Source organism: Nycticebus coucang, chromosome 10 (genome assembly GCF_027406575.1).
Source record: "Nycticebus coucang isolate mNycCou1 chromosome 10, mNycCou1.pri, whole genome shotgun sequence".
Classification (NCBI taxonomy): domain Eukaryota; kingdom Metazoa; phylum Chordata; class Mammalia; order Primates; family Lorisidae; genus Nycticebus; species Nycticebus coucang.
The window spans coordinates 119416819-119539309 of record NC_069789.1 but is presented as its reverse complement, the minus strand read 5'-3'; the positions used below and the strand labels follow the sequence as shown (position 1 = coordinate 119539309).

The window sequence follows — 122491 nt, the reverse complement described above, 5'->3', positions numbered from 1 at the left end:
GGCCTGGGCCAGCTGGCGTGTCAGCCAGGGATGGCTCGGAAGTCATGGGGGAAGAGGGGAGGGTAGAAAGCCTGACAATGGATTTAAAGAATATTGGAACGCCTTCCCCAAGTCTGGGTTGAGGATCAACACATAGAGATAACCCCATGTCATGTTTTATAGGCAAGAGAAGTGAAGTTAACAGTGGAAAGAGATTTGCCTCTGGGGATACAGGCAAATATCGGAAGCTTTCGAACCAGACTGACCTGGGCTTGAATCCTGCCTCCACCACTTTCTAGTTGTGTGACCCTGAGGCTTGTTTCCGCACGTGGAAAGTGGAGGTTGATAATCATGCCTACTTTTTTCATTCATTTAAAAATGTTTACTGAGTGCCAACTCTGTGCCAGGCTCTGTTCTAGGTGCTGAAGTTTCAGGAAAGGTCGAGTCAGCCTCAGACTTACTCTCATGGATCTTTCAGTTTAATGGAATATGTAAACCACCACGCACAAAATAAATACTAGCTAGCATTTATTGAGCACTTACTATGTACCAAACACTCAGTTATCCTCACCGGAAGCCTTCTTTTCTTTCTTTCTTTTTTTTTTTTGAGACAGAGTCTCACAATGTCATACTCGGTTGAGTGCCGTAGTGTCACAGCTCACAGCAACCCCAAACTTTTGGGTTCAAGCAATCCTCTTGCCTCAACCTGGGACTACAAGTGCCTGCCACAACACCCAGCTATTTTTTTGTTGCAGTTGTCATTGTTCTTTAGCAGGCCTGGGCCAGGCTTGAATCTGCCACCCCAGTGTATGTGGCTGGCAGATGTGGATGTCAGATGTGGATGTCAGATCCACTGAGCTACGGGCACTGAACCCAGAAGCCTCATTTTCATCACAATTTTACAGATGAGGAAACAGGCACAGAGCTGATAAGATCATTTCAGATCTGGTAAGTACTATGAAGATGATAAAACAGGGTAATATGGGCGGCGCCTGTGGCTCAGTGAGTAGGGCGCCGGCCCCATATGCCGAGGGTGGCGGGTTCAAACCCAGCCCCGGCCAAACTGCAACAAAAAATAGCCGGGCGTTGTGGTGAGCGCCTGTAGTCCCAGCTGCTTGGGAGGCTGAGGCAAGAGAATTGCGTAAGCCCAAGAGTTAGAGGTTGCTGTGAGCCGTGTGACGCCACGGCACTCTACCCGAGGGCGGTACAGTGAGACTCTGTCTCTACAAAAAAAAAAATAAATAAACAGGGTAATATGATCCAGAAAGATTGAAGTGTGAGTCTAATTTAGAGGTGGTAAAGCCAGGAAAGATCTCTCTGAGGAAGTGGCATTTAAGCTGAGATGTGAATGACAAGAAGGAAGAAATTATGCCTAGAGTTGGGGTGGGGGAAGATTTCCAAGCAGAGCAAACATCTAGTGCAAAGGTCCTGAGGTAGGTTTGAGTTTGGCATATTTCTGGGGCAACAGGAAGAGTAGTGAGGATGAAGTTGAAGTTATGGTGGGAGAAGGGAACGGACGTATAAGGGGTTAGTGAGGTGATGGGCCTTCTTCCAAATCTTGTAGGGCTTTGAAGGCAGTAAGAAGATTTTTGTAGTTTGTCACTGTATCTTCCATGAGCCCCACTGAGGCCAGCCACATTTGTAAAGCAGACATTAGCAAAATGGGGTGAGGGCGGGGAGTAGAGCTGGGGTATGGATGAAAGAATGCTGGGCACACAATAGGGGCACATAAATGATAGCAACCCTGTGAATTTCCCAGTGAACACTTACTATGTGGGGCATCAAAATCAGTGATGGGTTCAAAGTGATGACTAAAATAGCCATGGGCTGTTAGTCTATGATCACAGCTAATTGTGTTACTGATAGAAACAAAGCAGGAACTGGGGTTTTCTGTCTCCCAAACTCCTGCTGCTCCCACCCCACAAACCCCATGAGCTCAGATTCCAGGAGAGGGGATGTTAGACTCCTCCATTCATGCTTCTAAAGCAGGCTACAAAGTGTTAAGTGCTGTTCTGGGGTGTCTGTGGGACACAGAGGACTGTGGGAGCCCAGGGGAGTTTAGTTCCTGGAGGGCTCCATGGGGTGAGGGAGGGGAGTAGAGCCAGGGTATGGATGAAAGAACAACATGAAAGGTGGGGGATGAGTCAGACCCAGCCCTTGCCCTTGAGAGGCTCCCAGACTCAGTATGGGGACTAGACACAGTCAGGATCCATGTGAGCCAAGTGACACTGGCCCAGTGGCTTGGCTTTTCCTCATTTGCAAAATTAGAGTCATCCATTTCCTAGGGGAAAAGAGAAGGTTTGTTGAGCTCATGCTTGTAAAGCAGGGCCTGCTTTAAACAGGGGGCCAGTTCACTGTCCCTCAGACTGTTGGAGGACCGGACTATAGTTTAAAAAAGAAAACTATGAACAAATTCCTATGCACACTGCACATATCTTATTTTGAAGTAAAAAAACAAAATGGGAACAAATACAATATTTAAAATGAAGAACAAGTAAAGTTAAATCAATGAACTTACCAGTATTTCAATGGGAACTATGGGCCTGCTTTTGGCTAATGAGATGGTCAGTGTCCGGTTCCATATTTGTCACTGCTAGTCATAACAAGTGATGCAAGTGTGCATCAGTTAGTCTAGATCTGGTTGGAGATTTCAGATGTTTCATTCTGGAAAAAGTCTGTTCACAGACATAAGTGCTGCCAAAGATGGTTGCCATTTTGAGTGCATGGTTCCTGAGATTAGGATATGTCTCAGAGGGGAGAGATGCATAGAAATTAGGAAGGCTGCTTAACTTGAATGTGTCTTTCAGAGAGTCACCATTCTGCAGTTCAGCCAGTTCCATTTGGTAAATCGTATCCACATTTTCAATGTCAATAGAAAATGGGTTACGGAAAAGCTGTATGTCCTGTTCATGGAGATGAAGCTCTTTAAATTTAAATTGGAACTCCTTTTGCAACTTTTCCAGTGAATCCACACATGTTTTATTTGGGAATGCAACCAATGGATTTTCCGCTAACAGATTTTGTGTTGTGGGGAGATGGCAGAAATTTTCCTCCTTCACTTGTTTGATGAGGAGGCCTAATTTAACTTCAAATGCTTTCACATGTGATTGCATATCACAGAAGAGCTTCCTCTTTCCTTGAAGTTGCACATTGAAACTATTGAATAGCTCTGTTACATCTGTCAGAAAGGCAAGGTGCCATTTCCATTCTTCATCCTTGAGCTCTGGTACTTCTTTGTTTTTCGAAAGCAGAAAAGCTGTAATCTGTGGAAGTAGAAGTAAGTCATAGAAACGTTTCAAAACTCTCCCTTGACTCAGCCAACGGACTTCTGTGTGGTATGGAACATCTTCATAGGCAACATTTAGCTCAGACAGAAATTCCTAAAATTGTCTGTGGTTTAGTGCATTACCTCTAATGAACTTAACACAAGATATCATAGTTTTCAGAACAGAGTCCCACTTCAGTGATTTACTACACAGCGCTTGTTGGTGGATGAAGCAGTGTATGACTATTGGATGAGAATGGTTTTGTTTGTCCATCTCTTGGTTAATGCGAGCAATTACTCCTTTCTTAGACCCCACCATGCTAAGAGCACCATCAGTTGTCACACTGGCTAGTTTTGCCCAGTCCAGCTCCAAACTATTCACAGTTTGGCAAACCTTTTCATAGATATCCTCTCCTGTAGTTGTTCCTTTGATGCTTTGCAGTGCAGCAAGCTCTTCTGTGACTTTGAAATAGTCATTCATCCCATGAATAAAAATCAGAAGTTGTGCAGAATCACAAACATCATTACTTTCGTCAAGTGCCAAGGAAAAATAGGAAAGTTCTTTGTGGAGTTTTGCAAATGCTGATGCAAATTGTCTCCCATTACTTCAATCCTTCGTATAATTGAGGGTCCTGAAAAACTCACTGTACTAAATAAATCAGCGTTCTCTGGACACATCTCTTTGGCAACAGAAAGAAGGTATTCTTTAACAAATTCTCCCTCCACAAATGGTCTGCCAGTGCACGCTATTAGCTTGGCAACTTGAAAACTTGCTTGAAGTGATGAAGTATTCAGCTGTTTCTGCTTCAAAAAAGTATTTTGCTGAGTTGTCAATGTATATTTCAGTTTTAACATTTTATCTTTCCTCACTTCTCTGACCAAACAATCATATTTATCTTTATGTTGAGTTTGATAGCGTCAATGCAGATTGTATTCTTTGAACACAGACACTATATTCTGGCATATCAAACACACAGCTCTTTCCTTGTACTGTGTGAAAAAGTAATCATAAGTCCACTGTTCTTTGAATATCCTACATACCGAGTTGATTTTTCTCTTTCTTGATTTCATTGTTTCCTAGGGATTCCAAATTGCTATTAGTAAAATACTAATATATATATATATTAGTATTGTATATATATATACAATATATTGTGTATATATATATATATACATATATATATAGCGCTCCAAAAACAATATACCAGCAATAACTTTGCCCACACAGAGACATATAGACTGCAGTGCCCATCAATGCAATCTGATCAGTGTCCATCAATGCAGCCTTGCCAGTCCACATCATTTCAGCCTCACCAGTGCCCATATGGTGGAACTCCGCTTTTACCTCAGGCTCACACTGGTGCGGTGCGGGAATAGGCATGATTACAGAGCCAGTTCCTCCACCACCTTTCCAGTTCACACTACCCTGTGCGAACTGCACTGCGATCTTTGAACTCACACAGGAATCTGATCGCATGGGTGTGAAGACCCATGTGATCAGATTCCACTGCAGGAAGAAAGAAGGCACGTATGCCTTTTTTCTTCTGAATCTAATGTGAGTTCAGCCATACAAGCATATGGCTGAACTCGCACTGCTCAGAGATCGCAACAGTGTGAATTGGGGCTTACACAGCACACAACGTACAATATCATACACAACTGAATAGCAATCAGAATATAAATGCACTTACTGTCAATTAAATTGGGTTTCCTACTCCTTGGCTGTCTGCAGAGCCAGATTAAGTTCCTATGGGGGCCTAGGCAGACTACTAGTTTGGGGCCCCCATGTGATAACACTGAGCACTGACCATTTGCATTAACACTGACCGCTGACCATTTGTGATAACACTGACTGCTGACAATTTGCATTAATACTGAGCACTGACAATTTGCGTTAACACTGAGCACTTACAATTATCGTTGCATTAGCACTGAGCGCTGACTATTTGCGTTATCACTGTGATGCAACCAACTAACCAACTTAAAAAAAAAGGTTCTCCTAACTTAAAAAAAAAAAAAGGCTCCTCTTAACTTCAAAAAAAGGCGCCTCCATCTGCAAAAAAAAGACCTCCTAACTTCAGGAAAAAAGGCCCCCCTTAACCGCAAAAAAAAGGACCTACTAACTGCAAAAAAAAAATAGACCTCCTAACTTAAAAAAAAAAAAATCCTAACTTGTTCTTACCTTGGTCCTTAGGCAGCTGCAGGCTCTGCACAGGCAACCTGGTGACTCCTCCAATTACACCAGAAACTGAGAGGAGGAGTCAAGAGACAGAGAGAAGGAGCAGAGTTGGAGAGTTGGCGCACATTCCACACATGCACACTGCGGCCTGGGATGAGTCAGCTGCTAAGCAGGACAGGCAGCTGTGGCAAAAACACTCAGAGGGCCGGATAAATGTCCTCGGCGGGCCGCATGTGGCCCACGGGCACTAGTTTGAGGACCCCTGTTGTAAAGTGTTCAGCACAGTGGCTTTTGGGTACCGTTAATGGAGCTAATTTGATTACAAGTGCTTTTTTTTTTGTTTTTTCAGCTTTTGGCCAGGGCTGGGTTTGAACCCACCACCTCAGCATATGGGGCCAGCACCCTACTCCTTTGAGCCACAGGTGCTGCCCTGATTACAAGTGCTTTCACAGGGAGATGTCAAGGGCCTGAAAGACAGCAGTGAGGAGGAGGTGACCCTGTAGAGGAAAGGGGTAAGGGCAAGGGCAAGGGCAAGGCAGGGCTCCCAGTTTTTCTGTTTTTTTTCTCTGCTTCCAGCTTTCCTTCTCCCCGAATCTTTTCTTTCTCATTCCTATCTCTTTCTTTATGTCTCTGTCTGAAAACCGAATTTCTTTCTTTCTTTTTTTTTTTTTTTTGAGACAGAGCCTCAAGCTGTCACCCTGGGTAGAGTGCCGTAGCATCACAGCTCACAGCAACCTCCAACTCCTGGGCTCAAGCGATTCTCCTGCCTCTGTCTCCCAAGTAGCTGGACTAAAAACGACCAGCTATTTTTTTGGTTGCACTTTGGCCGAGGTCGGATTGGAACCCACCACCCTCAGTATATGGAGCCAGCGCCCTACTCACTGAGCCACCCCTCTTTTTATTTATTTATTTATTTATTTTATTTATTTTTTGTGTGTGTGTGGTTTTTGGCCAGGGCTGGGTTTGAACCCACCACCTCCGGCATATGGGACCAGAGCCCTACTCCTTGAGCCACAGGCGCCACCCATTTATTTATTTTTTTAATTGAGACAGAGTCTCACTGTGTTGCCCTTAATTGGGTGCTGTGACATCAAGCTCACAACAACCTCAAACTCTTGGGCTTAACTGATTCTCTTGCCTCAGCCTCCCAAGTAGCTGGGACTAAAGACACCCGTCACAATGCCCAGCTTGTTTGTTTGTTTGTTTGTTTTAGCAGGCCTGGGCTGGGTTCAAACCCGCCAGCCCTGGTGCATGTGGCCGGCACCCTACCCACTGAGCTACGGGAGCTGCCCTCTTTTTTCTTTACTTTCTTTCTTTCTTTTTTTTTTTTTTTTGAGAGAGAGTCTTAGTCTGTCACCCTGCATAGATTGCTGTGGAGTCCTAGCTCACAGCAACCTCAAACTCTTGGGCTCAAGCAATTCTCTTGCCTTAGCCTCCCAAGTAGCTGGGACTACAGGCGTGAGCCACAATGCCTAACTAATTTTTCTATTTTTAGTAGAGACGGGATCTCACTCTTGCTCAGGCTGGTCTCAAACCACTGAGCTCAGGTGATCCACCCACCTCGGATTACAGACATGAGCCACCATGCCCAGCCAAAACTGGGTTTCAAAGTTGGGCATCCTGGGCCCTTGCTTCATCATTTCTGAGCTATGTTACCTTGAGGAAGTTACTTTTCCCTCCTCTCTGAGCCTCAGTTTTCTCATCTGGAAAATGGGGATAATACCTCTGCTGCAGGTCTATTATGAGGAGTAAGTGAGATACACACATGTGAAATGCCCAATATCTGGCACCATTATTATTATCACTATTATTACTGATACTTATCTCTTACTCTGTCAGTCTCTTTTTGTCCCAGTCACCAAGGTTTCCAGCACAAGCTCCCAACCTTGTAGCCTGCTATATAATGAATACTCAATAAAATGAACTGAATCCCAGTCTCTGCTGAACCAGTGCTGGGCGTTGTTGGGACACAGCAGTGACTGGGACAACCGCAGTTCTGCCCTCACAGGCCTCATAGTCCAATAGAGGAAAAAACTAAGAACTGTTTATTTATTTATTTTTTTTAATTGTTTTTCATTAAATCATAATGTTGTACATTGATGCATTTATGGGGTTCAGGGTACTGCTTCAATATACAATGTGAAATGCTTACATTGAACTAATAAGAACTGTTTATTGCGTGAATGAATAAGGCTAACTTTGAGATGGACTTGGAATACTCGACAAAAATTGGGGGAAGGGGCATTCAGACAGAGAAAACTGCTTGAACAAAGACGGGGGGTGGGTGCTGGGAAGACTTGAAGAATTAGTAAGTCATGAAGACAAAGCTGGAGGTCTCCACAAAGCCAGAGAGGAGAGGTGAGCTTTCTCCTGAGGGCACTGGGGAGCCTGGGCAGCTTCTGAGCAGGGAAGGGACAGGATAGGTTTGTGCACTAGCATGACACATATGGCTGCCTGGCTGCCCTATTAGGGGTTGGGGGTGGGGGTGGGACCAAATTCTAGAAGCCTGGAGGAAAATGCCTAGGCCAGTTTGCCCTCCTGGGGGCTTGGAAAGGGCGTCAGAGGATGCCTGCCACCACCAGAGGGCAGCCAGGGACTCTTACAGGTTCCAGTTTCAGTAGATCCTCCCAGGGTGGGAAGTTAGGTCCAGGACTAGAGGTAGGAGAGGCTGGAGCTCTCTGTGGGGCCCCAGCTGACAGCCCCTCTGCTCTCCCGCCTACTAACCTGGCCTCTGGGCCCCTGGAGCCCCCACCCCACCCAGCATGAGATTATGTCAACACAGCCCTGCTTCTGGCCAGGACAATATTTGCCCTCAGGATCTGGGGAGGTGGCTATAGAGACAAGCCCCCCTCCCCCCTCCCAGCAACCCAGGCCAGAAGGAGGCCTAGGGGAGCTCTGTGTCTCTGCCTCATCTCTGTCTGACTGAGAGTTTACCCCTGTCCTTATCTCTCTCAATTCCAAATCCCTTTCCCTGTCTGTCTGTCTCTTGTCTCTCTCTCTCTGGATACCATGGGACCAATCTCTAGGCCTTTGTTTTTTAGGTGGGTCTCTTTTCTCTGGGTCTCTTTCTCTCTCTGCTTTCTTTCTTTCTTTCTTTCTTTTTCTTAGACAGAGTCTCACTGTGTTGCCCTCGGTAGAGTGCGGTGACATCACAGCTCACAGCAACCTCAAACTCTTGGGCTTTAAGCGATTCTCTTGCCTCAGCCTCCTGAGCAGCTAGGACTACAAGCACCTGCCACAACACCCAGCTATTTTTTGTTGCAGTTGTCATTGTTGGTTGGCTGGCCCAGGCCAGGTTTGAACCTGCCACCTTCGGTGTATGTGGCTGGCGCCATAATCACTGTGCTACGGGCACAAGCCTCTCTATGTCTATGTCTGTCTTTTTTTTTTTTTTTTTTTGAGACAGCGTTTCACTCTGTTGCCTAGGTAAAGTGTTGTGACATCATAGCTCTCTGCAACCTCAAATTCTTGGACTGGAGCAATCCTTTTGCCTCAGCCTCCGAAGTAGTGGGACTTTAGGCACCCACTACAAGGCCCAGCTAGTTTTTCTGTTTTGTGTAGAGATACGGTCTCGCTCTTACTCAGGCTGGTCTCAAACTCTTGAGCTCAATCAATCCACCCTCCTTAGCCTCCCAGAGTGCTAAGATTATAGGCGTGAACCACCACACCTGGCTGTGTCTTCTTTGGATCGCCATATCTTTTTTTTTTTTTTTTAAGTAGAGACAGAGTCTCACTGTACCGCCCTCGGGTAGAGTGCCATGACGTCACACAGCTCACAGCAACCTCTAACTCTTGGGCTTACGTGATTCTCTTGCCTCAGCATCCCAAGCAGCTGGGACTACAGGCGCCCGCCACAACACCCGGTTATTTTTTTTTTTTTTTGCAGTTTGGCTGGGGCTGGGTTTGAACCCACCACCCTCGGCATTTGGGGCCGGCGCCCTGCTAGATCCCCATATCTTTGTGTTTGTCTCTCCAGACCCCATCTATGGGAATCTGTCTCTGTCTCTGGGTTCCTGTCTCTCTGGATCCTATCTGTGCATCTGTGTGTGTGTGTGTATGCACATGCGTGTTTGCCTGAACCATTGTCTCTCAGCAGGTCTCTGTCTCTCTGTTGTCATCCTTCTCACTCTCTGTATCTCCATCTCTTTTTGTCTTTATGCACGTATCTTCCTTTCTGGTCTTTCAGGCCTCATTTCTCCTCAGCTCTGAACCTCAGGGGGTCTCCTGTTCCTGGCCTCAATCCCCACAGGGTGCCCCTGCTCCCCATCTCTCTCTGCCTCATTTCTCCAGCACCATCTGCTGACACCCCTCAGGCACAGGCTCTGCTTGGCCAAGCAGCCCCATGGGGGGGGACACAGGCCTTCCAGCTTTCTCCCCACCAGGGTGCCCTACGGGGGGTGGGGGGGGTACAACCTAGCCATTGCTAGGATGAGGGAGCGGGGGACAAGAGCCGGGAAACTTGCAATAGGAGATGATGGATAAAGAGAAGCAGACAAGTAGACACCCACAGACAAGACAGGCAAACTCTCAGAAAGAAGATAGTAAAAGAAAAGGAGAATGTTTAATGATAAGCAGAAAGAGACTGATCACAGAAAGAGAGAGACCAACAGAAATGAGCAGAGAGGCAGAAAGCAGTAAGGAGAAAAGAGAAAAGACTGCCTAGCAGACAGGACAGAAAGACAGACAAACTGAGTGTGAGCTTAGAGAAAAGGAGAAAGGAGAGATTTGCTCCAGAGAGAGAGAGAAGGTAGGATAGAGAGAGACAGACACACAACAGAGAGAGAAAGGCAGGGGGAGAGGAAGAGGGGGAGAAAGGGAGGAAAAGAGAGACTTTCAGAGGCAGAAGAGGGGTGGGGGGAGAGAGCTTGCTAAATTTAGAACCAGGCACAGAGAAGGGAAATGGAGATCCACTGGAGAGTGTTGAAAGGCTGGGAATGAGGCTTCTGTCCTTTGGGTCCCCTGGGGTAAGGGTGGGACATGGCACAAGGCTGCCTGGGAGGGAGCGGGTATCAGAGGAGGGGGCAGGATGCTTCTCTGCCTGAAGTTTCCAGAAGCTCTGATTATGGTAGCTGGAGAGGGCCTGTGTGGTCACCCACCTGGCCCAGTTGCCCCTATTCAAGACCTTGGAAGACTGCAGAGGACTCCAACAGGGCCCAGGCTCACAGGAGGCCAGGCAAGGACCCAGGCATCAACCTGCCCCTGCCTCTCCCCTTTCCAGTCCTCCACGTCCACCCATTACATCTCCCTAGAGGAGGTGTGAGGGAGGGTGCTCTCCCTCCCTTCGTCCCCCATGACCATCTCTCAGTTTGTATGTATTAGCTCTCCCCTCCCCTGCCCCCTTCTTCCCCTTTGTCTGTATATCTCTTTGTCTCTCTGTGTGTTTCTCTCTATTTCTTTCTCTCCTGGTCTGTTTCTCTCTTTTCTTCTGTCACTCTCTTCTCTCTCTCTGTCTTTCTCTGTCAGTCTCCATGCTCCGCTCAGTCCTTCTTGGTCCTTGGTTTCTTTTCCTGTCTCATTCCACTTCTTCTCCACTGCTTCTCCCTCCCTGCTTTCCAGCCTCTTCCCTCTGTCCTCCCTCCCTTCCTCAGGGAAATGACCTCCAGGCTCTCTCTAGTCAAGGAGACACTCCCTCCCAACCCAGCTTCTCCCAGAGGTGCCTAGCAGTCTCAGACCCCTTTCCCTCTCCACTCCTTGAATGGAGTCTTTCCCAGGACCCAGAGGGCACCAGGAATATGGGGCAGAGAGCAGGGAGGCCAGCCAGAGGCCAGGAAGCTGGGACCCTGGTCTCCCCTAGACTTGTCATCTCCTTCCAGCTCTGGTCCAGACCTCACGCCACCGCTTAATTCCCTGCCCTTCCTGGGGCCTCTGGGCCTCAATTTGTCCTCTGCAGAATGGGCAGATTCATTACAGTCCCAGGAGAGTGTGTGCTCATGAATGTTAATAGTATGATTAATGTACATGAATCAGTGGTTTGTGTTACAGGGAGATGAGGGTGCTGGGACCTGGGACTGGGCCCTAAGACTTCCCTGTCACAGACAGATGTTCTGTGGCAGAGGAAGAGCCTGGAAGTGGAGATTGTACTAATCTGTGTGATTCAGTGATGACCGTGAGACCACTCAAGGCTACAGTTCAGTATGTGACTGTGGGATGATGGCGTGTGCCCCCGTGTGTGCCTGTGTGACTGTGTGTGATGGTGAGAGATGGGATTGCCTGTGTGACATGCATATAAGTGTATGTGACTTGTGAGTGGGGTGGGTTTGTGGTATGATCACTCACTTAGTATGAATGCGTGAGTAAGGGCGACAGGGTGTGTCTCAGTGACAGTTGGGGAATGTGTGTTATTGGGATGTGCCTGTGGACTCGTGTGATTGCGTGAAGTGTGTAAGGATGTGAGAGGGTTCATAAGTATGCTCGTATAACATTGTGTGTGACTTTCAGCTTGTTCATGGAAGGATTGTGTGACTGCATGAATAACCACATGACTGTGTACCTGTATTTCATGAACAACTATCTCTGGACAAAACACCACAGTGAGGTGTTCCCAGGACCCCAGACCCTACACATACACAAACTACTCCTAACTTTTAATTCCAGACACCAGTGGTGTTTGAGACGTCCTGGCTCTGTCCTCAGGGCACACAGACCAGCAGGGGAATCAGTGTTTGTGATATGACCTAGGGATTGTGTAAATGTGTGTGTGATTGGTCATGTTATGTGATTGGTGTAGGGAAACTGTGTTTGTGTTGGTGTAGGAGCCCATGGCACAAGACATGTGGCTGTGTGTCACTGTGCATGACTATCTACCTGAGGGTGAGAGACTATGGCTCTTTGGGTGTGACTGTGGAATTGTATAACTGTGATTGAATGTGTGACTGTGAGTAACAGTGTGTGCAATTGTGTGTGTCTCTGTGTGGCTCAGTGTATGGGCTTGTATGTGATACTGTGTGAATGAATGAGCGATTGAAGCTCTGTGTGTGAGTGGCCAGATGGGACAGAGCTCTCTGTGGCTAGGGGGTTATGGGTGGGACAGTGAAAGAGACTGTGCACATTTGGTGGGGTGTCCAGAACTGCTCTCTCATCTGACCTTGAGTGACTGTGATATTCACACGACTATATTCCTGCTCTGCTCTGGCTCTGCCTCAGCTCCCCACTTGCTGTTCCCTAGCCCGCCCTGGCCCCGCCCCCTCCCACCACTCCAGGCTGCCAGCCCTGTTACCTCTCCCAGAGCCCAGAGGAGGCAGTGGAGACTGCGGAGGGAAGGGTGGCTGGACTGAGTGATCAGGAGCAGGACTGGGAACAGGTGAGGGCTCTCCCGTCCCTGTCCATCCTCCCCGCCCCCGCCCCCTTCCCCTCAAGCCTCTAAGACTATCTCACTGTTTCTCAGCCTGTGCTTTCATTGCTTTCAGTTCCTCTGTGCCCACAGTCTGTTCTCATCTCCATCTGCCTGTCTTCTGATGTCTCTGTCTCCATGTCTCAATCTCTGTTTAGTGTCTAGATCACGCCTCTCCACTCACTCCTCTTTGTCTCTTAGCCCCCATTTTTATCCCATCTTTCTTTTTTTTTTTTTCTTTTTATCCCATCTTTCTCTGTCCTTTGGTCTCTGGTCTCTTGCTGTGTGTCTTTCTGTCACTCAGTCTGTGTTTTTCTGTCGCTCAGTCTGTGTTTTTCTGTCTCATGTGTCTCTGACTCGTGTCTGTCTTTCTGGAGCTTGGTCTGATTCTCCCAGCTCTGCCTTTGTTCTATCTCTACATGGTGCAGCAGGGGCGGGTGTGGGATGGGGTAGGGTAGGGGTTAGATGGATTTCCAGGCATCTGGGTCCATGCGCATCTAAATCTGGAGTCTGGAACCTCTCTGTCCCTAAGTATTTGGATGCTGGGAGAGAGTTGTCCCAAGGACTCTGGGTTTTATCTACATCAGGGAAAATTATATGAGGTTGGGTTTCTTTTTGCATTTTGAAAATCCTTTGGCGGGGGTGTGGGACGGGAGAGCTGAGAAAGGGAAGGAGGGAGGGTGTGGGGAGTTAAGGCATAGGGTTTACCTTTGGGGGTGGGTCACAAATATAAAAGGGTCCTTATCTAACAAAAGCAATCAATGTAACCTGCTTCTGTATACCCTCAATGAATCCCCAACAATAAAAAAAAAATCCTCCGGTGGCGCCTGTGGCTCAAAGGAGTAGGGCCCCAGCCCCATATGCCAGAGGTTGTAGGTTCAAACCCAGCCCTGGCCAAAAACTGCAAAAAAAAAAAAAAAAAATCCTTTGAGAGGGGGGAAAAAAGTCACCAGGTGCAGTGGCTCTTGCCTGTAATCCTAGCACTCTGGGAGGCAGGTGGATTACCTGAGTTCAGTTGGGCGATCTGTCTGAGCAAGGGCGAGACCCTGTCTCTAAACATAGCCGGACGCTGTGGCCAGCGTCTGTAGTCCCAGCTACTCAGGAGGCTGAGGCAAGAGAATCGTGTGAGCCTAAGAGCTTGAAATTGCTGTGAGCTATGACGCTATGGCACTCTACCAAGGGTGACAAGTGAGACTTAGTCTAAAAAAAAAAAAAAAGAAAAGAAAATCCTTTGGGCTCAGAAAGTGGGAACTCAGATGTGCGTTTCTAACTCCTCTCCTGGGTAGGCTGATGGTTTCTATTCCCTGGTCTCAATGGCGGGCCCCACGTTCCCAGAGTCTCTAGGTCTAGCCTCCGGGTGACACTGACGCTTCCGCCTGAGCGCAGCTCTAGGGCAACCGCCCTGCTCAGCAAACACCCCCCTTCCTCCGCTGCTCCCCAGCAACAGTTGGGGGTGGTGGAATCACGCGTCAGATCTCGGCCCCACCCACCAGGAGGCCCCGCCCACTCCGCAGCCCCCGCCCCACCCCAAATCATCATTCGTGGGGATAGTGGGGGTGCTGCTTTCGAGTCCCCACGTATGAATCCTTGAGGAGGGGTGGTACTGGGGATGGAGTCGCAGGGCGGAGGACAGAGGCGTGACTTCACCCTGGGACCCTTCAGGCCGGACTGCTCCTACAGGACCAGAGCCTTCGCTGTCCTCAGGATGCCTAACTCACTGCCCTTGAGGCTGCTGCTACCGCTATGGCTGTGGGGGCTGCTGCTCCAGAGGGCGGAGGTGAGGACTCCAGGAGCCACAAGAGTTCAAGAATGGGAGGGAGGTCTGGGGACGTTTTTAAGTCTTCTGCCGCAAAAAGAGTTTTAAGACTGCTCCGTTTGCCCAGGTTCAAGTGTTTATCGTTGCTCGGGGCCCATCATCTTTCCTCCACAAATCCACCAGATGAGTTCCAACCATACTCTCTCCACTTTGCTTTCTTTCTTCTTTCTTTTTCTTTTCTTTCTTTTTTTTTTTTGAGACAGTCTCACTCAATCGCCCCGGGGTTGAGTGCTGTGGCGTCATAGCTCACAGCAACCTCAAGCTCTTGGGCTCAAGAGATTCTCTTACCTCAGCCTCCTGAATAGCTGGGACTACAGGCGTCTGTCACAACTCCTGGCTATTTTTAGAGACGGAGTCTTGCTCTTGCTCAGGCTGGTCTGGAACTCCTGAGCTCAATCAACCCACCCGCCCTGGACTCGCAGAATGTTACGATTCCCCCAATTTTCTTGAAGGTTTTCAGTCTTTAATATCAACTCCTTTGGTGGCTTCCAGGCACACCCAAGACTTCGAAGAAGTTTCCAAGACTCCCCAGCAAAAAGGGACCCCTCTTCAAAGTCTCTCTGGGGTGTTTCTGGCCCACACGACCAGAGCTTCCCGGGGGCAGGAGTGGGTCTGGGGGGTTCTTCTTTCTCTCTCTCTTCGTAGACAGGCTCTGAGGGGCGCACAGCCGGGGAGCTGTACCGGCGCTGGGAACGGTACCGCAGGGAATGCCAGGAGACCTTAGAGGCCACCGAGCCACCCTCAGGTGAGACCAGGAGAGGGGAGGCAAAGGGAGAGGAGCTGAGGCTGAGAGAGGTGGGCTTGGAGCAGGCCTGAATGCAGAGAAATCGGTGGCTGATATGTGCAGGATGGCAGAGGCCTGGGTGAGTTCTAGTCTCCGTGGGAATTGTCTAGACGAGTATGGTGGGAACTAAGACGGGACCACGATTAGTAAGGAAGGCCTGGGAAGAAACTTGAAATGGGGGGACGCTTGGGCTGGGCCTGCTCTGAAGCGACCCTGACTGGAGCCAGGGTTTGAGGTGGAATCTGGGAAGAGTCTCTCTGGATGGAACGAATCAGAGGCTAGGATTTGCTGGTGGGAGGAGCCTAGGTGGGGCGGGGCTTGAGGGCTGGAGGGAGGAGCTTGTGGCAGAGCCAGGACAGGACCAGCCCTAGAGGGCGGGGCTAGAGCTGGGCAGGTTTATGGAAGGTTGAGAGATAACGGTCCCAAAACTCAGTAGGTTCACCCGGTGTCTGGCCCCTATACACACCCTCAGGCCTCGCCTGTAACGGGTCCTTCGATATGTATGTCTGCTGGGACTATGCTGCATCCAATGCCACTGCCCGTGCGTCCTGCCCCTGGTACCTGCCCTGGCATCACCACGGTGAGGTGCTCCTAGGACCCCAGACCCCACCCATACACAAACTGCTCCTAACTTTTAATCCCCGACACCACATCCCTGAAGTTCACCTGCACCCCTCTCTTGGTCCTCTCTGGCTGGGTTTCTTCTTCTGTCTGTCCAACCTTGGCTGTCTCAAATAACCTTGCTTTTTTGTTTCTGTTTCTGTCTATGGGACCACGGGGTTCTTATTTTCTCTTTTCCTGAGTCTGTCTGTCTCTAGATGTCTTAGTCTTCCTGGCCTAACTAGCTTTATAGTCTTGGACAGTTTAACTTCTTTGTGCTTCAATTTTCCCATCTATAGGCTTGTATGAATGTTATATTAATATATGTAAAATGATTTATAGGAGTTTATCATTATCATCATAATCATCACTTTGGCTCTCACTCTCTTTCTGCCTTGTCTCACAGTTTGGCTCTCTGTCTTCTCTCTCTCTGCACCTCTTATCCACAACCTTGTTTCTCCCCCAGTGGCTACAGGCTTTGTCCTCCGCCATTGTGGCAGTGATGGCCACTGGGGACCTTGGAGAGACCATACCCAGTGTGAGAACCCAGAGAAGAATGGGACCTTTCAGGTGAGAAGAGACAAGGGATTTAGGTTAGGATGTCCAGGGAGAGGTGAAAAGGCAGCAACTTAGGCCGAGCTTGCTCAGGACTCTGGGTTGCAAGTGATAGAAATCCAACTCAGACTTGCCTAAAGGAGAAAGAAAGAGAAATGTATTGGCTTATTTGATTGAAAAATATAAGACAACAGCTTCAGGCAATGTGAGATCCAGGTGCTCAAATAATGTAGTTGTGAATCTCTATCTCACCCCATGTTGTGACTCTGTTTTTCTCTGCACTAGCCTTATCGTCTCTAGGGGGTAGAAAAGATGGTTCCCATTAACATCATGTTCACATCCTACCAACCAAGTAACACTGGGGGAAAACTGTCCTTTGTTCTCAATAACTCATAATGTCCCAGGATTGATGTGTGGTAGGGGTATTGGGGGGTGTTAGGTAGAATGCTCTGACTGGGTGGCCATATGCCTACCTGGAGCTGAAGGGTGATTTCAGTCCCACTCAAACAAGGGTACATGGTTCCCCAAGAGAAAATTAGGGTGCTGGGCAGAAAAAAAGAGTAAATGTCCTTCCAGCCCCTCTCTGAGCCTGGGGGAGATCTGAGCCTTGTTTCTGTGCTCTTGCCCCACCAGGACCAAAAGCTGATCTTGGAGCGGCTACAGGTCATGTATACCATCGGCTATTCTCTGTCCCTTGCCACGCTGCTGTTAGCCCTGCTCATCTTGAGTTTCTTCAGGTGGGACCCCTAGCCCTGAGTGGTGACAGCAGAGACATGGGCCTGTTCATCCAGTAAGGTGGGATGGTCAGACTCGACCTACTCCAAGCATCCACTGGTGCTTGCGTGGAAGCTGGAGGTAGTTAAAGGGGCTCCGTATGTGACTGACGACAGCTCTCCAGACTGCCTCCCAAATCCCCTAGGCGGCTGCGCTGCACTCGAAACTACATCCACATCAACTTGTTCATGTCTTTCATGCTGCGGGCGGCAGCCATCCTCACCCGAGACCGTCTGCTGCCTCCACCCCGCCCCTACTCTGGGGACCAGGCCCCTACCCTGTGGAATCAGGTGTGCATTCTCAGTCTGTCTCTCCAGAGGGGAATCTGCCTCCCCTGGTGGGACCAGGAAGGTTCCAATTCAATTAGTACCTCCTATGCTATCAACTGTTTAACTCTCTTGACTCCTCCAGAATACATTTGGAGGGGGATCTTCCCAACTTAGATCCCCCATCATTGAATTCTCCCAGTCCACCTCGCCCCCTGTTTTTGAGAGAGTCTCACTATGTCACCCTCCGTAGAGTACTGTGGTGTCACAACTCACAGCAACCTCAAACTCTTGGGCTTAAGCGATTCTTTTGCCTCAGTCTCCCAAGTAGCTGGGACAACAGGCACCCGTACCCGCCACAACGCCCAGCTATTTTTTTGTTGCAGTTGTCATTGTTGTTTAGCAGGCCTGGGGCCAGTTTCAAACCCACCTGCATCAGTGTATGTGGCTGGTGCTCTAACCACTGAGCCATGGGCGCCAAGCCCCATCCCCCTTTTCTTGGAATTTTCCACCCCATCTCTCATTATCTCATTCACTACATGTCTTTTCCACAAATGAGAGAATCCATCTGCTGGAGGTGACAGGATAGGAGAAATTAACTGGTGGTTGCGGGTGGGGGATGTGGTAGGTATCAATTTGTTACTGGGAGACTAGAGGCTGGGAGCAGAAGTGGGAAGAACTATCTAGCAGCAAGTTGGGCCATACCAATTGCTAAGAAGTCATGGACTGGGAAAGTCCATAGGGTGGTAGGAGAGTTCAGTTTTTAGAAAGAGCTAGGGTGGCCAAGGCCATATTTGGGGGGCATAGGGGATCTCTGATGGCATAATTGAACATACAAATTGTTAAGGGGAATGGAGTGGGAGAGTCCATATAGGAAAAGAGCAGGGTGAGAGAAAGCAACACAGATACCCTACACTGGAGACACAGGTGTGGGAGAATATTTGATGGCAAGAGATGGTCACAGAAGGGGTGTTAGGGGAAAGTTTGGGGACACACCAGCGGCTTTGACTGCCCCATCCCCTTGTCTGGCCCTCCCTAGGCCCTAGCTGCTTGCCGCACAGCCCAGATCGTGACCCAGTACTGTGTGGGCGCCAACTACACGTGGCTGCTGGTGGAGGGTGTCTACCTGCACAGCCTCCTGGTGCTTGTGGGGAGCTCCGAGGAGGGCTACTTTCGTTGCTACCTGTTCCTTGGCTGGGGTGAGCCCCAACCCGGTCCCTACTCAGCCCAGTGCTCCTCGGTTCCTCTGCTCCCCCAGCTGCCCTACTGGTCTACCTCAGGGGGTCTCCCCCATTTGCTAGGCTTCTGCCTCCCCACCCTGACAGAGAAATTCCACGCGTCTTGGGCCTGGCGGGGCCCGTGCGCGCGCTGACAGCTGCGGTGGGGTGGGGGTGGGGGGTCGGGGTCTGCACAGGGGCCCCCGCGCTTTTCGTCATTCCCTGGGTGATCGTGAGGTACCTGTACGAGAACACACAGTGAGTTGCGGGGGTCTGGGGTGGGGCCTGGGAGGTGGGCGGAGCTTTGAGGGACTTGGGCAGGTTGTGATGGAAATGTGGACAGAGTCTGACGACAACTTAGGGTTTGGGGAAAATGTGGACCGGGTCTAAAGGAAAGGGAAGCTTGAAAGGGTGTTGGAGCACTGCTGGCAATGGGGATGGGTTGCGGTCTTGAGCTTTAAGAAATGTGGGTGGGGTCTTAAGAAAGCGGGTAGAGCCTGGAGAGTGAAAGTGCATGATCCAATGAGTCTAGACTGGTTTCTCTTCGCCCTATTCCGCCCCCTCAGGTGCTGGGAGCGGAACGAAGTCAAGGCCATTTGGTGGATCATACGCACCCCCATTCTCATGACCATCTTGGTAGGGTCAGCCCTGCCTCATTCTAGCTGTCCTCTGGGATTTTCCATTCTGGGAAGTGGGTTCCATGTCCTAACCCCTCAACGGGACCGCGGCTGGTTCTACTTTTGTCTCTTCCTGCAGATTAATTTCCTCATTTTTATCCGCATTCTGGGCATCCTTTTGTCCAAGCTGAGGACACGGCAGATGCGCTGTCCAGACTACAGGCTGAGGTGAGGGCTGGCGGTGGGAACAGAGGGGAAGGGACCAGGTGCAAGTTGGGGGACCTGGGACTGCATGACTACTGCTGCCCTTTCTCACCAGGCTGGCTCGCTCAACGTTGACGCTGGTGCCCCTGTTGGGGGTCCACGAGGTGGTGTTTGCTCCTGTGACAGAGGAACAGGCCCGGGGTGCCCTGCGCTTTGCCAAGCTCGGCTTTGAAATCTTCCTAAGTTCCTTCCAGGTGCCCAGGCAGGGTGCAGAAGCCACACTGTTCCAACAGGGGCCCTCCCCTCCAGAGGTCATGAGGGCTACTGTGATCCTCTGGCACAGCCACTGAATGGGGTGTGAAGAAGAGATTTTGTTCTTTTAACACAAAATACTGAGCCAGGGTTGTCCTGGGCTGGGGACCCAGCAGGGACCAGGACAGGGAAGACTGCCTAGGCCAGAGTACTGCCTCCTGGTGAGCAGTGAGGTTTTCAGGCTGGACACAGCTGGGTCCACATTCGGATTCTGTTGCTTGCCAGTTGTGTGGCTTTCACCTCAGGGGGTGGGACTAGGGAGAGGCAAATGAAGTGCCTAAGATGGAAAATTTAAGGAGGTGCTCATTCCAAATTTTTTTTTTCTTTTTGCAGTTTTTTTGGCCGGGGTTGTGTTTGAACCTGCCTCCTCCAGCATATGGGGCCAGTGCCTTACTCCTTTGAGCCACAGGCACTGCCTCATTACAAAATTTTAAGACATGGTGGCTCATACCTATAATCCTAGCACCTGGGGGGTCCAGGTGGGTGGATTGCTTGAGCTCACAAAACCAGTCTGAGCAAAGTGAGGCTGAGGCAAGAGGATTGCTTGAGCCCAGGAGTTTGAAGTTGCTGTGAGCTATGATGCCACGGCACTCTACCCATGGTGACTGAGTGAGACTCTGTTTCAAATCAAACACCAAAAAACAAATGACAAAATTTAAGGCCAACTCTGCACTTGCTTGCCTTGCCCCCATTCCCACCCTGCTTCATCTTGTTAAGACTGAGTTTCCTGGCTCGGCGCCCGTGGCTCAAGCTGCTAAGACACCAGCCACATACACCTGAAATGGCGGGTTCAAATCCAGCCCAGGCCGGCCAAACAACAATGACGCTGCAAACCCCCCCCCCCCCAAAATTTAGTTGGGCATTGTGGTGGGTGCCTATCGTCCCAGCTCCTTGGGAGGCAGAGGCAGGAGAATCGCTTGAGCCCAGGAGTTGAAGGTTGCTGTGAGCTGTGATGCCACAGCACTCTACGCAGGGGGACAGCTTGAGGCTCTGTCTCAAAAAAAAAAAAAAAAAGAAGACTGAGTTTCCTCATCTCTAAAAGTGGCAACAATACCAGTCTCTTACAAGCCTCTTCATTCATTAAATTCAGCAAAATATTACCGAGCACAAATATACACCAAGCACTATCCCAGGCTTATAATTGGGGTACAGCCAAGAGCCAAATGACACCTCCTCTCTAGTGGGAGAGGCAAAAGTCTGGGGGGAAAGTTCCAGGAAGAGAAACACCAAGTGCAAGATCCTTGAGGCAGAAGAGCAGCCCCTGTGATAGAGGAAGGCCAGTGAGTCTGAAGCATAGGAACCTGCAAACCAGGAGGAATGGGGGCATGAGGATAGGGAAGGGAGGGTCTTTGGGGGCCAAGTGAGGACTTCAGCTTTTCCTCTGCTCCAAGCAGAAGCCGTGGGATGGTCCTGGGCAGATGGATGGCATCTGAGTTAGATTTTAACAGCATCATTGAAATTAATACTAAGATTAGTGTCTTAATAATAGTACTTATATAGCCAGGTGCAGTGGCTCACACCTGATAATCACACTTAGGAGGCTGAGGCGGGTGGATCGCCTGAACTCACAGGTTCAAGACCAGCCTGAGTCAGAGTAAGACCGTGTCTCTAAAAATAGCCCGGTGTTGGGGCGGAGCCTATAGTCCCAGCTACTTGGGAGGCTGAAGCGAGAGAATCATTTAAGCCCAAGAGTTTGAGGTTGCTGTGAACTATAATGCCATGGCACTCTACTGAGGGCGATATAATGAGACTCAGTCTCAAAAATAAAATAATAAAAAGTAAATTTAGGGGCGGCGCCTGTGGCTCAGTCGGTAAGGCGCCGGCCCCATATGCCGAGGGTGGCGGGTTCAAACCCAGCTCCGGCCAAACTGCAACAAAAAAATAGCTGGGCGTTGTGGCGGGCGCCTGTAGTCCCAGCTGCTCGGGAGGCTGAGGCAAGAGAATCGCGCAAGCCCAAGAGTTAAAGGTTGCTGTGAGCCGTGTGACGCCACGGCACTCTACCTGAGGGCGGTACAGTGAGACTCTGTCTCTACAAAAAAAAAAAAAAAAAAAAAGTAAATTTAGATGTAGAACATCGATAAACTTATGCAGCTAAAATTTGTTCATAGTTAATTTATTTTATTTTATTTGGTTTTTTTTTTTTTTTTTTTTTTTTGCAGTTTTTGGCCGGGGCAGGGCTCCAAGCCGCCACCTCCGGCATATGGGGCCAGAGCCCTACCCCTTTGAGCCACAGGCATAATTAATTAATTAATTAATGATATATGATAAATTAAAATAAGATTACAAAAAAGAAAACTGTTCTGTGTGCCAGGTGCTACAGCTTTTTACATGTTAATACTTTAATTCTCACAACCACTGCTAGATTACTTACTGTTCCATTTCTCAGATGAAGAAATTGAGCTACAGAGAGGTTAAGCAGCTTTCCCAAATGGGAAGTGGGGAGGCGGTCCTACCTCCAGGGCCTGCCCGCCGCCACCCCGTACTGCTCAGCTATCCTTCCAGGGCAGTGGGGGTGGGGATGGTGTGAGTCAGAAGCCAATGAGAAGATAATCCCAATAGCCTGGGACCAAGGTGACGGCAGCTGGAGTGTTTTGGGGCCTAACAAAATTCTAGCTCATTATGGGGATGATTACAATCCTGCCTCCACCCCAGTTTTAACACTCCGGTGCCTCCTTGCCTCCTCCGGCAGGGCTTCCTGGTCAGCGTACTCTACTGCTTTATCAACAAGGAGGTACGAAGAGCCCTGGCTCGCCGCCTGCGCCCTCTGGCGGCAACGCGGGGGAACGGCGCCGCCTCTGAGCACCATCCCGTTGCAGGTGCAGTCGGAGATCCGCCGCGCCTGGTATCACTGCCGCCTGCGCCACAGCTTTGGCGATGAGCAGCGCCAGCTTCCAGAGAGTGTCTCTCGGGTCCTGCCCTCGGGGTCTGGCCCAGGCGAGGTCCCCACCTGCCGCGCCTCGTCCTTAGGGACCCTCCCTGGGCATGGGGATGAGGCCAGCCGGGTGTTAGAAAGTTACTGCTAGGTAGCAGATTCCTGTCAGTTCAGTTAGTGCCTATTGTGTGCTAGGCCCAGTGTGGGGGCCGCTGGGAAAATGGGGGAGAAGGAAACAGGAAAACAAGGTCCCTGCCCTTCTGGAGATTACAATGGAGTGGGGGAAACAGATGGTGAACATAAAACATCAAGTTACATGCATGCTGTGGAATGGCTAATGAAGGGAAATTGGAAGGGGGCTAAAGGTGGTCTGGGAGGCCATCCCTGAGGAGGTGACATTTCAGCCATGCCTGAAAAAAGTGAAGGATACAATTTCAGTAAGAATTGGAAGATTGGGGCGGCGTCTGTGGCTCAGTGAGTAGGGCGCCGGCCCCATATGCAGAGGGTGGTGGGTTCAAACCCAGCCCCAGCCAAACTGCAACAAAAAAATAGCCGGGCGTTGTGGCGGGCGCCTGTAGTCCCAGCTGCTCTGGAGGCTGAGGCAAGAGAATCGGGTAAGCCCAAGAGTTAGAGGTTGCTGTGAGCCGTGTGACGCCCGAGGGCGGTACAGTGAGACTCTGTCTCTACCAAAAAAAAAAAAAAATGAATTGGAAGATTGTAGGTAAAATAAATAGCATATGCAAAGGCCCTGGTGCAAGGAAGGAGCTTGGCCTTGCTCTGCTTGCTTTGCTGGACTGGAATAAGTTAAAGCCAAGAGACACAGAAGTGGGCACAAGAGTTGGGATTTAATTCCAGGTGTACTGAAGAGTCTTAGCAGGAGTGTCTCTGGGCTAATGTTTTAAACAGATCCCTCCACCTGTCCTGTACAGGAACAGAACTCCTAACAGGGGCAGGAGTGGAAGCGGGGAGCCTAGTGAGGAGGGGGCGGCAGGCAGGAAGTGACAGTGATTGGACCAGCATGGAGGACAAGCAGGTGTAAAGCAGTTGGATTCTGTTGCTATTTTAAAGGTAGAGATGAGGCTGGGCACAGTGACTCCCGCCTGTAATCCTAATAGTCTGGGAGGCGGAGGTGGGTGGATTGCTTGAGCTCAGGAATTTGAGACCAGCTTGAGCAAGAGCAAGGTCTTGTGTCTACTAAAAACAGAAAAAGGGCGGTGCCTGTGGCTCAGTGGGTAAGGGCACCGGCCCCATGTACCGAGCGTGGCAGGTTCAAACCTGGCCCCAGCCAGCTAAAACAGCAATGATAGCCAGGCATGGCGGCAGGTGCCAGTAGTCCCAGCTATTTGGGAGTCTGAGGCAAAAAATTGCTCAAGCCTAAGAGTTTGAGGTTGCTGCGAGGTATGGTGCCACAGCACTCTACCCAGGGCAATAGAGTGAGATTGTCTCAAAAAATAATTAAATAAAGATAGAGATGAGAGGATTTTGTAATGGATCACATGAGAAACATGTAGCAAAGAAAGAAGCCAAAGACTGGTGAAGAAAGATGGGAGAATTGGGTTCAGGGTGTGAAGAATCAAGAGTGCTTTTTGGGCAATTAAGTGGTCAATGCCTGTAGGATACCTAAGGGAGCTGAGTATAAGGGCTTGTCAGGAGAAGTGAGAGTTGGAGATAGAAATGTGAGGCCCTGGGATCCAGAGAAGGGGACTTGGTGGGTAGATAGAACCACAGGCATCTCAACGCAGGCTGCAGAGATGAAAATTTCTATCCAGAGTAGCCAGGCCCAATGCTAGCTGGGGAGTGAGGACACAGGTCTCCGCCCTCCTGAGATGGGTGGTTGTTGGGAACTGGGAATTAGGAGGGAAGCTGACAGCTTCATTGTGGCTAGACCACCTATACATATCCAAGACTCTCACTCCTAAACCCTTCCTCCACATATAAATACACAGACTCAGTACCTGGGTGTTGTCAAGTATTTTCCCTGGGTAAAATACCCAGGTACTGAGTCTCTGGACAGATGTGCCCATAGCTGAACTCAGTCTTTTCAAGCTTGTGGGTTCTGGTGGGTTGGGGACCTTGTAAATAAACCACAAGAAAGAGCTGCTTTTTTTCTTTCTGGGCTGGGAGAATCTCAGGCAGCTCATAATGGGAAATGACTGGGTGGGGGCCTGTGGTGGCCTTGCTCAACTTCAGCCATGTGTTGCTACAAGAAAACAGGGACATCATGCTGCTATTGTCCCCGTCTGTAAGAGAATCCCCAATTGGCAATGCTACAAGTAAAATTATAAGCCTGCGTATGTATGGGTACACACAGGTCTAACATTTTAAGGGCTGCTTCTCTAAAAAGGGAGTATAGGAATAGCAAAGCAGTAGGAACCAGACTGGTTCTTATCTTAGACTGAGCTAAGTTTGGCAACTTACTAGCTGTGTGACTTGGGAACATTCCCAACTTCTCTGCACCTCAGTTTCTACCTCTGGAAATGTGTGTAATGGTGGTACCTATGTCGTAGGGTTGCCTGAAATTCCAGTGAGTTACTCTTAGGATACTGTCCCATGTGCTATTCATCCCATGTACTAAGTCCTGGCCAGTTTATCTAGTGCTATCCCTGCACCACCTGCTTTCCCTTTCACCCTCTGAAGGAAAACATAAATAGAAACCATTTGGGGCAGTGGGTGGGTGAAGAGGTGAGGAAGGAAATTGGACTGTGCCAAGCAGGGTGCCCAGGACTTGAATTCTTGATGCCAACCTGCAAGGCAGGGAAACCATTTTCCACTTCCCAGTAAGTACAAGTCAACAACCAGGGGGAGGCAGGGCAGGATTCCAACACAGGATTGTGACTCTAGGGCTTGGGTTGTTGCTGCTCCTGCATAAGAACCCAGGGGGAACCTCCTGTGGCAACACCATTGCCCAGACTTTACTGATGAGGCTACTGTAACTCCATCCTGCTCCTCACAGTTAAGACTGTGAGGCAAGACAGACATGGTGGCTCACTCCTGTAATCCTAGCACTCTGGGAAGCCTAGGCAGGTGGATTGCCTCATCTTAGGAGTTCCAGACCAGCCTGAGCAAGAGTAAGACCCCATCTCTACTAAAAATAGAAAAACTAGCCAGACATTGTGGCGGGCGCCTGTAGTCTCAGCTTCTCAGGAGGCAGAGACAAGAGGATCACTTGAACCAGAGACTTTGAGGTTGCTGTGAGCTATGACGCCAGGGAACTCTACCAAGGGCAACAAAATGAAACTCTGTCTCCAAAAAAAAAAAAGTTTGCATTGATCTCAGGCCTGCAAACTCCCACATCGCCTGGTATTTGGCTAAATCCAGAAGACAGCAACAAAGACACAAGGTGGGGAAGGCCACATGGCTACTTCATCCACCCACAGTACGTAACATCTCCCTTTCCCACCTCTATTTTCCCAAAATTTTCAGAGAATTTCTCCCAAAGGTAATTAAGTTGAATTTGAGGGACAGCAAAACTCCACAGGAGTGGGATGGGTTTGAATCACAGAATCACCACTCCCTGGCTGGATGCCTCAGTTCTTTCTTTCTTTTGTTTTTTTTGAGACAGAGCCTCAAGCTGTTGCCCTGGGTAGAGTGCCGTGGCGTCACAGCTCACAACCACCTCCAACTCCTGGGCGCAAGCTAGTCTCCTACCTCCGCTTCCCAAGTAGCTGGGACTACAGGTGCCCGCCATAACGCCCGGCTATTTTTTGGTTGCAGCCATCATTGTTGTTTGGTGGGCCTGGGCTGGATTAGAACCCGCCAGCTCAGATGTATGTGGCTGGCGCCTTAGCAGCTTGAGCCACAGGCGCCGAGCCCCTCAGTTCTTTCTTTTGGAAAATGGAGGTAATAAATAAACAAGCCTGCCTGAGGGTTGTCAGAAGGATACCTGAAAGCATTGAGTCTGGCACCTTAACAGTCCAGCAGGTATTCACTATGATCACTACCAGTATTTGGGTACTGACTGCTTTAAATGCTTAGCTACTCTTCCTGTCCATCAAGGCAGCTCAGGGGCTATCTTGGGTAGGCCTGTGTTCCAAGCATTGTGTTTCCATAACACATCCCCCAAGAATGCACTTTGGGGATGTGTTAAGGAAAAAATAATTAAAATAGAAGAAAGCTGAAACTTCCTCCAGCATTGAAAGTGAGATACCATTTCAACCCAACCTATTCACTTCAGGGGAAAGGGAGGCCTGGATGGGGCAAATAGGGCCTCTTCACCTGCTGGGGGGTCCTAGTCCCAGCATTCGGCCTTACACCCAGCTACCTTCCTCACTCCCAAGTCAACCACACTCACAAAGTCCCAGGAACAGACAGATACCACTAGTAAAAAAACCCACAGGGCTTTATTATTCCCATCACAAAGAACAGGCCTTCATAGGATGGGGGAGCAAGCTGTCAGCAGGGAAGAGGGCCCTATTTGCCAGCAATAAGTGGGTTCCGCAGGACCACAATGACCGAGTCCCCACGCAGGAACATCTTGGAGATGTAGCGATCTTTGTTGACTGGCTTAGACTTCTTCTTACCCTTGCCACTTTTGGGGACCTCAGTCCACATCTCCTTCACATTCTCCAGCACCATGTTGCAGTGTCTGGTGGGGACAGGAGGTAGAAAGGCATCAGGAGTTGGGGGGAGGGGAAACTTCTTACTGCCCCTTCTCTGCCTGTTACTGCTATTTCCTTCCATAGCACAGCACGGGGAAAGGTATAGGCCCTGGGCCTGGAGGGCCAGGCTTCCAGTGCCACCTCTGCAAGTCCTTGGGCTAAGGACTTCACCCCTCTGTGCCTCAGTTTCCTTCTCTCTAAAAGGGAGACAATAATGGCACCTCCTTTATTGGGTTGTGAAGATTAAATGAATTAATAGAATATTTTGGTAACATACTTAGAACAAAGCCTGGCACGGGATAAAGGTGAACAAAATGATTCTGCTTATGTCTTTTAATGCTAAGTACTTAGGGAGGCAGCAGCAAAGAAGCTGCTCCTCTCTGGGGACCCGGAGACTCCTGGGGTGTGGGGGCTTGACACCTCCACTCCAGTCATGCCTTGTCCCCATACTCGGTTGAGAAAATCAAGAAACATGTAAACCGAGATCAGCGATATACTGTCAGATGCTGATAACTGCTATAAAGAAAATCAGGCCGGGCACGGTGGCTCACACCTGTAACCCTAGGACTCTGGGAGGCCAAGGAGGGTGGACTGTCTGAACTCACAGATTGGAGACCAGCTTGAGCCAGAGCCAAGACCTTGTCTTTAAAAATAGCTGGGCATTGTGACAGGCACCTGTAGTCCCAGCTACTTGGGAGGCTAAGGCAAGGGAATTGATTGAGCCCAAGAGTTTGAGGTTGCTATGAGCTATGATGCCACAGCATTCTACCGAGGGTGACAAAGTGAGACTCTGTCTCAAAAAAAAAAAAAAAAGAAAAGAAAATCAAAGCAGCATCAAAAGACAATAGATGGAGGAAAGAAGCATAAGGCTATGAGAAAGGGATAGGAGATGAGGATGGGGTAGAAGTGTGGGGAGGACAGGGAGATGATGAAGGGGTGGGAGGAGTCATGGGATGTGTAGCTGTTAGAGGTTGCTTGCTTATTCATCTCATTCAGGACTGTTTTCTGATGCCTCTTCAGATAGTCTCTCTGATTGCTGCCACTGTACAAACAAGATAATCATTTGCTGAAGGTCATCTGGCCGCTAAGAGGCAGAAGTGCGACATGAACTCAGGTGGGCTGGTTCCCAAGTACCTGCTCATAACTACTGCACCGCACAGCTGGAGAGGCAATCACCCCTAGGGTTTTAAGATGCTTATACCTCACGCTCAGCGCCTGTAGCTCAAGTGGCTAAGTCGCCAGCCACATACACCTGAGCTGGTGGGTTAGAATCCGGCCTGGGCCTGCCAAACAACAATGACAACTACAACCAAAAAATAGCCAGGCGTGGCAGGCGCCTATAGTCCCAGCTACTTGGGAGGACAAGGCAAGAGAATCACTTAAGCCCAGGAGCTGGAGGTTGTTGTGAGCTGTGCCACAGCACTCTACCCAGGGCGACAGCTTGAGGCTCTGTCTCAAAAAAAAAAAAAAAAAGAAAGGGATTCTTTAAACCTGCATATGAAGTCATAGACAGACCCGATTGACTCACAAATCAAACTAATTAGAATTAACATTGCAAAACAAACAAAAAAAAAAGATGCTTATATCTCAGGCTTCTGTACTTGGGGGTGCTACTCCAGGCCTGAACAAAACACCTCCCAAGATCCAGCACTCACCTATCAAAGGCTTTCACCCGGCCCAGGAGTTTCTTGTTATTGCGGCAATTAATAAGCACTTGAGTGTTGTTCTTGACTGATTGTGTGAGCACAGAGAGTGGACCAGTGTTAAATTCTTCTTCCTCCCGCTTCTGTAGCTCCTCTGGGGTCATCTCACTCTTGGGCTTGTTAAGGAGGCTCCTGAATGGGCAAGTATGAAACCTTAGGTGAGAGGGGCTGAAGCTGGGAGCATGGATGGTCAGTGTCTCCTCCATTTTGCTCAACACACCCATTCTCCAGCTTAGTCTCCTTTTTTAGCATCACCACCTGGATGCCTAATAAACATTTTCTTTTTTTTTTTTGTGGTTTTTGGCCGGGGCTGGGTTTGAACCTGCCACCTCCGGCATATGGGACCGGCACCCTACTCACTGAGCCACAGGCGCCGCCCCTAATAAACATTTTCTTTTGTGGTTTTTTTTTTTTTGGCCGGGGCTGGGTTTGAACCCGCCACCTCCGGCATATGGGACCGGCGCCCTACTCACTGAGCCACAGGCGCCGCCCCTAATAAACATTTTCAATGTTGCACATCCCAGGTTGAGCTCCAGGTTGCCCAATCTACTCTATTCTGTTTCTCCCATTTCCACTGATAGTTCTCTAGGCAAAAACTCTGCTGTCAAACTTGACCCCTCTCTCTCTCGTTCATCCTATATCAAATCTGTAGCAAATGACCATTTTTTTCTTTCTCTCTCTCGTTTTTTTGAGACAGTATCTCACTCTGTTGTCCCAGGCTAGAGTGCTGTGACATCAGCCTAACTCACAGCAACCTCAAACTCCTGGGTTCAAGCAATCCTCCTGCCTCAGCCTCCCAGAGTGCTAAGATTACAGGCATGAGCCACTGCGCCCAGCAGCAAAGCACCATTTCTTACCATGGCCTAAGCTTCTATCATCTCTCTCTTACTGGTCTTCCTGCCTTGACCCATGCTCCATGACAAACTCTTCTTCATAGGGTAGTCTGAGGAGCTGTGCTAAAACCTAAATCATATCATGTCACTCTCCAAAACCCTTCCATGGTTCCCATCTCAGTGTAAAAAGTCCAACCCAAAGTTTTTGCAATGTCCTGCATCTGCCCTCTTGCTCACTCCCTTTCAGCCACAGTGGTCTCCTGGGTGGTCCTTGAAGACTGGAGGCAAACTTTAGAGCAGTGGTTCTCAACCTGTGGGTCGCTGGTATTAAAGGGCTGCAGCATTAGGAAGGTTGAGAACCGCCTCTGCATTTGCTTTTCCCTTTGCTTGGAACTGTGGGGTAACTGCATGGTTCACTTTCTTCAGATCTTTCCTCAAGTGATACCTTCCCCATGTGTCCTTCTTTGCTAGTTATTAAGTTATTGTGATTTCCCACTGTTTTAGTCCTGCTCAACTGTTTCTTGATTCACAGCCCTGGTCACCTAATACACCAATTTATTTGATCATTATGTTATTTAATGCCATTCCCCCCCACAAGCTGTAGCAAGAGACTTTTTTCTGGGGGCGGGTAGGTCTCATTCACTGATGGGATTCTGTGTGTCTAAAGCAGTGCATGATACACAAACAATCAATGTAATATATGCTGAAGGAATAAATATGCAAAATCTTGCCAGTGACTCGTCATCCGTAAAAGTGAATTAGGTCGAAAAGTCACCCGTCTCCAGATCAAATTATCTCGATAAGTCCCTTATCTCATTATACCTAAAAGACCGAAATCTCCCGCCCCCAGGCTCTTTATTCATAAAATAGCTTCCCCATAACATTCATTTCAACAGGACCAATTATCTGGGAAAATCTCCAACCCGTTAGCTGGTAAAGCTGTCCAGTATCCTGAACTCACGATCAAAGGGCCCATGCTCATCAAGAGAAAAGTATACCACTTTAACCCTAAATTCTCCGCCTTCACCTCCAGCTCTGCTCACCCCTTCCACTGTGAATCGTCTAAAATTACACCCTCAACCTCATTCCCACCACCTAAGCCCAGCCCGGCCTCACATGGTGGTGGCTGTCCTCTCAAGTCACTTCCTTCTCCGCGTTGCTTCTGTCTCTGAGGAAAGAGAGAGCGAAAACAGGTGGGACTTCCGCTTTCTAAGGCCCACTTCCGTGGACGCCTGCGCAAACCTAACTAGCGAGTGGAGGCGTGGCCTGTCGCCATAGTGATCCCCCCCCCCGCTCAATGATAGGATAAAAGCCATAGAATAGTGGTTCTATGCTATTCAGGACCATACGAGACAACTGTTAACGACAATAGAGAGAGAAAGAGAGGGGGATTGATTCAAACCATTTCGTTATAGAACAGTATAGGTTAAAGGAGGGAAACGGCACGCCATTTCCAAATGCCCGCCGGCCCTATCTTTGAGGGCGCGGCCTCCGTGAAGCCAATCCGCTCCTGGGTTCAGGGATAGGCACCGCCCCTTTTCCACCTCCGGGACATTTCTTGACGTGCTATTGATCTTTCCTACCCTGGGCTACCAATCCTTTGCTTACATCTGGGAGGGGCACGGACCTGCGCCCCGGAGGACGAATGTTTTCCATGATCAAACGCTACTCATTGGCTTTCCCTCCTCTGCTAAGGCGGAGTCTACCCTTCTTGAGCTCCCTTTTGGGTTTGTGCAATCCTTCGGGGAACAACCCTAAAACCCCAAGGAGGTTGGGAGGCGTGTCCTCAAAACAGCAGTTCCCATTGGTTTCACTGTCCGCTGAGGGGGTGGCACGGTGAAGTCGCTCTTGTTCCTTATTGGTTTATTGATTCCATGGGGTGGAACTTGGCTGGGCCTAAACTCAATCCGCGGTCCCGGACCGGTTTCAGGGCAAAGCTGCCATGCGATCCGGGGGCCGCGGGCGGCCCCGGCTGCGGCCCGGGGAACGTGGCCTCACCGAGGCACCCTCACCACCCAAGCGCCGGCTGCTACCGCGGGTCCCCCTCTTGCCCTTGTTGTTGCTGGCGCTGGCTGTGGGCTCGGCGTTTTACACTGTCTGGAGCGGCTGGCACCGCAGAACTGAGGAGCTCCGACTGGGCAGGGAGCTGCGGGTGAGGCTGGGCAGGGACTCGGGGTTCCCCATTCTCTCTTCTTTCCTGAAGTCTGGGGTTGACGTGGCTTATCGCATGGCCCCTAGCCGCAGGTGCCACGGTCATTTGAACGCATGCCCCTTACCAACGGAATAAGGCGTCGGGCTTGTTCTGTTCCTCTTTAGGAGGAAGGGTCTGGAATGGTAAGACTGGGAATTCAGGGTTCTACGCCTTAAGTTAGCAATTTGGGAGAGTCCTTTCCTCTCTCTCCAATTGGGCCTCGATTTCCCCATCAAGATTGAGGTAGGCTGGATCAGATGGGCTTGGAGGGACTTCTCCTGAGTCTAGGAATTAATCATAGAAATCTCTGATGCTGGAGGCCACTGATTACGAAAAGGAACAGGGGTTCCTTGGGGGTAGGGGGGCAGTCCCCGGGGTAAGGATAGAATGGGGTTGCTCTCATTCTTCTCTTATTCATCCACTTTCCTTGTAAGGTCCCTTTAGTTGGAAGCCTCCCCGAATCCCAGGTGCGAAGAGTGGTGGGACAACTGGACCCGCAGAGACTCTGGGGCACTTATCTGCGCCCCCTCCTGATTGTGCGAACCCCAGGCACACCCGGCAATCTCCAAGTCAGAAAGGTAAAGGTCCCTGCTTCCAATCCCTGAGCCCACAGCCCGCTAGGGAATAGGATAGTCCCATGCCAGTAACAAACCGTCAGTCTCTACTGCCCATCTTACTGCACCTACCAAAAGCTTACTATGTGCTACGTGCAAGCAACAGTCTGATGAGGTGGGTACCAATATGATCTTCATTATTTGGATAATGAAATTGAGAACTAAAGAGGTTATTTTCTTTGCCCAAATCCTACAAATTATAAATGTAGACTTGGGGTTGGAACCTAGGCAGGTTGGCTTCAGAGCTGGTGCTATAACGTTTCTATATTGTTTCCCTGAAAGAAATGAATAATTTAAATACTGCCTGATTTCAAATCCTACAGCCTCTTAGATTGTGACCTTGGACTATAATTTTTTTGTTTTTATTTTTGACACTGGGTCTTATTGTGTCACCCGGGCTAGAGTGCCATGGCATCATCCTAGATCACAGCAACCTCTAACTCCTGGACTAAAGGAATCCCCCTGGTTCAGCCTCTTGTGTGGCTAGGACTGCAGGCACATGACTATAGTCTCACTTTTTATTTTTTTGTGACAGAGTCTCCCTGTGTTGCCCAGAGTAGAGTACCATGGTGTCATCATAGCTCACAGCAACCTCAAACTCTTGGGCTTGGTGTCATCACCAGCTCACAGCAACCTCAAACTCTTTTTTTTTTTTTTTTTTTTGAGACAGAGCCTCAAGATGTTGCCCTGGGTAGAGTGCCATGGCATCACAACTCACAGCAACCTCCAACTCGTGGGCTCAAGCGAGTCTCCTGCCTTCGCCTCTCCAAGTAGCTGGGACTACAGGTGCCCACCACAATGCCCTGCTATGTTTTGGTTGGAGCCATCATTGTTGTTTGGTGGGCCTGGGCTGGATTTGAACCCACCAGCTCAGGTGTATGTGGCTGGCGCCTTAGCCGCATGAGCCACAGGTGCCGAGCCCTCAAACTCTTGGGCTTGAGCAATACTCTCATCTCAGCCTCTCGAGTCGGGTCTCAAACTTTTGGCCAAAGTAATCACTTGCTTCTGCCTCCTAGAGTGGTAGGATTACAGGGGTGAACAACCTGTATCCAGCCTGTAGTCTCTATTTTTAGAAAAGATGGAGTTTCACTCTTGCTTAGGCTGGTTTCAAACTCCTGACCTCCAGCAATCCTCCTACCTTGGCCTCCCAAAGTGTTGGAATTACAGATGTGACTCACACCTGACTCTGGGCTGGTTTCTTAATCTTTCTGGGCCTCAGTTTCCTCATCTGCAAAATGGGGTTATTCATTGATATAGTCTTTACCCTGTAGGGTTGCTAAAACAGAGCTTCGCCTATAACAAGAACTATTTTTTTTTTTTTTGTAGAGACAGAGTTTCACTTTATGGCCCTCAGTAGAGTGCCATGGCATCACACAGCTCACAGCAACCTCCAACTCCTGGGCTTAAGCGATTCTTTTGCCTCAGCCTCCCGAGTAGCTGGGACTACAGGCGCCCGCCACAATGCCCAGCTAGTTTTTGGTTGCAGTTCAGCCGGGCCGGGTTTGAACCCACCACCCTCGGTATATGGGGGCCGGCGCCTTACCGACTGAGCCATAGGTGCCGCCCCAACAAGAACTATTTTAAGAGTAGCTGTGAAGCTGGGGGCAGTGGCTCACGCCTATAATCCCAGCACTCTGGGAAGCCAAGGTGGGTGGATTGCCTGAGCTCAGGAGTTTGAGACCAGCCTGAGCAAGAGTGAGACCCTGTCTCTACTAAAGTAGAAAAACTATCTGGGCATGGTGGTAGATGCCTATAGTTCCAGCTACTCGGAAGGCTGAGGCAAGAAGATTGCTTGAGCGCAGGAATTTGAGGTTGCTGGGGGCTATGATGACACTATGGAACTCTACCCAGGGTGACAGAGAGTGAGACTGCCTCAAAAAAGAAAAAGAGAGTAGCTGTGATTAGTCTTGTTGGTATCAAGAGGCAGGGTCATCCCAACATCTGGCACCCAGTAGATACTCACCAGATGTATGTTAAGGGAATGATCTAAACTAGAATGGGACTTGCAAGTCCACTTGACTTCTCTGCATGGCTCAGGTCAGATGGCCCTTCTCCCTACCTCTTCCCCAGTTCCTGTCCACCTTCCCACCTCTCTCTTGCCACTAGTTCCTGGAGGCCACGTTGCGGGCCCTGACAGCAGGCTGGCATGTGGAACTGGATCCCTTCACAGCCTCGACACCCCTGGGCCCGTTGGACTTTGGCAATGTGGTGGCCACTCTGGATCCAGGTGCTGCCCGTCACCTTACACTTGCCTGCCATTATGACTCGAAGCTCTTCCCACCCGGATCGGCCCCCTTTGTGGGTGCCACAGATTCAGCTGTGCCCTGTGCCCTGCTACTGGAGCTGGCCCAGGCCCTCGACCTGGAGTTGAGCAGGGCCAAGGAGCAGGTGAGGAGTGGGGGTGGGGGACGGGGCAGTGGGACAAATCTACTTTTTTCCAAGGCACCACCCTCCCTTGCCTGGGCATTTGTCATCCATCCCTTCTTCCCACCTCCACTCCATGCACAGAGCCACAGCAATCTTTCTACCTTCCAAATGTCAGAGCCTACCTTTCTTCTGCCCCAAACCTTCTCATGGCTTCCACTTCACTCCAAGTATAAGTTAGGGTCATTATAGTGGCCCATGGGGTATACCCTCTTACCTCTCTAGTCTCATCTCCCAACCCTCACCCCTGGCTCACTCCACTCTAGCCCCCCCACCTGCAGTGTCCTCAAACCCATCAGGTTCACTCACCCTTCAGGGAATTTGCACTTGTTGGTCGCTCTGTGTAGAAATATCCTTTATCTCAGATATCTTCCTAGCTGGTTCCTACCCTTCATTCAGGTGTCCACTCCAATGCCATCTCTTCAGTGAGGCCTTCCCAACCACCCTAAAACAGCTTGTCATTATCCTATGCTGTATGGTGCATTTGGTTGGTTTATTTGCCTGTCTCCCCAGCTAGAATAAGGTCCATGAAGGCAGGGACTTTTGTTTCTTAGTATATGTCCCGGGCCCAGAATTTTTTTTTTTTTTTTGAGACAAAGTCTCAGTCTATCACCCTGGGTAGAGTGCAGTGGCATCATCTCAGCTCACTACAACCTCAGACTCCTGGTCTCAAGTGATCCTCCTGCCTCAGCTTCCAAAGTAGCTGAGACTACAGGTGCCTACAACAACACCTGTATAATTTTTCTACTTTTAGTAGAGATGGGGGTCTCACTCTTGCTCACGCTAGTCTTGAATTCCTGAGCTCAAGCAATCCACCCACCAAGGTCTCCCAGAGTGCTAGGATTACAGGCGTGAGCCACTGTACCCAGCTTAGGACTCAAAATATTGCTTGGTATAAAGTAGGAGGTGGGATGTCTATTAACATTTATGAAATTTCCAGCACTCTGGGAGGCCGAGGCGGGTGGACTGCCTGAGCTCATGAGTTCGAGAGCAGCCTGAGCCAGAGTGAGACCTTATCTCTAAAAATAGCTGGGCATTGTGACAGGTGTCTGTAGTTCCAGCTACTCAGGAGGTTGAGGCAATAACAGGATCACTTGAGTCCAAGAGTTTGAGGTTGCTGTGAGCTAAGACACCATAGCACTCTACCCAGGACAACAAAGTGAGACTCTGTCTCAAAACAAAACAAACAACAACAAAAAAAAAGTTTATGAAATGAATGACTGAAAACACAAATCTAATCATATTCCTGCCCTGCTCAACCCCCTCAACGGCTCTCTAGTGCCTCTGTAACAAAACCCAAACTCCTTCACCCTTGGCAACTCCTCCAGTCTCCTCCCAAACCTCTCTAGCTCCTTCCCTGATTGCAGCCTTGGTCTATATTGTTTCCTTGGCTGAGAATACTTTCTTCTGTTCCATATTTGCCAGGCCAGCTCTTACCTACCTTCAGTGCAAACATCCCTTCCCAACAGACCCCACACCTTGCCCAACTCAGGTCATTCCTCAACCCCATCCTATTTGTCTCAGGCCTCTGCAGTTCTTAAAAGCATTTGTTTCAACTGCCTTTCCCTGTATGATTATTCATTTGTGGGTCTGTCTCTTTTGCCAAACTGAGCTTAGGGAATAGTAATCAAAGCTAACCCTTATTTGGGTTATTGTATGCCAAGTACTCTAAGATCCAGATTTGAAACCTACCCTAAGAATAGAATCATTATTAACTTTGTTTATAGATAAGAAAACTGATGTTTCCTGAAGTTAGTAACTTTCTCATGTCTGCTTGGCTGTGAAGCAGCTGAGTGTGGATTTGATCACAGGCAGTTTGGCTCAGAGTCTATGCTCTTGGCCACCATGTTCTGAGTTTGAACATCTAGTTTGTCCTATTTAGCTGTGCAAGAAGGCAGGGAACATGGATGGGCTGAGCCTCAGGGTTGGCCCTGAGCTTCCCTAGCCACCCACTTCTTCCTCAGGCAGCTCCAGTGACCCTGCAACTGCTCTTCTTGGATGGCGAAGAGGCACTGAAGGAGTGGGGACCCAAGGACTCCCTTTATGGCTCCCGGCACCTAGCCCAGCTCATGGAATCCATGCCTCATAGTCCTGGCCCCACCAGGATCCAAGCTATTGTAAGATAAGGGTCCCACTGGGCTCTGGAAGGGGAGAGAGAAGGTGACAGGGGGTTGACAGTATTCTGCTTGGACCCTCCAGTTCTACCCTCTCTCCCTAGGAGCTCTTCATGCTCCTTGATCTCCTGGGAGCTCCCAATCCAACTTTCTACAGTCACTTCCCCCGGACGGTCCGCTGGTTCCAGCGGCTCAGGAGCATCGGTAAGGGTGCACCAGCCTAGGGTGCAGGAGAGAGGGCTGGGGTGGGTCAGGTTCTGTTTTCCAAAGGCTCATGCAGCCTTCCTTCCACCTTCCTGTCTCTCCAAGGAACTAGGGCAGAGGCAAACAGATCCCACCACAGTCAAGTATAGTGGTTACGTTAAAACAGGGGCTCTGTGATGAGATAGCCCTGGTTCCAAGTCCTGGCTCTGCCTCTTATCAGCTTTGTGAATTTGGGCAAGTGGCTTTCTCTTTTTGAGCCTCAATTTCCTATGTGTAAAATGGGCATTATGGTAATGACAACAGGATATCTACCTCCTAGACTCAGGGGGATTGAATGAGGCTAGCAACAGAATAAGTTCACAGTGAGGAGTAACCGGCATTCATTCTTTTCAGGATGACCACAAACCTTCCTCTGATTTGTGAAGAGGGGACTTTTGGCTGATGAGGACTAACTAACTCTTGCTCTCTAATTTCCATCACCTCCAGAGAGGCGACTGCATCGTTTGAACCTGCTGCAGTCTCATCCCCAGGAGGTGATGTACTTCCAAACCGGGGAGCCCCCTGGCTCTGTGGAAGATGATCACGTTCCCTTCCTCCGCAGAGGTACTTGCTGGGGGAGATGGGGAAATGGAGGTCCAAGGAAGCCACAAATTTGACTCAGCCCTAGCACCTTCCCAGGGCTGGGGACTGATGGCAAGTTTAAGCAAATGGTGCTTTGATTTTTTTCATCTGTAAAATGGGGATAATAGCTAGAGTATTGTTGAGGGGTTTGAATGCCCTAATATATATAAAGACCATAGGCTAGGCACAGTGGCTCATGCCTGTAGTTCCAGCACTGTGGGAAGCTAAGGCAGGAGGATCACTTGAGCCCAGAAGTTTGAATCCAGCCCGGGCAACATAGTGAGATTCTGTTTCTAAATAAAGAAAGTAGGCTCGGCACCTATAGCTCAGCAGCTAGGGCTCCAGCCACATACACTGGAGCGGGCAGGTTCGAACCTGCCTGGGCCAGCTAAACAATGACAACTGCAACAAAAAATATATAGCTGGGGCGGGGCCTGTGGCTCAGTGAGTAGGGCGCCGGCCCCCGCCAAATTGCAACGAAAAAATAGCTGGGTGTTGTGGCGGGCAACTGTAGTCCCAGCTACTCGGGAGGCTGAGGCACAAGAATCGCCTAAGCCCAAGAGCTGGAGGTTGCTGTGAGCTGTGATGCCACAGCACTCTACTGAGGGCAACACAGTGAGACTCTGTCTCTAAAACAAAACAAAACAAAAAATATATATGTATAATATATATATATATATATACATCTATGATATGTAGCCAGGTGTTGTGGTGGGCACCTGTAATCCCAGCTACTTAGGAGGCTGAGGCAAGAGAATTGCTTAAGCCCAAGAGTTAGAGCTGCTGTGAGCTGTGACACCACAGCACTCTACCAAGGGTGACATAGTGAGACTCTGGAAAAAAAAAATGTAGTTTTAGACCGAGATAGGTCTGGGTTCTAGGATCTGCAGTTTACCACTGGTTGACTTAAGGGAAATTCCTTAGACTTTCTGAGCCCCATTTCTGTAGGAAAATGAAGATATATAAAAATGTATATAGAATATATACACACACACTCCTTCGTAATCACAGGGCTGTGATTATGAGATCAGTATAGAAAATGCCTACTTAATGCTTGGCATATAATGAGTGCTAAAAATGTCTTTTAAAATTATTATCCAGAGCTGGGCACAGTGGCTCACACCTGTAATCCCAGCACTCTGGTAGGCCAAGGTGGGTGGATTGCTTGAGCTCAGGAGTTCAAGATTAGCCTGAACAAGAGCAAGACCCCTTCTCTACTAAAAATAGACAAACTAGCCGGGTGTGGTAGTGCATGCCTATATTCCCAGCTACTTGAGAGGCTGAGGCCAAAAGACTGCTCAAGCCCAAGACTTTGAGGTTGCTGTGAACTATGATACCATAGCATTCAACCTAGGGTGACAAAGAGACTCTCAATTTTTTGTTTTTACTCTATTTAGCTATTCAACAAATATGCATTCTTTACAATGCCTTTTTTATTGATCACTCTACCTTCCTGTGCCTCAGTTTCCACATCTGCAAAACAGTGGTAATGATTGTAAGTACCTACCTTAAAGGATTTATTGTAAGGATAAAATGGTGTGTGTGTGGCCAGCCATAGATTAGGGCCTGGAATACTGCAAGTATTATCTAAGAGCAATTATTAAAGAGAAAAAGAGCCTAATGTACCTGGAAAGGAGGATCAGGGATATCATTCTCATCTTTTGGTCTCTTCACAATCCATTAAGTTTTGAGTTTCTCTAATTTATGTAATGAAAACAATAGATATACTGAATTTTTTGTTAAACTAAAACGTACCCTCATACACTTCAAATCACCATTCAGATGCAAAATGCCAAAACAGAGTAGCTTCCCCCCACCCCTGGCACATGGGCAAAGCAAAGTTCTAGAGCCTTTCAGGAGGTCAGTACTGTGCCACAGCAGGCCTGACGGAGTCTCTTCTCGCACCTTCAGGGGTCCCTGTGCTCCATCTCATCTCCACACCCTTCCCTACTGTCTGGCATACACCTGCAGACACCGAGGCCAATCTCCACCCGCCCACAGTACACAACCTGAGCCGCATCCTCGCTGTGTTTCTGGCTGAGTATCTGGGGCTCTAGGCTGCTGGTCTGATGCCCAAGGGGACGTTCCTCTGAGGGAGAAGTGCCCAGCAGGGGATATGCCAAGGGCACCTGCAGCCACTGGAGCACTACCTGTGGTGTGGCTTGTCTTTGCACACCTTCAGCTTCTACCTATGCTACGATTGAAGACTCCTTTGACTCTCTCAAGAGACCACTGTGGAGTGAGATTCAAAGGAATAAAAACTTGGCACTTGCCTTATGGTTGACACTTGGGCTGAAGGTTTACAGGAGCCAAATGCTATTCTTTTGGTCAGCAAATCATTGACTGGGTCTGGAGCAGCAACACCATCCAACTGAGCGAATTCTCTGTGGCTTGTTTTTTTGTGTCAGTTCATTCTACAGAACAGCAGCCTTGCTACTGTACCAGTCCAAACCTAACTCCCACGTGGGGCCCACAGAAGACGGCTCACAGACAGAAATGGAGGAGAAGGCAACAATACTTAGGAATCCCAGATTCTGCCAGACCCAATGGGCAATAAACCAGTGTTTCTGCAAAACATATTCTGCATAAGCTGGGCGTTGTGGCAGGCACCTGTAGCCCCAGCTGCTAGAGAGGCTAAAGCAGTAGGATCACTTGAGCCCAGGAGTTCGAATACAACCTGAGCAACATAGCAAGATTCCCTCTCAAAAAGCAACAAAAAAACCTCACCATATTCTGCAGAACTAGTGTAAATAGGCATTGCATGAAAAATGGGATCAGAAATCAAAGAAGCAGGGTGAGAGAACATTCAGTTTCCTCACTGCACAATGTAAATACCCAAGGGAAGGTAGAGAATACAGGGGTTCTCAAAGTTTTTCACTATGGAACCCCTTTATTAAGAAGCATGTCACAACTATGGGACCTCAAAAGATACTTTGGGTTTGGGAAGTTTGAGTTTGTACCCCCATAACATTTTGAATGAAAAAAAGATAAAGTTTGAGAACATTTAAGATAGGCATGAGTAATACAGAGTAGGTAGACCACACCATCTTTCCCTATGGGTACAGTGGTGCAAGGTGATGGATTGAACCAGTGAGGAAGTATTTCCCAACCCTACCTAATTTTCAGATTCATCTGGAGTGCTTACGAAAATGCAGACTCCCAGGTCCCACCCCAGACTTCCTGAACAAGAATGGTAGGGAGGAGCTGAGACTCTAACAAATACCTGAGGACTCTCAAGGTCAACAAAGTTTGGGACATGCTGTCATTAAAGATACACTTTGGAGCATACATAGCTGATTAGCAAACTTCCTCAAAAGAACCCGAAGATGGAGACAGCCTAGAAGCAGAGTCCTGAACCAGGCTCTGTCTGCTGGTTTTATGACTTTGAGGGAGCTGCAGTAGGCAGCAGGGATGTCAAGCCAAGATGGAGAGTTACTAAATAGTGAAGGTGAGTACTGGCCTTCAAGGCAGCTCAAGGTTGCAGAAGACTCATGAACTTTAGGGCTGAAGCTCTGGATATCAAATGAGAGGATGAACAGAAAGTTTTCAATTCATAGTCACTGACATTTACTGGACGCGTACTTTGTGTCAGGCACACTTTACATTATATCAACTCATTTAGGCCAGGCACAGTGGCTCACTCCTATAATCCTAACATTCTGAGAAGCTGAGGCAAGTGGATTGCTTGAGCACAGGAGTTTGAGACTAGCCTGAGCAAGTATAAGACCCCAGCTCTACTAAAAATAGAAAAATTAGGCCAGAACCAGTGGTTCATACCTATAATCCTAGCACTCTGGGAGGCTGGGGTGGATGGATTGCCTGAGCTCACAGGTTTGAGACCAGCCTGAGCAAGATCAGGACCCCATCTCTAAAAATATCTGGGTATTGTTGTGGGGGCCTGTAGTCCTGTAACTACTTGGAGACTAAGACAAGAGAATCTTTTGAGCCCAAGTGTTTGAGGTTGCTGTGAGCTATGAAGCCACGACACTCTACCCAGGATGACAAAGTGAGATTTTTGTCTCCAAAAAGAATAGTAACAACAAAAATAGAAAGATTAGCCGGATATCATGAGTGACTATATTTTGAGCTACTCAGGAGGCTGAGGCGAGAAAGGTGGCTTGAGCCCAGGGGTTTGTAGTTGCTATGAGGTATGACTCAAGGCGACAGAGTGAAACTCTTGTCTTAAAAGAAAAAAAAAATAATTTAGTCTCTCTCCAAATCAGTTTCAGTTCTCATTTTGCAAGTGAGGAGGTTGAGACTGAAAATTTCAAGCTAGCTGTTTACAAAGGCCACATTCTCATCCACAGCTGTGCTCCCAACCCCACTTCCTATCTCCCTTCCCAAAAATACCTATACTGGTGAATAGTTTATTGACAAAAAGTAGCCTGAAGCTTTTCAATGGCATATGCATATTTGGGGCTTGAATCAGGGAGGAGTATTACACCCATTTTATAGGTGAGACTGCAAATACTTGGCAAAGTGATATTTTCCCTAGGTCCCAGTCAGGGCACCCTGTAGTTCTCATTCATACTCCAAACTTGGGCTCCCCTTGCTTTGCCCTATGAAGAGCCTTCAGTGTATTTGGTAAATTCAATTATTGAGCATGTCTTACCTATCAATCTTTTGAGGAACTGTTAGTATTCTTTTTCCAGATTAAGAGAGCTTCAAAGAAAAATAGAGAGAGAGAGAAAAAAAAAAGAGAGCTTCAAGAAATCAACTGCCTGAGATCCCATGGCTAAGCACCTTTACCTCAATGTGTCTAGGTGTACATTTCTTTTTATTCATCCTGCTGATGACTCATTGGGCTTACTGGTGTCTTTTACCAGTTTGGAATTTCCAATCATTCCTTTAAATATCTTTGCGCCATTCTCTTTTGATTCTGGAATGCCAATTAAATGTTAGATCTTACTCTATCCTCTAAAACCTTTCAAATTTTCTGTTTTTCATTTCTGTGCTATTTTTCTGACCCAGCTAGTGCCATAAATCGTTTTTCAGCTGTGTCTAATTTGCTATTTAACTCAGTCATTGAGCTTTCAGTTTTACTTACTGTATTTTCCATTTCTAGAATTTATTGCTGGTTTTTTCCATTCCCATCTGCTAGGCCTTTTCTTTCTATTTTTTTTTTTTTTTTTACAATTTTGGGTTCCCTGATTGTAATTCCAAGCTTTTCTTTTTAAAATTTTAAACATGATTTAAAATAAATGTTGTATTATAATCTATGACTGACAATTTCACCATCTGAAGCCTTTGTTTTTGCTAGTTCTTGCTCTTATTCCTTTGTTTCCCTGAGTGTGTGTGTACTACCCATTGCCTGAAAAATGATCTGTGGTGATTCTAGACAATAATTCTTCCCATTAGAAGATTTGTGTCTGTTTCCACCAGACATCTCAGATGTACTCTGCATCAAGGCTGGGTGCAGTGGCTCACACCTATAATCCTAGCACTCTGGGAGGCCGAGGCAGGTGGATTGCTTAAGCTCACGAGGAGCAAGAGTGAGACCCCCACCCTGCACCTTCAGCATTCTAAACACCTGTGCAATCTTCTCGATCGTCCTTTACCTGGGCTTGTAGTTCTCTGAGATCTCATCTATTACAGTGGTTCCCAACCTTCTTTTTTTTTTTTTTTTTGTAGAGACAGAGTCTCACTTTATGGCCCTCGGTAGAGTGCCGTGGCCTCACACAGCTCACAGCAACCTCCAACTCCTGGGCTTAAGCGATTCTCTTGCCTCAGCCTCCCAAGTAGCTGGGACTACAGGCGCCCGCCACAACGCCCGGCTATTTTTTGGTTGCAGTTTGGCCGGGGCCAGGTTTGAACCTGCCACCCTCGGTATATGGGGCCGGCGCCTTACCGACTGAGCCACAGGTGCTGCCCTTCCCAACCTTCTTAATGCCGCGACCCTTTAATACAGTTCCTGTGGGTTGAGAACCGCTGTCCTATTAGGTTCCTTCTCCACCTTGGGTGGGCTTTAGGGTCAAATAGGAAATCCAAACAAATACTCTCAGAGCAAAAGTGGGTTCTGGCTTGGTGGGTCCTTACTGTATTCCACTGGCTATTTGATTCTTCTAAGATTTTTTTGTTTCAGCAGGGAGGTCCAAGTAATCTAACCCACTTTCCAAGGAAACTGAAATCCCACAAAACCAAGCCAAAATTCAAACCCAGGTCTTTTTGGTTATAAAATCTAAGCATTGAATAACTACTAAAATGTATCCTAGGCTCGGTGCCCCTAGGTCAGTTAGGGCGCTGCCCACATACCCCGAGGTAGGTGGGTTTGAACCCGGCTCGGGCCTGCTAAATGACAACTACAACAAAAAAATAGCTGGGCGTTGGGGCAAGCACCCATAGTCTCAGCTACTTGGGAGGCTCAGGCAAGAGAATCGCTTAAGTCCAAGAGTTTTATGGTTCTGTGAGTAGTGATGCCATGGCACTCTACCAAGGGCAACACAGTGAAATTCTGTCTCAAAAAATAAATAAATAGGGTGGTGCCTGTGGCTCAGTGGGTAGGTAGCTGGCCCTATATACCAAGGGTGGAGGGTTCAACCCCAGCCCTGCCCAAACTGAAACAAAAAAAAAAATAGCTGGGCGTTGTGGGTGGTGGTGGCGCCTGTAGTCCCAGCTACTCGGAGGCCGAGGCAAAAGAATCACCTAAGCCCAGGAGTTGGAGGTTGCTGTGAGCTGTGACACCACAGCTCTCTACCAAGGGAGATAAAGTGAGACTCTGTCTCTAAAAAAATCATAAAAATAAATAAATAAATAAATAAATAAATAAATATAACCGGGCGTTGTGGTGGGTGCCTGTAGTCCCAGCTACTTGGGAGGCTAAGGCAAGAGTAAGCCCAAGAGTTTGAGGTTGCTGTAAGCTATGATGCCACAGTACTCTACCAAGGACGACATAGTGAGACTCTTTTCTCAAAAAAGAAAAATAAATAAAAAGAAATAAAGTTCTGATTCCCTGATAAGAATATCAAAGGCTGGGTGGTGCCTGAGTCTCAATGAGTAGGGTGCTGGCCCCATATACCAAGGGTGGCAGGTTCAAACCTGGCCCCGGCCAAACTGCAAGAAAAAAATAGCCAGGCATTGTAGTGGGTGCCTGTAGTCCCAGCTACTTGGGAGGCTGAGGCAAGAGAATCACCTAAGCCCAAGAGCTGGAGGTTGCTGTGAGCTGCGACACCATAGCACTCTACTGAGGACAACGAAGTGAGACTCTGTCTCTAAAAAAAAAAATATATAGGGGCGGCACCTGTGGCTCAGCGGGTAGGGCGCCAGCCCCATATGCCGAGGGTGGTGGGTTCAAACCCAGCCCCGGCCAAACTGCAACAAAAAAATAGCCGGGCGTTGTGGCGGGCGCCTGTGGTCCCAGCTGCTCGGGAGGCTGAGGCAGGAGAATCGCCTAAGCCCAAAAGTTGGAGGTTGCTGTGAGCTGTGTGATGCCATGGAACTCTACTGAGGGCGATAAGGTGAGACTCTGTCTCTACAAAAAAAAAAAAAAAAAATATATATATATATATATATATCAAAGGCTGTCAGCTGCCTCTTTTCTTTCTTTCTTTCTTTCTTTTTTTTTTTTAGAGATGGGGTCTCACTAGGTTGCCCAGGCTGGAGTGCAGTGGCTATTCTCAGGCGTGATCCCACTACTGATCAGGACAGGAGTTTTGACCTGTTCCATTTCTGACCTGGCCTGGTTCACCCCTCCCTAGGCAACCTGGTGGCCCCCTACTCCCAGGAGGTCACCATATTGATGACGAACTTAGTGTGGACACCCGATCAGCACAGCACACTACAGCCCAGAACTCCTGGACTCAAGAGATCCTCCTGTCTCAGCCTCCCAAGTAGCTGGGACTACAGGCGCACACTACGGCTGTCTCTTAATATCCATTTCTCTTTTTTTATATTTATATTTAAAAGATAACTTTTTCCCCCATAACTATTCATCTGGAATAAAAGACTTATTTTCAGTAGGAGCTTTTTATTTATTTATTTATTTATTTTTTTTGTAGAGACAGTCTCACTGTACCGCCCTGGGTAGAGTGCCGTGGCGTCACACGGCTCACAGCAACCTCTAACTCTTGGGCTTACGCAATTCTCTTGCCTCAGCCTCCTGAGCAGCTGGGACTACAGGAGCCCGCCACAATGCCTGGTTATTTTTTTGTTGCAGTTTGGCCGGGGCTGGGTTCTAACCCGCCACCCTCGGCATATGGGGCCGGCACCCTACTCACTGAGCCACAGGCGCCACCTATTTATTTTTTTGAGACAAAGTCTCACTTTTTTGCCCTCAATAGAGTGCTGTAACCTCATAGCTCACAGCAACCTCAAATTCTTGGGCTCAAGTGATTCTCTTGCCTCAGCCTCCCAAGTAGCTGGGACTACCGGTGCCTACCACAATGCCTATTTTTGGAGATGAGGTCTTGGTGTGACTCATGTTGGTCTTGAACCTGTGAGCTCAGTCAATCCACCAGCCTCGACCTCCCAGAGTGCTAGGATTAAAGGTGTGAGCCACCTTGACTGGACAGTAAGAGCTTTTTGTTGGACATAATGCACCAGCTAAAAGACTGCATTTCCTAGACTCCCTTGCAGCCATTCTGAGTGGCTGAGTTCTGCCCAGCAAGATGTATATATAAGCAGAGGGCAGTAATTCTGGGAGAAAGGAGTCTTCCCTTCCAGCAAAATGGTGATCTCAGGAGATCTAGCAGTCACCTTGGATCTTGAGGATAAAGGCCATAGCCAATGAATGACAGAAAGTAAGTCAGAGGGAACCTGGGCACCTGATGACTTGAGGGCCATCATACTTGCCCAATACTGGATTTTTAAAGAAATAAAAATGATCTTGTTTAAACTACTACTATTTTGAGATTTTTCAAATCCAAACCGACACAGATGAGAAGAGTCAAAAATAATCTCTGGCTAAGGGACTTGGCTATGCATTCTTTCTCTTTCCACTTCTTCCATCCCACTATGCATAGGCCCACAACTCGCTTCTCTCCCCAACCCCCTTCCCTTAACACACAAACCAGTCTGGGCCCAGCCTTATAAATATTGATTTTATAGAAAGGACCAATTCAAAATTGGTCAGATGCCACACGCTAGAAGCTTCCAGATCCACAATGATGAAAAAAAAGAATTCCAAAAAGAACAAACGAAAATACCCCAGACCAAACTGCCTGAAAATCAAGGTCCCAGTTGACATGTGGCCAGGGGTGAGGAGACCCCAATGCTTAACAAGTACCCGGAGTGGAAAAAAAAACAATCCAGAAATTCAAACCCACAGTCCCTGCCCACTGGCCCCCCACGCTGTCAAGAGCGAGGCAAAGGGCTTCACAGCTTTACTGGGGGCGGGGGTGGGAGTGGGGGTGATGACAATAGCTTAAATAATGGGAGGAGAGGGATTCTTCAACATTTTCTTATCTCTTCCTCTAGAGGAAGAGAACAGACTGGTAGCTTGAGGTTAATGATTTTTTACTTCTTTAATGGGGAAAACAGTAAATGGTAGGCCATCATGAAAAAGTGCCACATTTAGCCTTTGATTTATAGCTCTCAATTCCTAAAAGAAGGTGAGCCTGGTGTGGTAGGTTAGGAGAGGTACCAACCTTGGGTGCTGTAGCTTCTTGGGAAAAAACAGCTCCAGAAACCAAGGACAAGGGGAAGAGTGGTAAAGAGGGCAGAATGGGGGAATCCTTAAGTGGTACCAAAATTAGCTGCCGTCTGCTCCCTGCTGGTGGGTCCCTGGGGTGTAGAGAGAGGCAGGGAGGGAGTTGGGGCTAAAGAAAATGAGATGCTGATAAAAAATACCCTACTTGAGGGTCCACGGCCCTGGGTCTGAAGAGTAGGAAGCCAAAAGGGGTCACTCAGAGTGCTTTCTTGGGGCATCCCCCTGAACCCTGGCTCAGTTCTGACTGGGCATCAATGCTGCCTAGACTGGGGTATGGGCTGGTAGCTCAGTCCTGGCCCTTGGCTCCCAGGGGAGGGGGTAGGGACAGGCATGGTGGGCTCTCCACCCCCTCCCCTGGGTTCACCTCCCCTCCTCCCGGCCTGCCCGACCCCCACCCGGCCCATTGCAGGGCAGCACCCAGTTGTTATCGTGCAGGCCCAGGCGGCAGCCAGGTGTCTCGCGGTCCGCTCTGCGGCAGCACATCCAGTATGAACGTCCATAAGGCAGGTCATGGTGGTAGGGCTTGGGGTGCCAGCGGCAGAGCGACACATCGCCCTTCTCATATCTCTTGCGGCACTGCTTGCAAGGGTCATCACGGTAAAGCGGGTCTCGGCTCCAGCGTGAGTCTGTGGCCCGCACGCCGAACGCCTCAATGATGCCCTTGAAGTGGTGGCAGGTGCACTTGAGAGCTGCCAGGGCTCGCGTGGGCAGGAAGCTGAAGATCTTCACCAGCACGTGCTCGGGCAGCAGCAGCATGTACTGTCTCGGCTCCAGCAGCCGCTGGATCTTGAAGCGGATCTCCAGGAAATCATGTGACACATGCCGGTACAATCTGCACAGGGAGGTGTCGGCTGTCCCCTCAGCATCATCTGGACCTGGTGCAGTGGCTGGTGAATCAGCTGGGGGTGGCTCAGGGGGCCCGTCTGGCCCACGGGACTGGAGGAAGAAGAGCTGGCCAGGTGGGGGGGGCTCCTCTGGGCTGACCGTCAGACATACCGTCTCCTCCTTCACATTCTTGGTGCCGTCTTTACCAAAGAAGATACACTCGTCTACCACACCTGTCACCACCACATCTACATGGAAGCCTGATGCACCACAGTCCCGGGCAGGGGGTGGAGGGGGTGCTGGGGGAGTGTCCTCAGGCCTGGATGGGGCTGGGCTCTCACCCTCGCTGGCTTCATCCGCCCTAGCCAGCAGGAACTCCACATTGCTGGGGAGGGCATCCCGAGAGGGGCTGATGAGCTGATACAAGTCACAGGTAATCTTGTCCTTAGATCGGGCCCCAGGGCCTGGGCTACCAGGATATGCACAACCAGGCCGGCCTCCGGCCCCATTGGGCAAGCTGCCCTCCGGTGCCCGGGACTCCCGGCCATTGGAGATGCGGAAGGCAATGCGTACCTCACCGGGGCCTGGCCCAGGCCGTTCCTCCTTGCGGAGGCCCTTGGTAGGGGTGTTGTCCCGCTGGGCCTCGAAGTGGGCCACTGCCTCAGCTACACGGCTGCAGTCCCCCCCACCAGACCGCCTTTCAGACCCTAGCCCCTTGGCTGGTCCACCCTGCTCAGCAGACACAAAGACCACAGGTGCTGGGGTGGTGGGATGTGGATAGCTCTGCAGGGCCAGGGCAGCCCGCTGTTCTACCAAGGCCACCATCTCGGCCACAGAGAGTAAGTCTTCACCAACTGAGGTGGGGCCCTCTTCAGGAGCCAGAGGGCCCTCTCGGCCCCCTGGGTCTGGAGGGGCCTTGGTGGGCTCAAGACAGCGCCTCCTCCGCTTGGCCTTGGAGCTATCACTACCCCAGTGTCCCTTGACTTTCATGGAGCTGGCCCGGCTGCCCCCACTACACTGATGAGCCACAAAGAAGGCCACTTTCTCCTTTGTATTCCCCGGCTTGATAACATACCATGTGTCCAGCAGGACTCGACCCTCATCACCAGCAGCTGCTGCCGAGAGGAGTGGAGCAGGCTGGGAGGTGGGGACCTCAGTGGCCAAGGCAGGTGGTGTGTTCTCTGAGTGCACAGGCCCATGGTCTGGCTCAGCCCCACTGCCAGGCTCAGGGCAGGCTGATGGCTTGAGGGTTGCAGAAGGTGTGCGTGGCTGGTTCTGTGAGTAGGTGCCAAAGGGCCGGGGACACCATAACTGGAAGGGCAGGAGGCTGCTGCGGTCCATTCTGGGGGATTGATGGCAGGCCAGACTTCACAGCATCTCAGGACTTAGATGGTGGAGGCTCCACATGCCACCTGATGACAGGGAAGAGGAGATTGGGACCAGCCTTTCTTCCCAGTACCACCCCAACCTCAATCTCTCCTGGGGGCAAACCAAATTAGACCATCAAGAACTCAATCCCACTACACTGCTCATGTAAGCAAAAGCACTGCAGAGGGGATGACAGCAGCTCTTTTAACACAGTGTGACCTTAGCTGGCAGCTTGCTCACACCCCTCTCCTATGCCACTGCCCAACTGCATTTGCCCACAATCCATTAAAATCCTGTTGCCATAATCTCTAAACTTAAGTGAAAGTATCAGTTGGCAGACAAGCTTCTCCTTTTCTGTCTGCTCACCCTGCAGCTCCTTCCTGAAAAGATAGGAATTCCCAGCCCTGCCCACAGCGGGAAGAACATTATAGGTTGGGTTAGGGGAGAAAATCTGAAGTCAGAGCCAGACAGGTCCTTAAGCAATCAGCTCTTGGGCAGCGCCTGTGGCTCAGTGGGCAGGGCACCAGCCCCATATACCGAGGGTGGCGGGTTCAAAAACTGCAACAAAAAAATAGCCGGGCGTTGTGGCGGGCACCTGTAGTCCCAGCTGAGGTAAGGGAATCGCCTAAGCCCAAGAGTTGGAGGTTGCTGTGAGCTGTGTGATGCCACGGCACTCTGTCTCTACCAAAAAAAAGAAAAGAAAGAAATCAGCTCTTCACTTTTTTGGGTTGTGAGGCTCCTTAGAGAACCTTTTTTTTTTTGGAGATAGAGTCTTCCTCTGTTGCCCTGACTAGAGTGCAATGGCATCATCATAGCTCACTGCAACCTCAAACTCCTAGGCTCAAGAGATCCTCCTGTCTCAGTTTCCCAAATAGCCAGGACTATAGACATGCACCAATCCTGGCTTATTTCTGTTTCTTTTTTTTTGGTAGAGACAGGGTCTCATTCTTGCTCAGACTGGTCTTGAACTCCTGCATTCAAGCTATCGTCCCATTTTGGCCTCCAAGGGTGCTAAGGTTACAGGTTTGAGTCACCACACCCAACTGAGAACCTCTTAAAGCTGTTTATCTTCACCCAGAAAAATGCACACCTGTGCAAAGACTGTGCAGTCAATTCTCTAAACAACAGACACAGATCCCTGGGAAAAGAAAGCCTGTTCTAGTCTAGCTCCCTCCTCAAGGTGCAAACAGGTCAACTGAGGCTCAGAGTTGGGAAGCTTAGTTACATAGCTAAGACACAATGGATACAGAGCAAAAATAGGCTCTCACATTGGATTTCTGAGCTCTTTAATTCTGGGCTTTTTTTTTTGTTTTTTTCTTGAGACAAGGTCTGTCACCGAGGCTAGAGTGTAGTGGCATCATTACAGCTCACTGCAACCTCGAACTTCTGGATTCAAGTGATCTTTCCACCCCCGCCACCTTAGTAACTAAGTACAGGTGTGTACCCCCACACCCCACTCATTTTTTTTTTTTTTTTTTTTTGTAGAGATGTCTCATTCAGGCTCACGCTGGTCTTGAATTCCAGGCCTCATGCAATCCTCTTGCCTTGGCCTCTCAAAGGATTACAGGTATGAGCCACCACTTGTGACCCAGGATTCTCTTAACAATGGCTATTTTATATTGCAGTGGCTTTATATGAATTACCTAATCTGGAGGCAATTTTGGTCATGAGTGTCACTTCCCATTGCACTTTCTACCTACTAATCAGTAGCATATGTCTCAATGGTTTTTTGGCCCATTTTCCTCCAGACAGCTTGAATCTTCTACGGGCCTATAAACCAAAGAAGTCAGAAAACTATGGCCTATAAGCCAAATCCAGTTCACTGTCTTTGTATAAAGTTGTATTGGTAAACACTCATTTATAGCTGTTTTCAGGCTACAAAAACAGAGTCAAATAGCTGCACCAAAGACCATATGGCCTGCAAAGCCTAAATATTCACTAACTGGCTCTTTATGGAAGAAGTTTGCTGATTCCTGCAGTAAAGATTGTCCCTCTAAATTCAAGCCATTCACAGACACCATTCAAAATCCAGGCAACCTCCAGGCACTTACAGATGCCTGTAACAAAGAGAATTCCAAAATTTAGAATATTCATCCTCCTCATGATCCCTAATCCCCCTTACTTCTCAAGTATTTACAATCCCTACTGAAATCCCAGTTCATTGTAAAAAATATCACCATACAGCTTCCAAAACCTATACATGGCTAAATTTATCAACCACCCATTCAGATACAAGTTGAGCACCCCAAATCTGAAAATCCCAAATCCAAAACTTTTTGAGTGCCAACATGATGCTCACAGGATGTACTCATTGAAGCAGTTCAGATTTTTGGAATTGGGAGGCTCAACTGGTAAATATAATGCAAATACTCAAAAATCTGAAATCCCAAACACTTTAGGCCCTAATCATTTTGGATAAGATATATTTAACCTGTATATGTAAATGCTCAGCAGTAGAAGCTAACACAGAAAAGGCCATTCTGTACAGAGGCTACCATCTACTATTTGGCTATTTGCTAAAATCTCCTTATCAGTTTAAACCTTACCTCTAGAACCTCGATGCTTCCCCCCTCCCAAAATCCAGACCTTTCAAATCCTACTTTATATCCCCAAACCTAAAAATACCTTCTCCAGCACAAAGGGCCCAATCTCAATGAACTGCTCACAAATCCCAACACATGCAGCAATTCTCCAACTTCACAGATGGCACAAACTACCAGTCTCCTGGAATCCTAGACTCACCCAACCTTCCCCTCCCATTATCTCCTAATTCCAAAGAAGGTCTCCAACAGTAAAGGAACTCAGTAAAACACAAAAGGTCCCTAAATACATAAGACTAATTCCAAACCATATAAATTTATCATAAAGCCCCCAAAAATGCCCAAAGAAATCTCACAAATGCTACAACAGCAGACACGTGCTTATTTTACTGCATGCTCACTGCCAGAGTACTAGATACTGTTATAACAAGTCCTGTGAATCCTCGCCAGTCCCCAGAGAGCAGATGGTATTATTAGTTACTATTTCCAGATGAGGCACACACAGGCAAGGGTTCTGGCTCGAGAACTGGTACTCCTGGACTCTAAGTGTCCCCAGAGCTCCCCAAATCCTATACTCACTAAACACCCCAAGTCACAAAGGAGACCCCTAAAACACAACCCAGCCTTCTACATAAAAAATGAACCCAAACCCCAAGGCATCCCTTAAGATCAAGGGAACCCCAAAGTTATCTCCTTCACACAAAAACTTTCCCAAGCCTCAAGTTATTGCTTAAATGCAAAGGGAGCCCCCATATCTTGTAACCGCCTTCAAAAGAGTATTTCTAGCCCCTCAAACCTATACACGGCCCCCAAACGCCCTCACGCACAGGCCCCCCCCCACTGCAGGAGAGGGTGGCAACACCCACGCATGCGCAGGAAAAGGGCGAGGGCCCGCCCCCTCACTCCTTCCCTCCCGCCATCACTCCAGCTGAAAAGCAACAGGCTTCCCTCCGCCCCTTTGTTGACAGACGCGCGCGTGACACCTCCAGCCAATAAACGGCCGCCGTTCGAGGCCATGCCCATATAAGGAAGGCCCTGGCGAAGGGGCCCAACTTCGAAATCGGGAGGAGTAGGCGAGAGTTGATGGGAAGGGGGCGGTGAGGTAGGAACAACAGGATATAAGGAAGCGTGGAACAATTACCAACGTCCAGCTAAACGGAGGAACAGGCCAGGGCAAAGGCCACAGCACTTAAGAGGCTGATTGCACGACGTTCCCTCTAAACAGGAGCCCAGATTGATAGTTGAGATTTAAAGGGCCAGGCAGCCCCAAGAGTGAGAACTCCAGGGCGGAAGGAAAAGCACAGAGATCAGAGTGCTCAGCTTTGGTGAGAAGCACGGTGTGGGTCGCGGTTTTCCGCAGGGGAAACTGGGAACCCGGGTCACCTCACCCTGACAAACAGGCAGAACCCTCAACAATTCTGTAGCACTGAATCCAAGCCTCTGGGCTTGGCATTTCATTCAAGACTCAGAGGAGTTCAGTCTTTCCAAATGGGCACCCCAAACCAGATTCATACTTAGTATAGGAAAACAATTGGAAATAACTTAATAATGACCTTTAAGTATTGATTACCTGTTAATTTAAATTACACACATGGCTTGCATATTTCTATGAACATAGCTGGACTAGGGCCTTTCAATGGCTGGCTCCAGTGCAGACCCTTGTCCTGATGTCCTGCCTCAGGCTTGCCTGCTTCCAACTATCCCCCCACATGACTACCAGGGGGCAGCCAAAAGGGTCTTGTGAAAGCATGAATCTATAAACCTAACCCTGGCCCAATCCCACTCAGGACCTACCATGGCTCCACAGTGCCCTCCAGAAAAAGCCCAGGTACCCCACCTGCCCAGCCTCATCCTTCCCCATTCTTCTACCCGCTGGTGGGCGTCCAATCTGGCATACAGAGTAGTTACAATATTCAGGCCCTGTCTGACCCTCTGTAGGAGTTATTATCCTCTCCACTGTATGGATGAAGATACTGAAGGCAGGTTGCTTAACCAGCCCAAGGTTACATAGTACCGGTGTGAGTTGAAGCACCGATATGAAGCCAGAGAATCTGATTCCAGAGTACTGAACCTTACTATTTCACTCTATAACCTCTGTGGTCTCAGCAGCCATCCCCTCCTCCAGGAAGCTGAACTCCTTACCCTTCACCAACTATAGCCAGCTCAATCAGGCTCCACCCAAGGTGCCCAAACTGGCCTCCTTGTTATCTATTCCTCAAAGTCACCAAGCTCTTCCCTTCCCTGGTCGCTGCATTTGCTGTTCCTGTCAACTGCACTGTATTTTCCCAGATGTCCGCTCAAGTCCTTATTTCATCCAGATCTTTGCTCAAATGTAGTTTCAATAAAGAGGACTTCCATAAACTCTTTTCCTGGAAACCACTCAATTGCCCACAGGGGAACCAATGGGTTCTCTTATCCCAGTCCTGTCCACTCTGGGTCACATCACTGTGTGGGAATGGGTCTATCTCCCCCACTGGATTGTAAGCCCACAAGGACAGCAGGAGGGGAGGAAGGTCTGAGGCAGGATTTTCTAACTCCCCATACACTGAGTCCAGCATAAGGTCCTACACATTAATCAGCCTGCAGTGACTACTCCACAAAGATCCATTCATAGTAAAACACCATAATCCAGAAAGAGGGACAATAAAAAGATGGAAAAGACTAGGCCAGATACAGTAGCTCACGCCTGTAATCCCAGCTGTTGGGAAGCTGAGGTGGGTGGATTGCCTGAGCTCACAGGTTGCAGACCAGTCTGAGCCAGAGCAAGACACTGTCTCTAAAAATAGCCAGGTGTTGTGGCAGGTGCTTGTAGTCCCAGCTACTAGGGAGGCTGAAGCAAGAGAATCACTTAAGCCCAGGAGTTTGAGGTTGCTGTGAGTTATGATGCCAAGCACTCTACCAAGGGTGACAAACTGAGACTCTGTCTCAAAAAAAAAAAAAAAAAGATGGAAAAGATTGACCAGCCAGATATAAACCAAGTGACAAGAAGAGGAGTGACATTACCATCAAAAAAAAAAAAAAGGCTCCGCGCCCATAGTTCAGTGGTTAGGACGCTGTCCATATACACTGAGGCTGGTGGGTTCCAACTCAGCCTGGGCTTCCTAGACAACAATGACTACTACAACAACAAAACAGCCAGGCGTTGTGGCAGGTGCCTATAGTCTCAGCTACTTGGGAGGCTAAGGCATGAGAATTGCTTGAGCCTAAGAGATGGAGATTGCTAGGAGCTGAGACACCATGGCACTCTACTGAGGGCAACTTAATGAGACTCTGTCTCAAAAACAACAACCACCACCACAAAAGAGAGCATGAGGCAGGAAGATCATTTCAGCCCAGGAGCTCAAGGCTGCAGTGAGCTATGATTGCACCAATGCATTCTAGCCTGGGTGAAGAGTGAGATTCCATCTCATAAATAGAACAAAAAACCTACAATATGGCTGGGTGTGGTGGCTCACGCCTGTAATTCTATCACTCTGGGAGGCTTAGGCAGTGGATTGCCTGAATTCAGGAGTTTGAGATCAGCCTGAGCAACAGCAAGACCACGTCTCTAAAAACAGCTGGGCCTTGTGGCGGGCACCTGTAGTCCCAGCTACTATGGAGGCTGAGGCAAAAGAATTGTTTGAGCCCAAAGTTTGAGGTTGCTGTGAGCTACGATGCCACTGTACCTTACCAAGGGTGAAGAAGTGAAAACGGTCTCAAAAAAAAAAAAAAAAAGGCTCTGTGCACCTAGCTTAGTAGTTAGGGCACCAACCACATACACCGGGGTTGGTGGGTTGGAATCTGGCCCAGGCCTGCCAATGACAACAACCACAACAAAAAACAACCAAGCGTGTGGCAGGCGCCTGTAGTTCCAGCTACTTGGGAGGTTGAGGCAAGAGAATTGCATAAGCCCAAGAGCTGGAGGTTGCTGTGAACTGTGATGCCACAGCACTCTACCGAGGGTGATATAATGAGACTCTGTCTCAAAAACAAAAAACAGGCTCGGCACCTTGTAGCTCAAGTGGCGAAGGCGCCAGCCACATACACCAGAGCTGGCGGGTTTGTATCCAGCCCAGGTCTGCAGTCCCAGCTACTTGGTAGACTGAGGCAAGAAAATTGCTTAAGCCCAGGAGTTGGAGGTTGCTGTGAGCTGTGATGCCACTGCAGCTTGAGGCTCTGTCTCAAAAAAACAAACAAGCAAAAAGCAACAACAACAAAAAATACAATAAAATGACCAGTCTGGCTCAGACTGTCTGCAATTGTAGTGATAAACCTTAATATGTATCTGTCAAGAGAGATCACTTGCGAAAATAAAATCAGTAGCCTGCCATAGTGGTGGATTCCAGGTACTGAGGAGGCTGAGGATTTCTTGAACCCAGCAGTTTGAATCCGGCCTGGGCCAGATAGGTAGATCCCATCTCTTAAATAAGTAAATAAACAAACAAACAAATAAATAAATATAATCAGTAATGACCTGAACTATATACTCTATATACTCTTGACCAAATGTCCCCAACAATAAGAGTCAAGGTTTCTTTTTCTTTTGAGACAGTCTTATTATGTTGCCCTTGGTAGAGTGCAGTGATGTCACAGCTCACAGTGACCTCCAACTTTTGGGCTTAAGCGATTCTCTTGCTTCAGCCTCCCAAGTAGCTGGGACTACAGGGGCCCACCACAACGCCTGGCTATGTTTTTTTATCATTGCAGTTGTCGTTGTTTAGCAGGCCCAGGAAGGGTTCCTTCCTGCCAGCCTCAGTGCATATGGCCAGCACCCTACCCACTAAGTTACAGGCACTGAGCCAAGAGTGAAGTTTTCTTTTTTAAAGACAGAGTCTTATTATGTTGCCCTTGGTAGAGTGCCGTGATGTCACAGCAACCTCCAACTCCTGGGCTTAGGCGATTCTCTTGCCTCAGCCTCCTGAGTAGCTGGGACTACAGGCGCCCACTACATCGCCTAGCTATTTTTTGTTGCTGTTTGGCTGGGGTTGGGTTAGAACCCACCACCCTCAGTATATAGGGCTGGTGCCCTACTCACTGAGCCACAGGTGCCACCCAGAGTCAAGGTTTCTTTTTTTTTTGCAGTTTTTGGCCGGGGCTGAGTTTGAACCTACCACCTCCGGCATATGGGGCTGGCGCCTACTCCTTTGAGCCACAGGTGCCGCCCAGAGTCAAGGTTTCTTAACAAAGTGTTTTGTCTAGGCTGGAATACAGTGGCACTATCAAAGCTCACTGCAACCTCAAGCTCCTGGACTCAAGTGATCCTCCGGCCTCAGCCTCATGAGTGCTGGGACAACAGGCACAGGCCACAATACCTGGCTAATTTTTTTAAAAGAAATTTTTGTAGAGAAGGGGGTCTTACTATGTTACCTGGGCTGATCCCTAACTCCTGGCTTCAAGCAATCTTCCTGCCTCAGCTACCAAAGTGATGGGATCATAGGCGTGAGCCACAAAACCTGGCAGAGAGTCAACATTTTTGCATCCCTAGCATACATGGAGCATTTGCAAAAACTTATCTCTGACATTCACTTAGAACCCCCTGCATGCTTGCCTTGGATTAGGTGTTGGGGACACACAGGTGACAATAAGCTCACCAAGAAAAGGAAGTAGACATCCAAATAAACAATCATAACCAGTATGAGTAGATGAGAGAGAAAATGATCACATCAGTTAATACTTGAGCGTTCACTGTGAGCCAGACTTTGAGCACTTTACAAAGACTAGCTCATTTAATTCTATTTTTAATCTCATGTCAAAGATTAGGAAACTAGGCACAGAATGACCACATTATTGCCCTCATTTACAGCTTTGTGGCAGAACTTTGTATGACCAAAGTTTGGCTAACTTCAGAGATCAAGGTCTAAACTGTAATACAAACATCACCCTATTAAGATGATGAGGGAAGCTTCATTTATTGAGCATTCTGAGTGCTTGGCATGGATTATATTATTCAATTTTCAAGGTCTTTGCACTCACAGTTCCCCCTACCTAAAATGTTCTTCCCCTGATACTCACAGGGCTCAGCACCTTAACTCGTAAGGTTTGTTCAAAAATCACCTCTGTGAAAGCTTTTGTCTAGAAGACATACAGATTCTTGGGCCGGGCCCTGTGGCTCAGGCCTGTAATCATAGCATTCTGGGAGGCTGAGGCAAGTGGATCACTTGAGCACAGTAGTTCAAGATCAGCCTGAGCAAGAGCAAGACCTTGTCTCTACTAAAAACAGAAAAACTAGCTGGATACTATGGTGGGCACCTGTAGTCCCAGCTACTTGGGAGGATGAGGTAAGAGAATCACTTGAGCCCAAGAGGTTAAGGTTGCTGTGAGCCATGATACCAAGACACCCTACCCAGGTCAACAGAGTAAGATTCTGTCTCAAACAAACAAACAAACAAAAAAAAGACATACAGAGTCTCATTACCTTTCCCTGATTTTTCTCCTTAGCATGTATTAACATCTAACTTTATTTCTTTTCTTTTTTTTTTTTTTTTGGCCAGGGCTGGGTTTGAACCCATCACCTCTGGCATATGGGACCAGCGCCCTACCCCTTTGAGCCACAGGCACCGCCCGTCATCTAACTTTATTTCTAAAGTTTACAGTCTGTCTCCCCTTCCTAAAATGAAAGCTCCCCCAAGACTGGCATTTTTGACTGTTTCTTTTTGCTGCTGTACCCCTAGCTTTTGGAGCAGTGCCAAGCACTGCTTGAAGTGTGGTCCTCAGAGTAGCAGCCACATGGCATCCCCTGGGAGCTTAAAAATGCAGAATCTCAGTTTTTTCCCCCCTAGACCTGCTAAATCAGAATATGCACACCAATAAGTTCTCTAGTGCAGTGATTTTCAATTTGGAGGTTGCTATGAGAAACCTCCAACTCCCGGGCTTAGGTGATTCTCTTGCCTGAGCCTCCCAAGTAGCTGGGACTACAGGTGCTCACTCCAACACCCAGCTATTTTTTTGTTGTGGTTTGGCCGGGGCTGGGTTTGAACCCGCCACCTTTGGTATATGGGGCCCGCGCCCTACTCACTGAGCCACAGGTGCCACCCTCATATTCTTTTTTTGATCAACATAATTTAAGTGTGCCATGGAAATTTAACTATAGGTTCAAGTGTGCCGTGAGATAAAAAGGTTGAGAAGGGCGGCGCCTGTGGCTCAGTGAGTAGGGCGCCAGCCTCATATACTGAGGGTGGCGGGTTCAAACCTGACCCTGACCAAACTGCAACAACGAGAAAGAAAAAAATAGCCGGGTGTTGTGGCGGGCGTCTGTAGTCCCAGCTACTCGGGAGGCTGAGGCAAGGCTACAGGCCTAAGTCCAAGAGCTGGAGGTTGCTGTGAGCTGTGACGCCACAGCACTCTACCAAGGGCAAAACAAAGTGAAACTCTGTCTCTAAAAAAAAAAATAGGTTGAGAAACACTGGGCTAGCGGTTTTGTGTGTACATGAAAGTTTGAGGAACAATGCCCTGGCATATCATAGGTGTGCAATACACATTTGAATGAATAAACAAACTCCTAACACAGCCACTCTGTCCAGTTTCTGCACATTTGGGACTGAGGACCTTTCGTAGAAAAACCCCCTACAGAAATCCTGCTCCCAGGACTAAGGCAGAACGCCACCTCCCCTAGGGGACTACACTGGTACCTTCTCAACGTATAAGGGATCTCTTCCTCCTGGGGCTTCCTCTTGCAGCACCTGACTCCTGTCATTGCTAAATGACAATGACTTGGGTATGTGAGCTCCCTTTCAGTATGTGAGTTTCTGGAAAGCCGGGACCTCTCATCAAAGGTGCAGCTGTTCCAGCCTTTGCACTTGGCTCACTGGGCTGGTCTTTCTGCTCCACCCTTTCCATGCTAGCCAGAGGGATCTTTCCAAACACGAGTCAGAGCCTATCATTCCCCTGCTTAAAACCCTTCCCTGAGAGATGCAAGTTCTCAAAAATACATGTAAATCCCATGAACTCTCTCTCAGGACTCAGCTGGAGGACTTGCTTCACCAAAATGACAATGTCAACCAAGAAAAATGAAGATATGAGATCAAGGAAATAAGATCTATCCCAGAAGAGAAGTAAAAGTCATCTCCAGATGAAGGTAAAGGAAGTCCTAGGAGGACCCATGAGCTGGTCTCAGGAGAGCCTGTCTCCCTAATCATACAAAAGGAGAAACATGAAAACTTAACAAGCTTGGCATCTGACTTAAGAAATGGAGGGGAGGCTTGGAGCCCTTAGAACAGTGGTTACGGCGCCAGCCACATGCACCAAGGCTTGCGAGTTTGAACCCGGCCTGGGCCAGCTAAACAACAACAACAACTACAACAAAAAAATAATAGCCAGGTGTTGTGATGGGTGCCTATAGTCCCAGCTGTTTGGGAGGCTGAGGCAAAAGGATCGCGTGAGCCCAAAGGTTTGAGGTTGCTGTGAGCTGTGATATCACAGCACTCTACCAAGGACGACATAGTGTGACTCTGTCTCAAAAAAAAAAAAAAAAGAGGGCGGCGCCTGTGGCTCAGTCGGTGGGGCGCCGGCCCCATATACTGAGGGTGGCGGGTTCAAACCCGGCCCCGGCCAAAACTGCAACCAAAAAATAGCCGGGCGTTGCGGTGGGTGCCTGTAGTCCCAGCTACTCGGGAGGCTGAGGCAAGAGAATCGCTTAAGCCCAGGAGTTGGAGGTTGCTGTGAGCTGTGTGATGCCACGGCACTCTACCGAGGGCCATAAAGTGAGACTCTGTCTCTACAAAAAAAAAAAAAAAAAAAGAGAAGAAAATACGACTTCTGGTGAGGATAACTGAGTGTTTGGTACATAGTAAGTGCTTAATAAATGCTAACTAGTATAGTGAGACTGTCTCAAAAAAGAAAAAGAAATAGAGGGGAAAAGAATATAACAGAATAAACCAAAGAAGGAAAAATAATGATAAAAGATAAAGAGCAGGTGTGTAACACCCTCCCTCCATCCCAGGGTTGCGACTCCCAGGGTCACATCCGGCACAGGCTGGGTATCAAGTAGGTGACCACAGAATGCACTTGCCCAGTCACACAGGAACTGGTGGCAGGACACCAAGTCTGTGTTTCTGTCCTTTTCCTTCATCCCTGTCGCCACCCATCTGTGGGTGGGGTTCAAACCCATGGGCCCCAAAGCATGTGGTTGGTGCCCTAACCATATGGCATGGGTACCCCCAACCTCAAACTCTTGGGCTTAAGCAATCCTCTTGCCTCAGCCTCCCAAGCAGCTGGGACTACAGGCATATGACACCACACCTAACTAATTTTTCTATTTTTAGTAGAGATGGGGTTTCACTCTTGCTCCGGCTGGTATCTGAACTCCTGAGCTTAGGCCATCCACTGGTCTTGGCCTCCCAGAGTGCTAGGATTACAGGTGTGAACTACCGTGCCCAGACTGTCCATAATCTTGACGCATCTATACCTCACCCCTGGCCTTTTAGCCTCAGGGTCCGCTCGCCTCTCTCCTTCTTAAGTTTCCCTTTCTGCCTACTGCCTACTAGTTTCTTTTTTTTTTTTTTTTTTATTTTATTTTTATTTTTATTAACCATAGCTGTGTACATTAGTATGATTGTGGGGCACCATACACTTGGTTCATAGATCGTTTGACACATTTTCATCACATTAGTTAACATAGCTTTTGTAGCATTTTCTTAGTTATTTTGCCAAGACCTTTACATTCCACATTTACTAGGATTCACATATACCCTTGTAAGATGCACCGCAGGTGTAATCCCATTAATCCCCCTCCTTCCCCCTCCCTCCCCTCCCTTTCCCCCTTCTCCCTATTCTTAGGTTATAACTGGGACTAGTTTCTTGAAGGTAAGAAAAATCTGAAGTCTGGGATCTAGAGTTCCTGGAAGCAGTCAGGACCCAGGCAAGGCCTGTTGGATCCTGGCTTCCGTACTTCTGGGAGTGTGACCTCAGTCTTAACCCTCCATGCCTCCACTGTAAAATGGAGATAATGACAGATCCATCCACGAGGGGGTTAATGATTCAGAGATCAACCTAGTAGAGTTTCTTGTAGAAGTAGTCTGGCACTAAGGAGAGGCTCCAATTATTAAGGTGCTGGAATTATTAAGAAAAAATGAGGTTAAAGAAGAGTTTGACAACACTAATGGAGACAAAGACTTCCCTCCTCTTTATTTCACATTCAGAAATTAAACTCATCCCAAAGAGTCGCTCACAAACACCTAAATATGGCCACTGCTTTTGTTACTGTTGGGTATTAGGTCTCATTCAGATATTTACAGAGAACCTACTTTGTGCCAGGCACAAACAATTCTGGGCAGCAAGGATACACAGGGAACAGAAGACAGAAATCCTCATCCTTACCAGGTTGACATACTAATTAGAGAAAAGGACAATAAGCACACAGTAAGTTTCAAGGTGGCAAGCAGTACAAAGAAACAAATATAACAGGTAAGGGGGATAAAAGGTATATGAACGGGGAGACTAATGATTCATAATTGAGGGGCTAGGGACAATATCACCAAGCAGTGCCACAAGCCAGACCTTTTAGAAAACCTGTGCTTTTAGGAATAAGACAGTAGCCAGAAATATATCATCAAAAATGTTAAAAATACCATTTTGTATGAGTAAGCTTCACCACCGGCTGAAAACAAATTTAAAATTTTAAGAAAAGGCAAAATAACTTGGAAAGCAGACAAATTTTCTAAGAAAGACAAACAAGGTAAGGGAAAAAAAAATTACCCTGGGACACCCAGAGGTGACATGTAGCAATAGGGACAAGTGAGAGTTTGGCAACTTTCCCCCAAACCAAAAGGTTTTCAGACAATTCAATGAGAGCTTCAGACAGAATGTTAAAAATCATGAAAGCAAAGACAAGCAGGCAAAGCTGACATAAGGGGCTGAAAATGAATCTGGGATAGAGAAACTCAAACCTGAAAAATGAGCACAAATGCCATCAGAGCTGCAGAAATACCCCAGCATTATCATCATGACAACAGTAAGCACTGTTGCCTGCCTCCTCCACAGGTAGGGTGGAGTATTCAAGGTGCTCTATTTAACACTTGGGAACTACTTAATGAATGAACTCCCATTTTCCAGAAGAGGAAACTGAGGTCCAAAGGGGTTAAGTTACTTGCTCCAGGTCACACAGCCTGGGATGTAAACCCAGGCTCTGTGGCTCCAGAGTTTGCGCTCAAATACATTTTTCTTTGAGACACAGTCTCACTTTGTCCCTGCCCCAGTAAGGTGCCTTGGTGTCACAGCTCACAGCAACCTCAGACTCTTGGGCTCAAGTATTCTCTTGCCTCAGCATCCTGAGTAGCTGGGACTACAGATGCCTGCCACAACACCAGGCTATTTTTAGAGAGAGGGGTCTCGAACCCATGAGCTCAGGCAAACCACGCGCCTCAGCCTCCCACAGTGCTAGGATTACAGGTGTGAGTCCACCTCGCCCAGCCTTCTGTAATTTTATTCTTTTCTTTTTCTTCTGAGACAGAGTCTCAAGCTGTCGCCCTGGGTAGAATGCTGTGCCATCATAGCTCACAGCAACCTCCAACTCTTGGGCTCAAGCAATCTTCTTGCCTCAGTTTTTCTATTTTTAATAGAGATGGGGGTCTCACTTTTGCTCAGGCTGGTCTCAAACTCGTAAGCTCAGATAATCCACCTGTCTCAGCCTCCCAGAGTGCTAGGATTACAGGCGTGAGCCACCACACCCAGCCTGATTTTTATTCTTTTAAGAAAAATGTATTTGGGGGCCAGGCACGGTGACTCACGCCTGTAATCCTAGCACTCTGGGAGGATGAGACAGGTGGATTGCCTGAGCTTACAGATTCCAGACCAGCCTGAGCAAGAGGGGAGACCCTGTTTCTAAAAATAGCCTGGCATTGTTGCAGGCACTTGTAGTCCCAACTACTCTGGAGGCTGAGGCAAGAGAATCACTGGATACCAAGAGTTTGAGTTTGCTGTAAGCTACGATGCCATTACACTCTACCAAGGGTGGCAACAAAGTGAGACTCTATCTCTAAAAAAAAAAAAAAAAGAATAAAAATCATAGAAGGACCTCACACTTACTGAGAGCTTAATATACCCCAGGCATTTTATGTGCTACCTCATTAGTTACCTCATCAACTCTTTTTATTTTTTGTAGAGACAGAGTCTCACTGTACCGCCCTCGGTAGAGTGCCATGTCACAGGACTCACAGCAACCTCTAGCTCTTGGGCTTCCGCGATTCTCCTGCCTCAGCCTCCCGAGCAGCTGGGATTACAGGCGCCCGCCACAACGCCCGGCTATTTTTTGGTTGCAGTTCAGCCGGGGCTGGGTTTGAACCCGCCACCCTCGGCATATGGGGCTGGCGCCCTACTCACTGAGCCACAGGCACCACCACCTCATCAACTCTTTAGGAGGACCTCACAGTTTGAATGTGGTCTTATTTTACACATGAGAAAACAGGCCCAGAATGGGAATGCAGCTTGGCCAAAGACACATAGCAACAGAGGCCAGGATTTGAACCTGGTCCTATGTAATGCTAGTGCTTTTAACCATAATAAGCTTTACTATCAGTCACTATACTTATAATAAACTCCAGAAGGTTCACAGCAAATGAACCAAACCACTTCAAGGTAAATTACAAAGTTGCCAAACCGCCCAATGAGGCCCACAGACCCTAAGTTTAGCGGAATAAAAACAAAAAATCCGGTTAGAAATATTTCCTATTCACTGAAACACCTGGAGTTAGGCCAGTCTGGCTTTTGGCAAATGATTTATATCTGGCTGGGGACAGGAATGGGGATGGGGACAGATTGAGTTTCTAAGCACCCTCTCAGGGAGTCATAGTTGGACTTAGAAACCCAGGAGTAGAGGGTAGGGAACAAGAAGGGTCAAGATATGTGGGCAACCTGAGAGAGGAAGAACAGGAGACAGCCTGACATCTGCCTGATGCTTCTCTCACTGGTCGCTCTCTATTGCCTTCTCTAGGTTTCCCATTCATGTTCCAAAAAGACAATCTATGTATTAAGCACTTGTTCCAAGCACTTCACACAAATTATCTCCCTGTACCTTCTCTCCTTCTTAGGGTTATTAATCCCATTTTAAAGGTGAGGAAAGGCCAAAAGACTTGACCGACATCATACAGCAAGTAAATGGCAGAACTAAAATTCTAACTGAAGACTACTTTGGTCTCTATCCCTACCCAATACATTGTACTTTAGTACAAGAAGAGACTAGATTACAGTGGTGAAAGCACACATTCTGAGCCAGGCTGCCAGGATTGGAATCTTGAGTGCTTTGATGGCCTTTGGAAAATTGTTCAACCTTTCTATAGCTCTGCTTCCCTTCTATAAAATGGACACAATAACAGCATTTTACACCTTACACCAGTATTAAATGAGTTAATATGTACAAACAACTATCAGGGCTAGGCATTTTGTAATACAGTAAGCATTAGCAGAGCCCCTACACGCTTCTGAGCTAGGGTGTGCCCAAATCAGTGCCAGGTTTTGAGAAATCACACCTGGAGCTGTACTGAAAAGAAGAGAATCCATTAGCACATGTAACCCAGTCACTTCCCACCAACAGCTCTGATAGTGACACTTTGCAGCCTGGCTTTCCACTAACAATTTTTTTTTTTTTTTTTTTTTTTGAGACAGTCTCCCTCTGTCACCCAGGCTAGAGTGCAGTGGTGTCATCATAGTTCACTGCAACCTCAAACTCCTGGGTTCAAGGGATCCTCCTGCCTCAGGCTCCCCAGTATCTGAGATTACGGACCTGTGGCACCAGGAATGACAATTTTTTTGTTTTTAGTAGAGACAGTTCATGCTCTTACTCAGGCTGGGCTCAAACTTCTGACCTCATACATGAGCCACCATGCCCCGCCAACAGTAACAATTTTAATGAGCCTCCCTTTAGACCTCAGCAGCATACTTCTTGTTCTCACACTACAGATAAGGTAACTGAGGTTCAGAGAGAGACTTGCCCAGGTCACAAAGGACTAGAAGAATAAGGGATCTGAATATTGTACTCTGCTCATACAGATAAACCACTACACTCTTCAAAATTCCAGTGGGGAAGTGAAGATGCAAAAGGTTGAATCTATGGCCCTTTCTGGCCATATTACTACAGTTTTGTTACTGTACAGTTTATCTGAGTCTCCAGCTGAACTATGCAAACTATCTCTATATCCAGGCCCTTAATTTTACTCTCCTCAGTCTTGAAACTTAACCTATACTCTATCCCACCACTGAATTCTCTCTCACCTCTTCAACTTGCCTTCCTAGCCTCAATGCGACCCAGAGGCCCCAAACCGTTTCACCCACTGTTGGCCTCTCCCTTGAAACCTCCAGACCCCCTCACTCATCTAGTCCTGACCCTCGTTATCTTTCCATATCCCCCAGACTAAATCCCTCGAAATTGACTCCTTCAGAGACTCTGCCTGGAAATCCAGCCTTGTCTCCAACTCGGGGTCCCCCTCCCCAGGTCTGATCATCCCCCCCCCTTACCATCAATCCCAAAGGTCGGCTCCCTCCCCACCTACAATAGCCCTCCCCCAGCCCCCATTCTACTACTACCTCCGGCTCCCAATCCTCCCAGTCGCCACCCCCAGCTTATCTCCCCTCGCCCAAGGCCCTCTTTAGCCCCTGTCTCTTCCCTCTCTCCACCCGGTCCCGAACCCCAGTCCCCACTCGCAAGTGCCCCCCGCCCCCGCCTGGGGCTCTCACCGTCGCGGCGCGCTGCACCTCCCTCAGCTGCGCGGGTTTCCCCCACTCGCTCCTCTCCAGCCGCCCCTTCCGGGTTCTCGCCCCTAGGCCCGCTGGGAATTGAAGTCCAACAGGCTATGGACTACCCCTCCCAGAACACAGTGCGGTCAAAGACTGAGGGTGAGGTAGGAAGCAAAGGAGGCGGACTGCGGAAAAGAACGACTCTTAACTCCCAAAAAGAATGGGGACACTTGGCAGCGCAGGCGCAGAGATCTCCCGCCCCGCGAGGCGCTCTGGGAGATGGAGTCCAGCCTCCTCCATTTTGGCCGGGGTCCCTGCAAAGGCAATTAAGAAAATTACAAAAGGGCGTTGGTGAGGGTGGAGAGTTGGGGAAGAGCAAGTTTATTGATTTATTTATGCCGATTAACACAATAATTTTCAGTGCCTCATACTTTCCCACTTTCCCATCCTTTTTTCCTCTTTCCCCTCTTCTTACCTCATAATTTACAAATGAGATCGCCGGCGTTGTGGCGGGCGCCTGTAGTCCCAGCTACTAGGGAGGCTGAGGCAAGAGAATCGCTTCAGCCCAAGAATTTGAGGTTGCTGTGAACTATGACGCCACGGCACTCTACAAAGGGCGACAAAGTGAGACACTGTCTCAATAAAAAAATAATAATTTACAAATGAGAATATTAAGCTTGGGAGAGAAGACAGCCCATGCATTAGGAGCTAGTCACATCATGGTTAGAATTTAAGCTCCACGAAGAAGGGAGTCTTTGTGTACCTTGTTCCAAGATCTCGAACGCTGTAAATATGTGTTGGGTAAATATTTATTGCGCGGGAGTCACATATATGCCACACACCCTGCAGGCAACCTTCGTAAGAATTATCACCCCATGGCTCGTCACCTGTGGCTCAAGCTGCTAAGGCGCCAGTCACATACACATGAGCTGGTGGGTTCGAATCCAGCCCGGGCCTGCCAAACAACAATGACGGCTGCAACCAAAAAAAATAGCTGGGCATTGTGGCAGGCGCTTGTAGTCCCAGCTACTTGGGAGGCAGAGGCAGGAGAATCGCTTGAGCCAGGAGTTGGAGTATGCTGTGAACTGTGACGCCACTGCACTCTACCCAGGGTGACAGCTTGAGGGTCTGTCTCCAAAAAAAAAGAATTATCACCCCAAATTTATAAAATGGAAAGAGATTAAGCCTCTCTTAATCTCTTTGATGAGAGATTCTTGGGCGCATTCTTGCCCATGAAAACAGCACCAAGAAGTGATTTGATTCAACATGTGTTGGACTTCAGGTCTTCTACTCTCAACTAAGTCCTTAGATCACCTCCCCTTAGGATATATTTTCCAGTTCATCCTTCTTATGAGCGTTTGAGAATGAGCTTTCCAAAACGTAGTTTGTTTATATCTTAAAGAATTTACATCTTCCTAAGAAGAACTGTAACTAAGGTCCAATTCAAATGGCTCTTCTCTTTGAATCTTTCCCCAATTTATTATAAGTTCTCCTTGTTAATGTGGCCCCGGCCTCACTACACTGCCTTGAGAAGACAGTGGCTAAGTTCCCAGCATTCAGCATGGTGCTCAGCACACTGTAGGCCTTCATTAAATATGCATTGAAGAGAAAAGGTGGGAATAGAGCACCCAGGGGCCAGTAAGGAGACAGACTAGCTCTCCCTTTCTTCCTGGGAGTTGGCAGTTGGACAGACCCCGCCTCCTTCTCTGGATCTGAGGGCTCCTGACCTAGGAGTCTCATGGGGCGTGGCAAAGAGGGCGTGGCCCACCAAAAAGGCGGGTAGCTGACTGAGTGCTGATTGGTTGTGACTTTAGCGCGCGCCAGCAAAAGCCTTGTCAGGAGGCGCGAGGCTCAGCTCGCTCTGTGCAAGAGGACTGGGTTCTTCCCAGGCGCGCGTGCGCACGGCCACTTGCACGCTGCCCTTTCAACGCTTTCCAGTTTCACGCACAGCACCCTTTGACTGGAACTGGTGGGGGCGTGGCTTAGCTTCGGGAGCGCATTCTTGCTTTCCTCAGACCTCGCGCTCAGAGGATTCGCACACTCCAAGCCCGGGTTGGGAACCTGGCGGCCAAGACGGCCTGGAGCTCACGCGCGCAGTCGGCTTCCAGGGACCTGCGCTAGGCGGTATCCGAATAGGCTCCCAAGTGTGGGACTGTCGCGAAACCAGAAGGGGGGCCGCCTCGCAACATTTTGCACGTTCTGAGGCAGGTGTTGGAGGCTGAGGAGAAGGAGGCACTAGCTGGGCTGAGGAGGGCCTAGAGTTCCCACAGGAGTGGCACTTTGCGGCCCGGCCTTCCTCTGGAGATAAGGGGGACAGGAGGGCAGCGATTGTGCCCTGGGCTCAGGGTCGTGTTCCGGGCAGGGCCTGTAGGGGTGGAGCACGGGTTGGAGTTTAGGTTTGGGGCTGGGCCTAGGTCTAGGGATCCAGGCTACAGTTTGAGCTACAGAATGCTCTGGATGGGTTGATATTGGAGATCTGGGCTCTTAGTTAGGATCTGGGGTTTGGGGATTTGCTTCTGTAGGTGACTCGTTCTAGAATCTGAAGTTTGGGGTTTTGTGACTGAAAACTTAACTCTGGGAATCTCAAGATCCTAATTTGGGGATCTGGAAGACTTAGTTTTTTAAATTCTGGAGTATTATTTTGGAAGTCTGGGTCTGATTTGGGAAGATTGAACCCTCAATATAGATTTAGGGCCTAAAACTCCAACGTAGAGAATAAGGTATGAGATTTAGGTCCTGGAGTCACAGTTTGGGTCTTTGAGAATCAAGTTTTAGGGCCTGGAGTTCTCACATTGAGTAAAAGGGGGCATTAATCTAAGGTCTGGGGTCTCAGAGTGGGACTTGCTTGTAAGATCTTGGTTTTAGGGTTGGGGTAAGCAATTTGAGTGTCTGAAATGACTGGGGGTCTATAGGTCTTTATCTTAGAATCTGAGCTCAATTTTGAGGTTTCCTTCGGAGAGGTCTGGGTTTTTTACTTTAGGAGTTGGGTTCTCAGTGTTAAGTTTTGTGGTTTATGATCTTACAGATAGAATTAGGGTCAAATCTGGGGATCAGAAGTTGACAGTGTGAGGGTTGAGGGTATCTCAGTGTTAGAGTTTTGGATTTGTAGATTTGAGAGAAGTTCTTTTGGAGTTCTATATCCTCATTTTGGGAATTTAAAATCATAGTTTTAGTGTTACAGTCTAGAGGTCTCAATCCACTAACTCATGCCTATGGGTCTCCATTTCAAACCCTCACTGTTAGGAAAGTTTGAGTTTTAAAGTCAAAGTTTGGGGGATTTGGTGGGTTTTGTGTTAGGTCTAAATCATGATGTAGAGGCCCAGATTTAAAATTTGGGATTCATGGACTTCAGTTTAGAGATTTTGGGGTTTAATTTGGGTCTCTGGATCCATATTTGGGGAGTTGGAGACTCTATATAGGTTGGATCTTTAGGTGCTCAAAGGAGCATCATGGGGAAAATGAACGGTGCCCATCATGCTGCCCATTCTTCCTGTAATCCCGAAGGTCACCTATCATTCTTTTTCCCTATTTGCAGATGTGGGATTCCAGTAGATACCTGTGTTGCCCTGAACAGCCCAGACCCAATTCACTGAGTTCCAGTGACAGGTAAGGGGTCCTCCTATCTCCCTTACAGCTACAACCATTCTGATTACATATATCAAAATAATACTAGACCCTTTTTTGTTTTGTTTTGTTTTTGAGACAGAGTCTTAACTTTATTGCCCTTGGTAGAATGCCATGGTGTTATAGCTCACAGCAACCTCAAACTCTTGGCCTTGAGTGATCCTCTTACCTCAACCTCCCCAGTAGTTGAGACTATAGGCACCCACCATGACACACAGCTAGTTTTTCTATTTTTAGTAGAGACAGGGTCTCACTCTTGCTCAGGCTGGTCTCGAACTTCTGAGCTCAGGCAGTCCACCCACCTGGGCCTCCCAGAGTGTGAGTCACCAAACTGGCTGCTAAACCCTTTGTTTGTATATCTATTAGTCCTTACAAACATCTCAGAAGGAAGTGGGTGCAGATGGTCTCACCATTTTCTAGGTGAGAGGACTTTGAGGTGATTGGCAAAGATCATTTTTAAGGTTCTTACAAGGCTTAGACATTCTGAGTTTCTTAAATGCCCCTTCTTTCTTTATGTCACTCATTCACTCATCCATTAAGCACTTACCAAGAGTTAGAACTCTTAGAGAGGGGATTTTCACAGCAGATTGTTGGATCTGATTTCTTCTTTCCTCTAAAGTAGGGGTCCTCAAACTATGGCCAGTGGGCCACATGAGGCGGTGTGATTGTATTTGTTCCTATTTTGTTTTTTTACTTCAAAATAAGATATGCGCAGCGTGCATAGGAATTTGTTCATTTTTTTTTTTTTAAACGATAGTCCGCCGCTCCAACGATCTGAGGGACAGTGAACCGGCCCCCTGTTTAAAAAGTTTGAGGACCCCTGCAAAGTCTGGATAAATAAAAAATCACCAGAGCTCATCTTTTCCCCTACCATCTTCCCCAGTGACTTTCCACCTAGCCATGTCTTCATTCATTAACTCTAAAATTAAGCATCTATCAGTGTTCCTCAACTTACAATGGAGTTCTAGCCCCATCAACCCATTATCATCAGTTGAAAATATGGTAAGTCAAAAATATATGGCTAACTGTAGACTGTGGCTTGCTGTCACTGCCCAGCATCACAGAGAAGTACAGTTTCTACTGAATTTGTATCATTTTCACACCACCTTAAAGTTGAAAAATAGTAAGCTGGAACATTATAAGTGGAACCATTCTAAGTTAGACACTGTATGTACTTTGTTCAGGTTGTCTACTTAGGTACTATGCTCAGAAAGAACAACATGAAGAATGGCTATACTGCTGCCCATTCCTCCTGGAGTTCCAGGTCACACACAATTTGTCTTTTCCCCCTTTCTAGATGTGAGGGTCCTTATATTAATAAAGACTCTTAGGGCCGGGCACAATGTAATCCCAGCACTCTGGGAGACCAAGGCAGGTGGATTGCCTGAGCTCAGGAGTTCGAGACTAGCCTGAGCAAAAGTGAGTCCCTGTCTCTAAAAAAATAGCCAGGTATTGTGGTGGGTACCTATAGTCCCAGTTACTCAGGAGGCTGAGGCAAGGGGATCATTGAGCCCAAGAGTTTGAGGTTGCTATGAGTTGTGATGCCTCAGCACTCTACTGAGGGCAACAGAATGAAACTGGGTCTCAAAAAAAAGGAGAGCCAGGCGCAGTGTAATCCTAGCACTCTGGGAGGCCGAGGCAGGTGGATCACTTGAGCTCATGATTTGGGGCCAGCCTGAGCTGGAGAGAGACCCACCTATAAAAATAGCTGGGTTTTGTGGCAGTGCCTGTAATTCCAGCTACTGGGGAGGCTGAGGCAAGAGAATTGCTTGAGCCCAGGAGTCTGAGGTTGCTGTGAACTATGTGCCATGGCACTCCACCAGGATTGACAAAGTGAGACTTTGTCTCAAAAAAAAAAAAATAATAATAATAAAGACATAAAGACTTTTGGGCGGCACCTGTGGCTCAGTGAGTAGGGCGCTGGCCCCATATATCGAAAGTGGCAGGTTCAAACCCAGCCCCAGCCAAACTGCAACAAAAAAAAAAAGCGGGGCATTGTGGCGGGCACCTGTAGTCCCAGCTACTCGGGAGGCTGAGGCAAGAGGATCGCTGAAGCCCAAGAGCTGGAGGTTGGGTGGCACCTGTGGCTCAAAGGAGTAGGACACTGGCCCCATATGCCCGAGGTGGCCAAAAACTGCAAAAAAAAAGAGCTGGACGTTGCTGTGAGCTGTGACACCATGGCACTCTATCAAGACTCTGTCTCAAAATAATAATAATAATAATAAAGACTCTTAATTGCAATTAAAAGAAACCTAGCTAAAACTGGCTTAAGCATAAAAGGGAATTTACTGGATCTTTTTTTTTGAGATAGAGTCTCACTATGTCGCCCTCAGTAGAGTTCTGTGGCATCACAGCTCACAGCAACCTCAAATTCCTGGCCTTAAGCAATTCTCTTGCCTCAAACTCCCAAGCAGCTGGGGCTATAGGCGCTCACCACAATACTGGGCTATTTTTGGTTGTAGTTGTCATTGTTGTTTGGCAGGCCCAGGCCGGGTTCATACCTGCCAGCTCCAGTGTGTGTGGCTGGTGCCCTAGCTGCTGAGTTACAGGCACTGAGCCTATTGGATCTTTTAAACAAAAACACTCAGGGGTGTCAAGCTGGTTCCAGGGTGGTTAAATGATATTGCCAGGAATCTGCCTCTCTTAGCTCTTCTGTTATCTGTGTTGGCTTCCTTTTTAAGCAGCCTCTCCATTTGGGAGGGCAAGAGCCTCCCAGCAGCTCCAGGTCCCTATTTACCGGCTTGACACCCCCAGCAGAGAGAGCTTTTGACTGATTGGCTAAAGCTAGAGTTAACACCCCAACCTTGGGCCAGTTACCATGACTACTCATGACTGGACCTTGGTTCTGTATTACTAGTGGAGGGGGAAGATGGGATCAGCCTCTCTGAGCCATATGGACCAAGAGTGGAGAAGTGGCTACCCAAAGGAAAATCGAGGTGCTAGTACCAGAAAAGGGGGAAATTGGGTGTTGGTCAAGTAATAACAATAATTATCAACCATAGTCATTCAATACTGTACTTCTAACCCCATTTTCTAACATTTCTTACCCCTAAATAATTCTGACAAATGACTGTCTACCCTCTGTCTTGAACTAACATTTGATGAACACTCCCTATGTAGTATGCACTATGCTAAAAATTTGATCAAATTTTTCCTAGCCATCCCCATTTTATAAATGAGAGGGGGGAAAGGCTCAGGGAGATGAAAGCACTTGTCCAAAATCACACAGCAAGTGGCAGAACCAGAATTTGAAACCTGGTCGGTCTGCTTCAAAAGATGACGGTTTTAACCAATCATTATGCCACCTCTTGGGATTGCCCTGTGCTTTGTCTTACTTTGGGTCAGCTCTCACCCTTAAGTTTCTGTAGATGTTAAAGTAAATTAGGAGCTAGGCTTCAGCTTTTACATATCTAATATAAGAAATTTTTTTTGTTTTGTTTTGAAACACAGTCTCACTTTGTCACCCTCAGTACAGTGCCATGGCATCACGGCTCACAGCAACCTCAAACTCTTGGGCTTAAGCAATTCTCTTGCCTCAGCCTCCCAAGTAGCTGGGACTACAGGTGCCTGCCATAGTGCCCAGCTATTTTTTTGTTTGTTTCAGTTGTCATTGTTGTTTAGCAGGCTTGAGCTGGGTTTGAAGCCGCCTACCTCAGTGCATGTGGCTGGTGCTGTAACACTGTGCTATGGGCACCAAGCCTAATGTGAGAAATTTGGCTCTTGGTTAGGGCTCCTTCCAGCTCCTATAAAATAAAGTAGCTAGGATGTGTTCAGGATGCTTAGCTTATGGAAAAGGCAACTCAGGAAGTAGATTCATTTGCCACTTCATAAGGCTAGGGGGCTACCCCAAGACAGAAGCAGCATTCATTAATTCAACATTTTTTTACTGAGCACCTACTAAGTGCCAGGCATTATTCTAGGAATTAGGGATATAGCTAAGGCTGCATTCTAGGCAGTTCTGTCTTCTTGATCCCATTCCTCCACAAAAAAACTAAAAAATATAGTTTATGAGGGCCGGGCACTGTGGCTCACGCCAGTAATCCTAACACTCTGGGAGGCTGAGGCAAGTGGATTACCTGAGCTCCCAGGTTCGAGACCAGCCTGAGCAAGAGGAAGACCCCGTCTCTAAAAAATAGCTGAGCATTATGCAGGCACCTGTGATCCCAGCTACTCAGGAGGCTGAAGCAAATGGATTGCTTGAGCCCAAGAGTTTGAGGTTGCTGTGAGTTGTGATGTCATACCACTCTACCAAGGATGACAAAGTGAGATTCTCTCAAAAAAAAAAAAAAAAAAAGATAGTTCAGGATAGCAAGATATAAAGACAAGTATAATACAGATTGGATTATACTCATTTCCTTCTAATTTAAAAGAAATTAAAACCTTTTTTTGAGCCTCTAAAAGTATCACAGGTCCTAGCTACTGTGCTTACTGCACTTTATTGACAAGTTAGCCTGGGATAGAGTAAAGACCAAAATCCTTGCCTCATGGAGTTTGTAATAATTAATTAAGGAAATAAGACCTCAGATGCTCATAAATTATTTCAGATGCTGATAAAACCATGTATTTATTTAGATTAGGTGGTCAGGAAAGTTCTGTTTGAAGAGATTGCATTTAAGCTGAATGGCAAAAAAGAAACTAGCCATGGAAAACTCTCATGGAGAGCTCACGGGTTGGAGACCAGTCTGAGCCAGAGCGGGACCTTGTCTCTAAAAAATAGCCGTGTTGTGGTGGGAGCTTGTAGTCCCAGCTACTTGGGAGACTGAGGCAAAAGAAATCACTTAAGCCTAAGAGTTTGAGGTTGCTGTGAGCTGTGACAATACAGCACTCTACCATGGGTGACAAAGTGAGACTGTCTCAAAAATAAATAAATAAATAGAAAATTCAAGGCGAAAGAACATTCCAGGCAGAGGGAATAGTAAAGGCCCTAAGGCAGAAGTAAATTTAGCAGTTAGAGAAAAAAAAAGAGGACCCAGGCAGCTGAAGCTGACCTATCCCTGCAGACCAGAAGGCAGAGCTGGGATTAGTGAGTGGAAATTACAGACTGTGAGGAAAGAAATTAGCTAAAACCACAATCATCCAACAAGGAAAGAGTCAGCCTCAGGAAGAAGGACCTAGTTCAGGGGGCACTTAGTCAGGACTGCTTCCTCAGAGGGTACAAAGATTTGGGGATTTATAGTCACAGTTTTGCTCCATCCAGGGTTTTTTTTCCCCTACTTCTGTGTTTGCCCAGAAGGTCTGCTGGTGCTTTGCAAAACTCAAGAGTAAATATCCAGGGACTACAGTTAATATGAAACCCTATTAGATATGGTCAAATAACACCTTGTATTTTATAAATAGACCTGGATGTTTTTTTCTTTCTTGCTTCTTATATTGTTTCCTCACTGGGGCTTCCAAGGGCCCCTTCTAGAACACAAGGAAAGTGGTGTGCAAAAAATAAATATCAGGACTAGACAGGACTCAAGAGGTCAGCCTACTCAAATTATTTTTTCTTTTTCTTTTCTTTTCTTTCTTTTTTTTTTTGTTGCAGTTTGGCCGGGGCCAGGTTTGAACCCACCACCCTCAGTATATGGGGCCAGCACCCTCTACCCACTGAGCCACAGGCACCGCCCTTTTTTTTCTTTTTCTGAGACAGAGTTTCACTATTCCAAAAACACTCTGTTGCTGAGAAAAAAAAAAGAGAGAGACAGAGTCTCACTGTGTTGCCCTCGGTAGAGTGCCATGGCATCACAGATCACAGCAACCTCAAACTCTTGGGCTTAACTGATTCTCTTGCTTCAGCCTCCCAAGTAGCTGGGACTACAGGCACCTGCCACAATGCCCAGCTATTTTTTTGTTGCAGTTGTCATTGTTGTTTAGCAGTCCCAGGCCAGGTTCAAACCCACTTGCCTCAGTGTATGTGGGCCCTAACCACTGAGCTATGGGTGCCAAGTCTGCCTACTCAATTTTTCTCTAAGGATAGAACCGCAATATCCCTTCCCCTCAAAGTTGTGGCTTCTACCAGAAGGTTATATGGAAACCAACTGGTAATTTTTTTTCTTTCATTCCTTCATTTGGTTGCCTAATTAATGTATGGTCTCCTGTGTTCATAAAGGTTTTGAGGGGGTAAACTAATGTGTAAAGCCCTTTAATGGCTTCCCATTGGTCAAGAAAAAGCCAAAACTCCTATGTACTATGGGCCTGCAAGACCTTGCCTCAACTTGGCCATATCTCCTTCTTTAGCCTTATCTCACTGCACAGGCTCCTTGCCTTCTGTGATCCAGACACTCCTGCTCTGGGTAGAGCACTGTGGTGTCATACTCACAGCAACCTCAAACTCTTGGGCTCAAGGGTTCGTCTTGTCTCAGCCTCCTGACTAGCTGGGACTACAGGCATCCCCACAATGCTTAGCTAATATTTTTCTTTCTTTTTTTTTTTTTTAGTAGAGATGGGGTCTCACTCATGCTCAGGTTGGTCTCGAATTCCTGAGCTCAATCAATCTACCTGCCTTGGCCTCCCAGAGGGCTAGGATTATAGGTATGAGCCACTGCACCCTGGCCAGTTCTTTATACTTTTATCTTTGTCAACTATCACTGTTATCTTGCACATAGTATATGGCCAATAAATAATTGCTGAATGAATGAGTGATAAAGATTCATTTAGGAATTTAGAGTTTGGTTAGGAAGGTAAGCGTCTCTCATATTGCACCCCCATCTCCCTAAGGGCAGTGACTGAATGATTTTTCTCCTTTTCTGATTCCCTGCCAGTATAGGGGCCTGGCAAAGAGGAAATATCAGTTCATGGGTGTGAGTTGGAACTAAACATACACCTATATCAAAGGAGTGCTTTTGGCTTCACCATGCTGCAGGTGACACAAAGTGTTATAGATGTTAAGAGTGGAGAAAGAAGGCAAGGGAGATAGATGGCAATCAAACTGGGCCCTGAAGGAAAGTGGGACAAAGATTGGTGGCAATAGAGGCATTCAAGCATTCCCAAAGGAATCACAGTGGCAATGGAGTGTAATTGGAAGAGGCATGCAGAATCCATCTGTCAGGAGAGAGGGGTGGAGGTGTGTGTGCGTGGGCATATTATGAATTATGCGTGTAGAGATTAGGCCCTGTAAGTTATGTAGCTGCTCAGGAATTAACTTCTATCACGCCCTTATTTATTCATTCATTTAGCAAGTATACAGTGAGTTCCTGCAGTGTACCAGACCCTGGTCTAGGTGCTAGAAATACAGTGGTGCCCCACACCCAGCTGACGTCCCAGTACAAGGGTCAGAGACATGTGTGAGCACAGGGGCTGGGGGACCATAGCAGAGGTACCTCCCCCATCATATGTAATGAAAGTCAGTTGATGAGAGAGTCAAAATAAATAAGAAACAAGACCAGAATCGTTAGCCATACCAGGCCATAAAGGGCATTATGAGCCATATTAAGGGTTTAAACTTGATCCTTAACAATAGGATGGCATTGAGAGGTCTGAAACAAGAGAGTGATGTGATCAGCTTTGTGTTTCAGAAAAAGTATGAATGAGGTAGACCAGGTTGGGGGGTGGTGGTGCTGGGAGACCCATGAGGATGTTAAGACATTGACTAGGGCAGGAGCTGTGGGGATGAAGAGAATGGGACAGAGGAGGAATGGGCAAGATTTGGTGACTGATTGCTAAGAGAATAAGAGACCGTAACAAGTACACATGATGCCTAGGATTCTTTTTTGTGTGCCCCGAGCCAGGGAGGGGTTGGGAAGCCCTGAGATGGGAAATCCTGAGGCAGGAGGTTTGGGAGTGAAATGCTAAATTCAATTTTATTTATTTGTTTACTTATTAATTTTGAGACAGAGTCTCACTTTGTCACTCTTGGTAGAGTGCCCTGGCATTATAGCTCACAGCAACCTCAAACTCAGGGGCTCAAGTGATTCTCTTGCCTCAGCCTCCCAAGTAGCTGGGACTATAGGCACCTGGCACAACACCCAGCTTTTTTTAGAGAGAGGGTCTCGTTCTTGCTCAGGCTGGTCTTGAACTCCTGAGCCCAGGCAATCCACCTCCTTTGGCCTCCTAGAGTGTTAGGATTACAGGTGTGAGCTACCACACCCAACCCCTAAATTCAACTTTAGATGCCCTAACCAAAACCATTTCTTGTCCCGAAACAGGAAGCAAAGGAAAAACCACACCAGCAAACTGCAAGAGCTGGCATTGCTGCTGCCTGTGGCCCTGAAGACAGGCACAAAGAAGCTAACCAAGGTATAAAGATTGAAGGAGGGAGGCAGATTTAAGAGGCAGGTCTTCTAATAGCAGCAGGTGGGTAAACCCTTTCAGTGATACCATTGATCCTGCTCTGAACAGAAATTTCTGGGATCCTGTGGTCTTATGACTAGAAGCCTAAGGGATTCTTTTTTGCAAAGGAAGCAGGAGGAACTAGGATGGGGTAATAGACAAGGGACAAGGTAAAGATCATCACTTTAGGAGTCAAATAACCCTGGGTTTCAGCCCTCTGTCTTCACAGCTGCAGGACTCTGGGCAGCTTCCTGAGGCAACCCAGCTTCTCTAAGCCTCAGGTTTCCAAACTGTAAAACAAGGAAAAATAACTCCTGCTGCCAGAAATATTGTGAGACCAAAATGACATAGCTATGACAGCTCTGCACATAGCATGTTGTTTCCCTTTCCAAGTATCTGTTAAATTAACACCTTGCTCCCAGTGGGAGTTACTTAATATGAAATTCAGGTCTTGAAGGTTTGGTATGATGTTTTCTTGATCTATTTCCTCTCGTTTATTCATTTACTCATTCATTCATCAGCTATTTATGGAAGATTTATGGATTCCAGAAGCTGTTCTGGTTGCAACAAGGGGAGACAAAGAAATTTGAGACCCAGTCTTCATCCTCTAGGAATCCAGAATCTGGTCAGGAAGATAAAGATTTGATCCCAGCTGGAATATGCTACTTGCCTTTAGAGAGGTTAAAGAGTGGATGTTTTGACCTTTTTCTTGCCTACCACATTCCATCAACCATAGGGTCATGCTAATTCTCCCTTCTAAATCTCTCTCAATAGTAGGTGGAATGAGTTTGTAAGTGTTTCCTATAGTTTCTGTAACAAATCACCAGAAATGTACTGGCTTAAAACAACCCAAGTTTATTACCTTATGGTTCTGTAGGTCAGAAGTCCAAAGTCAGCTTTATTGGTCTAAAGTCAAGGTGTCAGCCTCCTCTTAGAGGCTCTGGGTGAGAATTTGTCTCTATTCCATTTGCCAGCTTCTTCAGGCCATCTGCATTCCTTGCCTCATGATGGCTCCTTCAAAGCCAGCAGTGTAGCATCTTTAAATCTCTCCTCTTCTACTTCTGTTGTCACATTACCTTCTCTACTTTAGACATTCCTGCTTCCCTTTTTTTTTTTGTAGTCTCACTTTGTCGCCCTCGGTAGAGTGCCGTGCATCTCAGCTCACAGCAGCCTTCAACTCCCAGGCTTAGGCGATTCTCTTCCTCAGCCTCCCGAGTAGCTGGGACTACAGGCACCTGCCACAATGCCTGGCTAATTTTTTGTTGCGGTTTGGCCGAGGCTGGGTTCGAACCCGCCACCCTCAGTATATGGGGCTGGTGCTACCCACTGAGCCACAGGCGCCACCTTCCTGCCTCCCTCTTATAAAGACCCTTGTGATTACATTGGGTCCTTGTGGATAATCCAGAATAATCACCTCATCCTTAGCTCAGTCATATCTGCCAAGTCCTCTTTGGCACATAAGGCAACATAGTCATAGGTCTAAGGATTAAGACATGGACATTTTTAGGGGGAGGCATTATGCAGCCCACCATGATGCCAAAAAATAGTTGAGAAATTTGAGTATTTAGTGTGCATAGGTGCTGTGATAGGCTCTTTCTTTCTTTTTTTTGAGACAGAGTCTCACCATGTTGCCCTTGATAGAGTGCCATGGTGTCACAGCTCATGGCATCCTCAAACTCTTGGGCTTAAGCAATTCTCTTCCTTAGCCTCCCAAGTAGTTGGGATGATAGGCACTTGCCACAACACCTCACTATATTTTTCTTCTTGTTGTCATTGTTGTTTAGCAGGCACAGGCTGGGTGTGAACCCACCAGCCCTGGTGCATGTGGCCAGAGCCCTAACCACTGAGTTACGTGAACCAAGCCTCAGCCTACTTTCTTTACCATTTATCTTCTGCTGTCTTAAGGATCCTTCTTCTTCTTCCTCTTCATCTTTCCCTGCATTCAGTCATGGGCCCCCTCTCCACATACTACCTGTGTCCCAGCCAGTGCTCAGCCTCCCACCTACCCCATCTCTGCCTGGAAAGCATCATGATAACCAGTCCCAGTGCTGTGCAATGTGCTCAGTCTGATGTTCAGTGAACTGATGGGAGCTATGCTATTGTGGCTCTGTGTTTGAGACTTGGGATACAGCTTAGTTTTATGGCACTCTTCCTTACCACTCTGGCTAATTAATTGCTGCTTAATATGACCCTGTGGCTTCTCCATCTGAAATGAGACCAAAATGGTCAGCTGGGCCAGGCCATGAAGAGCATATTACTGCAATTGTTTCCTTGTTTCTGACCCCTTTTAGATGGAGCGCTCTGCAAGACCAAGGACCATAAAGGACAAATCTCTGTACCAGTTGCCCACAGGGCCTAGTATAGAGTGGGTAACAATAACAATTACTCCCAACTTATTAAGCACTCCATGTGTCAGACCCTGAGTGCTAAGTGTCTTACATACATTTTCTCATTTAATCCTCCCTCAAGGCTTTGGAAAGATGTATGGGTATCCTTTTTTTTTTTTTTTTTTTTTGAGACAGAGCCTCAAGCTGTCGCTCTGGGTAGAGTGCTGTGCCATCACAGCTCACACCAACATCTAACTCCCGGGCTCAAGTGATTCTCCTGCCTCTACCTCCCAAGTAGCTAGGACTACAGGCACCTGTCACAATACCCGGCTATTCTTTTTTTTTTTGGTTGCAACCATCATTGTTGTTTGGCAGGCCCAGGATGAATTCGAACCCACCAGCTCAGGTATATGTGGCTGGCACCTTAGCTGCTTGAGCCACAGGTGCCGAGCTGGGTATCCTTATTTTTTAGTTTAAAGAGACTGAAGTGGGGCGGCACCTGTGGCTCAAGGAGTAGGGCGCCAGTCCCATATGCCAGAGGTGGCGGGTTCAAACCTAGCCCTGGCCAAAAACCAAAAAAAAAAAAAAAAAAGACACTGAAGTGGGTGCCTGTGGCTCAAGGGAGTAGAGCACAGGCCCCATATGCCAGAGATGGCGGGTTCAAACCCAGCCCCTGCCAGAAAACTGCAAAAAAAAAAACAAAACAAGACACTGAAGTAGCCAGGTGCGGTGGCTCATGCCTATAATCCTGGGAGGCTGAGATTGGAGGATCCCTCGAACTCAAGAGTTTGATGATGCCTAATTGTCTCCTGCATAAAACCTTTATACTAGTGAATTAAAAGTAACATTTGGGTGGCACCTGTGGCTCTGTGAGTAGGGTGCCGACCCCATATACCAAGGGTGGCGGGTTCAGACCCAGCCCCGGCTGAACTGCAACCAAAAATAGCCGGGCGTTGTGGCGAGCGCCTGTAGTCCCAGCTGCTCAGGAGGCTGAGGCAGGAGAATCGCTGAAGCCCAAGAGCTAGAGGTTGCTGTGAGTCCTGTGACATCATGGCACTCTACTGAAGGCGGTAAAGTGAGACTCTGTCTCCACACACAAATAAAAAAATTAAAAAAGAATAAAAATAAAAAATAAAAAAAAGTAACATTCATATATTTCACAGTTTGCATGTGCCAAGCCTGGTATTGGAGATACTAAGCTAAAAAGATGGTATCTTGAAAAATCCATGTCTAGTTATACCTTTTCTCATTTAACCTTTGAGAATCTATGAAGGTGGTCTCATCCCATCATTGATTGAACATGTATTCAGCAACTAATGTATCAGCTTCTGTGCTGGGCGATTTCACACACACCCATATATTTAGTTCTATTTTTTTTGTTGTTGTTGTTGCAGTTTGGCCAGGGCTGGGTTTGAACCTGCCACCCTTGGTAATGGGGCCGGCACCCTACCCGCTGAGCCACAGGTGCCACCCCGATATATTTAGTTCTAATAATAATCCTCCGAGCTTGATGGATATCCTCATTCCTGTCACACAGATGAGAAAACTAAGATTCAAAGAAGTAAAATGACCTACTGCTAATATGCAGACAGTAAGTGGCAGGTTGGATCCAGGTTCTTCAAAACTAATGTCCTCGTGGGCGGTGCCTGTGGCTCAAAGGAGTGGGGCGCCGGCCCCATATGCCAGAGGTGGCAGGTTCAAACCCAGCCCCAGCCAAAAACTGCAAAAAAATAAATAAATAAAATAAAAAGCACCTAGAAAAAAAACCCAAAAAACTAATGTCCTCTTGGTTGTGTCACACTAACTTCTTAGATTGCAGAGTTAGATTATGGCTTCCTCCTGTGGATCATGCTAAATCATTTCAGTGACTGTATTATATTTTGTGAAATAGTTTCACATAAGTCTTTTCATGAGAACATGTTTTCTGATTTGGGTTTGGAAGATCATTGCTGTTTTATTAATTAGTCTAGGAATCCAGTTTGATTTTAAAAAGTACTTACTTGTAATCTTTCCTCATCTTTTCCTTAGGCTAACTCCTTCCCCTCCAGGTCTCAGTCTAAATGCTGCTTCCTCAGGCCTTTCCAGACACTGTTTTCAGAATCCCTTGTTGCACACTTTTATTCATAATACTTACTGCACCATCAGTACTTTTGTATGATTTGTGCTAGATTGTAAACTCCACAAAGGCAAACAGAAGCCTGTCTCCTTTGCCCCTGCACAACTGGCTGTTAGTGAGTAATAGTTGTTTTATTTCTTTTTTATTTTTATTTTTTTGAGACAGGGTCTCACTTGGTCATCCTTGATAGAGTGCCATGACATGATAGCTCACAGCAACCTCTAACTCCTGGGCTCTGGGACTACAGGTGCCCACCATAAAGCCCGGCTATTTTTTTTTTTTTTTTTTAGAGACAGAGTCTTGCTCTGGCTCTGGCTTTTCTTGAACTCCTAGCTTCGGCAGTCCACCCACCTCAGCCTCCCAGAGTGCTAGGATTACAGGAGTGAGCCACCACGCCTGACTCTTTAATAGTTGTTTTTAGCTTTGTGTCTCCAGTACTAACTCAGGTGGCTGTATGGATGACGCCTGCTAGGCAAGAAGCATCATGCTTGGTGCTGTGGGGGCAGATTCATTCTTTCCACAGTCCCTGGCTGAGTGACCTCTCACCTTGAGAGGGATAGAGAAATGAATTAACTCGACTTGACTAGTTCAAAGTCAGTGGGAGAGACCAAAACATAAATAGATAATTATAAAACAGTGTTGTAGGTGAGCTGGTGGAGATAGGCCCAGGGTGTTACGAGAGTGCTGAGGAGGGAGCAGCTGACCCAGCCTGGGTGAGAGGGGTCAGGGCAGGGGGTGTGCTTCTGGAGGAGGAGACCTCTGTGCTGAGATTCAAAGGAGAAGCCAGTTGAAGGAATTTGTGGGGAGAAGAGGAGGACTTTGCAGATAGGGCTTTGCATGAGTAAAGGGTCAGGGGTGAGAAGCCAAGTAGTTTGTGCTGAAACACTGGACCAGGAGGTAGGCAGACCTGGGTTCAGACTGCAATCCTTCCACTTCATCTCTGTAACCTTAGCAAGTCTTTTTATCACTCTGAGCCTCAGTTTGTTTAACTGTAAGCCCATCATACTGCCACAGTGAGGAGGACTAATGAGGACTAAACAGCAGAACAGAAAGGCCTCTGCCAACTGAGGGATACTTGGTGGTGGGGTGGGGGATGGGGCTCTGGAACCTTTCTGTCTCTGGTCCCTAGCAGTCTCATGTCCTGAGTCCTGGCCCTTGTGCTTAATCTTGTCTTTCTTTGTGGGGGGGAGCAGAAGGAGATCCTGCTGCATGTCCTGAACTACATTCAGTACCTCCAGAGAAGCATTGATGTGGCCAAGGCCTTGCTCAAATTCCACACCACTGATGGGGAAGGCGGACTTGGGGGTGAGTAGTTCATCTGACATTTCCTGGTGCCTACTTCCCTGCCAATGTGTTTTTGGCCATTAGGGACACTAACTGACTTACAAGAGTCCAGGCCTTCCTGGACCTCAAGGTCAGGTAGAGAGGACAAAGTCAGAAGTTAGTGCAAGATGCTATGGGAACTTAGAGGAGAGAGGCCTTGGGGCTGGATGTTAAGGACAGTAGAACTAAGGAAGCCTGACAGTGAGAAGAAACAGTATGAGCAAGAACATGCAGTCATGAGAAGACATATGTGGAGTATTTGGGGATGGGCAAGTAGTTGGGTGAGATTGGAGGGACTGTGTAGCATTGAGATGATGTGTGTGAGCTTCTGAGCTAGATCCTGACTCAGTAAAGTTTCTGTGACCTTAACTTCTCTGTGCTTCAGTTCCATCATCTGCAAAACAGGACTAACACTAGCATTCCTCTTTGTGTTTATCATGAGGATTAAATGAGTAAATACACATAAAGAAGCATAACACAGTGCCTGGCACTAGATGTGTCAGGTGCTGTCATTGTTACCGGAATATAAAATATTGAGACAAAATGGTGGGAGATGAGACTGGAGTAGTTTGGCAGGGCCAAGGATGGCAGGGAAAAGATCCAGAAGGGCTTCTAGTGCCTGTCTATAGAGGGAGATGAAGAAGATGAGAAATTACTGAAGGATGTTATGCCAGGGAAAAGTCATGATCAGATTTGTTGTTTTTAGAGCAGGTTCCTGACATCTAGAGGATTGGTCATGAAATTATGAGAAACTGGAGTCAGGGAGATCAGGGAAGATATTTTTAGGAATGATCTGGACAGGAGATAATGAAGCCCAATCTAGTTCTGTAGCTGAAAACATGAAGGGAAGTAGGTAGATTTGGGAGATGTTAAGGAGGAAGAATCTTGAGGTCAGAGGGAGCGGCCCAGAGGAACCCCAGAGTGGGTGTGGTACTCTCGCTGCGCTGAGGAAGGTAGGAGCAGGACCCAATTTGGGTTTGGTGTGGGCAAGAGGGCAAAACATCTGGGAAGTGTTGATTTCATTGGTTCTCTCCACCAAGGTCCAGAATAGCACTGAGGAAATCTGAGTTTTGTCCTTCTGGCTGTGTAAGCTTGGACAAATTTGATCTCCTCCCATGGCCTCAGTTTCCACATTTGTAAAGTCAGCCTGGAACCTGTCTGCCCTAGGATTGGGAAGCGTTGTCTGGAAGTCAGGAGATAAAATCGAGTGAGAATGGGGGGAGGGGACAGTCTGACCTGTCTCCTTCTCTATCTTCAGCGCTGGGTCGGAACCCAGCCTCAGGCCCAGCCAGGCGGAGACACTCTACCCCTTCCAGCTCTCCACATTCACGCAAGTCCCGTCTTCAGGGAGCCTCCCGGAAACCTCAGAAAAAGAAGCTGACCAGAGCACCAGGTATAAGCTATGAGTGGAGGCAGTACAGGAAGCAGGGCTTCTGCTCCAGGGATGCCATCACTCTGGGGGGTCTACTGGACAATTTGCCTGGGATCAACTCTTGGCTCCTCCTTGGACTAGTGCTGAGGCCTCTCACCCAGACGTTTCATTGTTCTGAGGTAGAACCTGGGCACTAGTATTTTTTTTTAGAGTTCACAAGGTAATTCTAACATACGGATAGGACTTGGACTGAGTGGCCTCTAGTTGGGGATTGGGGTGTACCCAAAAGAATTGGTGAGTGACCCATCCAGGCAAAGCTTTGAAACAGGTTGCCAGACCAACAGCAAAGAAGGCCGCCACCTGAGCCATATTCTGGCAACATTCAAGGGGGCACCAGACCCTTCTGACACCCAACTCCCTGCTTCCTCAGAATGCCAAACTCGGGCCCAGAAGCCTCGTCGCTCTCTGGCCTTGGACAAGTCTGAGAAGCTGGTGACCCCATCTCCAGACCAGAAAGGAGGAAACACGGAGGGAGCCACCACCCCTCCAAGATGCCCTGACTACTGTGATCACTCAAAGGCTGCATCGTCCTGGTCTCAAGGTGGTAGAAAAGGAGGACTATCCCTCCTGACATTGCTGGATATGCCTAAGAACATTGTCCATTGTGACATCTTAAGTTGTTCTTTCCTCACTATTAAGTTAGCCTTTCATTTAGATGTTACTTTGGGGGCACTTGCTGTGTCCCAGACAGAATATTAATAGTGGGGGGATACAACAGTGAACAAGAGAGAAACCATCTCTCACTTCACAGAGCTTGTGGTCTTGTTCCCAGTGTTCTTTTTTATTTCAAGCTCTGTCGTGGGAATAAGCGTGGGACAAGATCAGTGCTACCTTCATGTATAGGCTTCAGGTCACAGAACTGGGGATAAGGGTCAGGCCTCCTCACCAGGCTTCATTTAAAGCAGCCAGACTTTCACTCATGACTCTTATCACTGTACCAGCTTGAAAGAGGTGTGAGAGAGTTGAATGTGGGGGGATCTGAATTCAAGCCTGTGAGACCATGAGTCACCTTATTCCTCTGTTTATTCAACCCTTATTCTACAAGTACCTCTGCTGTGCCAGGCCATGTGTGAGGTGTGGGTAACAGATCAGTAACCAAGTTCTCAGTCCAAGTTCTTACCCACATCAACAGATACTCAGTCCAGAGGCTGGGGCCCCAGAGGAGGCATCTGACCCAGCCTAGGGATTAGGGAGAGCCTCTCAGATCTTTTGCTAGCTGTGTGACCTTGAGCAAGTTACTTGAGATCTGAGTGCCTTAGTTTACTTACCTGTAAAATAGGTATAATAATGGTACCCTTTTGGAAAGGGTTACTATATAGTATGTAAAATTCTCAAAACAATACTGGCCAGGGTAAGCAATTGCTATCCTTGGGGTCACTGTCAGTATTCTGGGGAGTGAAGAAATGTGAGGATAATTTGGGATTCCCCTGAGCCTCATGTAGAGGCCCTGCAACCTGAGGTTTTGGCTAGGATTGGGGAGTGAGAAGCAGTATGGCAGAACTTGGCACCTTCTTTCTCCTGCGTATGGGAGTCTTGGGATTTGGCCTCATTCACAGGAGTGGTTATCCTGATTTGCCCCCTTAGGCTGCTATTGTGCAAACAGTGTCCAGGATGATGGGCCTTATCTTCCTTTCGAGGACCAGGAAGGTGCTGAGAGGATCCATTTTCTCAATAAGACACAGCTCTGTGCTGGGTAAGCGACCCCAAGGGTGTTGAATGGGTGGCACTGAGGTGTTTGGTTAAGTGTGGTTGAATGGTAGTGAGAGAGTGAAATGAAGGGCCTAGCTTTATGCTAACTGTGAGCTCACAGGAAAGCATAGCTTCCCATCTCCTGGCCATGGCTTCTGCCTCCTCATTGGTCTCCCTGCCTTCCCTATCACCGCTCTAGCCTATCCTTTTTTTTAGCCAGTCTCATTATGTCACCCTCACTAGAATGCTGTGGCATCACAGCAACCTCAAACTCTTGGGCTTAAGCGAGTCTCTTGCCTTAGCCTCCCAAGTAGCTGAGACTACAGGTACCCTCCACAATGCCCAGCTATTTTTTTGTTGCAGTTGTCATTGTGGTTTAGCAGGCCCAGGCCTAGTCTGAACCCACCAGCCCCAGTGTATGTGGCTGGCACCATAACCACTTAGCTACAGGTGCCGAGCCTCTTTTCTTTTTTTTTTCTAAGTAGTTTTTCTAACACACAGACCTTGACTATGTCAGGCCTTCCTTCCTCAGTGCTAGTAGGGTAGAGCTCAAACATCTTTTGAGACAGAGTCTCACTATGTCACCTTTGGTCGAGTGCTATGTCATCACAGCTCACAGCAATCTCAAACTCTTGGGCTTAAGCAATTCCCTTTCCTCATCCTCCCAAGTAGCTGGGACTACAGGCGCCCACCACAATGCCCAGCTATTTTTTCTTGCAGTTGTCATTACTATTTAGCTGTCCCGGGCTGGATTCGAACCCGCCAGCCTCGGTGTATGTGGTTGGCACCGTAACCACTGTGCTACGGGTGCCGAGCCAAGCTCTAATATCTTAACTGGCACTTGTGACCTGTTGCCCCCAAGTCACTTTGTCAGCCTTTTCTCCCTTGCCTTTCACTCATGAATCTTACACCTAACATTACCAAATATTCACTGTTTCCCAATGAGCCATGTCCTGGGCCACTCTGAGCTTCTCACACCTGGTCCCTCTTTCTGGAGAGCCTGTATCCCTGTCTACCTGCAAAACTGCCCAGTCTCAGGCTGAGCTCATTGTGCTCCTCCCTCCCTCCTTGGCCTCCCACTGCCCCCTCTTCCTCTTTCTCTTCTTTCCTCACCCTTATCTGTGTCTGTTTACCAACGCTTCTCTCCTCACAAGACTCGAAGCTTCCTGAGGGCAGGAACCTGAGCTGATTGAACTTTCTGCTGCTAACATCCCTCAGGGGCCAGCACGGAGCCAAGCCATGTCTTCACAGTTGCCCACACTGAGATATCCAAAGGGATCACACAGCAACTTCCAGCCTAGGGCTGTGTGTCTGCTTCTTAAATTCTACCCTTTGCAGGCAGAAGCTGGTGTTCTACGATTCCAGTGAGGAGGTGGATAAGAAGTCCCTAGATGCTGACCCTTGGCTTCCTGTCTTGACCCCAGAGGGCAGCCCCCATGGTGACTAAAACTCCATCTGTTCTTATAGGCTGGTGTGGGCCTTCTTGTACTTTCATTCTGAGGATTTCTATGGAAGGGGGAGAGTGGGGAGGGGATGGAGATTCGCTAAGCACAGGGATGGCAAACACACAGTGTGCCGACTGTCTCTTTGCCATCAGTTGCCATAGCAGACATTGCTCATTGACCGATCACTCTTACTTGTGAGTCCAGACACTGCCTCAAAATCTTTCTTAACACAGAGCTGCAGGTAGCTACAGCCTCCTTAATATCAGCACACTATGATATTGATTTTTTTTTTGCCACTCCTAACATAATACCAAGCACCATACCTCTTAATTGCCCCCACCACTAACTCAAAATGAGAAATTGGCAGATTCACCTTTCTCCAGTGTTTAGCACCATGTCCTCAAAGCTGGCTGCTGTGTTGGGGCAGAGGACAGTCTCTGGCCACACCCCTAAGCCTGATGTTTCCTTTTCAGGAAGCCCACTGGCCTTGGGGCCTCGCCAGATTGATACCTGGAATGTGACAGACCACCCGATTGAGATCCTAGGACTTAGCCCTTCCCTCTTCAGCTCCCCAGGAAAACTGCTGCCAGAACAGATCTTGGAGGATGGCACTGAGTATCTGACTCAGGGTGAGCATCCAGGGCTAGACCTAACAGAATATAGTGATGCCATCATGTGCGCAGGCGTGTATGCAGGCCATGCTGGATACCAAGAGGGGAATCCCTCTCAGGCCCTGCCTCAAGGAGCTCATATCCTAGCACAAGAACAGCCCCAGGCCAGTGTGGGGGGTGGAAGGCTCTAGAAGCCCCTAACAGGGAGCCCCTTGCTCTCCCTTGGGTTGGAGGTGCCCCAGGTAGAGCTGGCCTGTGAACTGGACTGGGGCAGCAGGTTGGAGATCCCAAAGGAGAAAGCCAGAGGAGACTCTAGCTAAGAGGGATAGCAGGGAGGAGGCATGGTGCTGTGAGAGAAGCAATTTTGTTCTAGCCACCCCTCTATTTTCCTTCCCTGGCAGCTCTCTTTGAGGAAGTATATTTAGATCCTGAGTCTTCACCTTCCTCCTGCATGCCTGAGGCATCACAGAAGAAGGTAGGCATCATCCACCTGTCCCGATCAGGGACTCATGGTCCATTTTTCCACATATTACTTACATTGATTCACTCATCCATTCCCCTCTCCCTTTCAGCTGTCACCCACCCACCCACTCACCTACCCATCCACTCATGCTTCTCATCCTTCCAGAAACTCACCCCCGCCACCACTGTGCACTCATCTGCCCAGCCTTTGTGCATTCACTTGCTGGGCACTTAGAATGAATGAAACAAAAAAGATAAAAGCTGAGGCCAGGTGAGGTGACTCATGCCTACAATCCTAGCAGTCTTGGAAGCCAAGGTAGGAGGATCCCTGGAGCTTAGGATTTTGAGACCAGCCTGAGCAAGAGCAAGACCCTATCTCTACTAAAAGTAGAAAAATTAGCTAAGCGTTATAGCAGGTGCTTGTAGTCCCAGCTACTTGGGAGGCTGAGACAGAAGGATCACTTGAACCCAGGAGTTTGAGGTTACTGCTAAGCTGATGCCAGGGTGACAGAGTGAGACTCTGTCTCAAAAAAAAAAAAAAAGAGCTGAAAGCTGCCAGGTGTTCCTAGAAGACCCCCACCTCATTTTTTTTTTTTTTTTTTGAGACAGAATCTCATTATATTGCCCTCAGTGGAGAGGTGTGGCATCACAGTTTACAGCTACCTCAAACTCTTGGGCTTAAGTGATTCTCTTGCCTCAGCCTCCCAAGTAGCTGGGACTACAGGTCCCTGCCACAACACCTGGCTATTTTTTTTTGTTGTTGTTGTTGTTGCAGTTATCATTGTTTAGCAGGGCCTGGCTGGATTCAAACCCACCAACCCCAGTGTATGTGGCCAGCGCACTAGTCACTAAGCTATGGGTGCCGAGTTGTGACCCCCACCTCTTTTTACAGCTACTGAAACAGGGTCTCCTGTGGCCCCATTTTACAAATGAGGAACCTGAAATCAGAAGTGACTCTAGGAATCCTTGGTTAGAATAAAGACCAAACACAGGACTACCTCCCTCCCAGGCTCCTGGGGTAATCTCTGTAGCCACGATCTGTTCCAGGTCACTGTGTGATGGAGACTCAGCCCCAGTTCTAGTCCCTGACTGATTCTCCAGTTGTCACCTAATTGAGTAACTGAATTGGCAACAGAAACAAAAGTAGACATCAAGAGCAGAGCTTTTATTAAATAGTAAGTGCCAGCCACTATGTGAAGTGCTTCTCAACCCTGTAAGACATATATTATGGTCAGGAGTTGTAGATGAAATCCATGGAGAGAAGTTAAGATTCGCTCGAGGCATTAGAGCTACTAAGTGAGTGGCAAACTGGTTGGCTTAAGAAGATGTTGTCCCTTAGCCTAGGTGGTGGCTCAACGCCTGTAATCCCCACACTCTGGGAGGCCTAGGTGGGATGAGTTTAGGAGTCCAGAACAAAAAAAAAAAAAAAAAAAAACGAGACCCCATCTCTAAAATTAGCTGGGTGTTGCAGTGGGCACCTGTAGTCTCAGCTACTTGGGAGACTGAGACAAGAGGATTGTTTGAGGTTGCTGTGAGCTACAATGCCATGGCTCTCTACCCAGGGCAACAGAGTGAGACTCTGTCTCAAAAAAAAAGCAGATATTGTCCCAGAATAGGAGGCAGATGCCCCAAGCCCATTACAACCTCTCTCTGACCCCTGTAAGAACTTTGGAACATTTGCTTGAATATCCAAGGGGGGTTGAGACAAGGTTGTCTTTAATCTGAGCTGCTTCTAATGTTCATGTTACATCCTAGAAAAACAGTGATGGGGGGTGAAGGGGACCCACCTATCCACCCCATCTTTCTCCTTCATCGTGGCCTAGGACATTGCCTCTGAGGCTCTGGAGGACCCTCCTGACTCTCACAGCCTGTGCCAGTCCTCGGTCTCCCTGGACCACTGCTACCTCTCTCTGAGTGAGAACAGCAAGGCACCATCCAGTTCTAGCTCAGAGGACAGCGACACAGATTCTGTGTGGAGACAGCAAGAGGTGAGAGAGATGGCCATCCGCCAAGGCCAGTCAGACGTCTCTTGGCCTCTCTCACCTCTCTGTCTCCCACACCCAGGACATGAGAGCAAACCCTGAGGGTTTGCAGTCCTCCAGTGACGAGGAGGATGGAGATTATACATGGACCCCCACCCGGCGGGCCTCAACCCTGCCTGCAGCAGGGAGAAAGGCCAGGAAGGGCCGAATGAGCAGGGGCCCTGTGAAGCCCAAGGAGAGCAAGAAAGCCCCCTGCCCCACCCAGATGAAGAAAAAGTGTGTCAACGGCTTCATCATGTTCTGCAGGATGAACCGGAAGCAATATATCCGGTGGGTGGGGGGGTCCTCTTTGGCCCTGGATCAGGCCCTACTTTACTATCTGCCTTCACCCTCCTCCCCCGCTTCCACCTTTCTGGAACCCATTAACCCTTCCTCAACGCTGGTTCTCCAGAATTTAACCTGGACTCTTTACATTGGCCAGGGCCTATCAATTGTAAGTAATGATTTCAGACTTAAGAGAAAAATGAAACTAGGTTTCTCTCACCTTTCCTCTTTCACAAAAGGGACCCATTTCTAACTCTCTTTGGACATGCTCTAAACTTTCTCTTTGTTCTTCCTAAATAAAATCTCTCTGCTACCCTGAAAGAAAAAAAAAGAAAGAGGGAAAGAAAGAAATTAATTGGTTTATTACATCCTATAAAAAAGGCCAGATATAGATTGCCTTCAGATGTGGTTTGTTTTAGGTCTCAAACAGTGCTGTCTAGAATCTTTGTCCCTCTCTCTCAACTCCCATTTTCTTCTGGGCTGGCTTCATTCTCCAGTATGCTGGGCTATTTGGGAGCACCCAGGAGGTACATGCCATGTCCTTTCTACCACCCTGGCAAGCTTGTTGAGGGGAGAGCTCCTATCTCTGAGGGTACAAGCAAAAGTCCTAGAGCTGACTTTGATAGATCAGGTGCCCAATCCTGAACCAGTCATTGCCAGACCTGAAGCCAGGGAAGGGGGAGGCTCCTAAACACAGTGAAAAAGAGCTGGTTCCTTTATAGGAAGTTTCCAGTGCTAGGAGCAGTGGCTACAAGTCACCTAGCCTGGGACACTGGCTGCCCCCTTGTGAACAACCATTTAATCTAGCTTCCTTCTTTTTTTTACTTTTATGTTTATTTATTTATTTTTTGAGACAGTCTCACTATGCCACCCTCAGTTCAGTGCCATGGCATCACAGCTCATAGCAACCTCAAACTCTTGGGCTTAAGCGATTCTCTTGCCTCAGCCTCCCTGGAACTACGGGTGCCCACCACAATGCTCAGCTGTTTTTTGATTGCAGTTGTCATTGTTGTTTAGCAGGCCCGGGCTGGCTCAAACCCACCAGCCTCGGTGTATCTGGCTGGTGCCCTATTCACTGAGCTACGGGCACTGAGCCTACTCTATCTTCCTTCTTGGACTCCTCAGCTCCAGAGGATACATAATGGAGGCCTTGCAGGCCAACAGGGATAGAAAAGATCTGAACTTTAGATGGAAAACTGGGGCTCTGAGAGGGCAAGGGACCCTCTTACGTTCATACCAATGGCCTCTACCCAAATCAAGGTACCCAGCAGGCCTCTTCTTATCTCCCCCAACCTTTCTCCTCTTTCCTGTCCCAGAGCCTGCCCTGGGACTGCATCCACGGCTGCCACCAAGGAGCTGGCCCAGCTGTGGCGGGTGATGACCCAGCAGGAACGGAGACCATATTGGTGAGAAGCCAGCCCCTGCCCAGGAGGCCTGGGTGGTAGGGTAAAGGGGCCTCCCTTATCCTTAATCCTGCTTCTTGGTATTGGTAACAAATTGGGAATTTACTGGGCTACCAATTTTTAGGAAAGACTTGGAGGCAACAGGCAGAGAAGTGCTCTACCTTGTAGCTAAGCAGGGCAAATTGCATAGGTGGGGATTTGGGCCCTGCTGCCCCAGTTCCTTTTAGTCTCTCTGCCCTGTGGAGTTTCTCAGAGCATGGTCTTTATTCTCCTGTCACTTGGCCTCCTACTCTCTTCCTCTTCTACTCCATTCCCTGAAACCGTGTCTTTTCCACCAACTTTGAAGAGCTACCCTCTGCTCATTTCTGAATTGGCCCCTGAAACACTCATGTCTGTGCAGTTTTTAACAGATCCTCAAAGGAGTGTGGGACTCCAACAAAGAGCCGTTGGTGGTGTCCCATCTTGTAGACTGGGGCTTGGAGGCTCAGAGGTGTGCCCAGTAGGATTAGGGGTGGGACAGAGATGCCCAGGAGGTAAGTGAGGAACCCCTGGTTGTCCTACCACCATCTCCCCACCCCCACCCTCAGCATCAAGGCCCGAAGATTCAGCCGCCAGCACAACCGTATTGTGAAGCAGGACAGCTCCAGCAGTGAGGATGACGACTGGGAGACGCCCAAGCCTTTCTACCAGCTGCTGGCTGAGAAGGCTCGCTGTTCCCCAGACAAGGCCTCCCTGCTGCCCTCTCACCACAAGTGAGACAGTAAACCCCCTCCCTCTCCTCCCTCAAAGCTCTTGCTTGAAGCCAGGAGCCTGGTGATAAAAAGCTTGTCCCCTCCTGGGCCTTGAGCCCTTGACGATGCAGGTCTCCTTGGCCAATTCCCACGCAGACTGAAGGAGAGGATTGAAGAGGGGGCGTGCACTGGCTCCCATGCTAGCTGCCCTTTCATAGCCCCACTTCTGCCCTGGGGCTCATCAGAAAAACCTCAGGGTGGAGGGAGAAACCCTAAATCAAATGCAGGGAGGTGAAGTTTACAGCTCCCCTCTGCTTTTCCTTTCCCTACCCCACCATCAAAGTGGTTTCAGCTTTGTTCATTCTCACCTCTTCCCACTCCTCTCTCCCCTGTTCTATTTATAGATTATTTATTGTTTTAAACAAAATAAATTAAGTGCAACCCTTGTTAACAACAAAGGCAACAAGGCCAGGCTCTCCTGCATCCCCTGCTTCCTCCCCCTGGGGCATCCCTTCTACCTAAACCTGGAGGCCTGCAGCTTGAAAGAAACCTCATTGCCCAACACCCCCAAACCCTACCAAAAAACTGAGTATGAACTCCTCTGTCCCCTTCAGGAAGTAGCCACCAGAAAACCACAAACTCAAGTGGGACTGTCATTTAGGTTTTCTTTGGGCAAATCATTTGGAAGGAAACCCACACCCCCAGTATTCTGTCTGGTAATTTTAATTGAAGTGGAAACATACATAAACATGTCCTAGAAAAATAAAGATTTAGCATACAAACTGGACACAGGTTCAGGGTTACCCCCAGGGATGGGGGAGTCTTTGGTCTGGGGCTGGATGTGATAGTGAGGGCTTTAGTCCAGGGGAGCTAGTGGAGCAGAACCTGCCCTGCCCACACAGGGCATCCCTTTTCAGCAGGAAGGGCCGGTGGGACCAGGCTAGGGAAAAAGTCTGTCAGTCTGGGGCACTGCCTGTCCTCCACCCTTGGATTCCAGACAGTAGTGAGAATACTGGATATCATTGGAGCTATTAATAGCATTTCAGGGAGTGATAGGAAGAGAGCTGGAAACCCAGCCATCTGGCAGGGTTTTTGGCTCACAGCCAGTACCAGGTGTGGGGGGGGCAAGAGTCCTGAGTCAGGATGTCCCAAATCCCCCTATATATGGTGGGGCAGAGCAAGGAAAGGGCTGTAACAGAGGAAGCATCCCATCCAGACAGGGACGGTGCCCTGGACAGAAAATGAACAGGGGTGAGTCCCCTGGGCATCTCTAGGGCTTGGAGGTTAACTGGGCTGGAAGGATGTAGTGTGTATAGAATCTTCAGATTGCAGCAACTGTGTTTCTGAGAGGTTCCCTCCTCCCAGGTCTTGTCCCTGCATCTTGAGCACCATTGTCAGAAGAGCAATCTAGGCCAGGCTGGGTCACAGTTCCAAGGGTTCTTCCACAGGCACCGATTGTAGCTGGGTCAGGACCTTGGCCTCAGCTTCCAGCCCTTCGTCAACTTCACCCCCTGCTGTGGTCCCTAACAGCAGGCCCTGAGGGTCAGGGTCCTGCAGCCTTAGCACAGCATGGGGGGCCTGTGTCTCCAGCCCCTTTTCTGTTTCTAGCAGCCCCTCTGTTCCTGTGCTCAGTTCTAGTCCTGCTGGCCAGATGGGTACAGCCGCAGGTGACAGCATCAACCCCTCTGGTGGGGGTGCTGGGAAGTTGGTCAGGATACCATGGGAGTCTGGGGAGAAGGGCAGGCTAGCACCAGAGGTAGCAGCAGGGGTGGATGGTGGCTGCTGTGCAGAAAGGGTTCCTAGGGCATGTGCCTCTGGTAGAGCGGGGCTAGGGGCTATTGGCAGGGCTCCTTCAGGCACTGAGATGGCCGTCTCTGGCTTCAGGGGCAGAGTCAGGCTGGGAGCTGGCGGCAGGACCTGGGAGACGAGCATGCTGGTAGGAAAGGTGGCAGTGAGGATGATCTTGCCCTGCTGCACAGCCACACCTGTCACAATAGGGCTGCCAGACACAGGATTGGCCAGAAGAAAGTTTCCTGTGGGGAGAGGAGATGGGCCAAGCACAAGGTCGGAGCCAGAAGCAGCTGGCAGAACGGGGCGGGGTGGGGGGGAGGCTGCTGGTTGGCAGGTGACTGAGACCCGGCCAGGCAGAACCAGGTCTATGTGGCTGGAGCCAGGACACTATGCCTGGGACAGAAGAGCACTGGGACTTGCTAGGGGTGAGATGCCCCCCCCCTCAGGCCATTGATAGTCTTCTCTCTCTGAGAACTGCCCTCCCCTCTCCCAGCTCTCACCCAGTAGGTCGCTAGGGAGAGAGAAGGGGATACCTGGAGCAGTGGCTGAAGGTAGCTGCAGGGCTGTCACACCCACCCCGGAGTTTATCAGATGCACGTTGGCAGGGCCTGCTGCAGCTGCCACCTTCACAGGGCTACCTGGCCCTGCTGTCAACAACTGTAGTGGCCCCACAGCCTGGGGCAGAGTCACCACCTGTGAGGTGGGCACGACTTGGGGCAAGTTCAACAGGGGGGAGGTGGGACCCAGGCCTGTTGGGTACCCAGGGGGTGGGGAGAGTGGCACCACCTGTGGAGCAGCCACAGCAGGTACAGGTCCTGGGGTTAGAGGAAAGGTGGCAGCTGGCTGGGGGCCAGGCACCACTTGGGGCAGGGGTCCTGCGATCTCCTCTCCAGTTGGCCCTGATGCAGTGACCGGGGCTCCCTTGGTCTCAGGGGCCTCAGGCTGAGCCTCCTCCAGCCGAACCTCTCCAGTCTGAGGGTCCAGGACCAGGGAGGTCTTGGCCTCACTGGCCCCATGGGGACTAGGCTGTGGAGGAGGGGCTGCCCCACCCCCTGTGAGAAGCAGGGGGCCCAGGCTGGAGGCCTCCCCCAGGGCCAGGCTGTTGATGATGACAGGGCTGCCATTCAGGAGCATAGCTGGAGAGCTGCTAGCCGCCAAGAAGCTCCCATTCACCAGGATGGAGGAGGAGGCAGGGCATGGTGTAGGAGGGGTGGCCCCTGCCAAAAATATGGAGCCTTGGGCAGTGGCCTCGCTAGACACTGGGGCCACCCCTCTCTCCAGGTCCTCGGGACTTCGGCTGGACTCATCTTCAGTGGTGGGATTCCCATCAGACTCGCTGACCAGAGAAATGATTGTAAGTGGGGGTTCATTAGCCAGCTGGACTACCCATACAGAGCTCTCTGCAGGAGCACAGGCTGCCCACTACCTCCCACCTTTCTCCTGCCCAGACTTCTTCGGACCACTTCTCGGCTATGAAACCTCTGTGAGACCACTCCAGGGCCTTCTGGAAGCCCTGCACTGATGCCATCGCAGAAAAGCTAACACTGGCTGGGATGGGGAGGGAAGAGGCCCTGCTTTCCCACTGCCTTGGACCCAGTGCCCCAGAGGCAAAGCATCCAGGTTGCCCTGAAATTTCCTGCGTTAGACTGAGAGTAGATGAGCAGGGAGTATCCCAGAGAGAGTGAGGAGCAGACCCCCAGCTCTGCTCCCCAGTACCCTCCCCACAGGGCATCAGAGAAAAGAGACGCCAGGCCCACAGGGTGGGAGGGGAAGGGCTTGGGTTACAGGGAAACCGGAGCTAGGGAGGGTTCACGTTTCACAACAAAGACAGACGAAGGCCACGCTGTTTGGACCCTGGGGGGTGTGGGAGTGGGTGGGAAAGAGTAACGGTCAGGGGAGGGCTCAGCTGCTAAGGGTGCCTGAAAGCAACCCTTACATAGGCTGTGGTGGGCAAAAACTCCTCTCCCCTTTTCGCAGCGCTCTAGAGCCCCCACTTTCTCACTGCTGCCCCACAATACAGTCCCGAACATAGATGGGATCTGGATTGGAGCCTGGATGGAGCAGCTGGAAGGGGTCTCCCAGTCTCCCGCGTGCGCAGCAGTGATAACCCGGGTAGAGGGCCCAGGGTGTTAGCGGGAAGTGTCCAAAGAGCTCGGCGCGCTGACCCCAGTAGTGGGCACCGGGAGAAGGGGTAGTGGATACAATGTCCCCCGAAAAACCAGACTTGCGCCGCATGAGTCCGCTTACCTCTTGCAGGGCCCGCCACCGCCGGCCCCGGTCCGGTCGCGCTGTCGCCGGTTCTTGAACCAGTTGCTGACCTGCGTGAGCGAGAGGCCAGTAAGCGTGGCCAGGCGGCGCTTCTCGTCCGGCGTGGGGTAGCGGTTGCCGCGATAGCAGGCCTTGAGCGCGGCGCGGGAGCGCTCCTTGAAGCAGTAGACGGTCTCTTCGCCATCCCAGATGGTCTTGGGCAGCGGGAACTTCTTGCGCAGGCGGTACTTGTCCACTGCGCCCAGCGCACGGCCACGGGCCCGCTCGGCCTCGTGGTAGCGCGCGCGCAGATAGAGGTCCTGCAGGAAGGCGTGGTGGGCGACCGGGAAGGGGCGGCTCTCGAGTAGCCGATAGAGCTCAGCGTACTCGCCCCGCTGGAAGGCCACCAGGGCCCGCGCGCGCAGCACCGGGTCGCTGCCACGTAGGCGCTCGGCCGGGGGCAGTGCGCCCAGGAAGCGGCTCAAGCGGCCGGCGTGGCCCGCCTGTAGCAGCGCCTCGCAAACGCACGCCACCTGCTCGGGCGAGAAGCGAAGGCCCGTGGGCGGCTCGGCAGTGGCCTCGGGGGGCGACTCGGGGACGGCCGGGGACCCCGGGCCCTCTTCTCCCGCCGCCGGTTCGCCCGCCCCGGCCCCGGCCGCCGCCGCCGCCGCCTCACCCTCGGCCGCCTGCAAAGTCTTCAGGAGCTGGCGCGCTTCCTCCTCCTCCTCTTCAGTCGCCGCAGCCGACACCGCCTCCCCCCCGACCGCCGGCCCCGCGCTCGGCTCCGCAGGCAAGGTAGCCATGTTTAGCAACTTTGGGAAGTTCCTCCCTCCTCCTCCTCCCTCGGGCTTTCCCCAGCCCCTTCCCCCGCCTGTCGGCCCTCTTCGCCGCCCCCTGGAGCTTCTCGATCGTCTCCTCTGGCAGACCCTGCGGCCCTCCCCCGCCCCGACTGCCAGACTCAGCTCTCCACTTGGGTCTGCCCCTGTGTGTATCCGTCCCCCTCCTCGTCTGTCCGTGTTTCTCCCTTTGTTTTCCCTCCGTCTCTGGCCGCGCTGTCTGCCTCCCCCCGCGTGTGCGTCTGGCTCAGGGCCTCAGTTTCCCCATCGGGACAACGGAGAAGGTAACGGGTCGTCCAGAAGGGCTAAGGGCGCGAAGCCACCTCCGCCCGGAAACTGAGCTTCTGCACGCCTCCGTCTGCAGGGTCCTCTAAAGGCCCCCCCATTCCCCATCTCGGCCTGCGCTCCGCCCCTCGGAATTCCCGGCTCCACAGGGGGGCGGGTCTGGCCGGGAGGAGGGCGGGGGAAGCTGGTTTAGAAAGTTTGCTGCAACTTTTCTGCAGCCTACGTTCCTAGAGCGGATGCGCGTGGCTTGCGCAGGCGCAGTGGGAATAGGATGGCCGCGCGCGCTGCCGGCCCTGCCTCCTTTTCCTCGACCATCCGAGGCACAGCTGGACCACAGCTGGGCGGGGGAGATGCGGGGGGTATGGCCCGCGTGTCTCCTCCTATTGGACGGCCGCCGAGACTCCTCCCCCAGTTTTCCTTCTTAACAGTCCTGATTCGTCAGCCTTGAGTCCCGCTAGCTCTCCGCCCGGACATTGGCCGCCTCTGCTTGCCTTCCGATTGGCTCACTAAGCAGCCCGCCCACCACGCAAACAGAGCGGACACTGAGCAGTTCCAAGCTTTGAGCAGTAGAGAGGGCCTTTTTATTTGCGAGGGTCGGGAGTGGGGTCCTAGGTGGGGAGAGACAATAAATATCGAGGAATGTCGGGGGGTCTCAGTGCATCCAAAACGTGGGTTGGGGTGTAGGGATCCTGAAGCTTGTCAGCGAGTTAGAAGACAAAACAAGATCAATAAATATCCAAACCTCTTAAGGCGGACGGAGCCTACTATGGCTCTGAGAGTAGCGCATGTGAGGAGGGAGACGCAAGAGTCCCCGAAAAAGCGGGGCTGGCCAAGGCCAAAGCTTTTCGAGAAAGAGGGCAGAGGTCGCTTCGAACGTTTGCCACGGAAATAAAACGTTCCCCGGAAAGCAGAACCGCATGCACGGGAATTTGCGTTTGACGGTGGTAGGTGGGAGTGCGTGGAGGGTGAAAAATGGATAGCCACGCTCGGCCTGCTGCCTTCTCAGGACCGCAGTTTCCTCATCCACGTCGGGGCCTCAGCCCGGTAGGAAGAAAGAAGTGGTCTGCGATCCCACCCTGCAACAGCAACAGCAGCATTCCCGGATACAATGCCCCTACGAGCCCTATTCGCCTGTCGCGGACCCGGCTCCTCTCTCCCCGGCCACCAGGGGGCGGGCCTGGATCATAGTACAGGAGCTGGGGAGATGAGCTCCGGTTCACGCTCGGAGAAGTGTGAACCCGAAAGCGGCGGGAGCGTCTTCTGTGTAGTGTCCGGGCCACCCAACCCTTCAACGAGCCTCGAGTGGAACACAGGGGTTCTAGGGTTCAGGGGGCGAAGGCGGCTCCCGGGCAGCGCCAGGCCGGGGCGAGATAGCGGGCGTAGGCCACCAACCCAGCGCAGCCCAAGGTGGCGGAACCAGCCAGAGCAGCGGCGAACAGGAGCAGGGAAAGCGCCTCCGATAGGCCAGGCCTAGGGACCTGCGGGCGAGAGGGCGGGATCAGCACCTGGCGACATGGGTCTCTGATTGGCTCCTGGGACTCACTCCGCCTGCGCCCAATGGGGGGGGTCCTCAATCATCCCTACGCCCCGCCCCCGGCCCTCAACAGCCTGCAGTTGTGGTTGGTTTGCTCGTAAGCATCAAGCTCGTAACCCGTCCGAACTCGTCATTGGTTGCTTCCTAGCGGCCTTTGTTGATTGGCTGCCTGAGCATCCTCCCCGCGATGCGCGGAGCCCGAAAGAGACGCAGCAAAGCAGGGGAGGCGAGGGGTTGGTGTAGCCAGGCGGGAGCGCGGCGGCGGGCGTGGGCAGCCGAACGTACCCTGGCAGGGAACAGCAGGTGGCGGCGGTGCATGGGGCCTGGCCCCACCAGCGGGCACTGGCCCAGAGCCACGGCCGTGGGGCCATCTAGCTGGAGAGAGAAGGGACAGGTGACCCGATCGGAGCCCAGCCCAGCCCTCGGCATGGGGCGAGAGACAGCGAGGGGAGTCAAAGCCGGGTGGGGAATCGGGGGAGATCTCGGAGGGAATCTGGTGAGACACCTTAACAGAAGGAGGTCCTGAGGCTGACTTAAGGGCTTCTGCCCCCTAGAGTCGCAAAGAGGTTGGGTGAGCCCTAAATACGGGCGGGAAGATGGGGAGAGGGGATCCGCAGAGTGGGCAGCAGGCCTGAGGCAAGGGAAAGAAAGGGGTCTTACATGGGAAGGTGGATCCGTAGCCCGGGGACTGGGGACCCCCGTGACAGCTGGAAGGAGAAGAGAGAGGCGTAGGGCGCGTGGAGGGACGGAGGAGGGCAGTGGCGTGGCGTGCCCCAGCTTGGGCCCCTCTCCCCCCAGATATCCACACCCCTACCAAACAGCCAGCCCACCTCCTCCAGGCGCCCTCGGGGAAGGAGGTGGAAGAGAGACTCGCCTTCCGCTCCTTGAGCCTGAAGCAATTCCATCTGCTCCTGCAACTGGCGGACGTGTGCCTCCAGGTCACGGTTCCGGGCCTCCGCTTCGCTCAGTTGACTGTAAGGAGGTAAAGGACGATGAGCCTGTCTTGAGTCCGGGCGAGAGGGGCTGCAAATGGTTGCCAAGACTCCCTGTGCCCTGACCCCGACCTGGCAAAGTTTTGGTTGGCGGTGCGGATGGCCTCCAGCTCACGGCTCAGGCTCTGCCGGGTAAGCACCTCCTCTTCCAGGGCCTCCTGGAGGTCCTGCAGCGTCACCTCTGCCTCAGCCTGTGCTGCTGGGACAGCCTCTGGAACTGCCACTTCAGCCTGTGTATAAGACAGGGCTTAGGGCTGCCTGTGGCTGCTGGATGATTCTGGACTTCAGCATCAGTTTCAGGCCCGGGGTCCTCTACTCCCCACCCCTGAAATTTCTGGAATCCCCATAGCTAAGGCAGTGACCCAAGTCTCCTCCTTCCCTACCTCTGCTGCCTCTGTGGGTCTCCTATCCACACAGGAACCAAGGGCTAATACTAAAACTCTAACTCAACTTGACCATGTCCCTCCACTGCTCAAAATTTCTCCAGCTCACTAGTGCCCTCAGTACAAAACCTGCTCTACCAAAGGCCTTGCTTGGTTTGTTTCCTGCCTCCCCTCCCCTTCTTATGTAACAGCTCAGCCATACTACCTTCCTGTCACTTCCAAGAACAAACTGGTGTTCCCACCTCAGGGCTTTGCCCTCCAGCTTCCCTCTATTGAGCAGTTGGTGCTTTTCTTTGTATGGCTGGCTCCTTCTTTGCTAGTGCTCAGCTCAAAGATAAACTCAGAGCTCTCCCCCACACACACCTGGGATGTGCACACACAAACTGAATGGCCTGCTATAATTTACTGCTCCTGACTTCTGTAACTTCATCTCTACAGGTTTTCTGTCTGCTTCTGTCCAGTAAGCTCCCAGAGGGCCATAGTGCATGGCAGCCTGGAAGCACTCACCTTTTTTTTACTGTTTATCTCTGACACTTTCCTTCATCAACTTACTGTTTCCTCTGGCAGGGACACTGTAGGCTCCAGACTGGGCGCTTGCACCTGTGGCTCAGGCAACTGCTCCGCCTCCAGTTCCATGGGTGTTGGGCCTGAGAGGACCTCCCTGTCCCTGGGGAAAGGAAGAGATGTGGGGAGGAAGAGAGGCTGCTATCCCTAGGTCGAGAACCAGGACTCCCTACCCTGTGGGCAAGGGGCAGCTGGCCCTGAAGACCTCATGGTTTGAGGTGGGGAGGGTAGGCAGAGTGAAGAGACAAAGTGCCAGTGTGGCTTCCAGGTCCTCCTCTGAGAAAGCCCTGTGCCTCCCATGGCCTTGGGCCCCTGGGAGCTGCTTCCTTTTCTAAACCTTCTCCAGGGACTTGGAGTCCAGACATCCATTCTAGAGTATGCTGCCTCCTCCCTTTGCAGACTCTTCTCCTTAAGGCCACAGGACAGAGAAGGGGGCCCCTCAAGACAAAACTGCCCAGCTCTGGCCACCGCCAAAGGCATAGGATCCCAATATCCAGATTATCAGCACACCCCTTTATATGCAGCTACTGGGAAGCAGACAGACCCACCCTAAGAATATGAAGAGACTGTCTCCTCCACCCCAGCAATCCTTCCTGTGGGAATATATCTCAAGGACCTGTCTATCCTGGACATGTGCCTGGAATATAACAGGCAATGAGTTAAATCCTGACCTGCCATTAGGCAGGATACTACAGTGGTTCAGAATCATGCTGTACTTCATTAATGATAAGGAGTGGTGTTTGTTATGCATCGTCCAGTAATAAAAACAGATTGGAAAATAATCTGTTCTGAGGCTGGGCACAGTGGCTCACACCTGAAATCCTAGCACTCTGGGAGGCCAGAGTGGGTTGATTTCCTGAGCTCAGGAGTTCCAGATCAGCCTGAGCAAGAGCGAGACCCCATCTCTAAAAGTAGTGGGGAATTGTGATAGGTGCCTATAGTCCTAGTTATTCGGGAGGCTGAGGCAAGAGGATCAATTGAACCCAAGAGTTTGAGGTTGCTGTGAGCTATGACACCACAGCATTCTACGAGAGTGACAAAGTGAGATTGTCACAGAAAAAAAAAAATAGACAGGTGCAGTGGCTCACGCCTGTAATCCTAGCACTGTGGGAGGCCAAGGCGGGTGAATTGCTTGAACTCAAACTCTTGAGTTTGAGACCAGCCTGAGCAAAAGTGAGACCCCCGGCTCTACTGAAAATAGAAAAACTGAGGCAAGAGGATCGCTTGAGTCCAAGAGTTGGAGGTTGCTGTGAGTTATGATGCCATGGCACTCTATCCAGGGCAACAGCTTGAGACTGTCTCACAAAAAGGTGAGGGGGTGGGGGGGGGCTCAGCACCTGTGGCTTAAGCAGCTAAGGTGCCAGCCACATACAGCTGAGCTGGTGGGTTCGAATTCACCCTGGGCCTGCCAAACAACAATGACGGCTGCAACCAAAAAATAGCTGGGCATTGTGGCAGGCACCTATAGTCCCAGCTACTTGGGAGGTGGAGGCAGGAGAATTGCTTGAGCCCAGGAGTTGGAGGTTGCTGTGAGCTGTGATGTCAAGGCACTGTACCCAGGGTGACAGCTTGAGGCTCCATCTCCAAAAAAGGGGGGTGGGGGGCGGCACCTTTAGCTCAGTGGGTAGAGCACCAGCCACATACACCTAGGCTGGCAGGTTCGAACCCAGCCCAGGCCAGCTGAACAACAATGACAACTGCAACAAAAAAAATAGCCAGGCGTTGTGGCTGGCACCTTATAGTCCCAGCTACTTGGGAGGCTGAGGCAAGAGAATAGCTTGAGCCCAAGAGTTTAAGGTTGCTGTGCGCTATAATGCCATGGCACTCTACCGAGGGTGATAAAGTGAGACTCTGTCTCAATTAAACAAAAACAAAAACCTGTTCTCCTAGTTGTTGAATATGCGTCTGGGAGCTGGGACCCCTGCTAGAAAGTGGGCTCAGGGCGGCGCCTGTGGCTCAGTCGGTAAGGCGCCGGCCCCATATTCCGAGGGTGGCGGGTTCAAACCCGGCCCCGGCTGAACTGCAACCAAAAAATAGCTGGGCGTTGTGGCGGGCGCCTGTAGTCCCAGCTACTTGGGAGGCTGAGGCAAGAGAATCGCTTAAGCCCAGGAGTTGGAGGTTGCTGTGAGCTGTGTGAGGCCACGGCACTCTACCGAGGGCCATAAAGTGAGACTCTGTCTCTACAAAAAAACAAAAAAAAAAAGAAAGTGGGCTCAGGGATCAACTGCCTTTTCCTTACCTGTTTTTTCTTTTGCTTTTGAGAAAGAGTCTCACTTTGTCACCCTCAGTAGAGCAGTAGTGGCATCATAGCTCACAGCAACCTCAAACTCTTGGGCTCAACTGATTCTCTTGCCTAGTCTCCCGAGTAGCTGGGACTACAGGCGCCCACCACAACGCCCAGCTATTTTTAGAGACAGGGTCTCGCTCTGGCTCAGGCTGGTCTCAAACCTGAGCTAAGACAATCCACACATCTCGGCCTCCCCAATGCTAGGATGGCACCATGCCCGGCCCTCTTTTTCTTTTTGACAAGAGTCTCAGAACAACGACTTGGGCTCAAGCAATTCTCTTGTCTCCCTCTTGCTCAGGCTGGTCTGGAATTCATGAGCTCGGGCAATCTGCCTGCCTCAGCTTCCCAGAGTGCTGGGATTACAGGGGTGAGCCACCTCGCCTGAACTGTTTTTTTGTTTTTTGCAGTTTTTGGCCGTGGCTGGGTTTGAACCCGCCATCTTTGGCATATGGGGCTGGCACCCTACTCCTTTGAGCCATAGGCACTGTCCGCCTGTTTGGTTTTATAGAGACAAGGTCTCACTGTATTGCCCAGGCCTGGAATGCAGTGAGGCCAACACGGCACACTTTAATCCTGAACTCCTGGGTTCAAGTGATCCTCCCACCTCAGCCTCCCAAGCAGCTAGGACTACAGACTAACTTTATTTTTTATTTTTTTAGAGACCGAGTTTCACTTTGTCGCACTCAGTAGAGTGCCGTGGCGTCACACCTTACAGCAACCTCCAGCTCTTGGGCTTAAGCAATTCTCTTGCCTCAGCCTCCCAAGTAGCTGGGATTACTGGTGCCTGCCACAACGCCTGGCTATTTTTCTGTTGTACTTTGGCCGGGGCTGGGTTCAAACCTGCCACCCTTGGTATATGGGGCTGGTGCCTACTCACTGAGCCACAGGTGCCACCCTAACTTTTTATTTATTTTATTTTATTTAACTTTTTATTTTTTGAGACAGAGTCTCACTGTGTTGCCCTGGGTAGAGAGTGCCATGGCATCATAGCTCACAGCAACCTCAAACTTCTGGGCTCAAGTGATCCTCTTGCCTCAGCCTCCCGAGTAGCTGAAAGTGCCAGGCACGTACAGGCATGTGCCACAATGCCTGGCTAATTTTTCTGTTTTTTTTTGACAAGGTTTCTCCTCTTCTTCAGGCTAGTCTCGAACTCCTGGCCTCATGTGATCCTCTGCCTCAGCCTCCCAAAGTGCTGGGATTTTATTTTTATTTTTTGTAGAGACAGAGTCTTACCTTGTCGCCCTTGGTAGAGTGCCGTGGCATCACACAGCTCACAGCAATCTCCAATCCTGGGCTTAGGCGAGTCTCTTGCCTCAGCCTCCCGAGAAGCTGGGACTACAGGCGCCTGCCACAACACCCGGCTATTTTTTGGTTGCAGTTTGGCCAGGGCCGCATTTGAATCTGCCACCCTCGGTATATGGGGCTGACGCCCTGCCCACTGAGCCACAGGCCCACCCTATATAATTAACATTTTTAAGACCATATTGTTACATGACTAGTTCAATGAGTTTGTTCATTTAAAATTGATTGTAAAATCCTATACTTCTTACTGCCTGAGACTGAGGCCTCATGGTTCTGTGTACTAGGAATATAAAAGTCAACAGCTACAAGATTCTGAAAGGTCAAGTCTGTGGTTCTGAGTTTTACAATTGAATCTAAAATTTTACAGGTCTGAAATGTTTAAGATTTTACAACTGTGGGCTCCTAGGGAGTTCTTGGTCCCCAAACAGTAAAGTCTCAAGACTGATCCTACAAAGCTACTGTCCAAGAAGGAGCTGAAACACAGAAGCCCAAATAGCCTCTGGGGTCTTTGGTGGCCTTTCAGGGTGGAGCTTACCTGAGGGCCATGCAGGAGTAGGAGTAGCCCACAAAAGGCAGATGGACCCCCAGCGGCACGCCTTCCTGCATGTCTGACAGTGTCTCCTACACAAAAGACCCATGGATGTGACCAACAGTTGTCAGGCTGGCCTCTCACCCCTTTCTAGTCTTGGCTTATATGTTGCCCCCAAACCAACCCCAACTCAGGATTTATTTAAAGTGGCCCTCCATCACTTCTTGTATCCTTTGCCTCCCTCGGGGCATTTGCCACACTACATGAAAATATATACCTCCCTAGACTACAAGTGGATGAGGGTAGGGACCAGGGCTGATTTGGAATGTCCAGAAGGTCATCCAGAGCTGAGCAAGCACTCCAGGGCAGCATATTAGGCCGTGGAGAGAGAGATGGCCTAAGGAAGGAAAAGTCCTCCCCACCTCACCTTACCTCATCTTCTAGGTCTCAGCTTAGACACTCCCCTCCAGGAAGCCTTCCAGGACCTTCCATGCTGGGTCAGGACCCCTGTACCCTGAATGCTCCCATTTCAGCTCTAATCACTCAGGGGTTTCATTACTGGGGACTGGTTTGTGCCCCCCCAGACTAGAAGTCTAGATCATGCACTGGGTTGCACAGAGCAAGTGCTCTAGGGAATGAATGATTCAGGACTCCAGGAAGTAGGTACTGTCATTATTCCAACTTTATGGAGGGGGAATGGGGAGGTCCCCTCAGCCAAGCAGGGGCTGCAGATACCTACCCCACCCCCGCTCACCATGGCAGTGAGCCCATCCTCTACCACATCAAAATTGCATGTGTCAGTGGCACCCTGGAAATCTGGAGTAAAGGGGGGAGCACTGTCATGGAGGCCATCCCAGTCGAGGCCAAAGAAGAAAGGATGCTTCTGGAAATCGCTTGCTCCATTCCGACCCAGCCTTGTCTCTGGGGGACACAGCAGCCGCTGGATGAGGTCTCGAGCTTCCTCAGGAATCCCTGTGTCCACCAGTGGCAGAGACAGGTGCTCCTGCTCAGAGGGAAATGGAAAGAGGGGGATGTGAGCCTGGGAGCAAGTACAGAGAGTTCAGGGGCTTCTTGGGGCTGTGCTCACCTTGTAGTGGACAATCTTGCTATAAGTCTCAGCAGTGGAGTCTGCGTAGAATGGTGTCTGCCCATAGAACATTTCGTAGGCAAACACACCAAGTGCCCACCAGTCACATTCTGGCCCATAGCTGCCTGGCCCAGGACCGCCACCCACAGCCTGCAGGATCTCAGGGGACAAGTAGTCTGGGGTGCCCACAGCCACCAGCGACCGAACCTGTGCCAACAGGGCCAGAGTTGGGCTTGAGCCTAAATTCTGGGTTCTGGCCCAACCCTGCCCACGAGCTCAGGCCCCTTCCAATTATGTGACAAATGCTGATGCCCTCCCTCTGCCTGGTCTAAACCTGCTCCACACCATGCATACTTAGGCCTATTCGCTTCCTTTCCACTCCACATCCGGTTCCCTCCTGCCCTAGCACTGCCCATGTGCCCGGGCCTGCTCCCACACTGAACTTCCCTGCCCCCTCATGGGCGCTCTGAGTTGTTCCTGTAGCAGTCGCACCCGCTCACCGTTCCATCTGCCCGCAGCTTGAGGCAGGAGCCAAAGTCAGCCAAGCGAATGTGGCCACAGCGGTCCAACAAGATGTTGTCTGGTTTGATGTCCCTGTGCTCAGGGAAGGAATGAAGGATTAAGTGAGCCTCCCTCCCTTCATCCTGCAAGGTTCTGACGCCTCCACTGCCAGCAACGTTTCGGGCCTCTACCTCCCCAGGTTTTGCTTTTTGAGGTTTCTACAGTTCTGGGCCTCACTCCCAACTCCCGTCCTCAGTGGGCTCCAATCAAGGAGGTTCCTCTCTAAGGCTTGCTCTCTCTGAGCTCCAAATACCAGGAGACAAGCTTTGCTATCCCCCTCCTGGCCCCGCCCCTCAGGCCCGGCCCCACCCACCTGTGCACATAGCCCAGTCGGTGCACGGAGTCTACAGCCATGACTGCCTCAGCCAGGTAGAAGCGCGCCATTTCCGCTGGGATCCGCTCCCCAAACTTGCTCAGCAGTGTTAGCAGGTCCCCACCCACGTAGTACTCCATGACCAGGTACTGCAGGGGGCGTGTCATGAGTGGTCGGTAGTCCTGGGACAAAGACTCCCAAAGGCACCCTATCCTTGGGCGGAGACCTCGCGGCCCCAGCCCTAAGAGACCCCAGAGATACCCCAGGCCAAATGGGAGACCAACCCACTCACTGCCACGAACTCCCCCCGACCCCTACCTCTCCTAGGATGTCACAGGACAGATTCACTCTCTCTGAGATATTCAGGGGAAAATATAGATCTCAGGTAACTCCCCGTCCAGTTAGTGCCTAAGACAGAACTCCTGGAGAGCTACCCCATTCCAGGTAAGGGACTCCCGCAACAGATGCATCTTATACTAGAGTCCCCCAGACGAAGCCCAGGCAAAGATCTGTAAGGGACATTAATAATCTCCCTTCCCAGGTAAAGTGGCCTGGCTTCTACCTGAGACAAACTCCTAGCACACACACAGACTGCTCCTAGGCATTTTGGGACAGCTCCCCCAATCCCAGCGCTTCCTCTCCCCTCCAGTGGCTAACTGACAGCCTGGGCATCCATCTCTGTTCCCAGCTACCTGGCCTGGAACTCACCAGGTAGTTCTCATCCTGGAAGGCGAAGTGCAGCTGTGTGATCCAGCGCCGGTCGCCATTCACCAACACATCCCTCTCTTCACGGAAGCATGACACCTGGAGGGTACCCTAGGAGCTGCAGCAGGTGAAAGGGGCAGACCCTCCAGGACCCCCCACCACAAGCCCCATCCCCACCTCGCCTCTCTTCAGCATGTCCCACTTGTTCATGATCTTCATGGCGTACACCTGGCCCGTCTGCTTCATCTTCACCACTGCTACCTGATGGCCAAAACAAGATGACAGGGATGGAGGTGGCCAGAAAAAGAGCTCCAGACCAGACTCCACCCCTAGTTCCACCCAGTTGTGGCACCACACCCCAAGACAGCACCCGCCCACTGGTCCCGAGCCCCGCCCTCAACCCAGCTCTAAGTTCTAAGGTTCAGTCATTCATCAATTTCTTAGGCCCCGCCCTGAACCTCTATGTCCCGCCCATCACCAGTAAGTCCCCACTCCTGCCAGGCAGCGTTCCCACTGCTATGCAGGGCTCACCTCGCTGAACGCTCCACGTCCTATCACTTTCAGAATCTCGAAGTCATCCCTCTGCAGTCGGACCTCCTTAAGCTTCCCCACGACAGGCTCCGCTGGGGGTGGGGAGGCAGATCTCAGGGTCGATGGGACCGACTAAAGACCCAGGGTGAAGTCCCATCCTCTGTCCCTCAGTCTCCCCTCTCTCCACCTGTTTCACCTTAGGACTGTCTCCCATGGACATCCCCAAATACACTGTGAGGTCTGGAGGACCCAAAAGTGCCCTCCCATAGGTAAGGTGCCTGGGAGCCCCTTTTGGGGACAGGGCATTGGGCCAGGTGGCTCCAGTGGCAAGTGGGATGGAGGGAGTGAGCTAACAAATGTCTGGAGAAGGAGTGATGCTGAAGAGCCGGGAGAAGGAAATAAGACTGTTCTTAGACCTCTCTGGGCTTCAGGTCCTCTATCCTAACTCCAGGTGATGGTGGAGGTGCCAGGCCCAGGCCCCACCCTGAGGTTCTCATTTATTATGTCCGGGGTTATACCCCAGAACATGCAGTTGTAACCAGTACCTCCAGATTCACATGCAGGGGTTCTTGGACCACACTTTAGGAAACCCTAGATTTGGGGCTGGGAGGAGACAAAGCCAGCGTGGGCACCCATCCTGGATTCATATACTCCCAACAAGGAGGACTTTAACGCTACCCCTTATTTACAGATGGCCATCAGAAAGGTTAAGGTCCTACAGCATTAATTAGGGCAGTTTGGGAAGGGGACGGGCCAGGGTGGAGGCCAGAAACTAATGCACTGTGGGGAGAGGTAGGCCTGAGCTCCTACTGGGTGAAAGAAGTAGAAGAACGGAGAGAGGGATGAGTGTGAGCAGAAAAGAGAGGAGACAGAGGGATTTACAAAGGAGAGAGGCCCCAGCACATTCTGGGGGGCTCAGAGAGAGTGGGCCAGCCGAGAAGAACCAGCCAGGGCTAAGGACGGGGGAGGGAGGAGAATGCCAAGACATTGAGCCCTTTTAAGGCAGCGGGAACCCAGGCCCCCTCCCCCGCCCCAGAGGCTTGGCAGGGGAGGGGCGCAGGATGCAGCTCAAGCCACAAAAGGAGTGCTCCTCACAGGACAGCCAGACCCCTACCCAACCCCAGGTCTCAGCTTACCCTACCAGCCCAACTTCATCTGTGCACCAGGGTGGCTAGGAAAATCATAAAGGCTAGGGGCAGTAGGGAAAGGTTCTTGGGGAGGCTGAGTGGCCTGGCCCTTGGCCTCCACCTTCCCATCCGTGAAATGGAGGGAGGGATAAGAGCAGGGCCTGGGTCAGAAGAGATGGACACTTGCAAGACAAGAAAGAGCCCCAGAAGGTGGACAAGAAGACCAAGAGCAAACCACTGAGGGCCAGGCATGGTGGGGGGCCAGAGTGGCGGGGTTAGGGTTGACAAGAATGTAAGCCTGAGTCCTGGGCTGAGGATGCATGGGGAGCAGACAAGGCAGGAAGCTGAAGTTGAAGCACCTTCCCTCTGGACCTGTCCCAGGGGCCTGGAAAGACCTGGTAGGAAGGGACTTTGTGGGACAACTAGAAGGTTGGAGGTCCCGAACCAAGAGAACTAAAAAACATAGGGAACCAGAGGGGAATGGCAGGCTGATCCATGCAGGCTAGTAGGGACCAAGACCTTGGGAATGAGACATAGGACCTACTGAGAAAAGAGGCACCCAGAGGAACCCGAAGTTGTTCCTCCTCAATCCAGGGTGTGGAAAGAGGGTGCCAGTGGCCTATCTGCAGAGCTGGTCATCCCTCAGGGCCTGTGTGAGTCACTGAGCCCTCCCAGTGCCTGGGCACCTGTTGGGGCAGCTGGAGAGGCTGGCGCCAAACACCTGCCCATTGGCCGCACCCCTGGCAGTTGCTACATGCTGTCCCTCCCGGCCTGCTCTGTGTAGTAGGAAACCAGGGATGAGGACCACAGGGCCCATATGGGGGGATTAGGGAGGGGGGGGCTAAGAGACGGAGCTCCTGGCATGTCCCTAGGCCTAGACTGAGGGAAGAAGCGCAGGAGGCCATGGGAGACTGTATCCAGCCTAGCCTATTAACTCCTGAGCTATGGTTCCAAGTCATGGCTGTTTTGGCCTCTGCTGACCTTCCTCTGCCCTCAGGATGGCACAGGGTAGGGGCACGTTGCCCCAGGACCCAAGTCCAAGCTGTGGGCCCCAGAATGGGAGGACCTCCATACAGTCCCTCCTGCCCGGCAATGGCCAGCCCCTGCACCCAGACCCACCTCCTGCCTCTGCTTCCTGCCCCAGGCAGGGGGAGCCCATGCAGGCAGCCACTCACCCCACTGCAAGAAGTCGGCCACATACTTGTTCTGGGCCAAGTCGGAGGCACCCAGCTCCTGGTGGACGCCCAGGAGAAGGTCGAGTAGGGGCTCCAGTCCCAGGAAGCCGGGGTCCAGCACCAGTTGCTGGAGCTGCCTCAGCCGCACCTCGGCTGACATGTTGGTCAGGCAGCACCATGGCCCTCTCCCCGGGCCAGGGGCTCGAAGTCCTCCCGTCACGGGGCCTGGCAGCCCCTGCCCAAGCCCCAGAACCCTGGCCGCATGCCTGTCCCTGGCTGTCCTGTGGGCCTCTCTGGCCACTTCTCTCTGCAGTGGAGGCCTCCTCCTCTCTCCCCACCCCTTGGTCCAACCTCCCTCCCACCTCCCAGCCTTAACCCCTCACAAGCCAGCCCCCACCTCTTTCCAGGGCTAGACTGGGTGTTAGAATAGAGAATCTCATCCCTCAAGATGCCCGCCCCCCACCCCATAAAATGGCAGGGCATAGAAGAAAGCCACAGGTGTGAGATTCCAAGACAAGCTGCCCCCATTGCCTAGATGGGCCAATGGATCAGGGTGATCCAGTCCATACCACCCCCACCACCTTGTTCTAAGCTCTAGAGCTGGGGTGGGGAAAGGGCTGAAAACTGGAAGGGGGGGCAGAAGGCAGGGCAATTTCTCAGTGACTCAGCGATGGATTCCGACTTTGGGACAGTTAAATTTAGCCCTCAGGCCCTGTTTTACACAGACTCTTTTTTTGGCAGGAGGTAGGGAAGGGAGGGTAAGGAGATCAGGAGGGGACACCTATAGGAGCCAGAACCAGGGGTGACCCGCTGCCCAAAGCCCGGGGGAGGCAAGTGTGGGGCAGGCCCTCACCAGGCAAGAGACCCTAAAATAGCTCCTTGGCCTCTGGCTGGGCAGCCACATTCCTGCTCAGGCTGGGATTAAAAACAGAAACATTTGGGGGAAGGGGGGGGTGGAGAGTGGAGCAGGAAGACACCACTCCCCATGGCTCCTAAGAATCAACCAGGAAGGATTTTAGCTTTTCTTTCGAGATTGAACAGTTCTCCCAGGTGGGAATCATGGCCTCCACTCGCTCTGGGTCCCTGGGCCTTAACTGGGGCAGGCCTGAGGAAAAGACTGGGCACCCCCCTGCCCCTGGTAGGCCTCTGGAGTAGTGGATTTGGAGAGTTTCTGACACTTTGAAATATGCCCGCTGAGGACTCCGAAGGGGGGCCTGGCTGCCCTCTGAGACACGGGGACAGTGATGCTCCTCTCCTTCCTAAGGGCCTGCTGCCCACCTCTTCCATTCCCTCCCTTCCCCGGCTTCAACTTTTCCTGCTCTTAAAAGGGAGCAGGAGGGCCAGCTGGGGAAGGCAGGCCTGCCCTCTTTCTTTGGTTAAAGTGGACTGATTCTAGGACAACAGCAAAGCATACACGTCCTCTATGCCACATCCAAAGAGAATAGAGTGCTGTGAAAACAGGGAAGTTTAGTATAAATAAGACGTCCTGGGGACAGGGAAAGCCCTGAGGGGCTTCCATAACTTAACAATCTTCAAAAGCAGACAATAGCAAGGGAGGGTGGGATGGGGGCCAGGCATGGGGTGGGCCACCCTCTGCCCCACCCTCTCAACTGAGGGCACACACCAGAGCTGGGCTCTTATGGGTGGAGAGTTTCCCCTTCAGGAGTGACTAGTCAACATGCTGGGGACAGGGATGAGGGTAACACTGATGTTTCAGAGGAAGGGGTCATTATACTTGGCAGTGGGTGGGGACAAGGCTGAGGCCACAAGGGCCACCACATCCCCCCAGTATATGGGCAAGTCTGGGGGACCCCCCAAAATTTGTGCAGGGTGGGGGACCGAAGCAGTCCATCAGTCATGGTTAGTCTTGTTAATATGCTGATCCTTGAGGTCGATGGGGAGGTTATGGCTAGGAGTCTGGGGACATGGGGTGGGGAACCCCGTCATCCTGGCCTTCACACCACTGTGCCACTTGGGGAGTTGCCTGGTTGGGAGGAGATGCCCTGGGGAAGACGAAAGGGAGAGACAGGATGGATTAGAGACCAGCTGGGGTTTCTGCCAGTGCCATGGGGAGGGGGCCTCCCAGAGTCCCCAAGGCTACTGCCACCCTGGCCTTATCCCTCAGTCCAACCCAGACTCCCCAGAGGCTGCTGCTCTAGGCTGGGGAACTTGCATCTCAGCTGGCTTTTCTGTCCTGCCAATTGGCACGTTTATACAACAAAGTCCTCGGCAGACTCTGGGCAGATGAGGGGACGGAGTTGGAGAAACTGGGGTCCCCTTCTGACCTCTGGGGGAGGGGGATCCTGAGATGCTGAGGAAGAACTCAGGGGCAGTCCTACCTCTACCACTGACTTGCTGGGTGACCTGGGCCAACTTCCTTCCCCTGTCTGGGTCTCGGTCTCCTCGTCTGTGAACTAGGGAGATAGAGGGGTCTCTTTCAGGACTCACCAACACTCCCCAAATCCCAACACACTTGCTGCTGAGGCTCTGACACTGTGCTCTTAAGTTCTAGGGATTCAGACCACTAAGATTCCAAAATTGAGGATCTCAGGAACAAAGCTGTAGCCCTCACATCTGACATCCTGGGCGTCAGAGCCCACCCCAGAAGACTGAGACATCTGAGATAAGCTTCAAACTTAGAAGGTGCCAGGCCTGTACTTTGCCTACTGTGACATTCTGAACCTCACAGCCACCCGAGAAGGCAGGCACATCCACCCACTGCCCCTCTTAAAGGCTCTCTGTTCTAAGTGGTGATAAATGGGAGATCAGAGAGGGACGGTGACTTGCTCTGGGTCACAAAGGGAGTGGGATGGAACCCAGGTCTCAGATTGCCAGCCCAGCCCATGGCGTGGACGCTAAGGGGCCCACCCAGACCCAGGCTGGAAGCCACACCCATAAGCTCAAGCTAGAGTTGCCACTAGGGTTTTGGCCTGAAGTACTCAAAAAAGTTTTACCATTTAAGAAAGAGATTTTCCATTTGGTAGATTCTACTTCAAGTCACAAGTGCTAAAAGACTTGGTCGTGCTGGGCCTGCTGCCTGCCCCTCAGATTGCAGGCCTTGGGTACCACCACTGGCAACTGTCCCTTACACCTGTCCCTCTCTCTACTCACAGCCACCCATTACTCTAAGATCTGAGAAGTCTCATTCTAGGACGCTAAGATTTCCATAGGCCGCCACCATCCAACAGGCAGAGGCTATAATAGTGACAAAAGCCTCTCTCTACCAACACCTTGCCTCCTCCTACCAAGGGTCCCATCAGGCCCCCTGGCAAGCCGATGTGGGGCAACTCACCGCCTTGCCCGGCCGGGCCCAGGTACAGATAAGCCCCTCCTGGCAGGCGGTGATGATGCAGTCCTCCAGAAACAGGAGAACTGTCAGTCGCTCCTGGGCAATCTTCTTGCACACAAGAGGCTCTAGCAGTGGCACCTCGTGGATGCGTGGGCACAGTGCAGTGCCCAGCACCTTAGTGGGGTCCAGGCGACTGCGGGGGGTGGGGCCACTGGGCTTGTCCCCACTGCCACCACCCCCACTGCCACCCCGACTGATGTTGCCCAGGCTGTGGTAGCGTTTGTGCTCCTTCTCAGCCCCCCGGTCCCGGCGCTCCTGCAGCGTGAGCGTGGCAAAGCGGCCGATGCTGAACGGTGTACCTGGTTCTGCGGCCCCACCAGGGCCACCAGCCTTGCCACCGCCTGCTGGGTGTGGGAGGCTATTAGAGCGGGATAGTGATCGGGGCAGGGGGCCCGGGCCAGGTTCACCACCCCTGGAGCTGCTGGCCGCTGGCGGCGTGGTGCCAGGTGTGCCAGGGAGGGTGCGAGTGCGGGCAAGGGGCGGGTGAGGGTGCAGCACATCTTCAGTGAGGTCCCACAGGCAGAACTGCGTGTCCTGGCCTGCTGAGCCGAAGCGGTAGGTGATGGAGCCAGTCTTGGGCAGTGGGGAGAGCGGGACGCCCCCACCCGAGCCAGTGCCCACAGCCTCCGGCTCATCTTCCTCGCCACTGCGTTCCCCATCACCATTAGCTGTTGGCGCTGCCTCCTCTGCTCGTGTTGTATAGGGGTCAAAGGCCACGGCGTTGACCCAAGACTTGTGGCCATGGCCCCGGGCCACCACACGACCTTCAGTGAAGGACCACACAGTGACCAGGTCATCTTCACCACCTGTCACCACGTAGCGGCCATCAGGGCTCCAGCACACACAGAGCAGACCCCCAAAGTAGCTCTTCATGAGCCCACGCAGGAGCATGGAGTCGAAATGGAAGACACGCAGGCAGCCGTCCTGGCTGACGCAGGCCAGGTGCCGGCCATCAGGAGAGAAGGCAAACTCATTGAGGGGCCCCTCACCAACTGCCCACTTGGCCAGTGGGTTGCGAGGAGCCTTGCTCTTGGCAGCATAGACAGAGAAGCCCTCGCCTTGCTTCAGCAGGCTGTACTGGGGTGGGGCTGAGGCGCAGGGGTGGCTGACGTTGTACAGGTACAGGTGACCACTGGCATGTGACGCCAAGAACAGGCTCTCCGACTCAGGCAGCCACTTCAGGTACGTCACCTTAGTCTTGTCAATCAACCGCTGTTAAGGGAGACAAGCTGGGGTTGGGAGAAGGCAATAAGCCGTGGGCAGCCTCCTCTGCAACCCAGCTCCCTCAAGAGGCCTTCGGACATGCCCCTGTTTAACCAGTGGGTGCCAAGCCAGGCCTGCGTCCTCCTCAGACAGAAGCTTCCAGACTGAGGGAGACAGACAGATACTAGGTCATGGAAGCACAGGGGAACAAGAGCTGCCTACAAGGTGGCCAAGGGAGTCCCAAGGAGCCTTGATGTCCCATCTTTGGTGAGAGAACAGTCCTGCTTGCCATAGAACTGTTCTCTATCTGTCTAACCCTTCTCCTATCTTTACATGTCAGGCTTAAGGCAAAAAGTTTATTCATTGTCCTATAAAGCAGTGCACACAGGAGGTACCTTAAAGATATTTTTCTGGACAAATGAATGGAAACTTCATTCTGTCAAGTGCTTGTATCAAAATCCTAGGTACCTCTGTCCCTCTTTTCCTCACAACTAATATTTGATCCCTTCAACATATCCTGTAGGTGCAACCTTCAAAATACATTCAGAACCTGACCTCTTCTTACCACCCTACTCCAGCCACCCCCTTCTCAGGTACCATCAAGCCTGCAATGCCACCGAACTGGCCTTCAGGCCTCCCCTACCCAGGGCCTCTTTATACTCTGCAGTTGCCAGAGAGATGCTGGTACATGTCAGCCAGCACCTGGCACTGTCCTGCTCCGAACATGGTACAGCCTCTCACCCAGGGTTCCAGAGATTATGGCCCTAACACTCTCAGGCAGCCATTACATATCATGAACTTCTCCTCCTGGGACCCAAGTTGCCTCCCATTCTTTGGAAAATTGAGCAAATAATCACTTGCAGCATTTCTGCCTTTTATGGGTCAGGTGTACCCTGGTTGAGAAAGGCTCCTCCACAGGCTTCCCATCTAAGAGTAAAAGGTAAAGTCTTTTCCATGGGTTTCTAGACTCTGCGTGGGCCAGCCCCTCCATTATTTCATGGAAATCATCTACTATCCTCTCTCCCCCAGTCACTGCTCTAGCCACTCGGCCTTTTTGCTGTCCTGCTTCAGGGTGTTCGTACTACATGTCCCCTCTGTTCGTACTACTGTCCTTCCCCAGGTAACTTTTCCCACCTCTTCCGGGTCTTTATTTCATTACCACGCCTTGGTAAGTGAGGCCTTTCCTGACCACTATATTGAACTCACCAAGTCTCCTCAGCCCCTTTCCCTGCTGCACTTTTCTCCAGGGGCCTTAATACCTGCTGGCACACAGTATACATGATAACTGTCTGTCTCCCCAACTAGAATGAAAGCTCCACAATGGCAGGGCCTTCTGTCTGTTCAATCCCCTGAGATGCGATATCCCTAGGGCTTGGAACAGTGCCTGGCACAGGATGGATGCTCAATCACTATTTTATAAATGGACAAGCTAATGAATTTTTAATCCATTCACGGTCAACTCACTTTCTTCAGCTACTCACTCATTCTGAGAATATTTATGGAACACCTCTTCTGGATCAGAGAAAACTAGATAAGAGGATAAAAGCAATACCTGAAGGCAGATAAGGTCATTTGCTGGCATTTCCTCATGTGCCAAGTTAGCCCAGGACTAAGCAATCTCCATGTATTATTTTACAACAGCATTCCTATGAGATAGGGATGAGAATCCCAATTTGCAGAGGAGGAAAAGCAAGGCTTAGAGAACAGTCACCATCCCAAAGTCACTGACACAGTGAGTAAATAGTGCAGCAGGGATTTGAATCCAAAGCCCACAGAGCCCAGGATTTGAAAAGCAAGGGCATCAAGTAAGTCCTAATCAGGTACTAACCTCAGTTCTCTAATCTGCAAAATGGGCATCACAACCCCTTACCCACTGGTTGATGAAAGCTCAAGGAGTAGTGTTTAGAACAGAGCTCACACAGCAAGAGCAGCTGTCATTATTAGCTGCTCTTATCCCATTCCCCATCCCTCACTCATCCTGCCCTCTCAGGCCTATGTAGCTCCCCTGGCAGCTGCAGCCTAATGACAAATATTGCATCAGGGATGGGAGGGAGCAGTTCTGGGCTCTGGGGGCAGCAATCACCTCCTCATTGAATAACTTGCTGGTGTCCTTCTTGATGAGATCCAGGTACTGCACCTGACCAGCTGAGAAGCCCACCAGCAAGGAGATGGTCTCTGTGGCAGCAGTGAACTGGTTGAAATCATGGCAGGTGGGCTGAGTGCCTTTGTAGATCCGCTTGTCAATTGGCTTGTTGAGGTCAATGGACTTGAGTAGTGGGAGAAAAAAAGTTAATGATGTATACTACTGAGAGGAAGGAAGAGGGTGTTGAGGTTGGAGGAAACCACTAAGAGGAAGCAGGGTTAAATCTCTGTGGGAAGTGGGTAGGTGGATGGGTGGGTGGAGAGAGAGGAGGCAACCACAGACAGGAAAGGGTTCCATGGCAGACAAAACAGGTGGAAAAGACTGTAAGGACCCCACCCCTCCAGAGACCATAGTGCCACCCCAGAGTTGGACCTCCAACCCTGACTTCGGGGTAACCCTTGCCCATAGCATCATGATCTGGGGTCCTCACAGTCCCTGAGCTTCTTGATTCCTTTCCAGTCCCACCCTCATAACCTCAGCAACTCCTTTGAGATTTAGTACTAAAATATCCCAAGACCCCAACTCCTTGGGGTCACCCAAATTCCCCAGGGCTATAAAGCCCAAAACATCCCAGGATATCCCTCACTTTGGAGTTCCTAAACCTCAGGACCCTTACCACAGTTCAGGGACCCATCAGACCTCAGGATGCCCCACATTTTAGTACATTCATCACTTTTCAGCTCTTAGGATCTTCATCACTCTGGGGATCACATGCCCCTCTGGAACATACATCACCTCAGGAGGATCCATCACACCTGAGGATTTCTCCTACCCCAGCCTCTCATCCCCTTCAGATCACCCATCAACTTAGGGATTTCCATTTCCTCCAGGACTCTCATTATCTCCAGACCTCTATTTTCTTCTAAGATCCCATTTAGCCTGGATCCCTATTATCTCTAAGGCCTCCACCGCTTCCAGAATTTCCCTTATGTCTGGGCTGTCCCATCTCAAGACCCCTCCTATACCACCATACCGAAACACTTCTGGGTTCTCTATCACCTCTGAGCCTGCATCAGCTCAGGATTCCCCATCACCTGCAGAAAGCTTGCCACCGCAGAACCTGGGGGTGCCACATCATTTCAGATGCCCCATCACATCCAGAACACTCTCCATCCCACCTACGCCTAACGGGGAGAGAGGAGGATTTTCCCATCACCTCCAGGACGCCCAGCACCCGAAGACCTGCCATCGCCTTTCCTGCATTACCTCCAAGAATCCTGTCCCCCTGGAGATGTCCATCACATCAAGGATGCCTATTTCAGGACCCCAAGTCAATTTGGGGAACCTCATCCTCTCAGAACCCAGGGCCCCAGGATGCAGGCTGCTCACCCGTTGGCTCCCGCGGCGACAGCAGCCGGGGTAGAAATAGAGCTCGCGGCCCAAGTTGAAGCAGACCCTGTCTCCCCCGGCGCCCAGCCCCGCGGGCGTGGCGGGCGGCTCCCCGGCCCCGGCACTGTCAGGCTCCCCAAGGCGCACGAGGCTGAGGCGCACGGCTGGCAGCGCGGGCCCGGGTCCAGGGCCTGAGGGCAACGGGGATGAGGCGGGGCCCGCAGCGCCTGGGCCGGAGGCGGAGGCAGGGCCGGGCGGGGGCTGCGGCGGCTGGGGAGGCGCCGGGGTCTGGGCAGAAGCCGGACCCGACCTGCGAGCAGCGCAGTCGCCGGGGAGCAGCTTGTAAAAGCCCTCGCGGGTGCGGAACTGCGACTTGATCTCCGCGCAGTCCCCCATGGCGGCGCCGGGGCCCGCGCCGCCCTCCGCGCCGCCCGCCGCCATATTGGGCGCCCCACGGGCCCCGCCGCCCGCCGCCAGGCCCCCTGACGGAAGCCACGGACTTGCACCGGAAAAGGTAGGGTTGTTGCCCAGGCGACGCCTCTTCGATTGGCACCCCGGATCAGAGGCCGGACGAACCCCTGCGGTCGCTCGGGTAACGGTTCTGGGGCTGAGGGAGGGGCGAAAAAGTGGGCGCGGCCTTCGTGTCCGGGACCGACTTGTGGTTGGCTTCGGGGGCGGGGCCCTCAGCGGAAAGGGGCGTGTCCCGTGAGAAACTTCAAGTCCCTAGCAACCGTGCCCTGGGAACGGTTTGCCTAGCAACGGAGGGACCCGCAAGAGAAGGCCTCAGCCATAGTCTAGCTTTCCCATGACGTCACAGCTGACCCAAGGTGACCCTGGTGTCTCCTATGACTCCCAACATAACACCCTGCTGACCCCCAGTGTTTCCTACCGACATCTTAAAATTCCCAATTGACCACAGCAACCACTCCTCCCCACCCTTGACGATCCCCCAAATCCCTGCTGACCCCAATGTCTCCACAAAACTCCAAGGACTTCATGTGACCAACAACTGATTAACACTATCGCCCAACTCCTCCATATTTTCCACCAACATCCAATACATATCTCCATGACTTTACTATCTTCAACAACTTCACTTTCTTCAAAACCTACCTCTGCTTCCAAAATTTCACTGATCCCCATAATTCTTCCAATGTTCCAATGATCCGCTAGTAATCCAAAGTCTTACCCTGACCCCAACATCAGCCCCACCAATGGCCAGGGCTCCACACTTCTGCTACAGCCACCTTGCCCCCATCCCAGAATCCTCTAGACTCACTTATTCAATGGCCTCCCGGATTTCTCACTGGAATGCCCCAGAAGAATTTCACACTCAACAAATTCTGTAATGAACTTGAAATCTTACACCAAATCCTGCTTCTCTCCAGGGTCCTGGTCTTAGGACTAG

The 122491-nt window shown here is 50.0% G+C and overlaps 8 protein-coding genes across 14 annotated transcripts; 3 read left to right on the top strand and 5 right to left on the bottom strand.

Annotated features, from left to right (window-relative positions):
* Positions 1-14362: 14362 nt before the first annotated feature.
* Positions 14363-23157, top strand: GIPR (gastric inhibitory polypeptide receptor). The gene is given in 13 exon segments (XM_053606156.1): positions 14363-14530; positions 15215-15314; positions 15826-15933; positions 16420-16523; positions 17142-17245; positions 17428-17572; positions 18588-18747; positions 18963-19023; positions 19332-19401; positions 19522-19610; positions 19702-19840; positions 22588-22647; positions 22649-23157. Coding segments are annotated over 13 exon segments (1581 nt in total). The 3' UTR covers positions 22922-23157.
* A 3935-nt stretch (positions 23158-27092) lies between these two features.
* SNRPD2 (small nuclear ribonucleoprotein D2 polypeptide) lies at positions 27093-31154 on the bottom strand. The gene is made up of 3 exons (XM_053605991.1): positions 31021-31154; positions 29024-29203; positions 27093-27355 (listed from the first exon to the last, which is right to left on the bottom strand). Coding segments are annotated over exons 1-3 (357 nt in total). The 5' UTR covers positions 31023-31154; the 3' UTR covers positions 27093-27180.
* Positions 31155-31280: 126 nt separating this feature from the next.
* QPCTL (glutaminyl-peptide cyclotransferase like) lies at positions 31281-42753 on the top strand. The gene is made up of 7 exons (XM_053605990.1): positions 31281-32056; positions 32530-32673; positions 34816-35097; positions 37098-37250; positions 37352-37451; positions 37938-38054; positions 39984-42753. Exons 1-7 carry the CDS (start codon positions 31847-31849, stop codon positions 40127-40129), a joined length of 1152 nt encoding a protein of 383 aa, XP_053461965.1. The 5' UTR covers positions 31281-31846; the 3' UTR covers positions 40130-42753.
* Positions 42754-46116: 3363 nt separating this feature from the next.
* Positions 46117-67171, bottom strand: FBXO46 (F-box protein 46). The gene is made up of 2 exons (XM_053607699.1): positions 67092-67171; positions 46117-49952 (listed from the first exon to the last, which is right to left on the bottom strand). Exon 2 carries the CDS (start codon positions 49879-49881, stop codon positions 48076-48078), a length of 1806 nt encoding a protein of 601 aa, XP_053463674.1. The 5' UTR covers positions 49882-49952; positions 67092-67171; the 3' UTR covers positions 46117-48075.
* A 3455-nt stretch (positions 67172-70626) lies between these two features.
* Positions 70627-94835, top strand: MEIOSIN (meiosis initiator). Its single transcript, XM_053606155.1, is given in 15 exon segments — positions 70627-70715; positions 73568-73651; positions 78806-78932; positions 84602-84713; positions 85990-86124; positions 86534-86779; positions 87748-87856; positions 89191-89291; positions 89771-89926; positions 90183-90185; positions 90310-90383; positions 92194-92358; positions 92435-92682; positions 93993-94082; positions 94667-94835. Coding segments are annotated over 15 exon segments (1908 nt in total).
* Positions 94836-95461: 626 nt separating this feature from the next.
* Positions 95462-99779, bottom strand: SIX5 (SIX homeobox 5). The gene is made up of 3 exons (XM_053607831.1): positions 98849-99779; positions 97135-97937; positions 95462-96843 (listed from the first exon to the last, which is right to left on the bottom strand). Exons 1-3 carry the CDS (start codon positions 99649-99651, stop codon positions 96233-96235), a joined length of 2217 nt encoding a protein of 738 aa, XP_053463806.1. The 5' UTR covers positions 99652-99779; the 3' UTR covers positions 95462-96232.
* A 740-nt stretch (positions 99780-100519) lies between these two features.
* DMPK (DM1 protein kinase) lies at positions 100520-113441 on the bottom strand. 6 transcript variants are annotated; one of them, XM_053607837.1, is made up of 15 exons: positions 113060-113441; positions 110758-110849; positions 110404-110487; positions 110230-110325; positions 109522-109670; positions 109148-109241; positions 108648-108854; positions 108315-108563; positions 107567-107652; positions 103431-103545; positions 102568-102725; positions 102378-102475; positions 102164-102210; positions 101789-101874; positions 100520-101447 (listed from the first exon to the last, which is right to left on the bottom strand). In XM_053607837.1, the coding sequence occupies exons 1-15, from the start codon at positions 113217-113219 to the stop codon at positions 101288-101290; spliced, it is 1881 nt and encodes a 626-aa protein (XP_053463812.1). In that variant the 5' UTR covers positions 113220-113441; the 3' UTR covers positions 100520-101287. The 6 variants fall into 6 exon arrangements, with proteins under 6 accessions (XP_053463812.1, XP_053463813.1, XP_053463810.1 ...); XM_053607838.1 differs by having other exon boundaries at positions 101789-101878; positions 113060-113440; XM_053607835.1 differs by having other exon boundaries at positions 108300-108563; positions 113060-113438.
* Positions 113442-114770: 1329 nt separating this feature from the next.
* Positions 114771-121690, bottom strand: DMWD (DM1 locus, WD repeat containing). Of its 2 annotated transcripts, XM_053607833.1 has the most exons (5): positions 121084-121690; positions 119695-119877; positions 116352-117620; positions 115399-115473; positions 114771-115062 (listed from the first exon to the last, which is right to left on the bottom strand). In XM_053607833.1, exons 1-5 carry the CDS (start codon positions 121522-121524, stop codon positions 115015-115017), a joined length of 2016 nt encoding a protein of 671 aa, XP_053463808.1. In that variant the 5' UTR covers positions 121525-121690; the 3' UTR covers positions 114771-115014. The 2 variants fall into 2 exon arrangements, with proteins under 2 accessions (XP_053463808.1, XP_053463809.1); XM_053607834.1 differs by lacking the exon at positions 115399-115473.
* Between the last annotated feature and the right edge of the window lie 801 nt (positions 121691-122491).

Coding starts and splice junctions, on each gene's coding strand:
- QPCTL (XM_053605990.1), top strand. CDS start 31,847: ATGCGATCCGGGGGCCGCGGGCGGCCCCGGCTGCGGCCCGGGGAACGT. Junction 32,057..32,529: donor GACTGGGCAGGGAGCTGCGG/GTGAGGCTGGGC, acceptor TTTCCTTGTAAG/GTCCCTTTAGTTGGAAGCCT. Junction 35,098..37,097: donor TGAGCAGGGCCAAGGAGCAG/GTGAGGAGTGGG, acceptor CTTCTTCCTCAG/GCAGCTCCAGTGACCCTGCA.
- SIX5 (XM_053607831.1), bottom strand. CDS start 99,651: ATGGCTACCTTGCCTGCGGAGCCGAGCGCGGGGCCGGCGGTCGGGGGG. Junction 97,938..98,848: donor GGTGGCGGGCCCTGCAAGAG/GTAAGCGGACTC, acceptor TTCTCTGGTCAG/CGAGTCTGATGGGAATCCCA. Junction 96,844..97,134: donor ACCTTCAGCCACTGCTCCAG/GTATCCCCTTCT, acceptor CTCTCCCCACAG/GAAACTTTCTTCTGGCCAAT.
- SNRPD2 (XM_053605991.1), bottom strand. Junction 27,356..29,023: donor CGGGTGAAAGCCTTTGATAG/GTGAGTGCTGGA, acceptor TGTCCCCACCAG/ACACTGCAACATGGTGCTGG.
- DMPK (XM_053607835.1), bottom strand. CDS start 113,219: ATGTCAGCCGAGGTGCGGCTGAGGCAGCTCCAGCAACTGGTGCTGGAC. Junction 110,326..110,403: donor ACATGCTGAAGAGAGGCGAG/GTGGGGATGGGG, acceptor GGTACCCTCCAG/GTGTCATGCTTCCGTGAAGA. Junction 102,211..102,377: donor TCAGGCTCAAGGAGCGGAAG/GCGAGTCTCTCT, acceptor TTCTCCTTCCAG/CTGTCACGGGGGTCCCCAGT.
- FBXO46 (XM_053607699.1), bottom strand. CDS start 49,881: ATGGACCGCAGCAGCCTCCTGCCCTTCCAGTTATGGTGTCCCCGGCCC.
- DMWD (XM_053607833.1), bottom strand. CDS start 121,524: ATGGCGGCGGGCGGCGCGGAGGGCGGCGCGGGCCCCGGCGCCGCCATG. Junction 117,621..119,694: donor GCAAGTTATTCAATGAGGAG/GTGATTGCTGCC, acceptor CTCCCTTAACAG/CGGTTGATTGACAAGACTAA. Junction 115,474..116,351: donor GGGCCCGGCCGGGCAAGGCG/GTGAGTTGCCCC, acceptor CTATCTCCCTAG/TTCACAGACGAGGAGACCGA.